The following is a 121,896-nucleotide window of genomic DNA, read 5'->3' as shown; positions in this document are numbered from 1 at the left end:
GTGAGACCTGAGGAGACTCGTGGACTCTAACGTAAGAAAACCTCATGTGTATTCAGATCACATGAAGTTGTAGTACATGCAGCGTTACACCGATTCATCTAGGGTTGGCTCGACGCCAAAGCGCACTTCAAAGCCGACAAAGCTGCTTTGTTGTATCCAAAGAGAAAAGACATTTCAGATCCCAGCGAGGTTATGAATCTGTCCGTAAACCTCTGAAGTGTGGCAAACCGTTCATTTCCCGCTTGTGTCGACAGCACTCAAGTCAGCAGCCAAGCTTTGCTTTTGCAACAGCTGAAAAGTCCGAATCTGTGGTGGCACATTCACAGGCCACCAGCGTGTCAGTAGGGTTTAATGACTGCGGACGCACGCGGTGAAAGACAAGTGATGAGAAGGTCAGTGTTACTGTCAATTATTGTGTGAGAGGGGACACTTAAGAAAGAACACAGCTGTCATTGTGGCCATATTGCGAAATTATTATTGCCATTACATTCCCACCTGACGGAGTCCAGATACTGTTCAGACTTAATGCAAAAGCAGATTTAGAGGCCGTGCGATTGCGTGCGAATACGCCTGGAGCGACACAAATTGAGGGGAGGACACTTCCAACTCTGTAATTCATGTACAGGAATCAGTGGGGAAAGGAACAAGGCCGGATGAAAGTGAAAGAAAGAACTGGATTGCTTTTGGAGTTTAGTCAGAAGTCAGGTTTCCATCCGAATGTAGCACACATTTGACCCAAACTGCCGGAAAACCTGCAACAGAAAACGGACACGGAGGTGTGTTTCCATCCACTACTGTTAGGTGAATATTAGGATTCCGCTGGCCAAGGTAAGTTGGTGGCAGTAATTCTCCAGTCGGTTTCCATTAAACCACTGATGGAGAAGGGGACACGACGAGAGGACGTAATTAAAGTTAAACCTGAAATGGTGAAAAACAATGGAGAAAACACGATGGAAATCTGCCATTTCTGATTGTTTCATGTATTAATGTGAGGAAGGTTCCAGGCTCCTCATCGCTCCACACAGATCTGATGTTTTTGTCTCTTCACTGCGGTGAAAACTCGAGAGATGTTTAAGTCCCATGCTTCACATACATCACCATTTATTTGTTAAGTCTGTTTCCAATGTACTTTGTACGTTTTTCCACCTCAAGCAAGTGTAAAAAAACTTTTTTTAAAAATTTGACAAACTGAAAAATTGCATAAAAACAGATGAATGGAAAGAGTCTGAGCTGTCGCACAAACACACACTCCGCACAAATCACGTATAACATGTATAGTTGACACTTCAGTTGTTTGCGTTTAAAAAGACTTCTGTTTGTTTTTGTTTTTTTGCTTGAATAAATATTTTATAAGACACTGACACACCAACCATTTTGTCATTGAGCTTCAACTTCATCTGAAAGGCTTCTCCCCAATTTGGAGTTACCATCAGTGGCTAGCCTCAACAGACACACACAGAGAGGAACACACCTCTCCCCGCTGCCAGAGATCCCTTTCACTCTGCCGTTAAACCAATGTGACATTTTCCTGTCTACCAATCCTCACACTCGCATTGATCTTTTATTCATGAACTCCATTTATTTCAACCTTTTTAAAATGAATGTCTCAAATGTCTTGATGTTAAATGTTTTCACTGCTTTGATCTGAACTTTGACCTTCCTTCCTATGAATACCTTTTGTAGACTATAACTTCTCTTGCGCTATCGTATCTTTCTTTTAGACTTTATCTTATATCTTGATTGGTTTGCTAGGACCATGGAAAATTAAATCTTATATTTATAGTCTTACAACTCATATCTGAACAGCCGGATACGAAAGCCAAGGCAGCGATCTGTGGACTGGTGTGACGACATTGAATTTTCTCATTTGATTTATGAACCAGCTTTTCAGAAGACGTCTCGAACTTTGTTTTCTGTAATGAAAGGCAGTGTTTTGGAAATCCAGATCAAAAACACCAATTAATCCAAAGGTTTGTGACCTGTGTGGTACTTTGTGGAGACACAGGGGCTAAATGAGAACGTATTTCCTGCTGCTGAGGCGCTAATAAAAAGAATCTTTGTCATTATTGAGTTTCAGGAAACTTTGAGGCATCCAGTTTATTTATGTCTTTCATACACTCAAACCATTGACTTTACTGGGCTCAGGTTTTCAGGGGACAGGGTTTTACACAGCTGAATGTCACCAACATATTTAATGGTAACGTGTGTGTGCAACAAGTACAGAGTAAACATTTGAGAGGACCCCGAATTGATCCCTGGGGAACTCCACATACAGTCAACCTTTATAAAATTGCAAGACTCACGCTCGGGCAAATTAACAAGTTAACAAGCATTCAACTCAAGGACTTAATCTATGGTTAATACGGCACTTTGAATATGGCCGCACTGAGTATCTGATCTCGAAAGTAATCTATCCTTCTTTTTTAGAGCGAAAGACATGCACGATTTTTTGTATCCCGGAATTTTACACCTACATTCACAACATAAGGACAGGGTGAGTTTCATTCTACTTGATCCAGGTTAAAATGCAAACCAACTGCCCACTTAGCCAGACAGACCTTCCCACAGTAAGTGTTCTCAATAATCACGCAGATCAGAGGGTTGGGGATCGGCAGATAATTGTTAACGAAAGAAGCGTCTAGATTGGGCGTTTTTTATTAAGGGTTTTACAACTGCTATAGAATGCAGTGTTCACTTAAGTCTACATCTTTTTACAGAAATTAAAAATAGTTAAAAACTGCAACTGGTAGAGGATGAAGAGAACAGGTGAAACAATTTATAAATTCAGTTCCATTTTTCCAAGATGTGGAAACCAGTGTTGATCTTATTATTAATGATCTGTCTGAAAAATGGCTGTTGTGACGGTTAAATTTCTGAGTTAAGGCTAAATAAATGTCCTTTGCGGATACCAAGGTGTTTCCGCAGGATGTTTAATCTTTACTAGACAGTTTGGATCATATACAGTTACCGTGCTGTAAAGCAAGTCTCTCATAGAAACCGTTCAACTTGTCACCAAAGGTAGTTAATCACTTCCAAAGACTTCACTTTATGTGCTAGGTGTCACACCAGTCGATGGCTAGTTTCTTCTTTGACACCTCCAGAACGGCTTGAGTACTTTCTGCCAATGCTGTTAATTCAGTATCTTTAAGTCCAATGTATGACCCCAGTGGTAAATGGGCACAGTTGTACACTTGAGTGAATCGTAAAGCAAAGATCAAGCGTAACTGATTAATAAAGGAACAGCGATAGTTTATATATGACAACATCAAATATTCTTTTCTTTTTTTACCTTTTTGTGATTTTCCTTCACGAATTTTTCACTAAAAATACCTACAGAGGCATGTGTCTGTTGGTTTTTCAGTACATACACATGTAGGACTTGGGATATGTTTTATCATTTGTATTTATTCATTATATTCACTGTACTGTAAATCTGAACCAGTAACAATACACATACAGTATAAATGAGAAAGGCCACACGTTCAGTCCCAAGTAGCTGTTTGAGTGCAGTTTTCCCAAATCTGCAATGTACTGTACTGTTCTCTTAAACACATCCGTCGGGATGCTGAAAGATGCCAAACAGCATGTTCATGTCAATAAGCAACATATCATTTCATGAGGTCAAATTCAAATATCTAATATTCGACACTCCAGAGAGCAGAAAGTCATTTCACTGACATATATAAAGTAATTGGTCCAGCCACCATCCTAAACTCTCATTAGTCAGAAAACATTACGGTACAGTGTTGAGCTTACTGGGCAAATGAACACTGCCGTGCAGTGGCATTTCTAACAAGCCACCCTGAAGTCATTACTACACTGTGTCTTCTTTTGTGGATTTTTTTTTTTGGTATGCTATAATCATTCACTCTCACTATAAAAATTGTAGATATAACTTTTAAAGATAATTATCCAACACCAAGAGGAAACAGAAAACTACAAAATCCTAACATTATAGTGCAACGTGTCACATATAAATGTCTGTTATTTTCTTTAGATTACAGTGCAAATACATTGAGCAAGCAATGTCACTTTGTATGTTTTCTCTATACAATACTACAGAAGTAACACGATATTGTTATAAATTATGCGAGCCTGATAAACTGTATCCGGACCCAAAGCAGAAAATCAAATAAACAGACAGGTTTTAAACGTTCATGTGGTTACTTCCGCACAGTCTCAAAATAATAACAATCCAATCTAGCAAAAGGAAACTACACAAACATCAATATTTATTCATATCGACAAGTTGTGCACTGAGTAAGCTGGGAGGTTTTCCAGCGAGGTGAAGTGTCCCCCTCAGCGATAGAGGCACATGCTGGTGCTCTGGTACAGGTACATGTAGGCATCACAGAAGAGACGCTTGGCCACACCTTTCATGTCTCGAGGCACCTGACTGGCCAGCTCGGCGGGAGACATTTCCAGGTACGTGCCGACCTCGGGGCAGGCGTGCACCTCAGGGATGTTGAAGCCATCTATTTCTCCTGAACACCATGAACAACTGAGTCAATGAGTATTTGTATAAATGACGCGTGTGATGAGACCAGGTATGAAAACAGAGCGCTCACCTTGTCTGTCCGCCATGCTGTCAAAGAAGATCCAGTCTTCACTGTTTGGTCCGTATTTGATGAAGGACACGTAGTGGCTCGTCTCGATGCAGAGCACGGCGAACAGCTCCAGTTTGTCCCTGGTCAGAGTGTGAGGTATGCTGCGACCCAGGTATCCTTTGGGGATGTCCAGAGCAGCTGGCTGATGGGACCGACGCTGCGGATGAGAGTGTACCTGCAAGGAAAGACAAACTATAAGGGCTACAACTCATGACTAGAGTCATTATCTATCGTTCTCTTATTCTCTATAATCTTATTTTTTCTGCTACAATCTTTTTTATTTTTCATCCCTCCCTAATATGCAAAAAAACACTGTTAATGAATTTTTGCAATTTAATACCTTTCTCACAGTCATACGGACAAATGTATGAAAGATATCACTGAAAGTAAGTAGGGATGATAAGGCCTAGAATTATTTATCAAGTCCATGAATTTACGTCTTTGTCACACAGCTACATTGAAACAATGACTCCTAAGAATATCATCAAATGATCACTAAACACAACCTGCACCTCATGAATCCACGAAGGGATGGATGGATTAACCACTTATAATATCACCTCAAATAATTCATGAGGTGCACATATGGACATTTTACATAACATTAGAGGTCTGGAACAGTGGTACTGGAGACTTTCTGAAATACAAAAAAAACATACAAAAACATTTCATAACTAACATTACTGCCTACGACAGGCTAGAAAAAACATTTAAGACCTTTGTAAATGACTTCAGGGTTTGTTCAGTGTTTTATTTTTATTTTAATAGATATTTGCTTGTTTCCTTCCTGTATGACAGCTCTACCCCTTAATAGCAGCCAGAACTGCTGAAGTGGTGTCACGTGGAAAGCTGACATCAATCCATGCCCTCTATACCCGCCAAGCCCTTAATTATGCCCAAGACGGACAAAATTGCAGAGGTGTCCAGATGATGACGCAAACCTGAGATGAGCACGTCTTGCAGAAGACTTTGAATCCCGTCTGGCTGAAAACGGGATCTTTAAAACAGTCGGCGCACTGTTCCTCGGCCAGGCCTCCGCACAGTATGCACTGCTGCGGACCTGAAACCCACCACAACACATGTTGCATTCACTTGTGCTTGTCCATGTTAAGTCGGTGTGCGCTGGGTGTATGTGTTTGTTTACCCTCGGAGAGGAGGTCAGTGATGTCCAGCTCCAGAGAGGGAATGATTTTGTCAAACATCTTGAATTTCTTTCCAAAGCGAGGCATCTGGAGGATGAGGCAGGAGGGCACCTGCAATTATAGGGCAATGAAATGAGAAGATTACACGCTGATCAGAGAGGATACGCAAAAATGAAGTAATTCCAGGAGATGAGGAGATCTGCTGAGAAAACTGTCCTACAGAGCCATCTGCTGGAGAATTTCAATGAAAGAGGGGAAGCATCAGTTGAATAAATCCAGTGTCCTCTGACATACATGAGCAGAAACCGTCTCGTATTAGCTGCACAGACCGATCAGTTGAGGCAACATATGAAACTCTGGCTAAAGGGTCAGGTTTTGTACAGAACGAGGTGACGATTAATTGGTTAATTATGAATCTGATAGGCAGCTGTTGCACTGTATTACCAAATAAAATAAATACAGTTTCAAAATGCAAAGATTTTGGGGGCTTAATAGTTGTTTATTACGAAATGCACGCAATGTTAATGGTACTGGATTCATTGATCACCTTGATCCAGAGGGTGGAAAATTGCTTTACAAGCCTCACGTTCATCTGCATACTGTACACGTGACAGAGCGGCCATGTAAGATGCTGACCTGCTGAGGTTCTTCCCACAGACACTTTATTTCTGAAAACAGTAACTTATTGCTCAAAGGAATATTTGAAAGGAAACAGTGCTTTGATAGTGAAAATAATCATACAGTGCAGAATTTGTTAAAAGATAATCTGCAAAAGTATTAACAGTTCGTAGAGCTTTATGTCACTGCTGATCGTAGTAACATGACGGTTGTAGGTTAGTGTTACAGTGTATGAAGAGTGTAACAGAAATCCGGGGGGTCTCACCTCTACCAGTTTGAGTCCTGCACTGTGGAAGGAATGTTCCAGCAGCTGCTGGACCGTAGGCAGCACCAGGCTGTGGTTCTGGTCCAGGAAGATCTGGTAGCAGTAGCTCTCCTGCACTTTGCCGGCAGCCAGGCTAAACGGGAGAGGACAAGTAATTAACGACTGTTCCGCAGAGGGGCGGTAACAATTCATTCAAGCTCTAAAGTGGGAAATTAGCATCTAAGAATTTATCGGAGGCGTTGTAAGCGTACAGTTTGAGTAGAGGGTCCAGGGCGAGAATATGGTGCATGATGACAATAAGGAACTCCTCTGGGTCTATAAGGCAACAGTCACATCAACAGTCAATTTTAAACCACAAAACAACATGTGTGTGTGTTTAAGCCTCCAACAGCTCTGCAGGTGACACTAACCCTTCTCCTCCGTGGTGAAGGAGTGACTGTAGCCGTGTTTCTGCAGCTGCTGCCGGAGCTTCATGATGTGCCGCCCTTCCACAAAGCCCTTACTGCAGAGAACACAGACAACATAACATTCAGTGGTTTTTCTAACCAAAAACTTAATTAATTGATCTATGTCTAGCAAAATACATAAAAGCACCTGCGGAGGGGGTTGACAATGTCGTGGAGCAGTGTTTTCTGAATTGGGGCATCTTGAGGTGCTGTTGATTTAAACAGCATAGAGTCCAGCACAGAGGAGCAGGAAAACAAACTGAAACCATAGAAATGAGCAGAGGTTTGACGTGAAAAACCATCACATTACAGTAAAACAAGAAGCTTATTTTTCATTTGGTCTCCAACATTGACAGCAGCCAGTTTTGATTCCCTTCAGTGTGCTATAGAAATAGATTCACAGAGATCTGAAACTAGCTAAAGTACACAACACTGTGCGTGGAGACCATTGTCAAAACTGTGCATTCAATTCAGGGCTGCTCATCTTTTTAAAATTTGAAATTGACACAGAAAGTTTCAAGTCTCTGCAAATGAAATTCCATCGTGTACAGAAATGACCAGCTGTCTGGGCGGTAGGAAATGATTCTAAGCACGACAATGTACTTTGGAAAAGGCTCTACAATGGTAACCTACCTGTGATTTGTAGAGTTCGTGTGATACGCTTCAGTGTAGACCTTAAAATGCACATCGTTTATCATCATATATTCATCACCCTGACCTGAAGAGGGCAGCATCCATGTAGCAGGAGTTGCAGTGGCCTTGGATCCCCTTCATTCGTCCAGTCAGAATCTGGTCAACCTGCTCAGTGCCGACAGGAGGAACAGTCTCCGGCTTCCCTGCGCCCTGCTCTGTCTCTCTCTCTGACGTAACACACAAACACACACATTAGTTATTATGTATGTAAACACATCAAACCATAACACATTACACAACAGGCAGTAACAGATGGTGATCATTTCTGATGCGGCGTTGCCTCCAGCTGTTGTTCCAGCTGGCAGATGCAGCAATCAGCCTGAGATGAGATAGTATTTTATGTACATTACGTATGCAGTTAGCAAAACATAAAAAATACAATATGTAAACTGTATGTACAATATCCCTGTGTGCAATGCTTTTTTCTCTTTTACTAATTTCTCTTCTTGTTTTTTTAAAATGGCGATTGGGAAAAGGGTAAATGTTTTACAAGAAATTATCTTTTAAAATACACGCTTCAAATACGTAGACAGTAAACGGTGCAAAAGCTGGATTTTTCTTTCTAACCATTTGTCACTCTGCTGCCATCGGGACCACTGTGTCCACAGGAAGGCACCAAGTGTCCCCACAGTCCAAACTGTCTAGTACAGCACATGAATTTTAAGGTAAAATATTCCACTGTGCGTGAGGGGAGTTAGAAGTTCAATCCCGTTCTAACCTGTGTCTTCCTGTTTCGGCATCTCCTCACTGTGATTGGCTGATATGCTCTGAAAGCGGGAGTCAGGACGGCAGGAGCTCAGCTTCACAAACAGAGCTCTCCTGGGAGGACAACTGAAGATACGCTCACTTTTAAAGGTACCATCGCTCACTCCCCTGTCTTCCTCCTGCAGACAGAAACACAGACTGATTTGACTGGTGATTGAAATTAAACACTGAATCATGTAGAGCTCCTTAAGTAGTATCATCGGTGTCACAGAAGATGGCGTTGGGTCGTTTGAACCTAATAAATATTCCTAAAGCTTTCGAATGAGTTCCAGCGTTCTATGTTTCTATACTGCAAACGTCTTCGCAAAGTGCAGGTTCAAACCGCCTTTGCCTGAAACTACATATATCAGCTCAAATTAAACATCGTGGCCAGGCAGGTACCTTTTAGTTTCGAATCTGCACAGTAACATGTCAGCGTAAAGCTTACCAGCTCTAGTCCCGCCATGATTTTCCCTTGATCAGTCAGAGCGCCGATCCAGCGGATGATTCCATACGAGTTGCCTTCAGCCAAGGTCACCTCTACCAGAGAGTTCACGCTCAGACCCATGTACGGATCATCGGCGTTTGCTTCCACCGGCGGTGTATCAATGTCCATGCTCTCTGTCTCTACAGTGAAGAATATATTTGGGTGAGATTCATCGCAAATATGGAGAAACAGGCTCACAATTCATCAGGTAAATAGCTGCTCAAACCTGCAGGCACCTCTCCCTTCACGACAAACTCTAGTGGAATGCTAACTTCGCCCCCGGTCTTCCCGTTCTCGTCCTTGTCCTGGAAACGCCAAGAAAAAAATCAAATTGGAAATGTCTTGCAAACTGTCAACTTTGAGCCGAAGGAATTGGCGAATTTATCTAAAATCTGAAGGTTTGGTTGTATCAGAGGACTCAAGGATGAGCATACGAACAATCACAGCACGGCGTCGGGTGGCCAAAAGGACACTTGCAGTATAAGTAGATATGAGGAAAAAAATAAATTATAAGCATCAGCTCATATACAGTACATACAAAGGAAGCCTGGACAGCTACTGATCAGGTAGGATCAACAGTGATCATGTGATCAGCTGAGAAAAAGTGAAAGTCCCAGTCACGGAAGAGGTTGTTGCTATAACAATGACAGGGCGGCTGCAAATTTCATGAACTTACATTTTAAGACATTTAAGACCTTGTTAATTATTGTTATTCACAACGAAATTATAAAAGAATAAGGTCAATGTTATCATTGCTGTGAAAATAAAAAGCAAAGGAAAGTGATCACATACTGGAAATTAGTCTGCGTCACGGGTTTAGCTCACTCCGTCAATGAAACAATATTTGAAGGAGCAAAACACTGCGTCTTTATTATTAGTGCCAATAAACTAAAAAAGTGAAATATTACTCACTGTGGAGATCCTAACAAAATGTTGTCCGTTCTTGTCCTGCACATCCATCACCATGCCATGGCGACATTTATCACTGATGAAGTAAGTGACTCTGTCCCCCAAGGTTAGCTCTTCTGTCTGTGGCCGTAAGGAGGGCTCTGGGACGGAGGGCGACAAGGAACTGGCAACCAAAGGCTTAACTCTGGAGAACGGGGCAAAAATGCCACAATCTTTGGGACAGGAGAAGAAGGTTTCATACTGGTAGGACCCGTTGGTATTCCCCTTCCCCCTGTCTGCTCCCTGGGGGTGGAGAGAAGCATAGCGGGACCCCTGGATTAATGTCACGTTACATCCTCCGCTCGGTCCCTCAGAAAATGAATCTGTACATTTTATTGTTAATGATAAAAAAAAAAAAAGGAGCATATACAGGATCTAAAGGCGCAGTTCATCCTCATTACAAAACATGTTTTGTTTTGTTGTTTTTTTTCACCCCCAGTGGTACTAGCCATGCAGACACTTAGGACACTGCATTTAGGACTAGAATGATAGTGGATTTTTAAAAAAATATTAACACATAAACAAGTGTGGTGACCAAATTACGACTGAGTGGGACATTTTAAAGCTGAAAAATAAACTTTGCATTGGCATCAGTGTTTCTATATTTTGCACCTCTGTTCTGCTGTTTATAGTAACTGCTGTATCCGATATATTGGTGATAAACTATCATTAGGCAATACGTCAGCAGGGCCTGGTGCATTTCATTTTCTGACCTTCTGAGATACCTGCCTCTCAGACTCCGCGTCCACACCCCAATGAAACTGAGGTGAATGGAACTTTCTTTGTTGTGCTCGTAGATCTAAAAAAAACAAAACAAAAAAACCAAATGTGGTGGTTTGCCGCCCCAAGTCATGTTTTGAAGATGCAGTGTCTTCTCGGTGCAGCGTTCCTCTGAATTAGTTGCTACCCAACAAATACTCCCTGAGCAAAGTGGGCAATGTTTGTGGGAGGTGATGGCGCTGTTGAGGCTTTAAGATGTACTGTTACAGTGATACGTAACATTAAAGTAACACGTGTATAAAGTAGTTCCAATGAAAACTGTTCATGGCTTCCGGAAAATACACTATTACCTATAGAGACAGTTTAGAAAGCGAAAACATGTATTTATATACTGTACTCAGAGAAAGTCTGGAGGAGCAGCTCAACGAGAAAAGCCCAGGAAGAAATCCATGCGTTTTCAAACATCATTTCAGGAGCAAAACCCCACATTACACGAAACGTTTTCTGTTCTGTGAACACCACAAACACAGTTCCATTCACCTCCACTGTACGAAGGCGGACGCAGGGGTGGATACTTCAGAACCAAATGAAAGAAAAACTACCGTATATGCATGGACAATGTGCCTTTTGGTTTTTATGTTTTTCGGGTGAACAAACACTTAAAAGCTCCACCTGCAGTTCAATCCCAAAGAACGTTCCTGATAAGGGATCTGGATATTTTGGCCTTGTCAGCCTCCCGACGTAGCGGATGACGCCTCTCAACTCCTCTCCTCCTTCCTCCACAGTGACCGAGGTGCCTTCAGTGAGTCCCGGTGCCGCCCGGAGAGCGGCTCCCTCTCTGAGCCACTTGAGCCTCTCCGTGTCCTCAGGCAGGGCCAGCAGCAGCGCCGCTTCCTCTGCACTCAGGGCCTGCATGTGACCCGGGTCTATCTCGTACGTTAAAGCTGTGTGCGAGCCGAAGGGGGTGACCGCCAGCTTTGAGGGAGAGCCACATCTTTTGACCTCCGACCTGTGCTTGTACTGAGAGATGTGACATATGCTTCCAGCCTTGATGTGTCCAGGGTGTTCAGGTTTTTCTGTTACGATGAAGTAGAGGCTGTCTTTGGACGTCATGTTGCTGAGGCCAGGAGACACACACACACACACACACACACACACACACACACACACACACACACACACACACACACACACACACAGGGTGTATATACACAGGTGTTAATATAATAACAATAAGCCTATTACCAAGTTAGTTGGCTGGAGGCGAGAATGAACACTGTCACTGCACAGCGTCAAACTGAAACCGCAGCTAACACTGAAAACGTTAAATGTAAAGTTTATGGAACAAGTTGAGTCCAGATCCCCCGTCGTTACAAAAACAAGCATTTGTGAGAGACTAAACGTCGGTTTGCGTTACCTTCACTTTTTCGGCACCTTTTGAGTTCGATTTTTTATTTTATCTTCGCTCCTTTCGCTGTGTGTCCGACCTCGGTAAGTTTCACTTCCCCTTTCAGTTCACTTCATGTCAGAGCGTTGTCGTTTGGCTTTTCGCAGCCGTCTGGCGAAAGTTACCGTCTGTGGCTTTTTTAGCCTTTTTTTTTTTTTTTTTTTTGAGTTTGAAAACCGACCAAACAACGACGTACTTCCTCGCCGGGCGTCGTTAATGTTTTTGAAGGAACAGTTTCAGTTGTTTTCAGATCAGTCGACAGCACCTCTTGCTATGAGCCGCAGAGCCATTTACCCTCAGTGTTGTCTCACAGGCAAGCAACGGCTTTACCAGATTAGTGTATCAAATAATAATAATAAGAAGAAGAAGAAAAATTTTGTTCCTCTGAAGAGCAGGTTTGGTGACATGGCGTTTTGTTTAAATCTGGTTATATAGCGTGTATCCTTGGAGCACATAAATATCTCCCTGTTTGCCACCTTTGCAGCTTCATTCTGTAGCCTAGTAGCTGAGACCAGAGCTGTTTTCGCGTCTTTTCAACCAGGTCAAGTCCCAGGTCCCAGGTCCTTCGCGGGCGAGTCCAGCCGAAGCCTCAAGTCGCCAACACGACACTTTGACAGAGCTCCGGAAGGCGCGCTGACTCTCGGGGGAGGCTTCTTCAATGTCAGTGGGAGACCGGGTCTGGTCTCCTCAGTGTTTTGGCCTCCAAGTCTCAAGTTGGTCGAGTCTCGGAGTGGAGGAGTCCAAAGTTGCGATGCAAGTCCTCAGTCTGGCTCAAGTCCAAGTCTCAAGTCTACAGCTCTGGCTGAAAATGTAGTTTTTTTTGTTTTGTTTTTTATTATCTAACAGCTCCATTGTGCCAACGGTGAGCGTTTAGAGAAATAACATTTGACAGCCTCTCTAACTCTTATCATCAGAACAACTCTTCCAAAACTGAAGGTGTCCACTCATTTACATGAACTTTCTCTCTGGTGCCTCTCCATGCAGACACTTGTGGTTTCATGTGTTCAGGTTTGGGGATCTCTCCTTCTCTGTGTGTGTGTGTGTGATTTCCGACCTGACGCCAGCACCGCGGAGGTGGACTCAGTCCTCCCGTATTAAAGTTACGCAACGGCGGCTCTTCCTCTCGGAAACAGTTGGTGCAATTATTCCGGCTAACCCGCGTACCGACGTGAGAACGGTTTTCACTCTTTTCTGGCAAAAGGGACAGAAAAGCTGCAGACAAACGGCAAAACACACTCTGCAAGGCTGAAGAGACTCGATTCGATAACCGAAGAAAATACTAAAACCCAACTACTGATGTTGCGTAGTAGACAGGTGTCTACATCACATTTGAATCTTGTTCTGATGAATTCATTTGAAGGATAAACTGCGTTTAGGAGTTTAAAATGTATATTTCTTTTTATTCAGGAGGAATTGGAAATTTTAGGAATCATCGTATCGTATCATATCGTATTTAACGAATACTGCCTCAGAAATTTATCGTTGCACCTCGGTTTTTTTTTTTTTTTTTTGGCTACCACCTGACAGTTGTCTCTGCAATGAAATTCCACCCTGCGAGACAAAGCTGAGGGGTCACTCGTGAACCTTCCCGTTCGCTGTGATTGGACATTATAAACCCCGTCATCCGCAGGGGCCTAGCTTAGTCGCCGTTTGATGATGTAGCAGATGAGGCGTAAACATGGAGGAGAGGGAAGCTCTGAAGAGACAAATTGAACTTCTTCAGGGTAAGTCCTGCCTTGTAAATGTCGACAGTTGCGTGAGCAGAAAGTGGGTAAAAAAAAAAGAAAAGAAAGGAAAAAGGTAAAAATTCAAGGCCGCCGTGAAGGCGTGTGCGGCCCGCGCGCTCTTTATAGTCGAAAGTTAACAGTTAGCTTTTTCGCCGCCGTCAAAGCGACCGTTAACGCTACTCACCGGTCTAAAAATAGACACGTCTCTGCCCTTCATGATATAGGATGTTATATGTAGAGGTGCCTAGTTCGTACACCGGTGTCTGGTTTATTTATTTGTTTTAATTTTTGTTAGAAGCAGGTAGCTGTTTTTTTGTTTTGTTTTTGTTTTTGTACAGTACGCTGGGAACGTTTAGCTACCGGTAACAGGTCAGTAGTTCTCCTCCCCGGTTCTCTGTTATAATACCAGAACGAACCAGACAGTTTGACTGTTCAGCTGCAAGGTACAGGGGTAAATAAATGGTCGAGCAAATTACAGGCGCGACTTTGATGTCGCACGCCCTTATATCTCATGGATCAGATTGAAATAGTTGATTTCCTTACTGCAAATACCTCAGTCAGCGTCACCCCCCCCCCTTATGTTTTTCTCCAGCCTCAGGTTGTGGTATCACTTTGTCTCCTGTTAGCACTGAGGATTTCGAACATACACTTAGTGGTTATTCTGCCATCATGGGGTTTTTGGGGTCGAGCACATCAGTCTTCTGAGCAAAAACGCTTGACCTGGTTGTGCGTTTATTTCAGCTGATCATTTCCACCCAGACATTTTCCAGTTTAAACGATCCCCACTGTTCCTCTGTTCCACTGTTCCTTTGATCCTAACTTTAGCCCATTTTCGTCGATTTGCGTTGCTTTGTACTCTGGCTCCATGTCTCTCTTCAGTGCTTGTGTCAGTTCTGCGCCAGGGGCCATATCACAGTAACTTCCTAACTTTCAAATCCCGTTTTAACTCTTTGGTAACCATGGTAATTAGCGTTAGGAACTGATTTATGAAAAAAGCCCTTTCAGGTGAATCGCTTCTAAGTCAATTTTCCCATCCCAGCTCAAGACAGGAAAAGTGTATTACACAAGCTTCCTAGAATCTTAAATGAACTCTCCCAACTTTATGATAACTGTTAAGCTGCCCTGACATTCACTTTTCCACCACTCCGCTAACTCGTTTAACACGTATGGCTGCTCTTTCATGGCTTTTACACAATCAACGGAATGTCAGCAGGCAGAACTTATTCGTTGAGAGGCTTATGGCAGACCCTAACAATGTGTCGCGGTTTGACGACAAAACGCTCGCTAGTAGATACGGGCTACCTCGGGCCATGATCCTGCAGTTAGCCGAGCAACTACGACCAGCTTCGGGGAGGCCGTCCTGGCGACGTGGGGCTCTCCTTTCCTTGTCGTATCAATTGTCAGTGTACTTTTTTCTTTTTTTTCTTTTTCTTTTTTTAAGCAACAACAATGCCAGACCTTGTGTGTTATCTCAGCCCACTCTCTCTTCTTTTATCTACCGAGTCAGCGTTGTTGTAAATTCTCCAAAAAGAACAACTTTGGATTTTTCTACAGATTTTACCAACACTTCTAACTCACCTGTGTTTAAGTTAAGTAGCAGTCATTGTTTTTGTTCCACTTTTTTTTTTTTTTTTTTTTTTGTGTACGTTTCAATGAGAAATCTAATGGGTTACAAAAATACCTCAGTGAGATGAGTTGAGAAAAGTATCGTCAGTAGCTAGGTAACAGACAAATTGATAACCAGTGTTGGATTGAGTGTTTAGGATTTCCTAATCTGGGATAAAATAGGATTCATAAAGTTAGTTAGGATTTGCTTCTGTAACACCATAACGGTAAATGCTAATAGAGTACAGAGGCTAATGTCAGTGTTGCTGTTGTCATAATCACATTTCCATCAAAACCTAGAGGAAGCAGTGAGAAGAAGCCAGACACTAAAGTAAACATTCCCTGTCACATCCACAGTCTGCAGCAGGCCAAATTACATTCTGTTTAAAGAGCCAAAAGCTAATGGCTCATGTGCCTGTTAATGCCACATCTAGAGGTAAAACCTCTGTCCTGATCGAAGCTAATTAAACTCACAGCAGACACTGAGTTAAATTTGTTTCCGTCAGGATGGGACTTTCACTGCCTAGAATGTGAAGGTTCAGTTGGGTTAAGATATGGTGACTGTAAAGGTTGCAGCATTAAGGCTGCAACTAACGATTGTTTTCATTGTCAAATAATCTGTCGATTATTTTTCTTGATTGGGCAACTAAAAAAACTGCGGAAAGTGTCCATCACGGTTTCCCAGAGGCTGAAGCGATGTCTTCAGATCGCTTGTTTTGTCCGACCAGTACTCCAAAACCCAAACTCCATTCATTAACATAGAAGAATAAGAAAACTAAGGCTGGGACCAATTAATTTTTGGCATTTTTGCTTAAAGAAATGACCCAGCCCAATGCCCTCTCCATTTTGCCCTCTAAGGAAACATTGGCATTCGTTATGATTTTTTTTTTTTTTCCCCCCACAGTCATTCTGGAAAGACATTATTGAGTTTTCGTTAGAACCACAAATGAAATTCTGTTAATCTCCATTGTACTGGGTTTACTGCAGGGATCACTGAGATGGTTCACTGGAAATCCAGCCAAACAAAATATAAACTGCATTGCTAGATTTTTTTTTTTGCTGTTTGCACTGTCTGGTTTGATGCTAAACTGCATTTTATTGTACTGGTACATTTGACATGATGGTAAAGCTAAATCTAATGTTTTTTATTTGTGAGCCAACCAATTAATCTGGTTCATAGTTTCCTATTATTATTTATCGGTCTGCTAGTGATTGACAACCAAATCTCCCTTTTTTTCTTTTTTTTTAAATTCCCAGATCTCATTAATAAACACAAGAGTGTCCATGGTGACGCACCATTTACAAGAGTTGAGCAGAGGCATCTAGAAGCTCCAACATCAGCCAGAGCCACGGATCACAGCACATCTCTCATCCATCCTCACAGCTCCAGAGGGAGACTTTATGCTCTTCAGACCCGTGGAAGTTGGAGGAAAACGTACTCTCTGAGAAACAAGAACCATCAACCCTCTGTTGGACATCACTCAGCTTCTACCTCCTCCTCTGTGGATCAGTCTAGTTCCCCACCTGTCTCTCACAGCATCTCACTGCCCAGCCGAGGCAGAGGAGAGGAAAGTGATAGAACCAATACTGCTGCTTTATCGTCAGGGATTGCTCAACAGAAGAAAGACGGACATGTAAGCAGCATCACAGGAATTAGGGAAGAGGCAACAAAGAAACCTTCCACAGATGCTCTATGTAAAAGAGGGGAAGGGGCAGCTTTGTCTAAGCATCAAGATGCAAAAGGAGGTTCAAGCTCAACAGGCCCAAGCTTGCAACATGAAACGCACCACAGACATATTCAATTTCAGCAGAAGGGTGAAAGTAGGCACTTTCCCCTTCCAGGGGGAATAGTCTGTGGTTCTTCAGAAGTGCCTCCTAAAGTCAAGACCAATACCTTGACCTTGCAGAGCAGCTCTGAAGAACAGATCAAACCTTTGCTGACCAGCAAAACCAGCACTGAGACTAAACAGACTCCAGCAGTTCCTACAACTGGTAATACCACATTACCTCTCTCTGCTCAGTCTAAGGTAGCTAAACAACCTTCCCTTGACCTCACATCTCAGACCAACCAGGCCCAAGTCAGTAGATCTTTTTTGAAAAAATCCAAGTTCACTTGGGTGAAGAGCCAGAGTGTGGAAGGTGTGGAGTCCAGACAAGGTAGCTCCATTTCTTTACCCACAGGAAAAGCTGTGACTGTTGTCCCAACGTCAGTCTCCAAAGCAGGAGCTTCCAGTGGAACCTCCCCCTCATTCACGATCAGTAAGAGAACCCCTGCTAAGAAGTTACCCCGAAAGCTTAGCCCGGTCACTGTCGCCCCCAAGACCTCCAAGTACAAATGGGTCTCCTCCTCCGCTGGAGGCCAAGCCAAGATGTCTCGAAAACCAATATCGCCCAAAGCCCTGATTCTTGCTCAGAGAGCTCTAGAAAAAGGAGAGGTCCCCAAGAAACTCAGAGCACCCTCCACTCCCTCTGCTAAAATAAAAAAGACATCCAGCCCCTCACTCAGTAGCCGTTACCGTTGGAAGGCTGGGGGGCAGAGTACCTCTGAAGCAGCAACAGCAGGGGCAGCAGAGGTTCGTCGTAGGTCTGCCTTCCTCTGGACTTCAGAAAAAGGCACCAAAGGAGTGAAAGGAGGGCATGTTGTTTCCCCATCTCTACCTCAACGTGCCTCCCTCCCATCCTCCTCCCCTAGTGGGTTCAAACTCCGCAGCAGGATGAAGATCATTAGGAAGTCTGCTTACAGGTAAATAATGAAAACATGCACATGATCTGATTGACTTTCTTCCAGGTCTATTTCTGCACTGGGAGCTTCTGTAATTATGTTTGTATTTTTTATTGTAACTGTCCCTTACCAGAAGGTGGCAGCAAAGTATGGCCTTATATATTTGTATGTCCTGGTTCATGTTAGACTGCTGTTTTTTTGTACATCAATTCATAGTTTGTTTGTTTTATTTTATTTATTTATTTTTTGACATAATTAGCTTAATAGTAACCTCTAGTGTCTTACTGATCACACTGTTCTCTTTTGCCCTCTGTATTGTGACCAAAGTGGAGGTGGGTCAGAGAGGGGGAGCAGCTCGTCAGCAGTGAAGTACTCCCCACGGGGCCGAATACACACCTCGACTAGGACTCCCGCAGGAGTTAGGAGGACACCCTCCAGGGAGCTCGTGTCTTTTGGTAGACACAAGTTGAGGCGGCTCTCCCCCACCTTATCAAGGACAAGTAAGGAGCACACACTAGAGACTAAAGTACAAGTTTATTGTTGTTTGGTATTGTTCTGTTCAGTTTCATTTAGACCATTTATTATGCATAGTTTTTCTGTCATGAGTTTGCCATTGCTGACTAATTGCTCAAATGAGCTGCCAAACAAATGCTAATTCGTGGAAAATAACAACACATGGTTAGGAGCGAACATACCTAATCTGGTTAGTTATGGTACAACTGCAATTTCTGTGATCCTATAGTGTAGTAGTTATTTTTAATTAATCTTTTTAACATTCCCCATCGTCACCCCCACTTGCAAGCATGTGAATTGGCCACTCGGTAAGACCCATAGCACTTTCCAGATAGGATCACATCTCACCCACTACTTCGTTAATAAGAATCAAAATCTGCGGCCTAACGGTGGTGCTATGACAACTTGTTTCAGAATCTCACCAATAACTCACAGCAGTCACAAGCCTTCCATCCCCATACAGTCCTCATGTTCTGATGGATCCACTGACATATCTGCCCAAGTGGGACCAAACTGGTCTAATAAAATTCTCCTTGAATATCAGTGATTGCATTTACTCCAAAAAGTTGCCGGTCTGAACTGTCTGTAATTGTCTTGCATCTTCAAAGCACATTAACTTATGTTTTGTACGCGGTTATTTATATAATTCCAAAGCTCACCAAACCTGGTTCTAAGAGCAAATAGTCTTCCCATCCAGTAAACTGGCCTCTGTTTTCCATATCACATACCAGTATATCTCTTGGATTAGATTTTTGATAACTGTGATGTTAAATTTCCTTGCTTCAAATATCTAAGTCAACTTCTTTTCCCTTTATATCAATCCTCCTTTTGTTACATCACTTTGTCTCCTGTGATAACAGCAAAAAGGATTTCAAACAGACACTTAATTGTTATTCTGCCGTCATGGGGATTTTGGGTCAAGCACATCAGTCTCTGTCCTTGTCATGTGTTAAATTCAGCTTCTTGACAATTTAACTGACCTTCTAAGAAATTTTCCAGTTTAAATGACCACCACTGTTCCTCTGCGTTTCTGTTGGTTCCTTGGATCCTAACTTTAGTCCCTTTTTGTTAATTTGTGTTGCTTTGTACTCTGGCTCCATGTCCTTCTTCAGTGCTTGTGTCAGTTGTACACCGTCTGTGCTCTAGTGTACTGTGACTGCTGCGAACTACATCCTTTACTATACAGTTTGTATTTCCCATTTACTGCTGCTGTTCTTGCAGTTAAAGAAATCAGTATTTTTACTTTTGTATTAGTAGGAAATCAGTCAAGCTGGGACTTTGCAATGACAAAAGCTAATTATACTTCACTAAGAGAAATCAAAGATTTCTGAAATCTTTTCAAATTTCATTTTTCAAATTCTGAATTTTTCCTTTATAAAATCCTCCTGTTAGTAGCTCCTACATTACTTTTCTGCATTATATTGTAAGACAACATTGTAAAACAACCACACACTCAAAAATCAAAGAGATTTAGTACACTGACTTCTCGGAGTATAAATTTACTTCTGGGCAAAGTAATTGGCCCTTCAGCTGTAGCTCTGACAGTAGCTAATACAGCCATCTCCAGTAGAGGGCAGCAGCTCACACCCGTGTCTTCCTTGTAGGGGCTTTATGTTGCTGGCTGTCACAGGAGAGGCATTCACACTGGCTATGAGGAGGGGGGGGGGTTAATTGATTGCCCAATTCAGCCGTGATGGCGAACAAGTGCCGATAGCGGGTAATTTGCAGAGGTGGAGGCAGGCAGCGACTCTGCTATCAAGCCCTGGCACCGCTCTCTCCAGTAGATAAAAAGGAGCTAATGCATAATTATCCTTTTGCAAATTGGATTGTTTTAACGAACTGTAGAATATAGGCCTAACCTGATGGAAAGCAATCATTGTTTTTACAGCCCCTCTCCCTCTCTCCCCCCCTCCCTCCCTCCCTCCCTCCCTCCACTTGCCCCTCCAACCCTCCGGTCATTCTGCGTGTACCCTACACGCCTCATGCCCATCTTGGTGTAATCTCCCCTACACAATGGAGTCGGAAGACATTAGAAAAGCCATCACTATTAACATTAGGCTTTATTCGTCCCCATGGCTCTGTATCTATCGGTCTGCTTCTCTTTTTCTGATTCTTTAACTTTATGCGTCCTCTCTTACACCTCCTACATCCTTTTCCTCTTCCCTTCCCCTTCATCATTTCTCCCTGTCTTTTATGTCGCTCTTGGAGAACCTGAACGGCCTACCGTAGGAACACATGCATCTGTAATTAGAGATGTGGATTCAGAATCCGAGACACAGGAAAGGTGGCGCAGGGGTGAGTGGAGAGGAAGATGGAGTGAGGAAAGCTGCTCGAAGCCGTCTGTGCTTCTGATAAGAGCTGCTAATAAAGAGCAAATTGAATTACTAATGATGGGAAGCAGAGTCCCTATAGATGAGCCTGTTTAAAAACTAACGTTATGACCACTCACACATGCATGATAATACACTCGCAAACATTGTTTCTTAATTTCCTCCTCAATGACTAGCTTTAGCCTCCCCTCTTCACGGTAGAGGGTGAGCATTTTCTGAGGTGCTCGGATATCTGCAGTTTAATTTAAAGAGGGCATAAACCTAAGCAAGCAGTTAAAGCTGTAATGAATCAAGAGTTGTGTGTATGTATATATCTGTGTGTGTGTGTGTGTGTGTGTGTGTGTGTGTGTGTGTGTGTGTGTGTGTGTGTGTGTGTGTGTGTGTGTGTGTGTGTGTGTGTGTGTGCGTGCGTGCTTGCATGCGCCCAGAGACAGCCATGTAGCCCAGATAATCTAATAAAGCAGATAAATGTCAGGAATGGACAGAGCACAGAGAGGAAGAGTGCTGAGCTGAGCGGCTTCAGGCCCCGTGTGACAGGGTTCTGGAGCGTTTTAGGTCTCTACCCCCCCCCATATCTCATCCAGTCTCTCTCAGACTTTTTGCTCTCTGTATCTGTCGTCACTGCTCTGCTAATATTCCCTGTGACTTTTTTTATGCCCAGTACTGTATATCGGTTTGCAGACTGCAGACATTTTCTGTATCATCTCATTTTAGATCTGGACTGTACTATAAAGTCATCACAATTAATCAGATTTTCTGAATATCTAATTTTGTAAAAATCCAATGTACAGAGCTAACGTGATGATAATGAACAACAACAAATCAGCTAACAAAACATTTGTTTTTACAAGATATTGAAACATCACAGTCAGCCAAGTCAAGTAATAAATTTTGGCATTAATCACATTACAAAATAATTAGGATGTGCTCCAATGATTATTTCCACAACCGATTAAGCCGCCGATTATTGTTTGGTGTATAAAATGCCAGGAAGTGGTGGGAAAAAGGTTTTTTTTATATTTTTTTTAAAATCTCAAGGTGATGTCTTTTAGATGTTTTTTTTTTTTGTCTGACAATGGTCCAAAACCCAAAGATACTCTCTTTTGGCATAAGAGAGAGAAGCAGCATACTCTCACATTCATAAGCTGTAGGAAATGATTGGTAATCTTGCTTTGAAAATGAAGATCAGTCATTCATCAAAATAGCTGCAGAATATTTTTTTTGTACATCAACAAAAAAAAATAACCCCCCCCCTTCCGACACCACAGAGCCCATTACCACCACAAAAGAATCCTCCCTCCTCACCCCCCTCCTTCAGGGATCCCGTTACCGCTCTTACAGTGATCCCATTTATTTTACCCGATAAATCATATGTGCTGCTCTGCATTGAGGCCCTGCTGTCACTGACGTTTTCCACTTTCTCCAGTGATATGTATGTACAAACTACTGTACGTACAGACACATGCAAACACAGATGGGATGCTATTAACAAACACAGGCTTTACTCTGCAGTGTAATAATGGGAGAAGCTGAGAACCATTTTCATGAAGTGGATCAGCCTGTGTGGAGTACTGATCAAAATACTAGTCACTAATGACCTGAATTAATTTGTTTATTGCCATATTTCTATCACACAGCAGCAAAAGCACCTTTTGACCAATCTGTTTTAGGATTGTGTGGTCGACGAAAAAGTAAACTCATTTTGTTTTGGCTTTTCCTATGATGAATGTGAAACATGTTGATCATGTTTTGAACATGTTTTGTTTTATTTTTTCACAAATGACATGATGCCTCCTTTTCACTACATATGTGCCTTAAAAAACACTACATGCACTGGGGACTCTTTGTGTTGTATAGAGACACTCTTGATTATTTGATTGGTTCATGAAGTTCAGGCAACATGAACTCATTACAGTATTAAAAATGAAGGGAAAATTATGGTTATCATTTTAATTTTCTTTTCATTTCACTTCATAGTTGATTTGCCGGCTGAACACTAAAGCAGGAAATCAAGGAAAACAGTTTTTGCGCTGCTTTTGTGTGGATCTAATGCCGCTGTTGCTACACTATACATTTACTTGTCCGTTCATTAGGAACACCTAGGTAAAACTAATGCAGTCTAATCCAACAGTCCTGCAATAAATCCTTCTTCATGAAGGTTATAATGTTCGGTTTTTGTTGAAACTACGTTTAAAGAGCTGTTGTTTCAACTCTATGATCATTTTGGAGGCTGAAATTTGTGGAGTTTTTGTACTGCGTTATACAAATAGTTGTGTCTGTTGTTTAGGCAACCCTCATTGATTTGAATGGGGTGGACGATATAATAGGAACACCGTTCAACATAATGCAATGCAGTTCAACAACACCACATCTTCAGGAATGACCATATAGTTGAATCCAGATGTCTCTAACACAGTTTCAACAAACGCTGAACATTGAAACTTTCATGAAGGGGGATTTGTTGTAGGACTGTTGTATTAGACATCATTAGTTTTGGCTAGGTTTTCCTAATAAACTGCCAACTGAGTGTGTAATAACTTCACGGTTGTATATTGGGAGTTGTGTCTGTCTCATTTTGGTCTTCTCTCAGTCTTGATTACAACTCGTAAACTGATTTTTAGAGTAGAAACAGTCTCTTAGTAGATTATCATTTATATGCTTCAAGTTCTGAAACCCTACCCATTTGTTCCTTAGTGCTGGTGGGTAAAAACATTGTATCTCCTTGTTAGCCATGTTTTTTTGGCTTAAAGACATCATATTTGTTATGTTGTTAGCTTTTGAAAGAGTCTCTGTAAACCTACGTGGTCCATTATTTATTACCATTATAGGGGTTTAGGGATGTCCTTCAATTCATATTATACAATATGTAAATGATAAAACGATAAATATTGAAGCCAATACATTTTTCATGCATTGCAACATGTGCAACTGCACTCAAAAACCCTTTCTGTCGCTTTCTGACTCCACCTCAGCATGACACACGTTTGTATATTTTTGTTTGTTTATTTGCATCACTCTCTGGTTCACACTTGCTCCAGTGTCTCCCACTTTTCCTTCACACTGTGGCCACTTGTCCTGCACTCTCCTTTCACTGACTCATGCTCCCACATTTATGCACACACAGCACACACACAGGCAGCTTATCCAGGACATTGACTCGCTGCATGTATGTTTGTTTGCACCTCAGGACATACAGCTAGTGTTGCTATGTGCATACTGTAAGCTTCACTCTATATCATATGTATATGCTGCTCTCTCTCTGAACTTTTTATTGGTCAAATGTTTTTAGTAGAGTGGGTGTGTGTGTCTGTGTTGGTGTGTATGATTCTCCCATCAGCTGCTTTTCTACATACCGTTCTCCAAATGCCATTCCCTAGTGCTCCCATAGTATTATCAGTTGGATGACACACACACATTTGCACCATGTGGACCCTAACCTAATGCAAACACGAACACACACACACACACACACACACACACACACACACACACACACACACACACGAACACACTGGCATTCTGCTCATTCCTCTGCACTTTCTCAGGCTCTCTGTGTCAAACAGGTGGACCTCTGTCTTCTCTGTCTGTCTGTCTCTGACTAGGGCTTTCTCTCTCTTCCTTTCTCTTTATATCTGTCACCATTTGTCTCACTCACACACATGCTTTACAAGACATGTGCCTACACACATGCAAACAAATCATACATCCAGAATTGCCGCCGTTCCGTAATGATTTAGGTAGAAACTGCTGATGCCAGTGCAGACAGAGAAGGAGAGGTACAAAAGTATTGTTTTTTTTGTTTTTTTTCAGCATATGTTTTAGCATTTAGGATGAAAAAAGTAGCTTGAACCTCTGCATGCATTTATCTTTGTGCCTTTATATAAATCGTTTGGCTATTTGGTTGCATGAATGGTTCAGCTTCTCGTGTAAGAAGGTGTCCTGTGCAGAATGGGCTCAGTATAGCTCTCTGCCACGGTGCACAGTAACATTTGGCATTTTGATTAACCTCAGGACCCAGAGATCATTCATGCCAGTGACCAGACTCCTTTACCTACAGTATGTAGACACAAGTAACTCCTCTGCATCTATGTTGTAAACCCCTCCTCTTTCCTCAGACTCCCATCAAACTGTCAACTTGCCATAATTAAAGTTCTGTCTCATTTGAGATCAACATATACAGATTGAGCTCCTCTGGGATTCCCGAGGGGAGACAGAGAGTAGTGAACACTTGTAATGCTTCACTAAACCTGGTCAAATGACTGGATGAGGTATGTTGAATGAGTTTCAAATTGCTGGAGAGGTTTTATGTATTTTCCTTAAGATATATCAATCTTGTGTCGTGTTCTATAGGTTCCAACGGTCTTTTATTCATGTTATTTGATCAGTTTGTTTTGACCGAACTTTAAAATGAGCTCAGAGTGCTGTGTGCTGTCTATTTGTTGGGGGGGGCGTGAGCGGCATGTGTTGAAATGTGTAATCAATACTATTGAGTTCTGAAACCTTAGCCTGAGGTGACTGTGACTCCTTCCCAGTTAAGGAGGTAAATGTTTTCTTGGTATCCAGAGGAATGGCCCATGTGCCAGGGCGTCTGTATAATTCAGAAACCTAACAGGACACAGGCAGAGCCCTATTAATTATTTGAGAACACAAGGCAGAAAATGCAAGTGTCCTTCATTGTTAAATTGCTTGGCTGGGGTAGGGGGTGTTGTCATCTTTAGCTATAGGGGTATGAATCCTGATGATAATCTAATAATCCTGTATTTAAATAGGAACATGCCCAAATTTTATGATGATGTTTTCTACCCACAGACTGTGGTATCTTATTTATTCTGTTCATGTAATGATTTGCTGTTCTACTTTTTTTGATTATTTGAATGTTGTTTTTGATTTTCTTTTAAAGAATTACTCCAGTGTTTTGCAACTTCTTTTGTAACTCATAAAGTATACGTGATTTTCCATTTATATTACAAACTTTTCAATACAGGTGCCAATAACTGAGCTGCGGTACAGATGCCAAAAAATAGTTTTTCAATACCTTATTTACCTTCAATCTGCAGATTGGTCATATCGGTATCGTTTCGGTACCAAAACTGGACTGTATCCACCTGCAGTTACACCAAGTGTGCATGTGTAAATCACATCCATGTACACAGACACTCAATGTCAGAGTTTCAGCTAAAAAGTTGGTTGGTGAGGGTAGTAAGTTCAATAAGCTGAATGTTATATTTCATAAAAATATAATAATTTATTCTGATGTCATCAAAGCTGCTCATTAATTCTGGCGAGGTGGGACATCTTCGCTGTAAATTCTGCATGACTCTGGATTTAGTGTATTACTGAACCATGTGTGTCCACTGTCCACCCAGCTGTTCACATCGGTATCCATTTTGATGTATATCAGGAACTTTACTCTTTAAGTTCCATTATTGTTATATGATAATCAAGTTTAAGTGCAGACTGATTTGGGGATTCATTTGAGAGAAGTCTGTACAGCATCACCTCATAATAATAATATACTGTATCTTTGACAAGAAATGGCAAACAAATGTAAACGTCAAGGTGATGTATTACAAAACTGAGGCAAGTTTCAAGAATGTGCCAACACTAAAATCAATGTAAACCAATAGCTGCCTGAAAGGTAGAAAAATAATGAAAACCCAAAAACCGCAGCATGATTTGCAGAATAGTCAGTAGTAATGCATGTATTCATGATTTGCAGTAAACAGGCAAAAAACCTACAACTTCACTGGAATTGCCCTTTCAGCAGTTACTCTTATGACATGTCTCCAGTTAGAAATATACCAAACTCAACAGTCATGCAACAAAATCTAAATACTGTTTATTCCTGAGCTGTTTCTTCAGTTATATTTATGAGTGTGTGTCAGTCCAGTGGGGCGTTGGTCTTGTTGTGTTACATAAAGCATGTCTGTTCTGGTAACATGCAGGGGAAAGTCAGGGACTGTTAGGAGCTGCTCCATAAATCTTCATCTTTTGTCAGCTGGAGAGCATGCTGGTATAGCTGCCCAGACCCTCACCCTGTAATACCCCAGACCCTACGACTGTAACCCTACCCCCCCAATCTCTCCTCCATATGTCTGCACACACTGACGTGTTACCATAATAATCACTGGGGGTTTGCTGTTTACGTGGGAAGACGAGCAAAGAGTCTGGAGAGTGCTTGGTATGTTAATTATGTCCTACACAGACGCACGCGCGCACACACACACACACACACACACACACACACCTACAGGGGCATGGACACACGGTAGAGCAGGGATTGTGTGTCTGATTTTTTTTTTTTTTTTTTTTTTTTTGGGGGGGGGGGCACTGGCAGTGTTAATTTTGGCAACTGGTTTTGATTGAATTTTAGTCTTAAGTCCTTTGATGAAAATGTATGTTAGTTTTAGTCAAATTTTAGGAATTTGATTTTTTTTTTTTTAATTTATTTATTTATTTGTAGTTTTAGTGAACAGAAAGTGAAGAAATTTTAGTCCAGTATAAATCAGAGACATGTTGGTCTCATTTTCATTTTTATGTCTTCAATGTATTTTGAGGCTACAGCTGTTGCCATCTTTGTGTATAGTTACGATGATTACAGGTGTCTCTGGCAAGGTGTCCATGGCAGTCTGCTCTGCAATAGCACAGACTGACTCACTTCACTAAATCCAGTTAGCATTTCCGAACTGTCTGTCTGAACAGAACCGCTCTCGCTAATTTAATCTAGTGCATTTGTTCCTGCTAACCTAGCATTACTGCAGCTACCTTTGCTGTTCACTGCAGAGCAGTGAGTCATTCAGAAGCTGGATTTTCTCACTTTTCCACTAAAACACTGTTTCAGTTTCTGAATTTAGGTTGACAGGAGATATTATATCATTGGATAACATCAATACCGTGATCTTTGTTTAGTGAACATCTAGAGGATTATTTAGATGCGCTGCCTTCAAATTAGGAGATATAGGCTAGTGTGTACTCCCTCCAGGGATGTGCTGAATTAGTCGACTAAACCATTAAACGTTGCAACCCTCGCTAGTCGGCACCAGAAATACTAGTTGGTTAAACTAATTATTAATATGTTGTTAATGTACAATAATAGCTCACTGTCTTGCCTCTAAAATGTTACGCAGCTGCCTCCCATTAGTGGTGGCTAGTTTCCCTGTGCTAATGCCAGAATGTTGTAACCCAGCAAGGTGGAAAATGGGACAGATGACATCTCCTAAAACTAGCACAGTTTGGCAGTATTTTGATCCACACTCAGCACAGGCATTTGGATGTGCTTTCTTTCCTCCAAGGAAGGGCAGCTGGTGCTAGCACTGCTAATGTTAGCCCCACTCTGCAAACCATATGACATTGTTTACCCTCAGATGTCTTCATCCCACCTAATTCCCGATTATATGCGCTAAATTTTGATTTCTTTCTGAGCGTTTTCTTACTTTTAGACTTGATGACTATTCATTACTGAGATTAACACTGGTCACTGGTTGGTCATTAAGGCCATAGCAGGGTTATCTGGGCACTGGGCATGGCTACTGACTTAGGGGATGGTTTGTGACTTCAGGGTCTTGTTGGGGATTTCTAGGAAGTTTATAAATTGTACCGTACTATTTAATAACATAATGCAATTGTTTTTTTAAAGAGGTTGACTTTGGGATTTCCGATTAGCTTTGCAGAACCAAATTTGAACTGTGGATCAATCTAATCTAATTTCTCATAGTAGGCTTCGAACTTTGCAATATTTTTGCCAAATACCTCTTTTATTAATAATGTGCTTATAAGTTTGTAATGAGTATCGATGCTTTCAGAAGGCATTTGCATGGGAGAATTTTCTAAGAAACATTAGTTGTTTGGGCAAGTAAGTGAGCAAGTAAGTTTGGTTTTAAGTACAACAGACCTCGCCCGACCACACCCAGCTATGGACATTAACACATTATATCATTATATGATAATATTAAAATCCCAAACATAACTGTTATTGTCTTAACTCACAATACAATGTTATATACATCTGTAGAGCTGGGTATTAAACAAAGGTACATTTTTGAATCAGCCAGAATGTGGTCGTAGCAGCGGGTATTGAAAATTGTGAATTATCAAAAGCTGGCATTGAATGTTTGGTTAGATTAATAATTCTGGTTACTTATTATTTGGCGTAGTACCTGATTTAAGACAGAATCTGCCAATTTAAGCATTTATTTTATTTAGGCAAAGCTCTAGAATGGCTGCTTGTGTTTAGACATTTTAACATTCGGAGAAGTTGAGGGATGTTAGAGAAATGGCCTTTAAAAACTTTTTTCCATTTAAGCTAAGTAAGGTATTGAAAAAACTGTCATTTTGGTATCGTATTTGGCACTCGAACTCTGTCATATTGACTCTAGAGTAAAATTTTTAAAATGATTCTCAGCCCTACACATTGCCAAACTCTACTTTTAGTACTGAATGAACATCTAAGTGTGTGTCATAAACTGTTGACTTTGTCTGCCAAATCAGTGCTCTAAAGGCAGCAGGGATCTTCAGTTACGCCATCACTGCAGAGGTCATACTGACCACTCTCTTGCGCCGAGAACAGGTCATTTTCAGTACTTTCCATCATTTTCTCTCTAGACTATCCCTCATTTTGGTCTTCTGTCTGCGGTCACATTCTCTAATTTCTCATCCACATCCTCACTCTATCTCTCTACTCTGTCCCTGTCCAGAGGAATTCCCCTAATTGACGGCTTGGCCAAGAGTATTGGTAGGTTGGTGGAGCCAAGTGGGGGCCAAGACCCTTATTCCTATAATGGTAGTGAGTTTTGTATGGTCATGTGAACTGATTATCCCTTATAGCTCAGTATTCAGGTTTTATGATCCTAAGCGCTTATATATATTTTTTTTTTTATCTTTTTCAATCTTACGCCCTCCCCATCCCGTCTGCTCCTCCTGGCTCTCCATCCAAATCCCAGAGCAAGGCTTCAGGTTGAGGTTCCAAGCTAGAAACCTGACACCTTATCTTCTTTGGGTTTTTTTTTTCTTCTTTTGCTTTTTTTTCTCAGCCTTTCCAACTTTCCATTTTAGTCATACCAGCCTGGACACCCGAACCCCCCCAAGTCTATTCTGGTCTTGTTGAGTTATTCAGTGACCCCCTACTATCTCCCCCACCGGTCCCTACTACTCCCTTCCCATCCATCTAAGTACCTCCTTTCCTCTCTGTCCCCATTCGTCCGCCTCCTTTCCCTTTTCTCCTTTGCATCTTTGTCCTTCCAATAGGGAACGTCAAGTTTTGTCCACTCTCTTGGGCCCCACGGGTATTTGACTTTGTGCCTCTAGCCATGATTGGCATACAAACCTCCAAGCTCAATCCTCAACTTTCCCTTACATCCCTGAACTCCCTGCTTGCAGTCAGAGGGTAGGCTTACCAAGCCCCCATAACCTCCCCTTAGGTGGACCCCTCATTCAGTCTTTAGGAATAATGTTGTACGGGTTGGGAACAAATGTGGAACAGCGTCTTCAAAAGAGACATGATGGTCAGGTATAAACTGAATTATAGACTGGTCCTGCCAACCACTCTGTTTCATCCTCTCATTATTGCAATTCTGGTCCTATTTTTAGGGTTTGTTGGCAGCAACATGTAAGTTTTCTTTTTAATAGTTTAGTCATATTGGCTAGCTGGCTAGCTGTTCAGAAATTTGGGGAGCAATCAAATAATCATACAAGTTTTAAACAAATCCCCAGGTTAGCTAAACTTATTTGAAAGAGTAAACAAAGACCTAAACTGTGTTAACTTTTACAGACCAACATTGTCCTACTGTACGTAACAAAGTTGTGTGTACACAATCTTCCTAGGTAATGAAGGATTATTACCCACATTTTGGATGTTTTATTTGAGTTTTGCCCCCAAATAAAGTGCTTTGGATAATCTGGATAAACTGATCAGCCACAACATTAATTCATTGGGGTAATCTGTCTGATCTGATGCTTTCAAAACTAACCAAAAATGAAGTTTGATTTTTCCTTCTAAACCCCCCCCCCCCAAAAAAAAAACACATTGTTTCAAACCATTTGAATATCTATTTCTGTGCTTTTAGTCCATAAGAGGACAAACCAATACAACGAGAGACATAACTACTTGGGTACATATTTTCAAGATGTGCCCTCAGTTTGCTAGTGCTGGAATGGTAGGCTAAATCTACATTGTGACACTCCTGTCCGTCATGCAGTGCATTCAGTGCAGCGGCCCAGACCCACGCCAGAACTCACAAGGCAGATAGACGCGTTAGTGCTGCTTTTTTTTCACAATCGAAATAAATATATAATAATTAATAGACTGATGATCTATATTTCCAGATCTCAGCAGTTACAGAGTAAAATGTGTAACTGATAGAAATGATGGCAAAAACTACAACAAGAAGAGCCAATTTGTAATAACGAGGAGTCCTTCACTCTCCCTTTCATTCATCTGTTTCTCATTCTACCTCAATCTCACTTAACTCCTCCTCCATTCAGCCTCCCAGCTCCTCACCCTCCTCCCATCATCACACCACCCATACCCTCAGTGTTTTCATGTGCCCCCCGTTCTGCACGGCCTCGATTGTGTTGGTATTTAATAATGGATGATTGTTTGTGTTTGTCAGTCAGCACGCTATTGTTAAAGGGTTTTAAGATAACTGCTAATTCCAGCAAGGCTGTATTGATTAGCTGCGCTGGGTGCGGATTGTTTTATAGCCCGAGAAGAACGCTGCATCCCCCTCCATCATCCCCTTCCCATGCTACTTCAGTTCTCTCTCCCTCTCCTTTCCCTTCAGCAAGGGTCTCTCTCTCTCTCTCTCTCTCTCTCTCTCTGGTTAAATAATTAATGCTTAACCTATTTAATTAGTGAGATTTGCACTGAACAGAAGCAGAAGCAGCCATTGAGTCCTAAACTATGGGTGGTTGGGGGCAATGTGTTGTACACATGTCTGTCGCACTTACCGAGATTGCAGCATTAAGTGGCTCACTTCCTCCTGCACTCTCAGTTAAAACAGCTCGTATGATTTACAGCATCACTGTGGCTTCAATGTGACTCTCAGTGCGTTGGCATTAGCGGTGTTGGCATTTGTTGAAGCGGAGGTGTAACCATTTTGGTATGGCAACTTCCGCGCTGCAAGCTGTGGTAGTTTTCAGCTGTGGTCATGCCAGCGGGGTTGTCACAGAGGGCAAAGGGGAGTTAGCAGTGATAGGGTGAGAGCTCAGACTATGAGCTGTGGTTGTGATATTAATAAACGGCACTACAGGCCAAAACAATGAAGAAGGATTTGTTGCTCATCTTTGGTGTTTTAATTGAGGCTCAACACTTTGACCCTGCATTCTGATCTAATAAATTGACAGCTCCAGGAGTCACAGTTCTCAATAGTGACATAAGTTTGGCTGTTATGATTTTGAGGCACTGAAAATGTGATAATGACAGTTTGAGACACTGATATTTTCAAATCGGCCCAGGAATATCTTAATTATTGCGTATGTTAAGCCTTTTTATCAACCACTTATATCTGAAGCAAATGCCCCAACAATCAGAAAACATTATTCTCGAGTAAATATGGAAATTCAAGGGTTTGCCTTGCATGTGTCAGATTTTCAATTTGTTTGCTTTGCTGTAGAGCTTGTGATCAGCAAGTTATTGTTTAGTCTATAAAATGTGAGAAAACTGTGAAAATGCTCCTTAAAATTTCCTAGTATCCAAGGTGACATCCTCAAAGTACTTGTATATCCAGCTATCTTACAAAACCCAAAGATATTAAAATGTCAATGATATAAAACAGAGAAAATGCTTAAAAGTATTTCATTTTCTGATGGTTGGTTTTGGATTTTCTGATCCCCTATAATCAACTGATTTTTAAAGTGCTACATAGCTGAACAAAAGTAAAAATTAACATCCGTTAAATTCAAGAATTGGATGTCTTGATGATTAGTCGGTCTGTTCCTAATTTAAAGCGTGGCTGGATTATCAGCAGAGGTCAGAGTCTGCTGGCAGCGATAAAGTTTGACTGAGGTCCCACACTGGCCAGCAGTAGAGACAGACCTGACCGGTCAGAGAAGACTGCTGGTCTCGATTCCATCATACTTTCTTGGCCTGCAGTGACTTGGCAGGAAAACCCAGAATCGGGGGTCAGTACTATTTATACTCAGCTGTGAGTGGGTCAGGGTGTACAGCCAGATTCAGGACATGTGCGCACACGCACACGCACGCACACACACGTACACGCACGCTCACACTCACGCAGTCACACTCACACTCACACTCTTAAATATACACCTGCACGTGTACGCGTACGTGCATGTGAACCAGCAGAGCCTACTTCTGCATTCCTGCCAGTGAGCTGCAGAGGGGGCTCTGCACATGTTCACTGCTGGCTCAGCAACCTGAGCAACTGGTGAACTCCTGCTCCTATTAAGAACAGGGCTACAACCTGCCAATTTAACATAAAATTAAGACTGAGGTTCATTTGGCATTTTTAGACGCACATATTTCCGTTTTCGGTGTCTACAACCATTGGCAACCTTGTCAACTTTTTTCAGGATTAAATGCAACACTTAACTATTAATTTTTGGAAGATGATGACCAAGGAACATTATTTCAAGGCAATGTAAATGCAGAATCTTTGCCAGCAGTTAAAACTGATGCATTCCTGCCATTTTTTTGGTTCTGTTTCTGTGATCTGTTTCTCAATGTTTTAATCCCACTGATTTTGTCTAATTTTTGAGTTTCTCTCTGACCAGAGTTAAATTTGATTAGAAAGATGAAAAATTCAGCTCTCAGATAAACACATTTGGTTATTTGGTTCTGGGTCATTAGAGGTCACACGTGTTAACTTTATACCAATATTCAACAATAACCGTAGCAACTAAACATCTTATCCTTTTTTCGGGGACAGTTCACATGGCTTGACACTAATGTATCAAAACGTTGAATGTATGTAATGTATATACTAGCTAGAAAAAACAAAGGGCAAACAGTGTAGAAGCACATATAACAGCTTATCAAAAGCAAGCATAATATGAATAGCAGGCATGAAATAACATACAACATTACAACAGCATTGCCAAAACAGATGGTTTTAACAATAGTGATAAAAGGCAAATATTCCTTTTATCAGACAAAACATAAAAAACATATGAACTGCATATAGCAAACAAAGAAAAGCAAGACACGACAAAGCAAGATGAAAATATGAACAAGTATTCATCAGAAAAACATGGTAGGGAGCAGCACTTGCTGTGACCACTGGGTTTCATTAAAGTTTATTAAAGTCACACATTGCTGTTCGAAGGGAGTCAGGTAGGTGGTGGTGCTTCTGTGGCTGACTCATTTTTTCTGTGGATATGTTGCTCCAGTTAAACTGATTTATTAATTGAAGCAGGGATATTGAGTTTCAGTGTATTAAAGCAGTATGTAAGAAGGTTGACCTCAACAAGATTGTGATAAATATTCAGGTTGTATCATGAATGAATAGTCTTTTACATGGGATACCTGCATCGTCATCGGTGTCCAGGATTCTCACTTGTTGTCTAAAATACTTGCACACTTAACCGTTTTTCAATTTCACAAACATGCGAGGTAATGCATGTAAACACAGTCATTCTTATTTACATCTCTGAAATCGAATAAAAACTGAAAGTATTTTCTTCTTCTTGGTGGGCCACACTTTTCTGTGTGTCTGTGGAGGGGAGCAGACAGTGTCTGTGAGAGAGAGTACAGTATTGATCTGGGGCAGTTCATTTTCTGCTGTCCCTGGTGAGTTGCTCTGGGGGAAATAGCTAGTTTGTCTCCTGTCATTGTAGCCTCAGAGTTAAGTTTAAAAAAAAAAAAAATAATAATAAGAAAAATTAAAAAATAAAAGAGGTGGGGGAAGAAAGCCACTTGTCTATCAAGAGCATCACGACCACAAAGGCTTCCTCAGTCAAAGAGAAACATGACAATCAAACTGGCCTCAGGTGTGCATAAAATATAATGTTGATGCACATGATTGATATACTGTGCCCCAGGCTCGTTTGTGTATTTGCACATGCATTCAAGTTGTATGTATCTACATGTGGGGCTGATATTGTGTGGGCTTTTCTTGAAAAAGGCGATATTGATCACTTGCCGTTTACTGTCCCCTGGTCCCTCGTGAATTGCTCTGTGGGAAGTGGTTAATTTGTCTCCTGTCTAGCAGCCCCCCCCCTCCTCTCTCTCTCTCTGGTTAATTTGTGTCCTGACTTTGGGGGGGGGAGCTTAACTGTTAAATACCTCACTCTGTCTCTGTGGCGACACACACTGATATCATTGATCGTCTTGTCTGATGACAGTAATGCTGGACTGATTGGCAAATAGCCGTCATTAATAATCTAAACTCTAATGTAAATGCAGGAAATTAAAAGTGGTGTAAATTAGTTAAAGTGAGGAAAACCACAAGTTAATAATAATAATTTAAAAAAAGATTATTATTTAATAATCATGTTTGGTGATTTTTTTTTTTTTTTTTTTTTTTTTTTTTTAAACACTTTACAACCATATTACACCCTTTAAAATATTCCTATCTTCGTTTGAACATAAAAATCTTAAAGATTAGGACATGGACGAACATAAAAAGCAAAAAAACAACACACAAGTATAAATTAGATAATTGTCATCTCATAATCCTTCTATAGTATATCCCGTAGAAATGTATACCACAGAGTCTGTCAATCTATAATATAAAAAATTGCCACAAAATAAATGAAAAAAAAATGAGTGAGAATTATTTAGTTTGTCATCTTAAACCAATCACATCTGATAAGTCTTTTTTTTTCACACTTAAATGAAGAAAAGTCTTTGAGAGGCGAAATTGGAGTCATAGGAGATGTCCAGGTAAGAGAAACCTCTACAACGTGCTATAAGTGATGCAAAAGCTATTAAGTCTCATGTCTTTACATAGGGTTTACAATTCAAAACCATCACATAATACTGTGATAAAACTCTAACCTAGGGCATACGGTGAGTCACGTACTTCCATCCTATTTCTTTATCTTATTCTTATACAGAAACCTTAAATCAGTTTCTTCTGCTAACACCTACTGTTTACAGCAGTCTGCCTGCATGTGGTGCTTTAGCATAAAATGCATCCAGAAAATATTCAGAAAAATGTGAAGGAAGACTCGAGGCTGTAATTGCAGCCAAAGGTGCTTAACTATGTACTGATTAAAGGGCCTGAATACTTATGCCAATGTTATATTTCAGTTCAATAAATTTGCAAAGATTTCTGAAATTCTGTTTTTCGCTTTGTCATTTCGGGGTATTGAGTGTAGAGTGAGGAAGGAAAAAATGATTTTAAACGATTGCATGAGGCTGCAACATAACTGTGAAAATGTGAAAAAGGTGAGGTGGTCTGAATACTGAATAGTGTGAATGCAGTGGATCTGCTCTCTTACAGTTTAGCTTGTGTACTTGAGGTTCATGACCTCTGGTCTATTCTGGAGAGGATTACCATGCTTCTATTTCCTCACTTATCTGTCTCACATCGAGGCTTGTCTTACAGTGCATTCTTTCTTTAATGAGTTTTTACATATAAACAACCAGTTTGGCACAACGTGTGTTGAATTACTACAGTGATGGGGATTAATGTAACACCTTTGAGTGATGTCAGTGGGAAAATATTCCTAGTTCTATTTTTAATATTAGTTCCTGGAAAACCTTGGAGCTGCAGTTTCATACAGCAGAAGTTCCACATTAGTGGACGTATCCACAAAGTCACTGTGTGTGCCTTAAATTTCAGTCCTGACTTGATGTATTTTTGGCATCAGCAACAGGCTAAATGAATTAATGTTTAACCTTAATAAAGTTTTTTTTGTATCGTTTAATTGAAAGATGAGACGTCAGATTTCACTGGAAAATCATTGATATCCTTCTCATTGGTATAACAATAACAAACCAAGTTGGCATGACATTCCAATGATTTTCTTGCAGGGCAGTTTTTTTGTATTTAGCTTACTTTACAATGCTGGGAGATCAATGGGTTTTCCGGATGTTGTAGAGGTAGAGCGGACCATTTCCGCCAACGCAATATTCTTAAAGAAAAACAAACACAATGGCGTATGGTGCTTTCAAAATAACTGTACCTATTGTTTTCTATATAAGCACACACACCAGTGGTGTCTTAACTTGGGTGGATTGACGCATGTTGATGTGTCATGGTTGACCGCTGTCCTATTTCTTAGCGTAGATGCTCTAGAAAAGCAGAAATTATATCATATTACTTCCAAAAATTGCCACATTTCAACTACCATACATTATCTGTTTTTCTTTTTGTATGGTGCCTCCAGTATCTGCTACTGGTGGCAAATGTCATGATATTACACAACACAGAAAATTTGCTTACCTACTGGCTGATGGCGATACAACCAAGCAGGCAGTGACTTATTCAACTAGAATGCAGAATGTTTGGAGGATTATTGATCAAAACATATGATCAGAACGGACTGTGGGACTTTGAATCACAGAGTAGAACAGCTATTTTTGTGAAAACTACTAATGTGTGATGGATTTTTTTTTTTTTTTTTTTAAGTCATTTTCTGTAGTCAAGTCAGGTTATGAATTCATGCATCAAGTACTTTCAGGAAGTAATGTTTGCATTTATTTTTTTCTGTTTTTCCAATTCAGTATTCTCTGATGTTGTTGTCAGTAAGCATAGTCAGCACGGCACAGTAAATGAAATCTTGCTGTGACTTCTTGTAGTGAATGACTACTGTTGTTAGTCTAATCTTAACGTTATTGAGCTGAGACCCTGCAGCTGCTATGTTAAGGTCTGCCGTGACTTTGAAGGACCTTTTATTGGTACATATGCCTCTGTGTATATGTTTGTGAGCGGACTTGCCAGCGGTTCACCGCTGCTGGCAGATGCCCGCTCCTCCTGGTTGTGATCAGCATTTTAGGGGGCTGCTGCCATTTCTTCCCTGGCCCAAAGGGACCAATTAGGCCCTGGCAGCTGCACCATGAATGCCATCACGTAATGAGGGGGCCATGGGTGGTTGAGGTTGCTACACAAGAGAAGGGCAGATAGAGCTAAGGACATACATGTAGACGTGGACAGTAACAACACTGAATTATTACAGAAAAGGTCCACAACTTAGATTTAAGAGCGGATACTTTGATGCAAGCAGAAAGTGACCAATTACTTGAAATAAGCTGATGAAGAAGAGATATGTGGATGAAGTAGTCAGAGGTGTGCGATTTTTTTTTTATTTTATTTGGATCCTGTCTTCTTCAGAGCACCTGCTGGTCTTCTAAAGGATCAGAGAGCGCAGAGTGCAAGCCCTGTAGCCCACTCTGCCCTCACCAAATTAGCACCTGATCCGACAAGAGACTTGACTGTCCATCATCACGCCGGTGTCCCCCTTTCTCCCTACTGACCTTAAGCCCCTGAACCCTCACTTTTCACCCCAGTAAATACAGTGACATGTCCAGAGCTGTGTTCCCCTGTTACTCAGCTGACCATGGCCCGGGGCCAGAGTGAACCATGAGACACAAGTTCTGTAGTTATTCCAGCAGGCCCTCTTCATTACATTGAGTCTCAAAGGTCAAATATCAGTGTCACTGCCAGAGGTCATCTGAAAATCTATACTGTATATATTATTGGACACGCAAACCTTTACATTTACACAGGGAGGCCACTTTCTTATCCTAATGCTGCCGTCAAATGCTGTCATTATATATAAAATACTCTTAGGCAGGTAGGTTATTGTAAAGGGAGTACAAGTAACAAAAACAAAAATGTAACATCTAAATATAGGAGTGATTAAAGTCTTAACAAAGTAAGGATCAGCAGGATAAATCTTTTAATTGCTTGGTGAATAAGACTGATGAAAAACAGTAACTTATTGTTCAAATGCATACAAGGATGTAACATCTTGTTTTTGAGTGCATTCCATAAAACTCACAAAAACCAAAAAATGAAAAGAAAAACATAATATAAACAATAGCACAACATTGCCAGTAATTATAGAACAACTAGCAGCCAACACAAAATCAAACTGCATTAAAGAAACAAATAAGACTAAACAATTACAACCACAGGATAAATACAAAGAAGCTCAGGGAAAAAAGGGATCATGCAATAAGGAGGCAGCAATCAATTTGGGTTTTAGATAAGAAAACAAAACATTCTTAAATAAACCAAATGAGCACAACAATCAACTCTGTACGGGTAAATTATTCTAATCAAAAGCAGCTCTGAACATAAAAGCTCTTTTTTCCAATGTCCCTGTAGGCTATAGGGACCAATAAGAAAGAATTCATCAGAGCACCTCAGTGGGTAATGTGAAGTGCAAAAGAGAAACAAACTATTAACAATACCGAGCATTTGTGACGTTCAGCGCCGATGTTGGGCGATAAAGTCTGGCTCACAGTCGACATTCCAGTTCATTCCAAATTTGCTGGATGGGGTTGAGGTCAGGGCAGTACTGCCAAGATTGAAAAGTGGCTGATGGCATGCAACTAGTGGTTCAGCAGCATTTGCTGATCCCTAGTTGTATGCCGCTCGTATTCCACCGACACATACCCCTTCCTAACGTCAGGTGCAGCTTCAAAATGGTAGGCCACTTTCAGGCTGTTAGACCAGTACCCCGATGCATATGCAAATTTAATGCCAGTGGCCTAGTTTTAGCACTGCTGTAAATGTTTTTTTTTTTTCTTTCTGTTTTTATTGACAATGTTAGCACAACATAGCGCTGTAAATAAAGGAATGTATAAGGTTTTCTTGTCTGTTCTGTTGTTAGGATATATGTGATGCTTTTTAAATGATAGTATAGTAATGTCATATATGCTTGCTGACGTACACAAAGCTACTATTAGGCTTAGCCTTAGCTAACATGGCTATTGTTAGCCTAGCCAACCTAGCTATTCTGACTGATCCATAACAGCAATTTAAAGCCAACCAACCAAAATAATATATGTATTATTTTTGGCATGTTTAATTTTTATTGGTAGAAAATGTTCGCACATTACATCATGTAAAACTATACATTGACCAGGCATATGTATGGTATCTTATTTATTTTTCACCATAAATACTTTGAATGAGTAGCCGGTTGCTATCATCGTGGCATAAGCTTTAGATAGATATGATTGGCATAGACGTAAAGATATTTTCTTATTACGATCTATCTTCAGGTAGTGTGAAATTACAATGTATGTATATATTGATTGCACCTAATATTGGCCTAGTTTTACCGTAAATTACATTATTGGGTCGAGTCTACAGATATGGGTTATACAGAGATGGGCAGTATTTGTGATACTGAAATATGTATTTCAATTACTTTTCACTATTTTGTAATTGGTATTTGAATAGGCTGAAATAATTCAAATGTAAGTTGCAACGAGATACTTTAGAATTTATTTGGAGAAGCATGTCCACATGTTTTGTACAATTGTGATGTAGTAAACTGCCCTTAGCATGTTTAAGGAACATCTTTATCCCTGTTCTTTCTTTGTATAATCAACATGGATTAAGTAGGACTGCAAGTAATGATTTTTTTTTTTTTAATGATTAATCTAACAGTTTATTTTCTTGACCAAATGAGTAGTTGTTTTGTCTTTAAAACATCAGGAAATAGCAAAAAAACGTCATAATTACATAGAGCCACATACGGTGTCTTCAGATTGCTGTTTTCGTTCAACCAACTCTTCAGAACCCAAAGATATTCAACTTACTGTAATTTAACACAGGAGAAAGCAGCAAATCTCACACTGGAGAAGTTGCAATCATCAAATCTTTAGCATTTTGGCTTGATTTAAATGATGAAATTATCAGAATATATTCATTTTCCGTTGATTTGACTAATTACTTAATCGATTTATTTGTTTCAACTCTAGATTAAAGCGGAAAAAAACGGTAAATAATGTCGATTGCCTGACAGTGTAAGAGCTACAGTAGGGTCCAAAAGTAAATGGGTCTCCCGCTTTAAGTGGCAAACTGTTGCCAGGGTCTTCGTTTCCTGACCTTGAAGGAGTGCAGCTGTATCTAAGCCTAACCTTTATCAGTTGAAAGATGTGCCCCCTACAGTCGAGTGTAAAGAACACGTAAATACTCCTTACGAGCAGCCTTGTCCTCTCGGCTGTGTGATTGCCCCCCTTTTCTCTTAACACTTTGACACATTCATGATGCGTGTGTCTCCTGCCGGGCTTGTACATCACCTCCTTGTCTCTCACTTAGTGGCTGAAACAGAAGTTGAGGGCCGGTGTCCAACCGGCTGACCGGGTGCCATCACTCACTGGCCCAAAAGAATAAGCAGCATGATGGATGCACACCACGTTGGCATCTGCAACCACAACCTCAGTCCTGGTCTAAATCTACGCTACTAAGCCGAGTGAGTGAGTGAGTGAGTGAGTGTGAGATACAGTACTGCAGGGTCTTGCATGTGTCTTCAACCCGTCACTCAGTATGATGAAACAAAGTCAAACCAATATACTGTAGGTCTACACACCAGCTCTTCTTTCTCAACATTACTTTAGTCCTTTGCAAGTGTTTGTCAGCCAAGACATCCAAGGCACAAACTCTACTTCTGGGTTAAAAAAAAAAAAACAATGCTTCTCAACACAACAATTCACAGGTGTACAACTTCGATGGCAGGTGGGACCAGGAAACGCACTAGAGCTCAACCGATTTTTAAGGCTGATACTGATATCAATATTTAAGAATTAAAAAAAAAACTGATAATGATAAATTTGTTGGGAACATAACATTGACATATCACCTTTTTAAGTTGAGTTATGGTGGATTTGTGAGCATACATTGGCTTATTAGACATCCAGCAGTTAGAGAGCAACATTATCACTCATTTGGAGTTTTTGTGGCCATCTGATTAATGTAAGTCCAATATTCACTCTCTTGTAGCTCGGTTTTTGCTTTCTACAGACTCCTGAGGCAAATATTTGGCTTTTAGCTGTTAAATATTCCACTATGTTCACGAGCTAGTCTCTAATTGTGTCTGTCCAGTCTGTTTGCTGCTTAGCAGTTAGTGTACTTTGGCTTCTTAGAGCTTTTTGTCTGAACACAGCTGCCTGCTGTGGCTGAAAACACTATGAGAGCAGTGAGAGCGAACTAAAAAAACTGCAGTTGCAGACCAGACAGCTGAACAATGAGCTTAAAATCACTGTAAAGCTCCATAAAGCTGATTAAGATTCAGCTGAGAATTTTTTTTTGTAGGTTCATCACTAGGAGGGACTCCTTACACACTGTCATATTGTTAAGCCACTGCGCCGGTGACAGCCGTTGCCGAACGCGATATCTCAGGAATACCTTGAGGGAATTTCTTCAAATTTGGCTCAAACGTTCACTTGTTCTCCACGATGAACTGATTCAATTTTGGAGGTCACAGGTCAAGGTCCCTGTGACCTCACGTCCGTTCCATTCTCAGGAACGCCTTAAGGATATTTCTTCAAATTTGGTAAAAACCTTCACTTGGACAAATATAAACTGATTAGAATTTGGTGTTCAAAGGTCAAGGTCACTGCGGCACAAAACGCGTTTTTGGCCTTTACTCAAGAATTCATATGCTTATTATTATAAAGTACACATAATACCTTTTTATTAAATTCCCTCAAAGTCTTCACTACGTATATTATCATTCTGGACAGACATGGATATATATATTATATTATTATAGAAATAACGATTATAGCCGTATATACTGACAGGGACATTTTACAGTTGAAAAATTAAGTTGTCAGCGCTTTCTCATCAACAAATAGTGTAATGGCTATTCTGTTTTTAAATGAGCTTGAACATATCTCTGCCATTTTTTTGTTGTTTGGCATATGTCGTCATATATGCCGAGTTGATGTACAATATCTGCGATAACTAAAGGTAATTGACTGGATAAATTAATAAATACTGAGATGAAAGAATGGTCAAAGTATCAAATGTTGATTAGATGTGAACAAATTTTTTTTTTTTTTTTTTTTTTTTTAAAGCAAGTAAAAATGAATGACTCAACAAACCAAAATGAAGCTAAAATAAATTGGAAAAATAAAACTGTAAATACACAAAAAGCAAAAAATCCAACAAAAATAATAAAAACATGAATTACTGAATAAACATTACCTCTCTTTACCGTGTGGACAATAGTTTTGAGCTCAGTTTCACTGATATTTTCGGTTCTCAGACCTTGTAAAGACCCCCCTTGTTATAGTCAGTACAGCTAAAAACAGTCCTCAGGTGCATTAATAGCGTTTGTCCACACATCTTTCCTCTCTTTCTTTTCTGTCACTCAGACTCAGGGCTGCTTATGTGCTCGGGGTCTTGATGTGTATTGTTCAGGGCAGAGGTTCACATCCCTTGTGGAATCTTGTTTTGCCCTTTAGGGATGCACTCACTTAACCTTCAGATGCCCCAGTCACACTTTGAAAAGGTTTTCGTGACACACACTTATCCCCCAAGCTTATCACTCTCTCCTACAAGCACGCACCCCTACCTACCCTCTTGATACTCACAAAAAGATGCACATATGACGTATGTAAGAATAGCAGTCCTTAAGTGGACAAAGCCCCGGGCTCTTCTTCTTGATGCGTCTAATGGGATCTGCTGATTGACAGCCACAGTCATCCCTTTGACCAAACATGACACTCTGTGTGTGTGTGACACACGTCATGGGACACACATGAAATGTTTGTGGTGAATCAGAACCTGACTAAGTCCCAATCACCGCTAAAGATTTTGTCAGCTCTCGGGTTTGGGGTCAGGGTCAAGGTTGAGTTCTCAGGAAATGCATGTTTTAATAATGTCTTATTTAAGTTATTGCTGTTCTTTATGGTTACAGGAGATTATAGGAGTTGTGGAGATTGTCTGTGTTTTTATATTTGATTAAGATGATGTAATTTTTGAAAATATAGATCCATAATGTAGTGATATAAGCTTAATGCTGATTACGCATGACAGTCAAGAAAATTGGCTCATTTAATCATTGTTAAAGTATGTCTACGTGTGGTCCTTGGCTGATTTACAGACCTCGCTAAACTTATCTAACCTCACAAGGACTGTGAATCAAACCTTGATACTTATTTGGTTCCATTTGGTTGGCACTAAATGTGTGTTCTATTTGCAGTCCTGTTTAGTTATTCTCTGATCCAGTAGTTCCTGATTTCAAACAAAACTTGTTTATATTAGACTGTATTATTTTTTTCAGATTCATATATGACTGCTTGTGTTTAGCCAGAACATTTCTTGAAATGTTTTCACTTTCTTTCTGGGAGATAGATAAGGTCAGTGCCCCTCTCATGTGTCTGAGTTAAGTATGAAGCTAAAGCCAGGAGGTGATCAGCTTAGCTTAGTGTAAAGACTGGAAGCAAGGGGAAACCTTTAGCCTGGCTATGTCCAAAGTACAAAATGACCCCTACAACACCTCTAAAACTCACCAATTAATAGGCTGTATTTCATTAGTTTAGTAAACAAAAATAGAAAAGTAAGTTGTGTTTTTTTTGTAGTATCCATTTCCAAAACCTCAGATATCGTATAAGCAAAACTATTAAGCATTTAAAACAATAAATGACAGATTTGCTCAAACTTATTCTGGAAACAATTTTTTGTGGGCTTTCATAAACTTCTAATATCTTGTTGTTTTAACTTACAGAGATATTGTTTTTTTTTCTCAGTTCATACTTGCAGTTACTAACGATTTTAATTTCTCGTTTGTTTGATGTTTGGTTTGCTTTTTTTGTTTCTGATTTTAAAAAGCTGTGGAAATAATTTACTTTATATAGCATGGCTATAGCAACAACCTATCAGCATGTGTTTGCATTTGCCTGAGTGGAAGAATTCCCCCTCCCTTGGTCAGCCTGAGGTTCCCCAGGTCAGCTGGTATATGTTACAGCTGATGGCTCCACTGTGATGATGGACGAGGCCACAAGCCAGTAGCCCCCCCCCCCTTTCTTCCCCACCATCATCACCACCACCACCACCACCACCACCCCCACCTCCTACCCAAAACACACACTTCCCCCTGAGCACGCCTCTCTGTGGTGATATCACCACCACTCTGGCTGACAGTGTCTGCTGATGGCACGCACCAGGGGCCTCCTTCGTCAGTATGCGGCCCCACGCAGCCATCAACCTGTCACTTCATGTCAACCAAGCTCTTCATCCACATACACACAAATGGAGCCCCTGAGTATTCCTCTAAAAAGACTGTTGCAGTTCCATCATACAGAAATACTTTCTTAATTATAATACTGTTTATTCTCTGTAATTGAACTTGCAGGCAAGTGTTAATATGATAATGACAGTATAGAACTGAAGAGCAACTGATTCTTGTTAGGCCATCTGTCATCACACATATGGTAACATCAGTTCTCTGAAGGCAGTTCTGTTTTTAGTCTCCAGGAATGAATCAAGGTCGTATGCAATATTACTTAAAGGATTCAAGGTACACATACACATACTCATGCATCCTTATAGTTCCACTAATCATTATTTTTGATCTTTAAATTAATTCAGATAACTATGTAATGGTGTAGGTGTCACTTGCAGTGATGAACCGAACAGAGAATTATTTTGAATTCTGCAGCTATGTGGAGCTTTTTAGTCTGTTTTTAAGTAGATAGTTTTACGGTATGGTTCAGTCTCATCACTGTCATCACCTCTTTCTGTGTCTGTTGGTTGTGTAAATAGGCAAATTTTTGCTAACGCCTTAACCATAACAACTTTATAAGGCAATTATGTGCGAGGGCTATGTTTCTCTGTTTGTTTTGGAGTTCATCCGCCCCCTAGTGGTGACGTTTTTAATGGCTACCATGCAAGGATGGCAGTTGTGAGAGCACCATGCATGGTATTTCATCTGAGGTTTTTTTTTTTTTTTTGATCGATTGAGGTGCTAAAATAAACAAATAAAATAAAAATGCAAGTTATAAGTGCATCAGACAAAACAGTTAAAATACAATACAGTCGTTCAGATACTGGCTTTTTGATATCAATACCAGCATTGATGTTAGTGAATATATAGTTACTGGAAATGAATAACTATGTATTATTTTTTTACATAAACATGTAACATACACAATTTATTTTATTTAAGGGTAATTTTTAATTTATTCTTTAAAGAATAAATTGGATATGTACTGAGTGGAACACTTTACTGGTGCTCTCTGGTGGATAAGCTCTGAGCTTTTTGTACAGTTTCTTGTTACTTATCAACCAACACAGACTCCTATACCAGTGCAGCTGTGATAAGCTAAAATCGGCTGATACAAATGTTGACAAAAATTGAAATACATTTATTTTCTATCATACTGTTAAATGTCAGCAGCTAACAGGAACTAAACTTGGACCCAAACTATTTCCTAGCAATGTAATTCTGATCAAATGGTCCATACTACAATATACGCACTAGTTGCATATCCATAGAGCCACTAGGTGACACATTTAACACACAGACGCACAACTAGACCCTTACAAAAGGGCAGTAATTATAAATGGATCCACATCCTGCAGCAGTGAACCCAGTAACTTTGTCCACCATCTTGAAAAAATGAGGCAAACTGAGACTTTACAAACAGAGATGGCTCTAGCATTGAGCAGTCGAATATGGAAGAGAATGAATATTTTGTGGTCTTGACGCACATTCCTCGGTCCTTAATTTTCTTAAAACAAGATGTTCACTCACAATCTAGTTGTACACCAGGAGTAGTAGTAGTATTTTTAAGGCCATGGACTGCAGTTCTCTGTTGGTAGGGTGGGGAATCAAACTCTGTTGACATCTATGGGTAGTTTGTCAGAAAGTATCACTGGATGTCAAACACGCAGAGAGGTTATTAAATCGTGGTAACTCCCCTGTTAAGTCTGATGTTGGCATGGTGCCGCTGTCTTCCGTAAGAGCGGCAGAGCAGTGGGAGTCAGAAGATGAGCCCCAGGGGACAGGAACATGGGATGGCAGGGGGGAGAAGCACTGTCAATATTACGATTTATTATCCATTGAGTCGTCCCAGGGAGGGGCAGATGGAGACCGCTGTTCTCTGAAATTAGCCGTCAGGTGTGGAGGGGGAGACTACTGGGGGATCCCTAAGAGGATGGTGGAGGGGAGGTGCGGTGCAGCGGCCTGTCAGTTGCCCCAGTCAGACGGCTGAGGATAGAGAGAGAGCATGGAAGTATCAAAGCTCTGAATTAAAGACAACTTTAGTCAGTCTAGTCCACACCGCTTAGATGAGGCTCAGCCATCTTAGGGATGTGACTGCACTTCAACATTCCCAGATCCACTTATGTGATGCTACATCTGCTGCTTAATGTTGATAAAACAGCATCTACATTAATGATTTGTCACGAGTTTTGAGTGGATTCCTTTCCCCTTTTGGACTTACAGGAGAGGATCAGACCTCTTATATTGCACAGAGGATAAGTGAGGAAAAAAAATTGCTTTTAGTGGTACCCAAAGGGGGCTGTGGCTCAGGTGGTAGAGCAGGTTTGCCGCTGATGCCTGGGTCGGCGATTTGATCCCTGGCTTCCTTGAACCCGGGTTGCGTCGGGAAGGGCATCCACTGTACCAACCTATCCCAAAGCAAATGTGTGGATGGTGATCCGCTGTGGTGACCTGTAATGGGAGCAGCCGAAAGGCGATATACACACACTTTTTTAGTGATCCTTGTGGTTTTATTTGCTCACATTTTGACATAGCTGTCAGATTTCTGCCTCCACTCCTTTACAATGGAGACGAGTGGTGTTTTGTTTGGAAAATTACATTCAAAGGATAATTACAGCTTGTAATTATCAACTTGTCTCTTTTTTTTTAAATAGCATTGGCCATCATTTTTGACAGTTCTGATAACACTGTACTCAACAAAAGTAGTCACTGGGAATATGGCCACAGGGCAAGAGACTTTCAACTTTTTCAAATGTAGATGTCTGTTGGTTTTTAAGTCTTCCACAAAAGTAAATTGAATATCTTTTGGATTTGGAATGTTGGGCTAACAAAACAAGCAAAAGATGGTCTCTGGGAAACAGTTACGGGATTTTGTCACTATTTTATGGACCAAAAGATTAGTCAAGAAAACAGTTGGCACTTTAATCAATAAAATGCCCCTATTGTATTAGGGTGGAGGTATAGATTTCAGAGACAGATACCTCAAAATCTGGATAAATAAAGCCAAAACTATATCCATGGATATATTCCACTAGACTAAGAAAATGTGTTGAACCAACCCTTTAAAGTGGATCTGGGACTAAACGGAAGGCTACTTGCAGAAGGAGCGATGAGTGCAGCGTTGAGCGACTGGAGTAGATTATCTGTGGATTCACAGCAGCGAGTCAGCAAGAGATGGATGGACGATGTGCGAGCTGCATGCGTCTGCAAACGGTGTCTTTACAGCACAGGGAGCCACTTTGCCCCCCCCCCAACATTGCAAGGCAAGCCACTGTCAAAGGTCTATTAAGGGAAGATTGAGACCCCAGGTGTATATGTGTGAGTAAGTGTGTGTTTGTGTGTGAGTGCGTGTGTTCACATGCTCATTGGTCATGGTCCTATAGTGGAAGATTGAGACCCCATTGCTCCCAGAGCCACTCGACCAACACAACCTGCAGTGGTTTACAATCAGAGCAACACCGTCCATCCATCCCTGCTGACATACACACAGACACACACACACGCTGAGATATACACACCAACAGCACAACTCACTATAGCTGTCATTAAACAGTAGCCAAGGTGGAACAGCTCTGTGACAGCATCATGGACACGCCGGGTGTCAAGATTTTTGGAACGAGGGTTTAGAGGCAGATTGAGGTGCGGGTTAGGGATGCATGTGGGATAGTGTGAGTGGGGTGTAAGAGGTTGTGGGGTAAGAATCGTGGCAGCACCTTTGACAAGCCCTATTTGTCATCTGCCAGGACGCCCAAATAGCTCTGACTGCAATACAGATGGACTGTGGGGAAAAAAGTGACTTCAAGCCAGGCAACTAATCCTGTACAAAACACCAACCCCACCCCCACCTGTACCCATATAGTCCAGCTCTCCTTCTTGTGCTGTCTGTCTTTTTTTCCTGGGTTTCTCTTTCATAACCCACCACACACCTAATACTCCCACAGATCCGGGTCTGAGTGAAATGGCTGAAATGAATGTCAACACATTGAGAATATTTTTTCTGATATTGATACATAGCATAGTGTCACGTGTAAATCTGCAAAATCACCTATAAAATAATCAAAGTGATCTTCAGTACAGGCCCATATGTTGCACTGTTCCACATCAGACAAAACTTCACATGTAAAACTAAAACTTATACAAGCTGATAAATGATTTGTTAGTTTTAAATTGCAATGAGCTTGGATTAATTGAAGGATAATAAAAGGATGTGTAAAAATAATATAGTGAATTGCTGAGACATGGGAACACAGCAACACCACTAAAACAAAGTCAGATGGGGCAAGAAAGGTTGTAAACTTGCGAACAGGTTATCAGCCAGAATATCTAAACCACTTTGCTTGGAGGTAAAACTGAAAGCGAGTACACATGAAATGTTGGTAAAAATCTGTAGCAGTAAAAAAAACTAGGACAATACAAAAACTGTAAAACAATAACACAGTATGGTAATATCATCAATAAATGACAAAGGGTAATACAAGATGAGGTGTACCGTCGTAGCAAAATAATTTACAAGGCAAAGGCATAGAAAGTCATGACACAAAGTGAAGGGGCATTTCCCTTCAAGTCCATGATTTTTGTATATCGGGACATTTCAGATGGTTTTATTGCACCATTGCCATTTACAAAAAGGAGATGAGGGCAGCTGTGTTTAAATCAAAAACACTGTTCAAAATTTCTCTGTGGTCAGTTTATATCAAGATTAAGTCAGTTTCAGTGAAAGCCATCATCTGCTAACGTAGCATCAAGCAGATGTGTAACAATGGTTACTTGCAGTTCAACATATCTTGTGCTCCTGTATAGTACAGTTAAAATACTGGACCTTTGTCTTGGCTGTCCTCTCGCAATTTTAATGATTTTTTCCATCAAAATTGTTTATCTTTCCCAATTAAGATAGTTAAAACAGGGTATAGCGCAGAGTTGTAAACCTAGAACCTTAGCACAGACATTGTGTTCCTCTTCCTGAGTGTACATGCGCATGTGTGTGTGCTTGTGGGTATGTGTATTCCCTGAACATACAGTCAGTATTTCAGCAGCCCCCCCAGCTCCGTGATTTGTTCAACAGTAAATGTTTATCTGAGAGGAATTCTCCAGCTGATCCAGAGCTGCATCCCAGCCGAAAAATGAAACCAGCGCCTCAGGGCGGAGTAAGAGAAAAGGGGAGGAGTGGAGAGAGAGAGAGGGAAGGTGAAATGTGTAGAAGTGGAAATCGAATCATTTTATTGTTTGTTATTGCAGCCCTCGTGGTCACGGTTTGTTATTGGACGCTAATTAAAATGGAAACAATCCTGATAATTGGCAATTAAAGACTTGTGAAATGAGCTCCTCACCGGGTGTATAAATTCATTTGTTATCCCTCTCTCGCAAATCTCTTCACTGTCTTTTCTTTACTCATTAGAGAGACAGTGCTGTCACTGACCACTGCAGTGAATGATTGGTAGAAGGGGGGAAAAGGTAGTGAAGATAATGACTCTTTGTATTTGTTTTTTTTTTTTGTTTTTGTCGAATAATTTCAATGACTATGTTGAGCAACGGATACATGTTGCATTAAATCTTGCTTTTCAGGCTGAAGCAGTGGAAGGTTTTTACCTTTTCACAAAATACTGTGCATGTAGTTGCAAATTAATTCATAAAAGGCTTTTTACAAATCTGTGAAAGCTCGTCAATAAGGATATTTCTGGTTTACTACGACTTGGATCATATTTCTATAGGTTTGGCCATTATAACATTTTACAGAACAAATGAGAGAGATCTGGGAACATGGTCAGGAGGCAAGAAATCTGAGCAGACCCTCAGGTTAGCCAAACTAAATTCTGTCAGGAGAGACTTCATTGAAATAAGGGCTTAAAGAATTATTAAAAAGGACTTCATTTGGTAGTGTGCACAAAAGGAACCATTGAAGAGAGAGAGTGTTTGTGAAGTCATCGTTTTAAGCATGTAGTCATGCCGTGAGCAGTACTGGATTGGTAGCGATGAAAATGTGAAGAATAGGCCAAGCTGAAGAATTAGATGGTTGGTGATCTGATGGCACGTGATGGCGGAGGCTGCTCACATCGATCGGACACTGAAATGACAGCTGCCACCAGCGGAGAAAGGAACAGTTTGACAGGTGAGATAATTGGCTCACAGAGGTCGTGGCAAATTCTGGTCGGTTGTAGTGAAAGGTGTGAATGCCACCAGTCACTTGGATCGAACTTTCTCTAAAGTTGCTTTTGAACAGCAAACAAAGCAAACCAAAATTCTCCTACCCAAAAGTTGGGTGAGTGTTTCTATGGAAGCCCAATGTTCATGCTACATGATGTTTTCTCCTATCGCTAGTGGGTATCGTGCTCTGCTGTCATAAATCTTCTGAACCCTCTGACACGTGACATCATTCTCTAGCTCTGACCTCATTTTAAACTACCTGTAAATCTTACACTCACCCAAGCAAAGAACAGATACTTGGCGGTATGACCTGGCCTTACATCTACTTTGTGTCTGCTCAGGTTAACCTACACTGGCCGACCCCACTGGTTTGAATGAATTTACTTGAATTTCATGGCTTGCTTGGTTGTCCAACTTCCATCACTTTGTATCTGGTACCACTAGTCTTACAGTCACTAATGAGAAACTCCTCTGAGATAAGAAACTTTTTATGAATCATGTTCAGTGACCTGTCCTACCATAGAAAAGAACATAGTTTCAATATAAAGTAGCGTGTGAGTGTAACAGTGCAGGCAAGTCTTACAGGGTCATCAGGTGGGCACACTCTAAATAAATGTACGGTTTGACACAGTCTTCTACAACTACTCACAGTAACCCTACATTTCAGACTTCAGTAGAAAGGGTCCTGGCTCATGTAGTCTTTAATCTTGGTGAACAGGGACTTAGATGATCCACAATGCAAATTCTCTTCTATGTGCCAGTGCGTCAGCCAGCCCAGGCCATCATAAAACAACATGATGGATACACAGCCAAATAAATAAATAAATAAAAATACTTAGTCCTCTTTTTTTTTTTTCTTTTTTTTTTTTTTTCTATTCCTATCTCTCAACTCTTACGCCTCTTCTCTGATGGATCTGTAAAATGATATAACGAATGAGAGTCGGGCGAGAGGGATGGAGGCAGCGAGGAAAGAGACGGAGGATATGATTTATTAGGCTCATAAAAATTCTGCCTTTGTTATTCCCTCTCATTTTTATATGTGAAGCTTATTAAAGAGCACACCTGCCAGAGTCCTCAGACAAACTTGCTTGTGTGCGTGCGTGCGTGCATTCGTGCGAACGTACTCATAATTTTATGCATCCGAAATGATGTGTATATGTTGACCATTGCTTCAGTTTCATATGTGATCAGATTTTCATTTACAAATTTTCATAGTGATCAGTCAACATTGCTGTCCTCAGGTTTCGCCTCGTCCTCCCACGGTAGCCCCACCTCCCAGCGGGTGTTCAGGACACGCTACAAGATGGTGACCCACTCGGGCACCAGCACTGCGCACACCCTCCTCTACAACCCCGCCCTCTCCTGGAGAGCAAAGAGGATCCAGTCTGCCAGGTAATCCACAAAGACAAATACACACACACATACACACACACACCTCCTGCAGGTCTGGGTTTAATGTGTCTCAATGGCTAATATCCTTCAGTGCAGAGCACTGCCCCGTCTTTTGTCAGCCTCATGTGTAGCAATAGTGGAAGAGGTCGGAAATTTATGGTGCTCATTTTTACACAGTAGATAACCCAGAGAATAAACCATTTACAGCAATGTGCTACTCACATTAATTTACACCAGCAGGGAAAGCGTCTCACCTAGGACAGATACAGTCAGAGGGAAGGCTGGGTGGGTCTGTTTCTTAATGTCATTATAGCGCCCATCTCCTCCTCTTTTTGCTTACCTTCATTTATCTAACTTGAATCCCCTCTGTCTCAGTACTCATCCTCTTTCGTTCTTTCATTCTCACTCAAGATATAAACAACCAGTGAGTTTTGATTTCACAGTAACTACTTTAGGGCTGTGGCTAATAAGTATTTTCATGGTTAGTTAATCTCACGTTTTTGTTTTTTTTTAAATAAATTTTGTCCATAAAATGTCATAAAATAGCGAAATGTCCATCACAATTTCCAAGAGCCCAAAGCGTCGTCCTTAAATTGCTTGTTTTGTCTGACAAATGGTTCAAAAATCGAAAATGAATTCAATTTACAATTATGTAAAACAGTGAAAAACAAGCAATGCTCACATCTGAGAACTTTGAACCAGAGAATAATTATCATTTGTGCATGATGAATGACTTAAATGTTTAGTTGTTTAGCAAAATTGTTGTCAACAATTTTTTTTATCTCACCTATCAATTAATCAACAAATCATGTCAGCAACAGTCTCTAAATAAAGGAATATGGAATCCTGTATCGTTTAAAAAATACATGTTTTTAGCCCAAAAACATATACAGCTGAATAGATCTTTTTTTTTTTTTTTTTTTTTTGTGATATGACTGGTTGTGGTGATGAGTAGACGGTTAATTAATGTTTATGAAGAGGCCATCATTGGGTGATGGACGTTAAGTTAAAGCCTCATTCGTGGCTTTATCACGATGAAAAAGAAACGCTACAGTGAACATTTATTAAACGAGTGGCGTTGAGCTTTTTCCCCCTGCAGTGGCTACATACTGTTTGAACTTTGGTTGTGAGAGCTCTGACGGGGTTGTTGTGTTTGGTTTTGATAATCTGTTAATGTGGAGAGAATTAGCAGGATTCTCTCCCTGGAAACTGGCTGCAGTATGACTACACTGTCACACACACATACACAACAAACATGAAGGTTGAAAATGACATCAGTGTAGCTTTGTGTACCCTGCGTATTGTTTTATTGGTAAAAGAGCTTTGTAGGGCTGCAACTGACAATTCTTCTCAGTATCGATAAATCTGTTGATATATATATTTTTGAATGTGTAATAGCTTACTGTATAAAATATAGGAAAATTGTGAACAATATTCCTAACAAACGCCCACACTCCCAGTTGGCATATTCAATTTTTTTTTTCTTTTTTTTTTTTTCTTTTGTTCAACCAACAGTCCAAAACCCAAAGGTATTTTAAAAAAAAAGATATAAAACAAGAAAATGCTGACATTTCTGAAAGTGGAACCAGCAAATGTTTGACTTTTTTGCTAAATTCAGACATGACATGAATTAACTAATTAATCATTTCAGCAATAGTGCCATGCTATCATTGTAAATATTTTAGATATTTTACATTTATTAAATTCTGAAAATATTGATATTTGAAATAATATTAATAATAATATTAATAATATAATGTGTGCTCTTTAAAGGGTTAGTTCATCCAGTTTACAAAAACATGTAGTTTCTCTCTTACTCATTGTGATATCTAGCTATGCACATAATGTCATTGTAATGTCGTGAGGTTTTGAGACATCCAGATTTGAAACTTTGGCCGCAGGAGACAATGTCCCAGTTCTTGAGTATCATCCACAAGCCTCACTGTAAACAGATTTCATATAGGGACTGTTTCTTTGTTAGAAAGTAGTTCCAACTATGTATGGGGCTAAAGGCCACTAGTGGTAAGTGCAAAAATATGTCATCTTTATAATTTGGATGAACTGATCCTTTAAGTTGTTATTCATTTGGGTAGCCATTAAAAATTAAAGCTTTTGTGCATGGGGGGGGGGGTTCATTTGTGTAATCCAGCTTCCGTGAGACAGAGGACCCTGGACTGTGGCTGGACTCAGCCTCTGGTGACTTATTACTATTCATTTAGCTGCTGCAGTAAATATTGATTCATCAAGGGATTTTCAATTTGAGCCCTGTGACATCTTGTGAAATATGACCAAGTGTGTAGAAGAGAGGAAAGAGATAGGGAAGGAGGGGGACAGGTCGGGTCCCCAGGGATTGGGGATCACCCCCCTCACCCACTCCCCCACTCTTTTCTCATGCTTATCTATCTGTTTTAACTCCACTCCGCTCCCTCCACTTTTATCAATTTGAGTGGAGCATGAGCCCATATTCTCTGCTCTTAACTACTGAGTGCTGCTCTTCATCTTCGGCCTATCAGACCCACTGATCCCTGACCTCATAGCCGAATATATATTATAATATGTAATATATATATAATATTATACCAGAACCAGCTCGTGAAGGCATTGTTTTGATTTTTAGATGGGCTGGTTATTTGAACTACCAAGATCCTTTTTTTTTTTAATTCTTTTCTTTCAGAAATATAAACACGTCTTTCTACGAAATCCTTTCTTTCATTCAACAGAAAACAGCCAAAGTTCTCAAATGTCAAACACAAGCATGCATGCAAGGGTAGAGACAGGACCAAAAAGAGGCATGTTATACAGCAATATTATGGTGGGATTACAGTTGTTTAGTCCGCACCAGAGTTCAATTGACAACTTTTACAGCAGCCCAGACCAATTGCACGAAATGGGAAAACGCACAAGAGTTCATTTTTACCGAACCAAACAGGTGTGAAAGAACCCTAAACTCTGCAAAATTTAGATTTTAACCAGGAGTTATCTGATCAATGATAATCAATAAGATAAAAGATCAATAAGATAAAACCATACCAGAAGGAAGTGATCAGGGAATAATAGCAAGATTATCAATCGGACTTTACATTCTGTGCCAGCTTTTGGTACTGAACTGTCATTGACACATTCTTGTTGGTATAAAATAAGGTAAATCAAGAGAGAAAATCAGGCTGCTCTACTAAGATGGTCACAGGCAATTCAAGATATGTACAACTGGCATGCTTCTCTAGGGTCTCAAGAGCTCTGAAGGGCATTTCGTTTATTTCATTCATTTATTTTTTCATTTATTAATTCATTAAAGCTTTTATTTATACACGGTGTTCCACTGGCGGATGCCACATCTATTTTGCATGGAGTCACTTGCAGTAGAGTAAAAGCAGAATTACTACTCATTGCAGTTGTAGAAAACTTGATTTGCATAGTTGATTTCTTACCAAAATGACAAAGTATTTTAAAGAGAAAAGAACCAAACACTAAAATCAAAGGCAAATTAAAGCACAATCATGATGCACAAAAAGGATAGATATAGTTTTAGAGGAACATATAAAATGGTGAGTTTTTCTGAGATTAAAACTGTTGTTTTTTTTAATACTGCAGAAATGATCTAAGATGCTGTTACATAGTGTCATTCAGTGTCATTCAGTAGTAACTGTCATTTTGTGTGTTTTGGTGTTAATTGAAGGGATCGCATTTTAATACCAGGTGGTCTTCATTGGGCTCTGACCCCAGCTCAGTAAACATTACTCTTTACTGTACAGTTGACAAAAAAAAGAAGACAGAGGGCCCATTTTTTTCCTGTTTATTCACAATAGTTTGTCGTCCTTAAATACCTAATTAATGATACACTTTCGCATCATACTGACCAACCAGTCTAACTGAACCCCTTTTTTATCCTGCTGGTTGTGGCCATTGCCTCTTCCCAGGCCCACAGGAAGTGAGACTCTCCCTACCCAGCATGCTATGCTCTCCACCTGGTATCAGCCACAGCTAGGGTGGTGGTTGATTTAGTGCTGGGCAGCAGTAGGAAGGGGCGGTGGAATCGGCTGCAGTATTTCAGCCCCCACCACCCGAAAATAGATATAATCTCAACATTAACTCCATTAATAGTAGCACGAGTCTAATTAAGAAAGCCGTAAAGCATGCACACTGCAGGATAAATTACAGCCCAATCCTTTCTTCATCTCTCACACACAACCCCTATTTTTCTCTCCCCTGTCCCTTCTTTTATGTGTATCCACGTGCTCAGTTGCTATTTTTTCATTTTGCCTTTTCTCTTTCTCTTTCTTTTAATAAAATTTAACAAGAATTTTGTGTCACATCTTCCATATGACTGTTTGTCTGTTTCTTGTCTTCCACTTGCCCTCTCTCTTTTTTCTGCCATAAATGTTAAATTCAATTCAATTCAATTTTATTTATATATTGCCAAATCATAAAAGAGGTTATCTCAGGGCACTTTTCATATAGAGCAGGTCTAGACCGTAGTCTTCATAGTGATATTTACAGAGACCCAACATTCCCCCATGAGCAAGCACTTGGCCACATTGGCCATGAAAAACTCCCTTTTAACAGGTAGAAACCTGGAACAGAACCCGACTCATTGTGGACGGCCGTCTGCCTCGACCCCAACATGGCAAGACACCCCAAGCCCTAATATGTATACTATTTTTGAGTGTATGCAGCTACACAATCTCTCACACACACACACACACACACACACACACACACACACATTCAAACACTCGGTCCAGGCGCTCATCTCCTTTAGTGCTTCGGTATCGATCAGTACAGGATGTAAGAGACTGTGCAATAAAGTGAAGCAGCGCTCCCTCTTCTTCACTTCTCTCCTCCTTTTCCCGCATTCACTCCCCCATTCATCCCCCTTTATACCCCAATTCATTCATTTACTCATTACTTATCACATTAGTCATCTGTCTCCTACAGTCGCATGTTATGAGCCTCTTCTGTTGCCGTTCACACTGTACACTGCACAGATACTCCGTGGCTTGCCTTAAAAGAGGATTTTGTTCATTACAGTCGGCTCCCTTTAAGTTGGATTTGCTAGGATCATGATGCGTAATGACAGTGCTTTGGTTTCCTTTAAATGCCTGAGGAAGAGCAGCAGCCTTTACTGTTGGAATTAGCCAGATGACTATTTTTGCCGTGCTCTGATTCGAGGGTAACTGTTTCCCAATATGAGCCTACTAATGCTTGGGTTGCAGACAAATAGACGAGGGCAGCATTATTCTGAGCAGTCGCGCGACCCTCCAAATTCTTCCCTGTCACTAAAACAAAAGTCGGATCATTCATCAACAGCGCCGGTAGTGCTGAATCGCACTCTCCTTTATCTGTGCATCGCATGGTCAGAGCAGTCCACGCTCACACACATAAACACTAGCACATATACATGCAGACTTGTCTCAGGAGAGTTTCTCTCTGCCCTTGCCTCCTCCCTTATTTCTTCCTTTTTCCCACAATATTTTTTCCTTTATTTTTTGTGGACTTTCTCTTTTATAACACACCTAAACGGGTGTCAAGTACACAAACTGTATTTCAGGACTGAAACAATTAATAATTAATTGATTAGTCATGAAAAGAAATTTAATGAAAACAACAAGTTTGATTCACGGATTCACGGTATCATTCATCGGTGCTGTCTAGACAACTAGTGCTGACAATCGTATGTCATTTGAAGACCGTGAAGTTAACATCCATATTGAATGAAGACTGGATGTAAGAAATGCAGTCCTGTCATTACCCTGCTGCACAAAAACAGGTTGAACTGGTGTATAAAAAGGCTCGTGAGTCCTAAACTGTTAGCCCAATATGGATGTTAACACTTTTTTTTCTTTTGCTTCAAATCCAGTTTTCTCTGGAATACAGAGCCAAAAAACAGAAAATGCTTACAGACTCCAACTTACAGCCCTTATGGAAAATATCTGCTTTGGCAGCTGTATGTTTCACTCTCTGACCAGCTAGTCTCTAACTTAATCAGTCTGCCAAGTTATGTACACTGGGTTTGTTTTGCTGTGACTTTGAGAGGGAACCATAAAGTAAATGTACCTTAAAACCAAAAAAAAGAGCTTAAAATAAAACAACAAACATTTGTTTGTCAAACATCGTTAATATCATTCTATATCAACAAATCGTTGATAGAGAAAATATTGATTAGTGGAGCTTTAAGTAGTTTGACAGTTTGGATAATGATTGTTTGGAAGTTTCCCTCAGGCCTTGTAGACGAGGGGAAGGTGGTGTTATATCGAACAATGGACAACATTAAAAAGGGCTTCCTGAAACAACTTGGCTGTCCAGCAGGGGAGGATTTGTGCATCAGACCGGCCTGGAGGCTCTCTGATAACAGATATCCCTCTGTAGGTCAAGGGCATCACGAGGAACTGGCCAAGGAGAGTCTGGAGGCAGGAGGAAAAACTCTGCCTCTCTCTGATGTTTTGAGTTTAATGTTCTCCACTGTTTGTTTCTGTTCTTCCTTCCTCTCCTCCTCTCTCATTACAGGCAGATTACTTTATTGCGTAGATAACTGCTCCCACAGAGGCTGTTTAAGCTAATAGTGTTAGACCCCAGGCTAAAACTCATTCAAATGGCTGTATGTCTCACATTGGTCTGGTTATTAGAGTGTGTGTATACAAGCAAGAACTCACACACAGTAAAGCCTAAGAACTTTATATGGTAAATGCACAAATGAGGCTCTCAAACATACAATTTCACTGACCAAAACCATTGACACCTGATTGTACCAAATCTTTGCTTATTCTTTCCTACATTTTGCAGTTTAGGCAGAATTTTGGAGTGGTTTAGCTAAAAATGTAGTAATATTGATGCCTTTTCCAGACCAGAGTAAGGACCAAACACTGTAGCAAAGACTAACTGATTCAGATGGTTTGAGATCAGTTCCAGTCAAACTGTGGTATAATTTGTGTGGAGAACAGAACTGCTTTGCTTGCAAAAAACTGAGAGATAAAATAGCTCTACTGATGTATTAGCAAAGAATGACATTCAAACCCAATTTGCTTTTGTGTTGTTGTGCCCCCCCCATTTGCACCTAAGTGAGGTTAGTGCACAGGTGTCGTTTGGAGGCATTGCACGGTTGTTTAGTTTAATACTTGTACATGTTTGCACATGTTTAATACATGCCACCCACCTCTCTACCCATATTTTGTATCTGCTTCTCAATTTGTTGTCATATAAAGATTAAAATGCCAAACAGTAACATAAAAAAACTGCACCAACGTATTTTCCTGTCAGCAGTAATGAATTTGCACTATTAGGAGGAAAACATAGAAATGTTTCTCAGATTGAAACAGGTGTATAAGCAGGACAGTCACTCTGAGATTTGGACGCAAAAACATGTACCCAATGTGAAAACTTCCTAACAGACTGAATGTTACACCCCATTCACCCCCCTGACTGCAGCCCTGTGTCAGGGTTAACTCTCGTCTGTGTTAACTGTTCATGTCATATCCCCATTAACCTCCATTGTGGCTCCCCAGGCCACCCGGTCCTTGTTTAAGCCTCCCTGGGTGGCAGTCAGTGCTCCAACATTAGCCTCCATTACCGCTCCCCTGGCTGCAGTTGCCCTGTGTAGGGCAGCCACTGATCAGTGAAACTGAGTGTCTTTGCCTCTGAGTTATGGCACGCAGTCAGGTAGACCGTGCACGTGAACGCAGCTGATGGCTGATATCTGCTCCCTTTTTTTCTTATTTGCAGCAGCTCTCCGCGGGCCGCAGCGTGCTAAGCGTCTGTGTCAGTTGTTTTGTGTGCGGCGTGCGTTTGGGGTAACCCTCTCTTTTCTCTGTAATGGGAGGCATGAACTCTCGCTCTAAACCCATTTCCAGCCCATCTGAAATACGGCAGCAAATTACCTCCAGTGGCGCCCTGCACACCAGCCCCAATCCGCACCAAATAGAAGTGACAGGACAGCGCAATTTATCGCCATAACCCCTGCACCACCCAACATCCCCGCACACGCTGCAGGCTCGCACAGACACACACACACGCACACACACACACACACAAGTCTACTCAGTGATTCCTGAATGGTGAGAATACGCATGTGTGTAGAGGCCTGTGATTGTGTGTACTGTACATACTGTAGCAGAAGTGTGTTGTGATACTGTGTGTGTGTGTGTGTGTGCGTGTGTGATCTCTACACTCCAGTGTAGGGGCCAACCTCGCTGCTCTGGCCCCCTGCCCTGCCTATTATCTCATTGATTTCCTCCTCTCCTCTTTTCAATTCTCTCCATTTCCACACTGCCGTCCTTTCCATTAGAGGAGCAATTTAACAGAGTGCTGTGACATGGGAGGGAGAGAGAGAGAGAGAGGGAGGGAGGGGAGAGAGGGGAGACTAGAGGACAGGAAACATGAAGTGAGGAGGGAAGATATAGTGGAAGAGCTGGAGGAAAGACGGGCAAAAGAGGGGTGGAACCGAGGGAGAGATGAGCAGATACAATAATATTATTCCAGCATGGCTGAACATTTCACAGTTTGTGAACTGAGCTGAACGGATACTTATAGTCATTCCAAGTTGTAATAAACTGGAAATATCTTCTTATTGACTGCATGAATATATGACTTAAATATGACTTCCAAAGATGTTTGCTTCTCTGTTATTTAATCTTTCTCTCTCCTTCTCTGCCTTTCTTGTCCCTCACAGGAGTTTCCTTCAGAGCCGTCTTCGAGCTCCCCACGACAGACACCCATCATCCACCCAGCACTGGAGAGGAACTGGCATGTGCTGGATTGGTGGTTCCCTGTACCGGGTGTCAGCCAATAAGCTATCCCGCACTGTGGCGTCCAACATGTCGATCGGTCGAACAGGTACGCTGACCATCGCCGCACCAATCATCATCATCATCATCAACCATGGCAACAAAGTGTACAGATGTTGTGCTGTTCCACAGCTGACTTGAGGTGATTGCACAGATGAGGCGTGGAAATTTAAAATTCACTCAGTAATTTAACTTGACTTATTTCTAGTAAATAATTATGAAGAGAAAAGATACACATACTTGATGAGCTTGCACTTTAAGCTTTTAATATTTCGTGATGTATATTTTATATCAGTCATTCAAATAACTAGTTACGCATCTTGAACATTGAGTCTGTATGTTTTTCCTTTCTTTTTATAATTTATAGGGAAAATTTGCTTGACAAAAAAAAAACACAGTCAACTTTTAATGAATCCGATGCATTTTGAGCAGAAAAAAAGAGTAAAGAGCAGAGTTTTAGAAGATAATACTAGAGCTGCAGAACCACTGTCAAAATGCTCACATCTCTTGTACAGTCAAAGTTCATTCATGAATAGAGGGTTCAACTCTTTCGAGTCTTTCATCAGCCGTTAAAAAAGAAAATCAAGACTAAACCTGAGGTTGCATTTATATTCTCAACTCACAGAATTTTCAGACGAATGTAACTGACTGAATCTGAACGTAAATAGTAATTCTCTCTCAATCAGTAATTTCTGCATTTATAGTGCACAAGTATGCTCAAGCGTTGAAATCTATTGGGGATTTGAATTTGAATCAGCTGATATATGTGCATTAATTCAAATTCTTGTTGTGGTAAAAGCACATCAGATCAAAAGGTTTTTGGTCAGTGCACAAATGTAAATTTCAAGTTTGTACATTCAAGACTAAAGCTGGATATCATTTGAACAGTTGGAATCTGACCAGTCATTCAATAGTAGCATTTGATACTTAATCATTTTTGATAGTTAGTGCTCGGGGAAAAAAAGAGGCACTGAGGTTCAGTACTCTGCCGTATTCAGGACATGCCTTGTGAGTACAGGGCAGTAAATCTGTGTGAAACCCAAAGGTGATACAAGGGTGTTTATTCATGTTTGCAGCTACAGCTCTGTCCACATGCTCTCTAATGGACTTAGTAGAGCTGGCTGGATTTGCCATCTGAAATAATAAAGTTGTCATCTGTCAGAGCAGCGAGGGGGAGGGTCTGGAGAACTGGATGGTGCAGATTAAAGCCCAGATCTGCCTCTAACTCCTTCACACTTCTCTCGTACACATTCTATAGCAAATACACCTGCAGAAATTGAAGAGCCCCACTCTGTTAAACTCGTGACCGGCATCCCAACACACACATGCCTACATCCCACAGAAACAAGCCTCAGGTGTCCTCTCAGCAGGAGTTGTGATTTCATATCTCCCCCAGCAAGCTTCACATTTGTTCTTGGTCCGGAGCCATCGGGCTGTAATCCTGCTGTACATAAATCATACCACAGCGCACACTTGATAAGAGCCTTAACAGTCAAAACAGTTCCAAAATTAGAGGTCTGAATAACATCAACTGTCATCTGTAACCCCAACCTCCTCACCTCCATGTCCTCTTCTCCACTGTCTGTGGAGTGCATTGGGTACATAGTGTTTACGATGTTCTCAAACAGAGCGGGACCTCACGTTTGGGTTTGGCACCCATGTGTCAAACCACCACAGTATAAATAACATGTCGCGTTTTTAATGCAGCTGTCTGCACAAACACTCAGACAGCTTCTGTTTTAGTCATATCTGATGTGGATAGTTAGTATAGTATTTTTTAGAGAGATGTATGGAGTATAACACCAATAGGAAATGATAAATTTCCTAATGGTGTGAATAAATCAAAAGAAAAATGAAAAACCGACCCCCACTCTCCTTTTTAAAAGATGTTTCAGTGCGTTATCACCATGCAAAACTATAGCTTGTAATATTGTGTAAACATTTCACAGCATAAGTCACTTCAGAGGAGTTTATTCCTGACGGCACTTGCACACATCGCTCCTGCACATTGTATCATTTCGTTATTGAAAACATGGTCACGGTGTAAAGTATTTCATTCCTGCCGGCTAGAAAGCAACATTAACACGTTATCTATTGGGTAGTTATGTTTCAGTGACAGCCTTCATCAGGCATTTGATTCAGCAAGTGATAATCAGCATATAATGGCAAACCAGTGCCAGTGCCACTGGTTTAAGTTAAACGATGATTATCACAGGTTGACCAAAAAATAAACCAAAACAAGGGCAAAATACGATAAGATTCTTAGTATCAATAAATATTCAGGGGGGAAAAGCAAGAGAGAAAAATCATGCAATGAAAAATTCTGGAAGAATTTTGTAAAAACGATGTCTGAGACAACACCTTCATCAATACCATTTTTTGTGGTTTTTGTGTTTTTTTTGTGACTGACTGATCCTTCACTATCATTTGGAAAGTTAGCTGTTGTTTGGGTGAGTGGAGATGGTTGAGCCTGAACAGTTAGGATGTATCAGGGACCCCTGTAGCAGAAGATGTTATTACAGTTTGTACTAAAATTCCATTGAGTTGCTGGGAAATGAATGCATTAGAAGTCCAAGGTCTCACCAAGACTTTTGACGTGCTGTAGAGATTGTTGCCTAGTTTAAACTGAAAACTGTGTATGGGACATATGCCTTTTAATTGCCCCATTTGTGTCTTTTCTCTACATTTAGGAAGATCCTCCAGCCCCCACGTCTCATCCATGATTCCTGCTTGGAACCGACCCTCCAGCACTCGTCACTTAGCCAGGTAGGCCAGTGCCCGTTTCATCTCCTCTCATCGAACCATTCTAGTACAAGTAGTGTGAACATTTCTGCGTTCATATTCAACTTGTAAACTTTTACTGAATAACATTTATATGTGGGACATCCTGATGGCTCTCTTCATACAACAGCCCCATCTTGAAATCAAATCAAGCCAAGACTGTTCCATTTGATCCTCATTTTTGTTCCCTCCCCCAATATTAACTTCCTTTCATCACTGTCATCTAAGGGCTGTGAAACCAGAAGTAATCTTAAAATTAACTTTAGTATATGGATCATAACTCTACCCAAAGCCCCTCACGGGGTGAGAGTTGAAACACTTCCTGGCATATTTTGTCCTCTTAGTTTGCAGCAGGCTGCTTATTGATATGTGGATACCTGTGATGTGTGTGTGTTTTCTGAAACAAGTCGCGCAGTTCAGCGGAGCCTTGCCATAATCAGACATGCTCGTCAGAAGAAGCAGCAGAAGCAGTACTGCATGTACTACAACCGCTTCGGCAAGTGTAACCGCGGCAACAGCTGTCCCTACATACACGACCCAGACAAGGTGGCCGTCTGCACAAGGTAACATAAACACATAATGTCGTATTAAGGGGGAGCAGGAGGGAAAAGTTAATTGCTTGATTCTCAGTAAAGACAGAAAATCTTCCTCTCTTGCCAATATATCCTTTGTACATCTGAGAGTAGCGAAGTGATTAATTTCAGGCATCCAATGTCCCAGACGTAAAAGTCCTCATACAAGCACCATCAAAGCTTGGATGGACATGAAATTCCCTTGCCAAAAGATGAACAAATGCGCTTTTGGAAAAAAAAGTCGAAGGTACGAGCCTGTGTACATGAAAACTGAAGGAGAGAAGTCAGGTACAACTTCTAAGGAGCATATCCATCATCCAGTGACAAACTATCACATCCTGTTGCATGTGCCACTAACAGCAGCCTAAGGCTAACGATTACACTTTGTAGGAACCTGATGAACCATTTAGCAGTGGAAATCTGTACACATTCATCCACCATGACACAGTGTTTTGTGTGTCATCTGAATTGGGTACCAGTTTGATCAGAACCTCTGGTTGGTTTCCTCTCCTCTCCTTAGCAACAGCGCCTGAGGCACATGAGTACTGTAGTATTTTAGAGCCCTTTGCCACACAAAATTGATGGAAAATACATGATTTCTTAGGAACAACACTGGAATAATTATGGCTATATCAAAAACCTAGTGTCAGTACATTATCCCTAAGATTCCTGTGTTTCTCTGGGATGAACATCAAGGATATCATTAAAATAATCTTCCAGGCTGGAATTTACCGCGCAGAAAAATTATTTGGAGAACGGGCGGCTCATCCCGCTTCACAACTCTTTTAGCGTCTATTATTTCAGGCTTGTTTTTGTTGTTTATGTGCAGGTTTCTGCGAGGGACGTGCAAGCAGGCAGACGGGACCTGCCCATTCTCCCATAAGGTGGCTAAGGAGAAGGTAACAGAAACGCACACCCGCACACGGCCTAGATGTTGAACAACATGGTGTTTTATGGTTTTCACTGCAAAGGCCAGGGTTGAGTATAGTGTGTAGGTATAAGATGACAGTGTTGGGTTCAGTCATCGTGTATCGTATTTCCGTTCTTGGCATGGCTCCGGTTTCCATGGCCCAGGAAGGAGTGAGGAAGGCTTAACCTGATGGGGCATTACGATAGAGGCTTATGGCTAAACGAGCAGCCTAAAGGTTTGAGCGTGTAACTGGCGGATCACCTGTTCGATGTACAGACCAGCAGGATGACGTTTGTAACGATTGATTTCGTTTCTTCACGGTTGAAGTTAGCACATGTGTTTGGTTGTGGTTTGCACATACAGCAAAATAGAACAGGATCTTCACCTCAGACCTATGATTACATACCTTATCCTGCTTGTGAGCAATAGCAACTCAGTCAATCTAGGACCAGGTGTTATGGCTGAAATTAATATCACAATATTTAGTCAATGCACAGAAAAATTTGTCAACAGCAGGTTTGATAATTGATTCAATGTTGAATGCAAGTTCAACTTGGGCTCCGGAAATTGTGATGGACAATTTTCACAAAGAACTACAGGATTAATCACGTAAGTTACTATAGAGAGTAATCGTCAGATTAATTAATAATACAAATATTTGTTAGTTGCATCCCTAAAAATATTAATATATTTATTTTTTTCAATATCAACATACATTGCAATATGACAGATGCATGCAAACTGACTTCTTAAGTCATCTGACCGATTGTCAATTCAATGAATCGTGTTCCTGTTGTGACAAAACTCTTCACGTGTAAATCAAAAACTTTACCAACTCATTTTGCTGGTTTCAATTTTGTTGAAATCATCAGTCTCACTTATTTTTTATATTAACAAATAATATTGAGTAATATTGAGTTATCATTCAGCCCGAACTCAACTCCAGCAAACTAAACGGAGTAGGGATGGATAGTAAATCCAGTTTATTGATTTTCACACATAAATCTCTGAACTGAGCTAAAATGACTCATATCACAGTTTTCAGTAAATGTCTATGACTTGAAAGAGCCGACTATAAATGGAACCAGTCAGACAACAGCCGTGTATACTTAACTGTTAGCAAAGCAAAGAGAATCATATCCAACATATACAAAGTGAGCCGGCATGAGACAGTCAATAAAGACCAATATTGTTATCAAGGTTAATCTGATCATTCTTCTCGATACAGATTTTAGGTCATTGTAACTCCACCTCCTCTTAGACTTTTCCGGATACCAGGAAGTCGCTCCTGCACGTAGCTTCAATAAAACTGGGCCTATTATAATTGGGACATATTAGTGGAGATTTGTTGTTTTAAGTCGTCTCACATTGTGTCACCTGGTAGCTCCATCCACATTTGGCCAAAGCCTGCAGCTGAAGTGTGTGTGTGTGTGTGTGTGTGTGTGTGTGTGTGTGTGTGTGTGTGTGTGTGTGTGTGTGTGTGTGTGTGTGTGTGTGTGTGTGTGTTCTATCGCCCGTCTATGGGAAAGTGTCCCCATTCTAAAAGGGAAAGCTGTTTTTTCCTTTTTTTACTTGAGACAAACAACCCTACAACAGGTGCCTTGCCTCACCCTCCACACACACACACACACACACACACACACACACACACAAACAAACATATACATAGACACACACAATGCCCTGCACCTGTGTTGGTTATCATACTGCTGCCTGTAAGTGCTGAGAGCCCAGCTGTCTGTTTGTAATGCCACCTCTCCAGCAGGCCCCCACCGCCCCCCAACCTTTGGCCCCTCCTTCCACAGGATACACCTGCTCTTATTTCATGTGGACCCCTTAAACAGGACTGTACGGGGGTCTTAGGGAGAAGGGGGTTGATATGTGGGGGCTGCAGCGTTATGCACCCAGCAGTCCTCCAAACCTGATCTGGGCACTAGTGCTCACAGGCAAGCCCGAATCCTAAAACCTACACCCCACCCTCCTCTTCCCCCACTACCACAAATACCTCGAAACCAGACACCCCTGAGCATACTCCCCTGGTATCAACCCCCCACGCCCGGGAACCCCATCCCCCTTCTCCCCCCTCCACCACTGGCCCAGTCTGTACACACATCCAGAGCACATAAACACATCATGAGAGCTGGACAAGCTGCAGCCTGGATAAATATTTCTGTAGCAGTTAATTAGGTAGAACTGATCCCATCCCAATGCGGTGGACTCCCTCTTACACTTCACCCCCCCCACATCTTTACCCACTGAACCCCCTCCCAGAGGTATATTTAGACTGGCCTCCACCAGGCTCGCCCCCGCACGCCAAACAGTAGATCTCTCTGCGCACACGCCACACGCCACACGCATGCACGCACGCACGCACGAGCACGCGCACTGTGAAATCACACATTCACTGTCACTCTGCCGCTGTCAACTGCAATTAAGGTCATTTAGCTGCTCATTGTGACAGATCGATCGGTACACGGGACACGTCTGAACTTTACATGACAGTGGTGTGGTTTTTAAATCACACGTTTGTTTACAGTCGTATAATCTCATGTAATCTCATGCTCTCTTCACGCCGACTCTCTTCCTCTCTGTTGTTTTCTTTTGTTTACATTTGTCTATTTTTTTATTGTAGAACTCAAGGAGAAATGATCTTGACATAGAACAGAAAAAGAGACAAAACATTTTGTTTTAAAGGGAAAACAGCAACACAGGTTTTAACTGACGTAATGCCCCATCTTATTCTCTAACACATAAATCACCTAACCCTTTCCTCTCATATGCTGAAATTTCATCAAGGAGACTTTCTGACTTTTCTTTTTTTGCTGTCACAAGAAAATCTTCAAGTCAATCCTCAAGTTATTGTCTGATATGTTTTCAGAAATACTGACAGGAATCAAAAGTGTTTAATTCAGTCAGAGTCAGATTGATACCCAAAATCAGTTCAATCTGTTTTTGGACATTTTGCCAATAATCTGGGAGATTTGGACAGTCCTGGAATATAACACCACAAGTCAGATGAATCACTATATTTCAAGATAACAAAAGCAGATTCCAGCCAAATTCCTCCATGTGGGACTCTCCTGTTAGTGTATGTTCTGATTAAATGTCTAATGTTGTAGAATTTTGTAAATTTTTGATCAAATACGTTTTAGCCTCTGATTCAGGCACTGTGAGAAATTTCTCAGATTCAGATGGTTTACATATTTGTGTCTGACTCTCTCCAGATGCCGGTATGTTCTTACTTCCTAAAGGGCATCTGTAACAACAGCGACTGTCCCTACAGTCATGTCTACGTGTCCTGCAAAGCTGAAGTGTGTGAGGACTTTGTCAAAGGCTACTGCCCCAAGGGAGAGAAGGTAAAAACACACACGATCACACAAAAAAACATTTAAACTCAGAGAGCACTTCAGACTATATCTCTTATGATCTTTATGACAATAATCCATGTGCTACAAATACACAACCGAGCCAACAAAACACGTAAAGTACAATATGAAACAAAACCAGAGAGGGGTAAAGACATAAACCAATAAAAATATACATGAGTTTAAATGATAAAATGAAATAAAGCCATAGCTGGAGTCTAATTTGCACATCGGATGTTTTGAGAAAGAAATTCTAGTTGAGTGCAATTAGTTGTTAGTTTTTTTGTTTTTTGTTTTTACATAATGCCTTTCTGATTATTGGCTACAGCCAACACCTGTAACACACACCTGACGTGCCGCAGCATCTCGGACATCACAGCGTCGGCTGAACCTTAATATGAAGAATACAAACTGAATTTATGTGTTGTGTCACTTGACTCCTCACCTGAAAAGCCGGTGTCTTCAGCTGTGGCTCAACTCTCTTTTTAAATATTTTCTTCAAGGGGCAGTGACTGCAGCTGATTGAGCTCTTGATATTGTTACACTTAGAATAAAAGTTCCTTGTCGATAGACAAGACAAGAGAAAGTACAGTATCCGGGAGATTTTGCGGAGTGTTGACCATTGCTGACGCTGGAAAATACAGCTGTGGCATATTCTGTGACAGCATGTGTGCCAACACCAACACACACTTAGCCCCTGACAATGCGTGGTGTTTTTTAAACCCCCTGCAGACAGCAGAAGCGCATATTACTGTTTTGCCGCTCGTCCATGAGTATATTGTCCTGCACTCTCTCTCTCTCGCTCTCTCTGTCTCTGTCTCTCTCTCTCTCTCTCCGGGGAGTCAGTTAAATGACATTTAACCATCAATATCTTTAAATGAAGTAAGGACACTTGGCAGAGTCAGGCAATATCTGACTCGTGTTCAACCCAGGTCAGACGAGTGTCATGGACACTGGTCAGCTGATGTTTGTTGACCTGTTCAGATCAACTGCCAACACAGGTTAAACCTGTATCACTTTCTCAGTCTGAATGGAATAATTGAAATAATAGATGTGACAGTTTTGGCTCTTGTTATACACTGTCAGCGATAGTGGTTTGATCTTACTACATTTGTATTTAGCACTGAATCGAGACCATTACCTGATTACAAAATTCTCTCTTTCAGCAGTTCTCTTCATTTGAACGTACAATTATATTGTACAACATGGCTTAGGTAAACAAGCAGTTTGGTAACCAGTGCCTCCCGCACTCACACACATGTACACATTGACACACAGGCAGGAACAGCTGCAGGGGGTGGTGGTCCATAATGGCATAACTGTAGTGTCTGAGTGACGCATTGAGGGCCTGATGGGTAACAGAGAGCCACCTGCACATGAATAGAGACACTCGAGTCACCCCACACGCGCGCAGGCACACACAGAGTTCCCATGTCCAAACACACCCTCCAGTGCTCTCCTCTTCTCCCCTCCTCTGTCTTTACCGCCCTTTGTCTCCCCCCTCTCCTCCTTGCCTCCTCTCTCTGCTTGTTTTTGAGCGTCGAGTGTGAAACAGATGCTTTTTCACACTGTCAGACCTCATTTAAATAGTGCATGGGGAAATGAGGATATAGAAAACAAAAGGGATATTAATATTTATTCTATTAGCTGAAGTGCTTAGGTCTGTGATTTTCCCCGAGTGTGTGTTAGGTGTGTGTTAGTGTGTTTGTGTGTGTGTTAGTGTGTTTGTGTGTTTGTGTGCCTGTGTGTTTGTGCCTGTGTGTTTGTGCCTGTGTGTTTGTGCGTGTGTGTGTGTGTGTGTGTGTGTGTGTGTGTGTGTGTGTGTGTGTGTGTGTGTGTGTGTGTGTGTGTGTGTGTGTGTGGAGCGCTGCACTGTGAGGCTCTGGCGGTTCTATGATGGATAGCAGGCAGTAATTATAGACGGGAAAACTGCTGAGGATGGCACTATGGGCCGTGCAGGCAGACACTCCGGCAGCTCAGGGGTTAAGTCTGCTCCTCGCCTCGATCCTCCTCCCAGACTTGCTGCCATCCTGCCTCATTCTGGCTTTGTCTCATACTCACCCTCCACCTCACAGTGTCCATGCTTTCCTAATTGTCCCTCTTGTTTCTTTAGTCCACAGCATCAATTTATTGCTGTTTCTAATCATTCATATGTGGCTCCTGCATCAGGTCCATCTTCTCCCAGGCTCCTGACGCATTAAGCTGACAGTCGTCACCAGGCCTCAGTGAGTGTCAATGAGTGTCTGAGGTTGGCTATAGCTAACTTTTACTGGCTCTTATTAATGGCCATTTGGCCAGTTCCGCATGTTGGAGCTCCGTCCCTGCCAGTCGGTAACAGAGAGCTGTCTGATCAAAAAAGAACCAGCGTAAAGCAAAATATTACAATGCTCATCACATTTTTAAAGATTTATTATCAATTTGTACTGAAATTGTATGACGACACAGTTTCATACAATTTCAGTGTTGTGGGAATGATGGCTACTTTTTCTTGTTCTTCCACTCCACTCACTATAAGGTGCTCTTGACGAGTGTCAAGATGTAAATGTATGTGATGTCCCTTTTTTTATTTTACTGTCTTTTCCATCTCACACCCCCCCTGCTTCTCTCAGTCTCTTGGTAAATGTGCTGACTCCTTCTGGTTTTGCCCCTGCATAGAGCTCTCTAATAGGCCCCAGAGACATCCCGGCATTCCTTAAATCAAGTGGAAAATTGTTAACTTGGTGTAGGATAAAGATGTTCTGTCCACTTTAGCTTTTTCCTCCCATTTCCTTTCTCTCTGTCTCTCTCTCTCTCCCTTTCCCTCTCTCTGTCTTTTTATGAAAATGAGGATGTATGGAGCTGTGGCGAGTGGACAGAGCTTTTAGAGTCAATTTCCCCAACACTTTCTGTTTCTCACACTAGTAAAGTGCTTCAGCTTTAACTCTTGTTGCCCCATCACACTTGGCTCCAGATGAAAACTCTGTCCCCATGTGATGAGCGATAGCACGTTTTTAGAGGTTATGTTTTTAATTTGTCTGTCAGTAGAGACAAATAAACATCATGGCAGTTTTTCCCCAGACACATTTAGGTATGCAGAGTTGCCAGTCAAATTGCAAAACTGTTGGACATCAAATTGGACAGCATGGTAATTAGGGCCTAATCTGGGTTTCCCGCAGTGGGTCATAGAAGAGACACAGTTGTGGATGTGGTGGACGAGGTGGCGAGCACTAATTTCCTGACTCTGTGATTATGGCAAAAATGATGATCAGTTGTTTGCTCACTGCTGATATCACATTTTTATCCAATTTTATAAACCAATTTTACGATCAAAGTAGCTTATTTTCCCACCCGAACATTTTAAATGGACAAATGAAAAATCCTCAAACGTACAAATCTTTACATTTGCATGTTGCTATATAGTAAAAAGGTCAGGCCTGCTGGCACAACTACAGTATGAGAAGCCAATAGCTGTTAATTTAGAGGACTTGGAAGAGTCTGATTAGTCACACAGTTTACCAGCTAATAGTGATTACTCAATTTGATGCACCAGAGAACTGTTTAATCGACTGTGGCAAAAATAACTTAAGGATCGTGGTTATCAAAGACGTCATTGTTCAGCCCTGATGGAAATGGGAAGTCTACTGGTACTTTCAGTGTTTTTCAAAAATCACACTGGAGGAAATCTGGTTCAGGCTTTTTTTTTTTTGTTCATTTGTTCATTTAGACAACAATATGATGTAGTGCTGAAACGCTAAGTCACAAATCTATTAATAAAATAAGAAATGGTTTAAGTCAAGTAAAAATACCAAACAATTTCTGATTCCAGCCTCCTGAATCTTCTCACTGTTTCAATGTTTCACATACCTTGTGGCCTTGGATTGTATCTTTTTTGTGCTACATTATCAACATGTACAGTAGCGAGAGGACAGGAAATGATGGTAGATAGATGAGGAACTACATACAACGAATGTCTTTAAAAAAAATCCTGCCGCCAGGGCAAAAAATAAGTCATTTTAAGATGTTGTGGCTCTGGGAACAGATATTTTTCACTTTTTTCTGAGATTTTGTAGAATAGGCTGTTAATGAATTAATCTTTTTAAAAAAAAATACAATGAGAGTAATCATTAATAATTTTAAGTATTATATTAATCATAATTTTTAAGTTCGTTTTGAAGTTTAACAAGCAGCAATTAAATCATGTATCACGATTCACGACATAACAGGACCAGATGGGGTCAGTAGTGATGTCAGATACCAAATATAAAACCCTGGGCATCACAGACACCAGTGGCAGGCGCGATTTGTTGAGCGAAATGTTGTCTCAAAACCGTAGCCCTATAAGAGGATCCAGAGAAACATTTGACAGCGAGCTGGTCTCAGGCCGCCCTGGCAGCCAGGGGTGCAGGAACATGGGTGTGAGGATGGTGAGAGGGGGCTCTGATGGCAGCAAGTCAGGGTCGCTGGGCACCAGAGAGGGTTGACTAAGAGTCTACAGCGTTCCTGGAAAATCGATCTCAAGATCCCGCTCCCCTCCACACACATACACACGTCACCCAATACACACTCTATTTCTGGACCAATCTGCTTCCCAGTCCTGCACTCCTCACCCCTCCACACAGACACACACACACACACAGACACACGCACTCCTTGCAGCCTGCACCCCAGAGTGAATATAATTAGCTTTTCTGACAGGTGGGAGGGATCGGATCTCGTGGAGAATGAAGCTACCAATTTACACCCGTATTATACTGTCATACACACTCAGTTGCAAACATGCATGTGAAAGCTCGCTCTCTCATGCACAATGCTCCTCAGAATGACGTTAACTGTGACCCATTTGCTCAACTTGCACATTAAAGGAGAGGCTGAGTGTCACTTATAAGTAGTTACTTAAAAAAGAATGGCCAGAATAAGGGGACAAAATATCAAGTACCTAATCAGTTAGGCCCTTTTCCCACAGTAAATCATGTCATAGAAGTCCGGATCTGTGTGCAGTGAGATCATTGAACCACTCCCCAAGACAGGAGACTTTTCATCAAATTAAAAAAAAAAAAAAAAGTTTTACTTTGTCCAGTCCAGATCTCCTCCTTAAATCCAGTCATGTTTAGTGACCTGGGAGGGTGCGAGAGTTACTGGATTCCATCCAGGTGTTAATGTACCAGTCTTAAATTTAAAGAGGTATTATCGCCTTTGAACATGAGGAACACTGTTTTCTTTATTGCTTGTTCCTGGTCCTGTAAAATGTAGCTAGAGGATCCTGCCTGTACATCCATGAACATCGGATAGTGCTTGTAAATGTAAGGGTCCTCCGCTACTCCGTCTGTCAGCCTTATTAAAATACAAACCCCAGATGTCTGCAGGAAAAACGAACGACGACTTTACCCATTCCATACAAAAATGAAGAAAGTTCTTGAATGTTGAATGTTGGCTAATCACAAGCAGCCAAACAAGAGCCCTGGATAAATGAAAAACTCCATTCAGCATATCATGAAAGACTTTTGTAGCTACCGTTGTAAATGTAATTGTGACTGAGTTAACTTCGAACTTAGTCCTTTTTCTGCATCCATATTTTATGGGGAGGTCCTCTTCATATGGGATCAATATACACAAAAGTGACATAAGTTATACTAGTTCACAGATTTCAGAGGCCAGAAGCAAATCCAACCATATGAGTTTGTTGCTCTGTGAGCAGTGGGGACTTCCTTCGTGTAAGCTGTAAAACTTCAAACCCGATGGTCTGTCTATCTAACCATCAGTGTAAGAAGAAACACACTCTGGTGTGTCCAGACTTCTCTAAGACCGGCTCCTGCCCCCGAGGAGCCCGCTGCAAACTACAGCACCGCCAGCACCCGAAACGTAGCACCAGCAACACCTCCACCACACCGGCCAAGAGAGCCCGAACCAAGGAGCCCTCCAAGAGGTCAGAAAAGCAGATTGTACAGAGTTTAATCGCCACTGATACAAATCATCATCTGCTTACAATAAAAGAAACTCTGGTCTTGTTTGATCCCGGCTAATCATGTTTTTTTTTCTCACTCCCAGGCCGCGCCTTTCTGTTGTCATGCCACACGGCCCTCAGGCAGCTCCAGTCACACCCCCCGCAGGTCCGCTGGCGCTGCCGTCCTTCATTTCCCTCTCCAGCTCCCCAGAGGAGGCAGACGCACCAGACACCCTGCCAGTCGAGACCTCACAGGTTAAAGGTAACAAAATGCATGACCCAGCAAGCACAGAGCACCTCAGAGCGACCAACAGTGCACTCAAAACAGCTCTATGTGACATGAAACTGACAGTAAAAGTGTGAAAAGCCACCTGAGACCATCCCCTTGTTAAGGTGTCCCGGAAGAATTAATTTGGTGATTTGCAGGTCAAGAGATATCCAGATGTCCAGGTTGAAGTTGGCTAAATTTGCCTGAAAATTGAAAGTTTTCATATGTTTAGGTTACATATAACTGTTTTTTCAAAAGCATTTGTGACTATAGTTCATTGCATAGTGAAAACCTGCTTCGTGCTGTTGAAACTGTGCTTGACGGTGTTTTGTACTGTCAGATAGACATCCGCAGAACATTTACTTTTCAACCAGATTGAACCCAGTTTCAAGCCAGCCCTCTTTTCACATGTAAATCACCAAACTATCTGGGTGAGGCAGTCCCACTCCTTTGTTGGACTCTACATTTCCGATCTGTAGATTTGTCAAGTAAAATGTGTAAATTGATAGGAATGATGGCAGAACCGTGGTAAATTACATCCGGGCTCTGAAAAAATTAGGATGTTCCTTAAGAGGATGGACCATGCTTTACGTAAAGCAAAAGGTGTTTAGTGTCAGGCATATTGTCCAAGCACGGTTTGTGGAAGGATCTCGTTTGTCGTGAGTGGCGCAGGATCATTCCTCAGTTCTTTGGAGCGGGCAGTGGTCTAAGCTGCAGACAGATAATGATGATAGAGCCGGGCCGTAGAGTGAGTGTGATGATGCTCAGGGGAGGAGTAATAATGCCCAGAGGACAGAGGTAATAATATTTAGGTTTTGGGCTGGACAGGAGCACAGCTGAGCTCTCTGTTGACAGACTTGACAGATAGAGGATTAGGAGAGAGGCTTCCTCCCCCGATACCTCGCATTCTCCCTCCTTCTCCTCCCCCCCTCCTCACACTCCCACCAGCTCGACCATCCACCTGCCCCTGCCTGCTGTAGGAGCGCGCACACACACACACACACACACACACACACACACACACACACACACAAGCACGCTGAGTGCCACTGCAACGCAACACTTGAGCGCCTCTAACACCTGTGTTCAGCCCGTCTTAGCATGCAACACATTACCTAACAACCTCTCTCTTTTTATACAAACTCTCTCTTTCATGTTATTTTACTTTTCATTTTATTATTTGTTTAATCTGAATAAAACGAAAAATTCAATATGAATGATGGAAAAACAAAAACAATTCTTTTATATTATAGTTTATTTTACCTAATGATCAATTGATGATTAACAGTCAGGAGTCAGATTGTGATTCTCTGGCCACTTAAAAAAATTGTTCTTGATAAATAAGTTCTTATCCTCGTGTGAATTTCAAGTTTTAATGAACTCATTTAAGTCTGAAATTAACTCAGAATTTTATCTTGACTAAAGAGATAACAGACGTGTTTCTTTTTCATTGAGGGTCAAAATGAAAATGTAGCATGAGTCCGCTCATCAACTGCTGAGAAGCAACGGGTCAGACCAACCATTTGGTGGAAACACCGAACATTGATCATTCCATGTTTTGTCATTTTATTTACCATCAAACTTCACAGATACTGAAAACCATGCGAATGCTAAAAACTGTAACCGTTTGGACTGATCATATTCCTGCTGGACGGTGACAAATCTGTCAGTATTTTCATTTAACCAGAGGAATCTGAGAAATTCGGTTTCTGGTGACTCTTACCTTTTTCCTTCTTACATCATTCTCCTTCTCCTTCATGCTTTGTTTAGTCTGCACTGCTTTGAAACAAGCAGGGCCTTTGACCTGACCTGAGACATCTCAGCCCCTACCCTTCCACATAGACACACACACAGCCCAAATTAATAATACGAAACGGGTGTTGAGCATCACCTGAGCCTAGGGTGCCTGCACCTCGCCTTAGACAACTTTGGACCACATCTCCTCGATTGCAGTTTTTGATTTCCGAAGAGCAGACGTCGCTCAGCATGGTTTTGTGACACAGGTTAAACTGCTGTGTCCACTGTAATAAGTATGTCACTCAGTAGAACAGTACAACTCCTCTATGTGTCTAAACACACCCACAAACACACACACACACACGTGATCCAGAGATCAGTTCCTCGTCTCTCAGTCCCCTCTGTCCAAGTGTTACTAATGACGCTCTGGCCCCTCACTAGCACACTGCACCGCCCAGAGCCTCATTAAAGGTGGAACTCGGCCAAACAAGCTCCTCTTCACTTTGCATAAATTAGCTCTGATGTAATGTATCACTGACACACTGTGAACACACACACACACACACACACACACACACACACTCGCGCACAAGCACGCTGAGTGCCACTGCAACGCAACACTTGAGCGCCTCTAACACCTGTGTTCAGCCCGTCTTAGCATGCAACACATTACCTAACAACCTCTCTCTTTTTATACAAACTCTCTCTTTCATGTTATTTTACTTTTCATTTTATTATTTGTTTAATCTGAATAAAACGAAAAATTCAATATGAATGATGGAAAAACAAAAACAATTCTTTTATATTATAGTTTATTTTACCTAATGATCAATTGATGATTAACAGTCAGGAGTCAGATTGTGATTCTCTGGCCACTTAAAAAAATTGTTCTTGATAAATAAGTTCTTATCCTCGTGTGCATTTCAAGTTTTAATGAACTCATTTAAGTCTGAAATTAACTCAGAATTTTATCTTGACTAAAGAGATAACAGACGTGTTTCTTTTTCATTGAGGGTCAAAATGAAAATGTAGCATGAGTCCGCTCATCAACTGCTGAGAAGCAACGGGTCAGACCAACCATTTGGTGGAAACACCGAACATTGATCATTCCATGTTTTGTCATTTTATTTACCATCAAACTTCACAGATACTGAAAACCATGCGAATGCTAAAAACTGTAACCGTTTGGACTGATCATATTCCTGCTGGACGGTGACAAATCTGTCAGTATTTTCATTTAACCAGAGGAATCTGAGAAATTCGGTTTCTGGTGACTCTTACCTTTTTCCTTCTTACATCATTCTCCTTCTCCTTCATGCTTTGTTTAGTCTGCACTGCTTTGAAACAAGCAGGGCCTTTGACCTGACCTGAGACATCTCAGCCCCTACCCTTCCACATAGACACACACACAGCCCAAATTAATAATACGAAACGGGTGTTGAGCATCACCTGAGCCTAGGGTGCCTGCACCTCGCCTTAGACAACTTTGGACCACATCTCCTCGATTGCAGTTTTTGATTTCCGAAGAGCAGACGTCGCTCAGCATGGTTTTGTGACACAGGTTAAACTGCTGTGTCAACTGTAATAAGTATGTCACTCAGTAGAACAGTACAACTCCTCTATGTGTCTAAACACACCCACAAACACACACACACACACGTGATCCAGAGATCAGTTCCTCGTCTCTCAGTCCCCTCTGTCCAAGTGTTATTAATGACGCTCTGGCCCCTCACTAGCACACTGCACCGCCCAGAGCCTCATTAAAGGTGGAACTCGGCCAAACAAGCTCCTCTTCACTTTGCATAAATTAGCTCTGATGTAATGTATCACTGACACACTGTGAACACACACACACACACACACCTTCATCCATCCCCGTTGTCCTGCTCTCTTCCTCATTTACTCATCAGCTGAGATGTCATCACTCAGTGTTTCAGCAGGATTCAGTACACTGTAGATCAGAGTCAGTTACGCACGGGGGAACACACTCTCGTCCTTTTCTAACTGTACCTTTTTGCGTTTTCATTTCTGCCCATTTGATTTCCTGTATTTCTTTCACAGAGAGAAAGCTGCAGATCAAGCCTCGACTCTAAGACTATAGAGACCAGCGGCACTGGAGGTGAACAACACTTTTCAATGATTTGAGTCTCAGGTTTGTCCTGACAGGTGTTTCTGTGTCTCTTCCCATTTAATTACTTAACTCAGGGCCTGAAAGTTTTATCTTATATATCTACAGATCAGGTTTATATAGCAGTTTGGATGTTTACAATGCAGATTTTCTCATCAGGTTTTGCAAATTTTAAAAAGACAAATAAAATATCGACTCTAACTGTGTGTTGTTCACAGACTCTTTTTGAAATGTGAAGTCAGTGCTGTGAGAGTGTTTATGGGCAGTGTGAGTGTGTTTCTTTTTTGGCGCAGCGGTGTCATCACATGACACGAGCGTGTTTGTGAGAGTTTTCATCAGCGAGGTGGTGACAGAAGCAGCAGTGCCCCTCACTTTAAAGGCCTGGAGACGAGACACATGAGCATACAGTGACTTCATCCTCACCGTACTGTGAGCGTGTGTCTGCGTGCGTCTGGGAGAAAGTGTGCACACAGAAACTTATCGTTAAAACAACCGCAGTTTTAGGTCATATACACCACATTTGAAAACATTTTTTTTTTTTTCCCCTCTCTTCTGTTACCGTAGCCCCTATTTGGACAGGGTTAACATTACAAAGGGAGGTGGGGAATAAAATATGCAGCATTCTAACCACCGAAAAGTTACGGGATATGGTCTGTTGGACATGGACATTCTGCAGGACAAAGCCAAAAGACAATACCGATGCCGTCCTAACAGCACGTTTGGTGAGCTTTTATGGGGTCTTACCATCTTGAAGTCGTCATTCTGGTTCCCGAAATGGCTTCAGTGTCGGTGTTAACATTAGATTCGATACCACTGCATAACATTATATTAGCAGAAACATTCTGACTTCCTCCATTTTTCCACAAAAGTCACATTTCACACTGAGCTGATTCAGGTGGTGATTGCATGGGAGCTAACCTATTGGCAAAGAGCAATTTGCCATTACCTGGGAATACGGAGCCACCTACCATCTCAGCTCCACTGCCTTGAGCTGATTCCCTCGAGTCCCATAGAAATTGAGTGGGGCCAAGATCTCCCGTGAGACCATGTCCCGTGCTGAAACCATGTAGTTTGCCATGTTTGTCAAAGAAAATCAACATCACATAAAAGCTGTAATGTAAAGAGGAGAAATAAAGAGTTTACAGTTTTACAGAGCAACTGAGTGTGGATGGTCATTCTTGAACGTGGAAATTGTTCTTTAATAAAATAATCTTACCTCAAAGTCAACTGACTAGATTTTTTCTGTTGTGTCAGTGTGGAGACCAAACTCATCCGTTGAAGCTTCTTTGAAATGTGAAACTGTTTTAAAAGACTCATCCACCTCATATGAATATGACTTTGGATCTATACCTCCATTCATCTCCATACTTACCTCACTCCTTCATTTGTCTTTATTTCCTGGTTCTTTTTTTCTCTCAATCTTTGTGTGTGTGATCTAAATGGCAGTGCAGAGCAACGGAGAGAGGAAGCTGGGACATGTAACTCATCCACTGCTCCTCAGAGCTCAGACCTCCACTAATAAAACTATTAATACGCTCTGTGTGCATAAGCCAGAGTGTGTTTGTGTGTGAGCCACATATTTACAATATTAATACGCCATTTAAACGAGGCGCCATCAGGGCCACAAACAAGCCGCGTGAAACTCTGGGGAGCAACACGACTTTAATCAACAGCCAGGAGGTCACAATACACACACACACACACACGCGAGTAGATATACTGTACACGTGCTCGTGTTGACACGGCGGGGGCCCCCAGCAGATTAAGGAAACATCACTTTGTACCTGTGTGTGTGTTTTGGCTCTTCTGTTGGTGATGGTATCTTCTCAGCATGTCCACACTAATGCAGAGATATTTGAAAACACAGTTTGCTTTCCATCCATGTCAAAGCTTGAGTTTTTTTTATTTTTTATTTTTGTTAACCATTCATGGTCTTCCTTTTATTTTGGTTGGCAAACGAGACCTTTCCGCAATGGCATCCGTCTGGTAAGGAAGGCTTCTGCACATAAACGGTACGTACAGACATTTAAAAACAACTATCTGCTGAAACTTTTTCTGGATGTGTAGCAGTTTGTCTGCAGTTTGCCTGGTCTCCAGATAAAGTTGCACGGTGTTGGTTTTGGTCTCCATGCATGATGGTACCAAAACCTGCTACTAGACTTAAGGAAGCTGCACACAGTTGTTGCACCTGACTGGTTTTCATCAAGAAATAGCTCCAGCACAAAACTCTAGCTGAGACCAAAAATGGTCATTTTTAGATTTCGGTTTGTGTACAGTTAATTAGTGAACTTTAGAGGTGTCGGTAGGTGTATTTTTGCACTTTTGGAACAGAACCAGGCTAGCTGTTTCCACCTGCTTCCAGTCTTTATGCTAAGCTACGCTAACCACGTCCTGACTTTTTACCCAAAAAAAGCTCAATTTTCCTAACTCACAGATCGGTTGGTTCATGGTCGTTCAGCAACTTGGAAAACCTTCACGTTCAGATTGTTACATACTGCCACCAAACTGAATTAAATTGTGTTGAATAAATTTTGTCCGATGGATATTTGTGTGTGTGTGTGTGTGTGTGTGTGTGTGTGTGTGTGTGTGTGTGTGTGTGTGTGTGTGTGTGTGTGTGTGTGTGTGTGTGAGACTGTTCAACTCGATTCTCTCTCAGATGTATTGACAGCAGCGAGCAGAGATGGAGAGCTCGACATGTTTCTCAGAAAAGGCAGGAGACAGGGAGCCATCACTCTTCTCTTCTCACCGCACGTTTTTTTTCCTTCCTCCTCCTCCTCCTCCTCCTCACCCACGTAGCTCCTCTCCTGCACTGAAGACATAAGTGCCTTAGACAGATGTCTGCTGCCTCTTGTCTAAAACCCTCAACGCGAGCTGCTGAGCTCGGCAAACTCTAATTAAGATCAATATTTCAATTTTTAGTAAAAGCGCACGAGACAGAGGGAAGACAGAGGGAGAGAAATCATCTGTCCACGGAGACTCGGAGAGACAAAAGGAAAGGTCAACTGTGATTCTTCATCGTGTGTGTTTGTGTGAGTGTGTGAGTTAAGAGAGATTTGATAAGAGCTGGTTTGTGTGTGTGTGTGTGTGTGTGTGGATCATGTGTTCAAAATCCTCCTTTTCCTTCTTGAAGGTTTCTCCTTTTTAGCTTTACTTCCTTTGTAGGATTTTTTTCAGTTTATTACAACTGCGATCTTGTTTTTGTAGCGTTGGCCATCATTCTTATTTGTTATGACGCTGTGCTCCTCTAAATAGATTCATTTTAATCTATTTAATCTATAGACTAATTTTACTAATTGTCAATGAGGGAAAGTTGTTTTGCTGCTTCTGTTCAATAAAAACAAAAGAGAAAATATAGCCGCAATTTTTGCACTCAACAGAACCAGCAGCTCAACCGGCCAAAATTAAAGCCGTGAGCAGCAACGAGCAGGTTTCGGGTTCGACAAAGCCGCGCAAAGTCACTTCAGTTAGTTTAACTCCGTGTAAAGAAGGAATCACACACTTTTCTTTCAAAATCACAATGTATGCAGAAAAAAAAAATCTAAATAATGATCTAAAAAACAAAGTGTCCACGTAGTAAATAACATCTCAATATTTTCCACCAAAAAGAATTAGCAAAATTTGGATTGCTCTAAGACAACTTGAGTTACGGTCAATTTCCTGCTAAGCCCCGACCTTTTTGAAGTTGTTTTTTTTTTTTGGTTGATGGCGGCCATGTTTTTTGTCCGATTTTGCCCATTTATAAAAGAACTGTGTATCTCAGTTCCGTAGGACCATACACCGAATTCGGTGGCGATAGAGTCGGAATCCAAAACGTCTTGTATTGTCTTCTAAGAGGCTTTTAGAAGTATATCTGCGCCAAATTTCAAGTCATACGAACTCAAGGTGCGAGGTGGCCGGACTTTAATCCTTTTTTCTTTTTGGCTGTTAATCATAGCGCCACGTCAGGCCCGATGGAATCCTACTTTCTCGGGAAGCGTTCGCACATCACTTCCAGTTATGGTGCCAAGTCTCACGTCTCCGGCTCGATTAGGCTCAAGGCAGATTGAGCGACGGCGTAAGACGGCAGATACTGATAAGTAGGTCACATCCACATTCATCAGTCCTGTGACACTTGGGATGTTGGTTAATACTTGTCAGGTAACTGAGGAAAAACAACCTGGATTGTGCCTTTTGAAACACAGCACCAACATATTCTGACCAGAGCAAACTCCAAAAAAACAAACCCGTCACTCTTACTAGCATCAAGCTTCGGGTGATGAATGTTATAACTGCACCAACCTAATGCTGAGATCCGGTGAAATGGTAACTGGACCTAAGAAGGAGTCAGATGGGTCAAGAACCTAATCAGACACCTTGAAAACAGACCTCCAAGGTTCGGCAAACTTATTCAAAAGAGGAAACGGGGGCAAACAGTAAAATCATCACCTAAAGTCTCTCAGTTTTTGGAGCCACTTTGACCTGCTGTTCCTCCCGTAGACGTTTGTGGACGCTCTTCCCCTGCGACGGGGGATCATTACCAACATGTTCAGGTGTGCATACGTTGCTCTGAGTTCCATGTCCAAATCAAGAGATTTCCTTAAACTGGATTAACTGTTTACAACCTGTTTGATCATCTGACTGCCCGTGTTTCATCCTCCATCCAACTTGTGTTTTAAGATGGCGACGCATCATGATTGATGGGCTGATGGTGTCTAGATAGTAGCGGATGACTGATTGGATCAAGCTGAACTGAGTTTGTCTGGGTCATTTCCCGTCGGCAGTCGGGAGATGAAATCATACCCAATTATTGTCGTCTTTCCCCTTCCCAGTTTTTTCTCTCAACGCAGCGTCGGGAGTTCTTTCAGCCCGGTCCACAGCCAAGTCGACCCACGTGGGTCCGGAACGGTACCAGCCCAGCAGGATTTTCTCCCAAACCTCCCGATTACTGCACCGGCTCTGATCCAGTCACTGCCTGCTTTTCTCATTTAGATGATTTCCAACCTGTCTTATGGTCACTGCTACGATCGGGACCTTTGAGGCCACGTGGAAAACCAAAACTAACCAACGGCAAACTCCGTCGCTGTGAATGGGAAAGTGGGTTTGGTTTAGCTGCGGTTGACCTCGACCTGATGAAGTTCTCTCTCTCTTCCAACGCACTGTAGAATTTACAGTCCGTCAACCATCTCACCCAAATTTAGCGCTTTTCCTCAGTCTCTCTCTCCCTCCTCCACATGGTCCGCCGATTCAGTAGCGGGGCTAACTCTTGGTAATGAACGCTGGCGCGTGACCCGGAGGGTTGTCTCTCTGTTTACTTATTCCCTGTCCCCGTGGGTTTCCGTCCGGTCTTGGGGCCCTGTCCCCGGCCGCGACAGCGTCACTGTTGTCAGATTTCAGCATTTACTTCGGTCACCGCCAAGAGAAATGGCAGTCAAAACCAAAAGAGCAGCACCCGAGCTGTGTCCGGCCTCCGAGTTTAGTTTCTCATTTTCCTCCTCTCAGGGCCCAGCTCCCCGCGCTCTCACGTGTTCTGCTTCTTTGAGACCGGGAACCTTTCATCCCACCGGTGAACGAGCACGGTGTCTATTCCTACATGTGGTGAGACTCCTGATTTCTAAAGTAAGCCTCCCCGTTAACTTCGCCGTGTGTGCGTGCGTGCGTGCGTGCGTGGGTGCCTGCCACATACCTTCACAATTAAAGCTGATTCCTGCACGGCGGCATTAGTGACTTAACGGCGGTGACAAAAACCTCCGGGCCTCAGATAACCCTGAGCCACCTCGCGGAGCCGGTCTTTTTTTTGGTCCGGATGCCGGCTAGCTCGCCTGGCGCCCGGCTCAAAGCCCACCGTCGATCCTCCACCTTGCTGATGTCCATTTTACTTAAATCGGTAGAACTGCACTTGCAGCGAAGTCCCAGTATGCAAAGGCACAATGAAAGCCCTGACTTCAAAAATTTGTCTCAAGCCCTCGGCCGCAGACGCTCCCCTTCCCCTGACAATGAATGGACCACGGCAGATCTTCTTAGACGCGCCGCTTCAATGCAGACTGCTTAGCTCGGCGTTCGAGGGCCGATTCCTGCTTATTTGATAAAAAAGAAAAAAACCCTCTCCTAATGACTTAGCGCACCCAAACTTAAAATACCTTGATATGATTTCCGTCCCTTCATCTCTTACTCTTCTTTTCATCCCTGCCAGCAGATTTGAGGCGGGAGGGGGGGAAGGGGTGGGTTGGTGGTGGGGGTTATTTCATGGCCACTTCGGCCTGGAAGTTGAGCTCAGCAGCTGTGCAAGGTTTTCCTCCTCGCATCTAACCAAGTTAAACTTACCCCCCCCCCGCAGATAGGCGCTTTTTTTATCCCGCAGCTATATCACTCGCACATCGGTGGGGAGATGGGGGCTCTGGGGGGGCGGAGGCCAAACGGGTCAGGTGCGGCGGTGTCCCGGTCTGAGCCCCGCTCCCGTGATACTTATCACCGGTATCGACATCCTCCTCAACCTTCCGCTGTGATGCGCTTCACGACCCCCCCCCCGGAAAAAAAAAAAAAGACCTATGCGTCCAGAATGAGGACGCACGCGGCGGGGCTTAATTATCCGTCGATCCGCGGGGATGAGTCGGGATGCAATTTGTGCTTAATTGCGAGTGAAACCCCGCGGACCACCGCCGGGACTATCCAATCATACTTAACCCGCGCGCGGCCACGGCGCGGCCTCCTCTCAGCCTCGCGGAAATGCGGATCGATTTCTCTTTCCTTTTTCTTTTTTTTTTTTTTTTCTGTTGGCAGAGGGGCGCGTGGCCTTTCAATCGATCGGTGATTGATAGATTTGGTCCGTGGCTTCTCCTCCGGGAGAGCGAGGGGGGACACAACGGGCCATTTTTACCGACGCTAACAAGAGGAAAGTTGTGCGTCCGTGCCACGCTTGCTCCTCTTTCCCTTCGTGAGTTCACGTCGACCCGAAGGAGAGTTCGGCCTCCGATTCGCGAGCTACCGGCCGGATCGCAGCGTCGGATCCTGTCCGCGGCCCCTGATCCTTCTTTACCTGCATGGTCGTTTTCCTGTCTCTGGTTTACTCCTGTTTTGCAGCAGGTGGTTTAATAAATTTCTCAGCACTGTGTCCAAGAACTCTGGCAAGTACCAGAGTCCGGCTCCTTTTTATGTGATTCTAAACATGACCCATCAACTTAATCCGGATTTAGTTTGAACCTCAGTAAAAGTTGCTTTTGTTTGTTGTTTTGTTTCTTTTTGTTTTGTTTTTTTTTCTTTTGTTTCTTTTCTTTTCTTTTCTTTTCTTTTCTTTCTTTTGTTTTGTTTTTATTTTAAGGGGCCAAAGGTGGAAAGTCGGTTCCACCTATCGGTCGCAGAATCCCGGCGACATTATGGCGAAGCCCTTCCCGGATTTCTGCCCGTCTCAACGAACACGTTGCCCTACCTGTCAGTTGTTTACCCACGTCTCCCCGCGACCACGCCGAGTCACAGCAGGCCAATCGGCACCTGACAGGTGAGTACCGCGGGGAAGAGACATTTCGAAGACGCGTAAAGGGTTTGGTGGAGCGTAGTGTCGCCGTAAAGCCTCTAGGAGTCTAGAACAGAGTCGCTTTCAAGTCTCTACGACAAATGTGCAGGTGTTTCCAGATGCCATGACTGAACCACCTGGAGCTCATTTTCTGAACACGTGCGGACGAGCCTCGTTACATAACTTGACACCTGGGTGAGAAAAGCGTTTCACTTTTCCGGGTAAACATTTTTCCTCCGAGAAAGCACCGGGGCTCTCGTCTTACTCCGCGCTCCGCCGTGCAGTAGCGTCCGCTCGGTCACTAGAGGGGGGGATCTGCTGCACCTGTTCTCGCTGCGAGGCTCCGCTCGCTCCGGCCCCGCTCGGCCCCGCTCGGCCCGGCTCGGCTCCTCTCGGCCCCTCTCGGCCGGCCGCTTCCCAGAGCGGAGCCTCTGCTATAGGAGAATGCAAATGCGCCGCTGCGATCTCCTCCCATTGGCCCGTCACACCTCCGTGTGGGAGGGTCGGGGGCCACGCTGTCTTTATAAGTGCACGTTGCTTTCCAGTGCCTCAGTGACGCTACGTGCTCGCGCCGAGGAGCTCTCAGAAAAACAATTCGAGGGCAGACCGACCGGAGTTTATCACCTCGCAAATTAATACACGCACAGTCAGAGCTCGAGGTCAGCAGCGCGCCCCGCTGAGGGGGGGACAGGACCGTGGGACCGAACTTGTAAGTAGACGCTGCTTGAATTAAATACCCGGACTGGGGACCTGAAGCTCCTGCCCCTCCAGGTAGGAGAACTGTCCCGCAACTAGCGATTCATCTCAGATTCGCACGAACTTTGAAAAGTCCTGCACACGCCATCCCGTTTTGGATCCCCGGGACTTTTGGCACAGCTTTACGCACGCCTGCGCAGCGCCCCGTCCGATGCGGTCGCGTCAGAAACTTTCAGTCCGGGCCATGCTGCGGTGACTCGAGTCCGCTGCCCGGGACTTCACCGTCGACTTGTTGTAAACAGCGGGAGGCGAAGAGGGATGCTTGGAAAATATTTATAACGCACCGAGCGGAGGAGACGAAATCTTTTCGTGTCACTTGATCGAGCAGCACCGAGGACACTAAATCACAAGGAGGCCAGTGGGCTGCAGAGGTGAAGCGAGGACAAGACAGGTCGGTGTCTCCAAATTCACCGGGCTCGAGTTTCAGCTGCCCCGGGGGCTCCTGGTATTAAAGCCCGCATTTGACCTGGGATAAGTTGTCAACAAGAGCAGCGAGCGGAGGCGAACTGGCAGGTGTACAAGTTCATTTACATGCATACATATATTCACGCCACTATATATAGAAGTTGTCTTTGGGACGAGAAGCCTTAATAAGTTCCTCCACCCACCCAGCGGCCCCGCTGCAGCAGCCCCACGCACCGGGCGTGTGCGTGTGTCTATATATACACCATACAGGCTTTTATTCCTCTTCGCAATCTGTATCCGAGGGGGCTGCCCGCCGTCGGTTTGGCTGTGAGGGCAGGAGTCGTCGCATGGACTGACATGGCCACCGACCTCGCCATGAGCGCAGAGCTGCCCAACAGCCCCCTGGCCATCGAGTACGTCAATGACTTCGACCTGATGAAGTTTGAGGTGAAGAAGGAGCCGCCGGAGGCGGACCGCTACTGCCACCGCCTCCCGTCGGGCTCCCTCTCCTCCACCCCGATTAGCACACCCTGCTCCTCCGTGCCTTCCTCGCCCAGCTTCTGCGCCCCGAGCCCGGGCGCGCAGCCCAACCAGAGCCTCGCCGGCGGAGTCAACGGCGGCGGCGGCGGCGGAGGCGGCGGCGGCGGCAACAGCAGCGGCAACAACAATCACGGCAACGCGGGCAAGCCTCAGCTGGAGGACCTGTACTGGATCCCCAGCTACCAGCACCACATCAACCCCGAGGCGCTCAACCTGACCCCGGAGGACGCGGTGGAGGCCCTCATCGGTAACGCGCACCACCATCACCACCACCACCAGGCCTACGAGGGCTTCCGCGGGCAGCAGTACGTCGGGGAGGACCTGTCTACGGCCTCCGCGGCCCACCACCACCAGGCCCACCACCACCACCACCACCACCACCACGGCCACCACGCCCGCCTGGAGGACCGCTTCTCGGACGAGCAGCTGGTCAGCATGACGGTGCGGGAGCTGAACCGGCAGCTGCGCGGCTTCAGCAAGGAGGAGGTGATCCGCCTGAAGCAGAAGAGGCGCACCCTGAAGAACCGGGGCTACGCGCAGTCCTGCCGCTTCAAACGCGTCCAGCAGAGGCACATGCTGGAGACCGAGAAGTGCACCCTGCAGAACCAGGTGGAGCAGCTGAAGCAGGACGTGGCGCGCCTTGTCAAGGAGCGGGATCTTTATAAGGAGAAGTACGAGAAGTTGGCCAGCCGGAGCTACAATGCCGGCGGCCCCGCGAACACAAGAGATCCGTCCGGGAAACAGGCCAACGCCGAGTTCTTCATGTGAGAGACTGGTGACATGTAGCATAGACTCTGAATTTCACCCCCAACAAAAACATCCTCGTTACATTAACTTCTACTTTTCTGCGTTTGTGTTTTGTTTACAGTTATTCCCTCGACAGAAGAGACTTTAAAACGCGGCATCTTAAACCGAGAATCAGCATCAGCTGCGCACAAAATAATCCTTGCGCGCATGTGAAGTCTTAAAGACGTGCAAGCCCGCAACGGCCCGTCGCGTGCTGATGTCGGACACATGGGATCACTTAGCCTGTAGACTTTTCTCTGGTGGTCAGAAGTCTTACCGAACCGACCTGACATTGAACGTGACTGTCTTAATTCAGAGAGAGAGAGAGATGATTTTGTCTTAAACTAGGGGGGGGGGTGATTTTTTTTTTTTTTTTAAAGAAACCCCCCCCCAGATTGGACTGAAATGGAAGCAGGGAAAAGCAATACGCCGCCTCTCCTTTGGCCACAGAGAGCTCGTCAGACTGCTTGTGTCCTTTCAATGTCGCAAGTGTGTAGTCCCCCCCCCGTCCCTATTCGCAACCCTGCATGCAGGACATGTACGGTAACCTCCAGTCACCCCCCCAGGATCCCTCCACACGTAGGGAAAGCATGGCCCGCGGTTCTCTCCTCCTCCTTCCCCCCTGCTCCTGCCACTAGTAAGGCCTGGGTATGCAAAAAGCCACAAAATGCCCCCCCCCCCAGGGACTGCGGACTAGACTGCACAACGATCTGCTACTGCGAAAACCGGATGCGTCTTTAGCCGCTATTTTCAATCAAATTTTCTATTGTTTTAAAAAGAAAAGAAAAACGACAAAAAGAGATGAACTGAGCCGGATTGGAGACTGTATTTATTTCCACCTGTACATACTGTGTCGAGAACAAGCAGTGAGCCGTGTTATTTTACCTTCTCTCTTTTTAAAGGAACCTGCTTTCGTCGCTCGGATGATTCGAAATGTCTTAATACAAATGTTTGTATGTCCCAGCATGCAAATCGTCTGTGGTCCCCTCCTGCTGAACGCGTGTCCTGTCAAAGGCGAGCCTGCACTGCACTAACGAAGAGATCGAACCGGACCGGTCACCCTCCAGAAAACCCGGACGCAAATTAGAGGAGGCCCAACGCCTCCTTCGTCAGATGGGCGAGGACTGCATCCGCTGCTAAAACTCTATGCACCAACCCGATGATTAAAAAGACTCCGTTTTCTTTTTTTTTTAACTTTAAATATTTGTAGCCGAAAATGTCAAGGGCCCCCGCGGGTGTATTTGCTCCGCAGCCCGGTGTCTTAACGAGGTCTTGGGTCTGACGGGAGGATGCCGGGGGGCGTGAGAAGAGGAAGAGCTCGCTGCTCTCGGAGCGTTGTTTCTGTCGACGGGGGAAACATCCCCGGGTCGTGTGGTTTTTTTCTGCTGCCTAGATATATGTGCAATATTGTGCAGAAGTGTCCGGTGCGCAGCCTACCTGTTGGCCGGCCAGGTGTGCGAGAGGAGAGGCCGGAGATCATCGAAATGCGCGCAGAACAGCGAGGAGAAAATGCGGAAGAAATCTGAGGTGGTCTTTATTTATCCTGTCTGCTCGTTTTATCTGATCAACAATTGAACTGAATTCTTGCGACCAATCTAAAAATTCACCCTTTTTCAAATGTAGGCGAACAACAGATTCCCTTTAATAACTGCCTTTGTTTTCATTTCAATTTTTTTGTTGTGGGGGGGTTGATATAACCGCAAATTATAGTAATTTTTCCTAAAGCAACTACAGTTTAACAAAAAAAAAAACAACCTAATTTGATTTAAAGAAGACTGCGCCAAATCAAGGGAGATAAAAAGGAAAGCAAACTTCTGCACAGTGCTGTTGATGTATATCTGTACATATAATTTCTATATTTATTCAATGAACGTGTCCTAACGTGTCAACAAGTGAAAAACCTACAAAGTGGAACGTTGTTGAGAATCTTGTTTTCATAATGTTTAATAAAAAGTTCTGTCCCAGACCTGCCGGACTGCTGCTGCCGTCATTGTTGAAGAGAGGGATTTTATTTTGAAAAGGGGGGGGTCAAAAAAAAAAACAAGACCAAAAAAAACAACAAAAAACCAAGAGGTGCATCCTGCCTCTAAATGATGAAACTGGACTTTCTGCCACACATTTAGTGGATTTCAGTTGTTTAGTCGATTTAAAGCAGCCGAGTTTCGTTGCAGCTTCATGAACGTGGATTTAAAAAAAACAAACAAAACAGAACAGAGTAAATAAACCCGAGATAAACGACCCGGGAAATAACCTATGGCCATTTCCAACCCGGGATCGGGCCTGTGCATCAAATGCGTATCTTCATATTCCTGAAAGAAAAATCGAAAAGAAGTTTGACGGAGTTGCTCGAGTTTCACCCGCGTCTCGAGATTTGTATAATTATTATTATTATTATTATTATTGTTATTATTATTATTATTATTATTATTATTATTATTATCAGGGTTTATAAAAAAAATAGAAAACATTTATGCAGAGTTAAATTAATGCAAATACACCAAATACATCGGACTGAACAAGGGCAGAGGATGGCCGGATGTGGCGGAGCAGGTTAAATACGCGTAACGGGATTGGGACTTTCCGCTCGCGTTGTTATTGCTGTTCTGTTTAGGACGGTTGTTCTACCGGTAGAACCGTTAGTCTCGTTGCTGGTTTTATGCGTAAAGGCGCCAAACCAGCCCGCTGTCAAATTTGAGTCGTGGCTCGAGCCTTGAGGGATGAATTTCCTGATGGCATTTCCGTCTCCCTCCTCCGGGTTTTAATTCTGGGATCAGTTCTGTCTCATTTGTCCTCAACGGTCAGAGGCGGCGGCGGCGGCGGAGGTTAAACTCCTCCCGCCGTTCGGGTGTTTTTGCGCCGGGCAGCGTGGGACCGAGGAAGCCGGCGTGGAGTGCGGGATGTTGGGGAGGAGACCGCTCCGCACTCCGGGAGCGTTACGACCCAGATTGACTCTGTGTGAGGGGGGGGGAGCACCGGCGGAGGCGGACACGGCCGCCGTCCTCAGCGGGCCTCTGTGCGCCTCTTCAGCCGTCTGCCCCTTCCCGCCACCGCCAGGCACCGAGGCAGACGAGCAAATCTCTTCCTCACTCTGTGTTTTGAGTGTGTCCAGAGGGCGGCCTCGCGTGACACCCTCGGTGTCCACGCGCCCGCGCACGCGCCCTAAGCTGCATTAAGTGGTCTCTCTCCTCCTCTCAGGGCGGAAGCAGCGCGGGTTGAGACAGATGCCACCCCGCGTTGGTGCTGATGTGACACCGCCGTCATGCCCGGTGGGTGGCGGCTGACTTTAAACTCACCATGAATGAGCGTGTGACCGCGAGAGCGAGAGAGGCGGTGTGTGTGTGTGCGTGTGTGTGCGTGTGTGTTGACGGGTCACGCGGTGAAGGCCGGTAGATGGGTCGAGGTCAGAACCCGGAAGGTCAGTCATCTGCAGAGCATTGCAGCTTCTGCAGGTGCATGCGTGCGTGCGCAGCCGGGCCGGTTTGCATGTGTGTGGCTGTGTGTGTGTAATGTGTCTCGTGAGACACATTTAAATTGAGCTGTGAAAAAACATGGAATTGTTCTCCTCCATCTGGATTTAGAAACCGGAATACCGGCAAATGTGATGGTTCCATGTGTTTAAAGTCGTGTCAAAGCGTCGGTTTCAACAGTAGTCAATACGTGTGTGTGTGTGTGTGTGTGTGTGTGTGTGTGTGTGTGTGTGTGTCTTCATTTTAGCTGTTCCCTTTTCCTCTCTTCAACAGGTCTGACTATTTAAATCTCCATCTCTCCAGTAGCTTTTATTTCTCAGCACGTCATTTTCAACCAGCAGGTCGCAAATGCAGACACCCCACCTGCTCACACACCTTTTCCCGGCTCGCGCTCAGCCCGGTACGTCCGGCGCACTCACCGGTGCTGCCTACCCGCGCACGCTTGCGCGCACACGGGTGCCGGACAGAGAGATGCAGCCCGTCAAGGTGCACAGCCGAGGCGCGGCGTGAGGCCCCGTGCTGCCGCTAAAGTTCGGCTGCCTTTCTCCACGTTTCCCTTCAGCGCGTCAGAAATGAAATCGCTGAGTGATCAAATCTTTTTTGGGATGGAAACACGCAGCTTTCAGCTCGGTTCAAATTTTAATTTTCTCTTAATACCTCCCTCTTCCTCCCCCCTTCCTCCTCCTCTCCCTCTCTCCCCGCTTTCAGCCTCTCCATCACTCTCCTCCTCTTCCTGTTTTTGCTGACTCAGAGGAAACGTTGAGCAGTGTGACAGCCGTCACCTCACCGAGAGTCAGAGAGAGTGTGTGTGTGTGCCTATATAAAACACACACACACACACACACACACACACACACACACACACACACACACACACACACACACACACAGATTATGGTGGTGTGCAGTGGAATGAGGGAACAGACATGTAGCCCGTGTGTTTGTGTGTGTGTGTGTGTGTGTGTGTGTGTGAGACAGAGAGAGAGATCACCATGACTACACTGTGGGCTTTTCTTTCCATAAATCAGGGCAGTGTCCGTCCGAGCTGCATCAGAGAAACAAAACGAGTGAAGCAGTGAGAAGGATGGAGGGAGAGAGAGGGAGAGAGAGAGGGTGAGAGAGAGAGAGAGAGAGAGAGAGGGAGAGAGAGAGGGTGAGAGAGAGAGGTGCAGTGTGTCTCTGGCGTCTGGAACTGCTGCTGCTGAGATTCAACACAGTCAGCGTCTCTTCGGCTCAGCTTACCTACAGTATACCCACCTACACACACACACACACACACTATAAACAGAGTCCAGACAAACACTGTGGAAGCCGCATGCTGCTGGTAGATTCGCATCCTTTTAATAAGACTGATAACGACCTCGGCCTCCACCTCCTTCACCCGTTGTTGTTTTTGTAGTTCTCAGAGCTTGATTACAAAACTGAGCAACGGCCCCGGGGGTCGGTAGGGCCCTGGGGGTCGGGGGTCGCCGTTGCTCCAAAAACCCCAGAACCCGAAATACCTAAGGTTCACTATGAAATAATTGAAGGAATTTGCACCACTAAAGGAGGAGATCAGGTCCTACATTATTAGCTAGTTTTCTGGCCCCGTGTCAAAATGTATTTTTAAGACTTTAATCACTTGACGCCTGAATAAAGTTCTGTTCAAACAAACCTGGTATCACTTCTGTAGCAGGAAGACCGACGGGTGAATCTGCCCTGCGTTCGTGCCGTCTGCATTGACGGTCAGCAGGGAATGAGAAGGGTAACGGCGGCACACTGACTACAAATCCCAACTTCACTCTCGTGACAGTTCTCGGGGTAAATGCTGAGCGGACACTTCAACACCTCCCGCGCCTAGATCATGGTCTTATGGAGCTCCGGGGCAAAGGTTCGCTGCCGGGCTCCAAACCGACCAATGCAGAGGAAGCTCGGTTGTACCAACACCGCATGCAGGTGTGAAGACTGTTGGGAAAACAACATAAATGACAAGACTGGCTGCGAATCACAGATTTAAGTCGATGTTGTTTGAGGTCCAAAGGTTTAAAAATGGTCACCACACGTAAACGTACAGAACATCAAGAGGCAGACAGGCTCCGTGAGGACAGGGGGCCTGTCTGAGCCGGGCTCATGAACATCTCGAGACCGACAAAATGCACAGGACCAACAAACCTTTGTGGCTTTGCGACGTTCACCGGGCTGGTTGGAAGGTCAAAGGGCGAGGTCAGATGGACTCTGGTGTCATCTGTACGCTGCGAGAGTCAGTCGCCGCTGTAATGTTCACTGGCTGTGAAGCGATCCTCTCAGACCCGTTTCCATGGGCTCTGTTCTCTGTTCCCGGTAGAATGGCTTTCTAATGTTTCGCCAAAGCCAACACGAAGCTCGTTAGAGTTGAACCCAATCCCGGTAACTGTGTGTGGTGGACTGCATGGAACGGGGTCGGGGGATTTGGTCCAGCTGTCGTCACGGAGCGTATCAGTCGTCTGGTCCGTTTAGTTGATTGGATTTAACTACATTTGTGATCGCTCTTTTCACCGATGCTGTTTTCCAATAGCCTTGCATCTACATGGGATGTGCGCGTAATGACACTACTTCCGCGGTGGTCAACAGCGTCCCGACAGAACATTAATACTATTATTTTCTTAAAGGTTAAACCCGGCCATGCTCTGTCGCTCTGTCTCAACATTTACTGCAAGAACTGTCCGTGATCCAAAGACTTCAGGCAATGAAGGGAAAGAGATGGATGCGTTTATAACTCAGAGGCGGTCGCTGTATCAATAACGTCCTCCCAGGTGCCGCTCGGGCCTTTTCATTTAGCACAAACCCGCACGGCTCCACATGGTACAAGGGTTCTCATGCTCCAGTTAGACCTGCTCCCGAGGGAGAGGTTCCGCTTTAAAAAGTCGTCACCCTGCGCAAAATGTAATCGACATTTTTGATAAATCACCTGCGTGCCGTTAACACTCACAGGAAATTAATAATTATTACTCTGGATCTGGTGATTGAGTTAGTGACCCGGGGCCAGGAGCCCCCACAGAGCCGGGGGGACTGAGGGGCCACCGCATCGTCCTGAGCCAGTCCCCAGCCCGACTCGCCCAGGAAAGCAATTTGGCACCGGGGGCGGCGGACTGCCGCTGCAACCCCTGAGCGCGTGCCCTGCCTCAAACGGCTCCTCATGCCACACACGCACAGACGTACGCACACGCGCACACGCACACGCACACACACACACACGCACGCACACACACACACACACACACAGACACACTGCACGCTGAGTAGACAAATTCAAACATGCTATCACAGGAGAAAATATGCCCAAACAGCAAATCTAACCTTGTCCTTTGCTTTGAAAATGCAGAAATAAACAAACCCAACCGGCAAACAAACAGATAAAGAAATGAGACCGGCGGGATGATGTGCTGATCTCTAAACAAGGGGGACGAGGGCTGGTGTTCAAATCAGGAAAAAAAAAGGCTCCGTTTGATCAGAAAGTGGAAAACAAAGCCTCTGAAATGTGCCGTAACGGGAAAGTTACCTCCAGATATTCTCCTTAAGCATTTACGTGGGATAACTGTTACTATAGCAACTGTCCCTATCACAAATACCTGGACAATGGCTGCAGACAGGTTTTGTAGTTTCTGTATCGTGTGTTTATGCTCAGTGGCAGTTTCAGCTCATTATATGCTGCCAGGAATTTGCCTGAGAAGAATTTCCTTCATGTTACTTTGTTTCCTGTGGACAGTGGTCACGCGGCGATTCACTGAGTCAACCTTTTAACGAGGGGTCGGGTTCCTGCTGAGTCCCCCGAACCACAACTATCACTTCCCTTCATGTTTCACTTCCCCATCTCTCTCTTTGTGGGTGTGTGTGTGTGTGTGTGTGTGATTCAGCAATTCTGTCATTATTTCTCAAACTTCATTCATTTTTTTTTGTGCCATGGGTCACGCAGGCCTTTTTCTTTTCATAATAGTCGTTGATTTGTGGCTGCGGTTTGCGGTCAGAGGGATGACACACACACACACACACACACACACACACAGACACACTGTACACGCATCCTATATATTTACACACCGTCGTGGAGGGGCACACACGCCGTTGACCAGATGAGTCTGTGCTGTAATGCAGAGGAGAGGACTGTCCTCGGTGGCAGTGGAGGGTCAATCGGCAATCAATTATTCTACTCAGCCTGGCCTGCAGCCACGCCACAGTCTCCCTTCCTGCGCCACACACACACACACACACACCATCAAAGACACTTTACGCTGACATTTCTTCAGTCTCAATTTCACCCACAAACCAACACATTTTTACTTTGTTTGAAACGTAAAAAATGAATTTTGTCGCAGTGTTTCAGTCCAGATTAGGTTCAAGCGTTTTGGTTAATCAATAAACATGGCATTTATTTTTTGTAAAAAATCAATCCGAATTTCCCATGAGCTCAGGCTCGACATACAGACCCAGCACAAAACTACGGTGGCTCACGTCCGTATGTCAGTGTTGCACAGAACTCTGAATGAATAGGTGGACTGGGACAATGTGACCGGAACGGCAGAATTTATGCCGAGCTGACGTTCGAAGCACCACCGCTGTTTTTACGCCACACGGAACACAGTGTTTCAGTTAAAACAAAAAACCGAGAGAAGCTCTTTTTCCTCCTGAAGCTCAGTGACAGGACGTAACGGAGACGTGGGCGTAGTGCTCTGCCACGGAGGTGATGTACACAGGCTGAAAACCTGTGGGCGGTGACCCGGCCGTGGGGCTTTGACCGAGGGGCAGGTCGCCTCGCTGCCCTGTAGGCCAGCACCCCTTTCTCAGGCACTGATGCTTGGAAGGGTGCGTTCCACACGTCAAATCTGCTTTACCTGTAGTCTGTAGTTTTTTTTTTTTTCCAGCCAGACTCAAACTGGGGAGGTCTGTGGTTGCACGGTAAGCATGTCGGGGCTGGAACAGGCTTCTGTCATTCGGAGACGTTTGCTCAGCTCTTTCTTTTATATTTGTGCAGATTTTTAGTGCGATCCCTGCACGTTGTTGTTGTTTTTGTTTTGTTTTCTTTTCCGTTACAAACCCACCTCCCGACAGGAGTAAGATCAACCGCTCACTCGTTGTTGAGCTTCGGGAGGTTTATCCGGGTGAAAGTCCGCGAGCCCCTGCGACGCACAGCTACCGGTAACACCCTTCTCTCTGTAGATCCACAGAGATGTTTACATGTATCTTCTGAGAACCGTCCTCCCAGCCCGAGAGCACGAGCCCTCAGTCCTAAGATTATAGGGATTTCCACTAAACTTCAACACACTTGCCGGACTCTCGGATCAACCACCATCATTTACTCTCACCAGGACTGAAGGAATGTCAAACCACATGAAGCGGGACCAGACTTTAAACCCGTCACACGAGCTGTTTTTCCCTCTGAATGATTCCTCTCCGTCCCGAGGGCGGATCTGTGTTTGCACGGTGCCGGGCAGACTCTCGCAGATGACAGCGAGTGCCGTTGCCACACCGCGAGCTGTCACGCACCCCGTCACCCCCTGCGCCCGCAAAATGCCGCGCAGGCACTCGTGGCGGCGGCGACGGCGGTGCGGCCGCAGAGCCGAAGTGACTGGGGTGTCACTGAGCCTGACACACACACCGAGGACCTGGACCCGGAGGCAGACACGCACTGTCCGGACTGATGCACTTCTAAGAGGTGGCTCGCCTCGGACGGACTGACGTGCGTGAGGGCGTAATGATTGTTAACTGGGTTTTGTCATGTTTGTCACGCAGCAGTCAAGAGCGTGGGCAGACTCTCGGTGGGCAAAAAGAAAAAAGGGACTCCTACAATGAAGACGGACAGACTCTTTCAGAATAAGATCCGTCCATTGCAGGACAAGGGGTGCTGGCCTTATCCTACCAAGGATAAGCGTCTCGTGTCATCTGGTACAAGAGATCGATAAAGCGCCAACCAGACACGTTGAGCATTAATTTGCTGATTTAGCGTTTGTTTCCTGTTGTGTTCATTATATTTCAGTCGACACAGAAGCTGCAGTAATAGTTGTAAGGAGCAGTTCTCTTAATGTTTGTCGTGCTGATCGAGGAGATACGTCAGTGTTAGAGCTGTTATTTCTGCGAGCTGAGTCTCGCCTGCGCTCGGTCGTCCCCGGTCTTCATCCCGTCTCCAAACTGCTGATTGATCGACGGGATCAGCTGTCAGCGAAAACTTCCCCGACCTACCTGAATCCCTGAGGTAAATCGTCGCCGCGGGCCGCGACTCGGAGGTCTGGAACCGGGCGGAGGGAGGACGGTCACTGGTCGGGGGCGGCTGCCGTAGACGTGGGCTTTTTGTAGCCATTTAAACAAATGTCCACTGCCGCTGTTCTTCTGATGAGGAAGGGCTCTGCGTAGTGGAGTTCCACGTGTGTTGGCAGAAGTTGGGTGTATGCAACCGCTAAAAGTTTTTCTCAATTCGATTTAGAATAAGAATATCAGAGGGGGGGGGGGGCATCTAAATTCAATCACACTGCGTGACAGAGACCGTCAAAGTAACAGAAAGCCGCGCCGCGACGTCCTCTTTCTTCTGCGGTGTAACTTAAACTGGGGTACGCTCAAAGCTCCTGCCTTACGAAAGCATGTCCTCATTTAGCCCGTTTAATACCGAGCAGAGGAACCGTTCTGCGGGAAGAGGAAGACGAGGGGAGATAAACAGAATGAAGAAGTGTTTGTGGCGAAGGAGTGCAGACTCAGCGCTGCCGCCGGCGCGCGGAGGAGACGGAGACGGAGTGCTGAAGCTGTCGCGGCAGCCCTCGCTCGGTGACAGAGCGGTGTGAGCCGTCGCCGAGAAGACGGGGAGGAGAAGCAAAGGAGGTAGAAACAGAACAGAGAGAAACTAAGGGAGTCAGTGAAAGAGAGGAGCTACTTGTCTGACATGTTGCTTTTTCATTTTAGAGCTATTTTTTGTGGTGAGAGATGTTGGCAGTTTGGGGCCAGCCGTTGTGTTCTTTCTGTCTGGCGGTCGCTCCTTTAACTGACGCTGTTCTCCACCTGCACTGCTGCTGTTGTTAGCGGCGTTACTCTTCCGTTTCGCTTCACTGTTCCTCGGTGACTTCGTCCGCTCCAGTGTGCGACTTCATGCAGGCTCTTGTCCATTCGTTGTTAGTCTGTGGTCGAGGTCAAGTTCGCCTATCTCTGTTTTTTCATATTCTCTTTCAAATCTGAGAGTCGAACACTCTATTCACTGCACACACACACACACACACACACACCCCTCCCAGAAGGATGGCGTATTTAATTCACCGTTCAGTTTCCATTATATCTAACAGCTACACAGCAAAGACCAAGGAGAGACAGAGAAAAACGTAAGTTATATTCTTTGAAGAGTTTGAATACCTCTGCCTGCCTACAGACGAGTGCTGCGTCTGACACTTTCTGTAACTTTCCACAACCGACAATCTGCCATTCACACCCACGTCACGCCGCGATTGGTCGGCTGCGTGGAGGTGAGAAAGGAGCCGGGGTCTGAACCTCTCTCTCCACCTCACCTTTCTGTTCTTTATTCTATTTCTGTCACTTTTCAGCCGAGAGCAACGCTACGGACGTCTTCCCGGAGAGACCGTCTGAAGATGGTCGCCGTATTCGTCGCCACATTTAAACTACGCTTTTCTGCTTTTGACTATATATTTCTGTAGCAGACCTCTGACACATCTCGTCGGCTCCATGTTTATAAGCAATTCTCATAAAATCAGGGAAAGTCGTGAAGTATCAAGCTGGTAAAACCATGTGAGGACCCCCCCGGGACCCCGAACAGAACGTTAGGGTTCAATGTAAGATTAGCCATTAAATTCAAAATGTTCAGGTCTTCTTGCTCTGTTTCAGTTCCACGCATCCTGTGCTCAGTTTGACCGTGATATCGCAGTAATGGGGAAGCCACACGAGAGTCCAACAGCGGACGGGTCTGTACGGGCACTCGTAGGCCACAGAGTAGCAATAGTCTGCACGTTTTCCCTTAAGTCAAAGACTAGACCAGGTCGTTCAACCCGCCTGCATGTGTCGTCCTACGGCTACGACAAAAACTCGCATTTTACCCTTTCATTTTGCCTTTTGACGCGGAGAGGCTCACGATTTCACGTCCCCCTGCAGGGGTGTCCTTACGTCGACTCCGGCGCCTGTGATTCTGGCTTGTGGACATCAGCATCTGAGCGTGGTGACACTCACACGCGATCCGCCTGACGAGCGGTCGGACGCACGTTACCCCCACCCCCTCCCTTTGCCGGCAGGTCTCGGTCAGATAGGCCGCCATGAATAAGTCATCCTCCGCAGTCCACTCCCCTGGTCCTGTTGACACGGATTAAATTTGCATGGCCTCTATTAAGATTTAAGGACAGACGGCAGAGTTATCGGCCAACGCGTTTGCTTCTGAATATTCCTGACCTTCTCCCTTTGAACCAAACACGAACCCTGAACTGCGCTGGGTTTTATTTGGGCTACAAGCTCGTTTGTTCGTTTGACGTGAACGGATTTTTTTTTACAGGTTACTGTTGAAGTGATGCTCAGTTGATAGAAAGCCGACAACCCTTCTGGAGTACGGTGGCCATGTTAGGACATGTCAGACTCAGCTTGCCAAGCTCAGCTCTGCATCCTTACTTCTGTCCTTTCCTTTCTTTCCAGTTCCGGCTCAAAGTTTTACAAACCTAGTTTTATCTCGAGATCATTAAACTAATATTAAGAGAGAAGGCTGATGGTAATGGAGGTCTCCGCAGTGCCGGTTTTATTTCTGAAGTGCGACCAGGACTCTCTGACTGTCTGCGTAACCGATATCTGATCAAAATCAGTGCAGCAGAACCACATAAGATGTTGGGTTTTTTTTTTTAAAATCCATGTATTCTTCTTTCTTGTCAAACCCTACGCCTAGATTACCCACAATGCAACTCAACCGCGGCCAGTTCAGTTGGAGGTTCAGGTGTGTTATGCTAGTTGCGGTTAATGTGACCACTTCTTTCCGACTCCACACCCCCAGATTTAATATCAAACTTGCCGTCTTCAGACCCAACTGACGCCGACTCGGGTCACATGACTTGAGGACATTTGTCAGGCGTCAACCAGCTCCTTCACAAAAGGCTTTGTACAATTTTTTTTTTTCCTCAAATGCAGTGTCGCTCCCCAGCATCCGTAAACAGACTTTGGTTTGTAAATTCAATGGGTTTGGATTTTTCCATGTCGGGATGCCTCAACGGAAGCGCCCGTTGGACGGTCAAACGGCATCCGAAACCCCCCCGCGCCCACACCTCTCTGACATCGGAACCGGCGGGGCCTCACCCATCCATTTCTTCAACCTTCTGAAACAGACAATCCGACATTCACGTCCACCTTGCACGGTGAATAGCCGTGTGTGCGGAGGTTGGACTTCTCTCTGAGGATCTCCCTTTTCCTCATTTCCTTTTTTTTCTGGCACTTTTCACGTGCAGCAGCTGTTGTCCCCGTACCTAAAGACGCCTCGCCCTTCTCCGTGACGGCCGGCTTTTCGCGCTGCCTTCCAGCAGTTGGCAGTTGGGACGTCAGCAGTTCCGAGCGCACCCCAGCCGTTACAGGTAAAACCCGAGTCTTGACACGCCGCTTATTGTGGGAGTGTAGTGTGCGGTGGCTGAGCTGCAGGTTCACTGGACTGTAGTACAGCTGCGCAGAGGTCATGAATAATGTAGCGTTTCTCACAGTTCTGAAGCGCGTGGATGAAAAAGCAAGTTTCAAAAATGAAAAATGAATCCACAGATGAGGAAAAGCAGTAACCGCACCTTCTGCGCTTCTTTCCTTCTCTCCCTTCTTTCTCCTGTCCGTTGTTCCTTTCCTTCTTTTTGTGCTTTCCGAACAATCAGAAAGGAAACGCCCCATGACGTTTTTGCCCGACAGCGATACCAAACTCATATCTTGTACACTATGAGTACCTTTACCTCGGAGAAGGAGTACATTTTACTGCTTACACTTGTGTGCTTTTAACCAGATAAAAGATGGTAGTAAGCCGGCATCACCTCGCTCTGATTTTACCACAGAATCAGATGAGATGTAAGAGATGTGACTCCGTCTTTCACCTCTGGTTTCCGTTGACTTTGTCCACGGAGCAGAAGGACGAGCCACATCTGCAGGCTGTCAGGTCGAGCCGGGCTGAAGCTGAGGTTGAAATGTCACGTCTCTCATTAGTGAAATGTCCCGCGATGCGTCTCCAACCGCTCTGAAAGACAGAGTAGTGGTGCGTTTGGTGAAAACCTCAGGATTTGCGTCGGGAAAAGAGGGGAAGGGGAGATTCATCAAACCTGTCAGGAGGGGAGCGGGTGGGAATCCCCCCCGGAGAGGGAGCTCACCCTGGTCCTGATGAGACAGATTCATCTTCCACATCCCGTCAGACCACTGGACTTGGGCAGTTGTGTGAGGGGAACGATGAATGAGTGACAGCTTGAGGAAATCCAGAGTGGAAATGAATGGGCGAGCACAGGGGCGGAGCATGCAGGGCTGCGGTCAGGTCAGCCAGAGGGGGAAGGACCAACGGGAGTACCAACTGACCTCATGCAGACCGCTGACTTTGGTTCGCCCAACAGGATAAGGACAGGCTATTGCAAACGAACAGCGAACACGAATCAAAAGTCTTGGTCCTGATCGCCTCACAAAGCCCGTCCTATAGTGGTTAGAGTGGAGAACACACAACCACGTGTTAGAGGAGGTCATGTGGCCTGACACCGAAGAGGATTAAAACGATGGTGCGAAGTTACTCTATGCATTAGCAGAGTCGATCTGACTTTGTGCCGTAGCCGTGGCCGGGACAAATTTTACGAGCGCCGGTGCTTAACTTATCGCACTCGCAGTATTCGCATTCCTCGATTTTCAAAACCTCTACGGAGCCAAATACTAATAACGTCCCTCAGCGGATCGGAATCAGGGGAAAACACAACATCAACACGTGAAATGTTGGTATTTGTCTGTTACAGCAACGAGACGCACCTCTGTCGTCTCGCCACAGAGGTGAGCAGAGGCGGGGACATGGAAGGAGAGAATTCTGGTGGCTCACTGGTGTGAAAATTCAATTTTAGAGGTGACGTGACAAAATCAAGAGAAAGACGGACGTGGACAAAGGCAGGTGGGGGGTCTGAGAGGCTTTCACGTCTTCTGAAATGTTGACAACGCAAACAAAACTTCTGCGCTCAGCCCGAAGCTCCTTGATGCCACTTTATGAACGTAGAGACACAGGATTTGGAAAAAAAGAGAAAAACACGTATGTACATTTCTGTTTGTTTGTGTGGTGGGTTAATCGGTCTCCGTGGGGCTCAGACGGGATGTTTCTGCACCGGTCTGACACCGTATGTCACAAGACCAGTTATGATTAAAGATTCACGAGGAATGCAGCGGCACCGAGTGCGTGTGAAGTGATGTGAAACGGGTGTCAGCGTACTCGGTGGGAGGTCAGCTTCAGGAGAGAGGGAGGGTGAAAGGTGCTGAGTTACCAAGGAGATAGTTCGCACTCCAGCCAGGCCGAGGGACACTCCCCGCACACACACACACACACACACACACACACACACACACACACACACACGCTCACACACACACACACACACACACACACACACACACACACACACACACACGCGGGAAGACAAACACAGACACGAGCACAAACTGCATGTTTTAATAATTACAGCTCGTATCCACGGTGATTTTGAATGAATAAATATCATCAACTCGTGCTTCAGGGGGAATCGGAAGCCACTCGAACGGGCGCAGTTACCGAGTTTAGAGGCGCGTTTCGCATCATCGTCGCCGCGTCTCGGCTCAGACTCGGCCTCTCGGAAGGATGGAGCCGCTGAAACGGGGCCTTCTGAAGCCTGAAGGCTCCTCGCCCACGGTCTTCAGAAAACACATCGTAGTGCGATCTCCGTTTTTAGCTTCACACAAGACTAAGACTAATGGCACGTTGGGTTGGTCCTCATCAACTCCTACAGTCACAAATTTCCACGTTTACCTGCAGAAAGTACCAAAACAATCCAGATGTCTGCTCAAGCTTATTTTCTGAAAGTATACTCACGTAATAAAGTATACTAAGCGTCATTCTTATGGATTTAGAAGAAGTTTACGATAGTTGTGTCAAATTGAAATGAGTTCCAAAAAAAAGGTTCAGAAATGAGGAAAATTATTCTCTTTCCCTCTGAAAATGATATGAGCATGTTTGTGTGTGAAGTACGGAGCAGGAGCCAGGGGACGATTAGCCTAGCTTAGCACAAAGAGTGAAAGCGGAGGGAAACAGCTAGCCCGCCTCCGTCCAAAGTTCAAAACTACACCTGCCAACGCCTCTGGAGCTCATGAGTTAACGTGTTAGCTGGTGTTTGCTTGTTCCGTACATGAACCGAAATGTGGAAATTACACTTGGGGGGGTTTACGGGTCAGGTCATGGTCCGGAGCAATTCCTTGGCGGACACCGGCCCGGTGCAGTGACTTCCCAGAGTCTCGTTGTCACGGCGAGGCTGCTGGGTTTCGTACCACCGTGCTCGTACAGTAAAAGTACTAATGCCACCCTGTAAAAAAATGCTCCATGACAGGTAAAATGTGCTTTGAAAATGTTATTTGATTAAACAAACAGAAGCATTATCAGCAGAATGTACTTTGTATCCAAAGTATTCGTGATGTCCCCTGTGAGTGTTGACGTTCTACCGCTGCTCCCGGGTCGGTAGTTACGGTTTATCAACCTGGTTGGAGTTTGCACTCTGAGATTAAAAACTTACACACACACCAAGCGGTTTATGATTCCTCTCTTTTTAGACTCACTACATTAATACCTGTCAACAATGTTATGCTCGTAAGATAAAGCAAAAGAAACAAAAAAAAAATTGTTATTTTTTGTGTTATTTTGACCTTTGATATCATTGATATCAAAGGTCAAAATAATAAAAACTATTTGCAGATTTTGAGGGGGGTCATTTTGGGGACGTGGACTCTTGACCATCAGCCCTTTGCTATTATATATTGTATTACTGAAATATTATTACCGATGCATTAATATGTAACAGTTGCAGCTGTTGAATGTAAAATTTTATTTAGTAATGAAAACAGTTAAATAAACACAGTGGAGTAAAGAAGAGCTCAAAGCCGACGAGCTCAGCGGCGGCTGAGAACCTGTCCGTGCTCATCCTCAGCCTGGCAGGTTGCAGAAGTGACGTTTCCCTCCCAACACCAGGCTCCTGCTCCTTCTCACCTCCTGCAGGCGACGAGGGAAAAACCTCCGGCGACGGGGCCCCTGTCGATGCCATTCATCTTTACCCGCCCCCCCCCCCCCCCTGCTCTTTTTTTAATGTGTTCAGTGTGTCTTTCACTCTTCTGTCCCCTTGTCCACCTTTACTCACGTCTGTCATTCAGCATTGTCCCTCCAACTCAACATTTCTCATAACCACGTACGTATTTTCTTCATCTATGCGTCACCAGGGTTTCTCTCTTCCTCTCTCCAATTAGGAGTTCATTTCCCATGGTGCCTTTTGCCTCAGAGTGTGTACGCTGTCCACGGAGACTAAAGTCCTATGTTTCCTGTGTGTGTGTGTGTGTGTGAGAGAGCCTTGTATGGGTGTAAAGTGAGTATCAATGCTGATGAAGAAATGCACGGTCAGCAGAGACTAAACACACAGGAGAAAGACATGATGAGAGGAAAGACGAGGCGGAGGAAAAGAACAGCAGCAGGCAGAAGAAAATAACAAGAACGGACCAACATGAGTGAATACTGAACGTGCTCATACAGCTGAGTGGAAAACAGTTGGAACATTTGCTGCAGCTTCAGATGCTCTCGGACTATTTTCTAAAGCGTTAAAAATGTTAAAGGTCTCTTCTCCTTTCTGCTGCAAAAGTTTAAAAGTTTTAAATATCCCTCTGATTGATCAGTCCATCCTGATAAATCAAAGTAAACAATGATTTATAGCTGTCCAGAGAAGCAAGTTGTTGTGTTTCCTAAAACACATTTTCTGCTGCTGTTGGCTAATTTAACAGGCAGAGAGTTCATGGCAAAGTACTTTTGACAGAGTGAGCGACTTCAATGGCCTTTTTTTTAAATGTCGGTATTATTGGCTGTGAAGGTTATTGCGTCGAAAAAGGTTTGTTTTTCTGGGACCTCTGTCTGTAAACAAGGAAATCTGAGTGTGGGACAAAGTTAAGGTTTAACATTTCACTTATTGCCAGAAGTTGGCACATTGAACGACTATAAGCCGCAGTGCTTAGCTAACACACTAATGACGACAGTTTTTAAAAGAAATTCTAATTGTTAATTGTTTCCTCCCAGTTTAAGGTGTCCAGTCCCCCTCTGTACCACAGTCCTCGTCTCTGGCAGGCGCCCCAACTAAACGGTAGGAGTCACTACTGGAGTGACAAGGGGGCGATCCCTCACTGGCTTCCCAACCTCGAACGCGGCCAATCGTGTTTCTTGGAACGCACGACCAAGCCGGAGGTACAACGCCTGGGAACGAAACTTTAGCTCTTTGCAAAGGTGGATGGGAACTTCACCGCTATGAAATGCACATATGGTTGACAACTGTTTTTCCGCAATGAAAACATAATGGCGGTCAGATCAAAATGGACGTTTGTAAACCAAAACTGCGTCAAACTCACGGCCCTACAACGAGCTTTTCTTCAGCTTTCCGCTGCATCTCATGGTAAATAAAGTTTGCCCAGTTGTCATCACATAAACGTATTATTACAGCAGTTTCCCTCTATTTAAAACTGCAACTGCTAATTATTTTCATTATGGATTCATCTTCTGATCATTTTGGACATTAACTGATTGGAAAATTTTGGAATCAGTGCCAATCACAATTACCCGGAGCCCAAAGGGAACAAAATAAATTCAACCAAAAAAGTAATGAAGCAGCAAATCTTCACATCTGAGAAGCTGATACCATGAAATGTTTGTCATTGTTACATTAAAAATGACCTAACCGATTATCAAAACTCATTTTCTGTCTAAGCAATGAGTCAATCAGTAATTTCAACTACAATTGTCGATACTGTTGGGTAGTTTAACCTATAGCAGAGCATCATATTTTACGAGCTCTTCATATGTTTTGAATATAAAATCTTGATTTATAAAGTTAGTAAAAAGTACAACACTTTCCTCTGAAATGTGGTGGAGTTTAAAGTAAAAAGTAGCATGAAAAGTACCTCAAATTTGTACTACAGCAGTGAGTGAGTATAGTACCAGAGTAAATGTACTTAGACTGCACCGCTGGCAGTAACGGTACAGGTCAACACTAGGTCACCTGACCGAGTGTTTCGCTGCCGTTTTAAACAATCACAGTTTTTTTTCCCATTGCAGTGGTAAAGCGGCACCGGCAGTGTCCAGTAACGTCTTGGAGCCGGGGACGTTTAGCTTCTCTTCATGTGTCCTGATGTGAAGAATTCAACTTCCCTCCGTGATACCGAATTTCAAAAGGCGTCGCCAGGGTCTGGGTGTTGGTGGAATTTCCCCTTGGGAGGAGAAAAAAACAAAAAACAAACTAGATGGCACAACTGAACCTGCCAGCCAGGTTTCATAAGACACGAAGAAAAAAGAAAAGATTAAAAAATGAGACTAATTAGACACGTTCACCCAGCGATCGACTGAACTGAACTGCGACTAAAACCACTGTACCAAATGAAAATCAGGTGCAAGATTTAACACTGGAGGATGAAGAGGGAAGTTAAAAGCAGCAGGGGCAGGAAAGGTGAAGAGTGTCATCAACACAGAGACGAAATCTTGCCAGACCACTCACTGAATTATTCAGGCCTCCCTTTTCCGCACCTGTCTAACCACCTTTACTTTTCTCTCTCTCCTAATCTCCCACAGTTTCCCTTTGGCTGGGTCTCTGCCCGATGCGTGGTGGGTAACAAACGGCTGGTGGACACGGGCGGGCCCGCCGCGTCTCTGCTGGGAACGAGGCGGGCACCGCCGCGTTTGAACAGGCGGAGAGGGTCTCGTGTCAATCCCGAGAGCTGTCACTTTCACCACCCAAAGGCCGGCGGATTCGGACGTTGTGCGGCGGAAATGTGAGCGTGCCGCGGTCCTGCTGCGTGACAGGTCTGCGGAGGACAGGTGGCTCTAATGGGGACAGTCCATTTCTACCCTCCGTTTTCTTGAATTATTGAAGGCGGGGCCACATCCAGGTGCTGTGGATGAATGACAGCTGAACGCTCACCTGAATGACATGATCCCGGTCTGACAGCACTCAGGCATTTTCTACCTCTTACCAAGCACGCTCATGAATCTCGTTAGATTGAGGAAGACTCAACTTTACGCTCCGTCTTTTTAGTTCTGGCTCATTTTTAACCAGAAACACTTTTTTTTATTTTTTTTAATGTAAAATCTGTAAATGGGCTTCGTCATCACAAAGCAGCTGAAATTAGGTTTCGTTTTTAGCACGCGACGACCGTCGCCGGGGTAAAATGACAAACATCACCACTGACGGATTAAATCAGCTGTTTAAATCAACGTCAATGCCGTGGTACGACCTAACCAAAGACTGTTTCTTTAACAAAAGACACATCATGCTATTAACGCCTCTCTACTATCACAAGTTGACTGTGTTTTTTTAGTGATTTAAAAAGATGAACAGAGTGATGGATGGTCCCCAGAGAAATGATCTTGCTAATCGCGTCAATTCCAGAAGCTGAAATCCGAACCAGTTAAACTTTTCTTAACTTTTATTATATCGACATGTTAAGCTTATCACCTTAATAGCTCTGAATCAGGACCTTTAGCATTTGGAGCAAGTAGCTCATGAAAAAGGTGAGAAAAGCCACCTGATCTTTCAATGTGTCAGATTAATCTGGGATTTACGCAGCATCTTAAACTGTAGTCGGTTCCCTTCTAAACCAGCAGAAGGTGATTACAAGTGTAAATTTACGTTCAGTAATTGAAAACTTCAGTCAATTCCAAATATTGAAAAAAAAAAAAAAAAAAATCTAATTACAGTCTAAAAGGAATTGAAAAAAGTTTGGATACGTTGAATAAATTCAATACTGGATTCAGATTCGCTAAAGTCCCGTCGAACAGCAACCCGGCTGAACGCCGCAGTTTACAGAGAGCGAAGTCCTCTCGCAATGTCGGAGGCTCAGGGAGTATGCGTCCAGGAACAGGAAGTGATGAAAGAAATGGAGGAAGTGCAAATAAACTGCAGATTATGCACCGAAGTTTCTTAGCGCGAAGCCATAAATGGCAAAACTGCAATGTAAAATTTTACCCATTTTAAAATATTCAACACTGTGTGTTTGGTTTTTGTTTTTTTTGTTTTTCTGTGCCGCACACAAACACTCGCAAACAAAGATGCATGTAAAGTTGGCGCAGAAAGGCCACTGGAGTTGCCGTTTGTGGCTCGGGCCGGCAACAGATCACAGACTAGACCAAAGATGAAGACTTTTTACTTTTTCACAGCTTCATTTTTGCTGCTCCTTCGCTCCTGCTGCAGCTGAACATCCCCCAGTCACACTCTGCGTATTCTGATGTTCCGGCTGAAAAGCGTCACCCGAGCGTCCCTCTCGTCCCTCTTCAAGCTGACTCGTGTGTTGACGTGCACGGGTCATAATCAAGCCCTTCTGGAAAGGTGCACATCAGCAATCCCAGGACGGCATCAATATTAATCAGGGCTGGTCCGAGAATGCATAAGCATTCATTAGGCCTCATAAAAACTAATCATGGGCAGCATCTAAGGTCACAGGACACGCGGGACTGCAGGGCAACACGCGGGACGGGATTCACGATTACCTGCGCGCGTCGGTCCTCTACCGGCCTGATGCCATGAACCTCATCACAGCTGAACAGAACTTTATCTGTAAACTGTCGGGTCAGACCAGTCTGCTGTTTCTTACCCTGCTTGGATTAGACTTAGTGAGGCTGCTCTGTTTGCTGATCTTAGCAGTTACTCTCCAGTACAATAACCTTTCCTATGAAACTAAGGCCCCAAATTGAAATAACCTGAAAATAACCTCAGATTTTCCTTTGTAGGATCCACGGACAACTGAAAGTCTACGAACAGAAAACGCAGTGAGAGTGGATTGTCCTTGGAGGCACCTGCCACGGGAGACACATCCACCGAAACAAGGCGACGAACCCTGAAAAACAGATGGACAGACAGACGAAATCCAGCCTGGACCAGAGGTAAGACAGACATGCTATGTTGGCGAACCACTTCTGACTTACTCATCTGCATCTTACTGCAGGAAATCTGTCCTCAAAGGCCCAAAACCCTGAGAGTGAAATGTGCCAGCGGCCTTTACTTTCCTCTCGTGTGCGCGTGTGTGTGCGGGAAATCCCGATCCGGCCCTGACGTGTAACTTTGAGCCTGCGCAGCCAAAACACACACCGAGGCGATGTGCACGTGAGGACGCCGGGCGGGAGCGTGGATGTTGAGCGCTTAATGCCGCGGTGTAAACTTTAAAGCGGCAGAGGAGAGTTTTCGAGTTCAGCAGCGCCCTCGGTGCTCGGCATCTAAACTGGACAGACCTTGTGTCAGCAGGTTGGTTTAACAGAACACAAACGCATACGCACCAGCGACATGAACACACACACACACACACACAGAGTGGCTGAGCAAACAACATCACCAGCACATAAACAGGTGTAATCAAACGCACAAAGCGCTGAAGAGGCTGGAATCTGTGACGTGCATGATAAAAGGACTCTTTGAGCAACTAAAAAGCGGAGGCTGAAGACCACAGAAGAAGAACAGAGAGGAAGAGAGTGAGGAAGAGGCCTTGGCCGGAGGCTTGTTAGTTTGTGTCTCTAACAGCAGTTTGTTTGAACCTCCGCGTGGCCTGTTTTCTTATTGACAGCTTCTCCTTCATCACCCAGCCAGGCTGCGGGTCCGCTGGGTGGGGTGGTGGGGGAGGCGAGGCGCTCCTGGACGGAACGGGGGGGTGGGGGTGGGGGGTGGGGGGTCTCCCTACAGAGCCGGACTCCGCAGCTAAAGCGCTGATGGTTAGCTCCCTTTGTGCTGAAGCCTGAGCTTTTAAATGCTGCGTCTGCCTCCGACACACACACACACACACCCACACACACACACACACACACACACACGCCTCAGCAAAAAACACTCACCGGCACCAACACACCTGGGCTGGCTGTGGCGGAGCAACAAGCGGAGGAACACACACAGAAGCAGACACACACAGGAGGACAGTGACAACATCACCTGGGCCCAGGCAGCTCGTGCCTCCCCCACACCTCCCCTGCCCTGTTCACACACACACAGCCTCCTGGTCACACCCAGAGGCTCCTTGCCTCCGCACTGATGCGGTCATCAGAAGGGTCTGTCATTATGGGCGTCCTGGAGGGACACTGAAAATTTGTGTGTGTGTGTGTGTGTGTGTGTGTGTGTGTGTGTGTGTGTGTGTGTGTGTGTGTGTGTGTGTGTGTGTGTGTGTGTGTGTGTGTGTGTGTGTGTGTGTGTGTGTGTGTGTGTGTGTGTGTGTGTGTGTTTGTGTGTGTTTGTGTGTGTGTGTGTGTGTGTGTGTTTGTGCGTGTGAGTGTGTGTTTGTGTGTGTTGTTGTGTGTCTATCTTTATGAGGACCAGTTTGAGTTGTAGACCTTGAGACTGAGGGCGTCTGGGGGGTTGAGGACATTTTTAGAAGACGAGGACATTCTTGAAGAGTGACACATTTTTGTAAAAGTTAGGAACATTTTTAGAAAAACGATATTTTTAGGAAGCGAGGAAATGTTTGCAAAGACACCTTATAGGAGTTTAGAAATTCAGGATATTTTCAGAAAGTGGGGGCTTTTGTTTAAATAAAAAAGATATTTTTGGAAATTGAGGACAATTTTAGGAAGTGAGGATATGTCAAACGTTTTTGAACACAAAGACATTTTCGGAAGTTAAGACATTTTCACAAAGCGAGGGTTTTAAAAAAAAAAGATTTTGGAAACTGGGGACATGCCTTGAAGATTATATTAAGAAAGTTAAGGAACATTTTTTAAAAGAGGGAGGACACTTTGGGATGCTAACACGTTCTTGAAAAGTGAGAACGTTTTTAGAATATGACCACCAGTTTGCAGTTTTTTAAGAGTGTGGACATGTTTAAGAAGTTGAGTGCTTTTTCAAAGTAAGGACACTGAAATGCGAGGACACTCTCGGAAAGAGAGGACATTTTGTCTGGTCTTTAGCTTTTCGCTGTGCCGTCTGAGGGTTCGCGTTAGAATTTGACGTTATGGGCTTGAGGGCTAAGAAATGCGTTATCTCAACGAGGGCCCTCAAGAGCATAGCAGCAAAATTGTTTGTGTGCACGTGTGTGTGTGTGTGTGTGTGTGTGTGTGTGGGGGGGGGTCCCGTTGCCGCATCTGGCATGGGGTAGACATTTTGCTGGACTAGCATTTTTAGCATGCTGCGCAGTGTGTGTGGGAACATATATGGAGTGTGTCTCTGGCCAACTGTGTGTGTATGTGAGAGTGGTGGAGCTTGTGCGCTCTTTCAGTCGTAGCCTAATAGTTACATTTATTTAGAACTACAAGTAAAAGTAAACATGTAAAGAAAAGACGTGAATCTGAACCCAATTACTTTCACTTTTGCACACACATGCTTTCTGTGTTTAGTTATCTACACAAGACGTGAACTTTTATACAGTACGCACACTCTTCTTCACTGGTCTCTCTCGAAGCTTCTTTCTTTCTCCTCTTTTCCCCCAGTGTGTGTTTGTCCATTTGCCTGTGTGTGTGTGTGTGTGTGTGACGGTGAAATAGTGCGCATGTGTCGTGCTGTAAATCCCCTCTGTTTGTCTGGTTTCCCCCTCATTAGCGAGAGAGAGTTAACGTTAGCACAAGTGTCCTGCGCTGGACCGTGAGATTAGTAATTAACGCCGAGTCTAACGAAGGGAGAAAAAACAACACCTCGACAAAGTCCGACCATCAAGCAGCCGGAGCTGCTGACGGAGACAAACTTATCCACTGGCACTTCCAAACTCTGCCGGGGCCGCACAGGCACACGGGCGGGAGTGCGTCTGTGTGTTGCAGGATATTTTTTATTCATACTTTATTGCTATGGAGCAAAAATAGAGCAGGAACAGACCAGAGACAAAGAGGACAGAAATAAAGATCCCTGATTCTCTCTCTGTGGCTCTCTTTTTCTATCTTCAACTTCAACGTTTTTTTAATTTCAGATTCAATCACAATATCAGCTTTTCGACCAATCAGGCGCTCCGGTCTGCCACTCTTGGGGAACCACTTTCCCCCGACCAATCGGCCTCTCCCAACCCTTCACCGTCTGGCTTACAGAAATCCCAGAAATCCAAGCGGATGGAAGCTCCCCATGGTTAATGATGTCACAGGCTGATCCATTCCTGTGTCCGCTACGCTCCAGCTCAAATCCCCCACAATTCCCATATGTGCTCCATGATAAGTCCCATCATGCCTTTCAGCTGACCCTCCTCGGCCCCTTATTCATTTCGGCCTGTCTCCTCCTGAGCCTGGATTTGGGCGGACCGGGGGCAGGTTTGGAAGGGTTAATAGGAAGCTAAGAGGGAGGAAATGAAAGCGGGAGGAGGAGGAGACGTTTAGCTCAGCCTGGAAAACAAGAAGTGTTCAATAGGAGCATCAAAAAGAACAGGAGATGTCCTCTATTCTACACTGAGCTGGAAATCCTTTTAGTTGCCCATTTAGGATGTAATGGGAGGGGAAGGAGGCTCGGTGCGGGGAGCGATAACTCTCCGTTATGTTTTTCTTTTTCTTTTTAAAGCCAAACCGTCTTAATATCTTGAAAGAGAGAAAAACAGCCCTTTTGCTTGCTTTTCAAGTCTTACACACTAATCAGCCATTTGACTGATTTTGCTTTCCATTCTCAGTCCCCCCCATGTTGAGCGTAATATCCTATGTAAGTTCTCATCCAAATGCTGTGCAAATTTTAACCAAATTTCAAGAAAAATCGGGAGAGGAAAATGCAAACGAGTGCGTGTTTCCATCCACTACTGTGTAAATATTAGGAGCTGAACGCATTGAGATAAACACTGAGTGACTTTGAAAGTTGCCCTTTCACGCATGTAGCGCACAGCCGGAGACTGTGCGCGTGCGACGCCTTCACACCTACTGGAAAACGAGGCGAGGGGTGGAACCGCCATCCACGTGGCCACTCGCTCACTGTGAACTATCCCCAAACACTGACCCGCTCTATCCACACACGTGCTCAATCAGACAGTACACGCTTTGCACCGGGGAGCCGGCAGGGTAGAGTCTGCGTAATGCCCGGTTCAGCTGATTCGAAAATGAGCGTTCTCACATGCAGCTCCTCTGGGTAATGTCTAGAAAAGGTCAGGGTGGCAGTGCACGTGTGCGAGCAGCTTTTCCTTGTATCGATACAACCACTTTCGCACGTCACCCAAGTGTAAGACCTTTTTTGCGATATTCTGACTTGTATTCGCTTTCCACTCTGGTTTTTTTATGCGCCATTGAAACTGTGCATAAAATGCGGCGGATGGAAGCTCTGTGGAAAGATGTTTGATATTCAGAAAATCAGAAAAATCAACCATTTCCGCCAGTGAGTCCTACTGGCGGATATGAACCCGTACCTGAGGCCAAAAAGACGACGCTAACCAACTAATGATGACTCGAACGCAGCGCGATAATACAGTCTGTTGTGTAGAAACTGCAGGGCTGACTGAAGCCGGACAAGCTACAACATCAACATACTACTAATATTTTAATGCATCACCAATATTATGTGTATAGTGATGTAAGTGTAAAAGGCACCATGCTGATGATGGTCAATGGCTACGTTTTATACTCAAGTTAATTAGACTGGAAATGATGCTGTGCTTTATGAATGCAAGGCTTTTATCTGTAGTAGGATACTTTTACATTTTAGTCTTGTTTAATTGTGTAAAGTATTTGAATACTTCTTTCACTACTGCAACTGGGACTTCCGAGTGTGTGTGTGTGTGTGTGTGTGTGCACAGGTGCACATCCATGTACTTCTACGGTCTATTTGTGAGCACCGGTTTTCGTTTTAGATTTAGAGAGTGATGGTCCTACGGGTTAAGACTTGGTTTTTAAGCGTTAGTGTTGGAATCAGGTTCCGTTAAAGGTTAGGTTATTGTTTGGGGTTAGACGTGAAGTCATGAAGGTCAAGGTATAAAACACTTGCATGCCTGTGTGTGTGTGTGTGTGTGTTTAGTGTGTGAGTTTGTTTTGTTTGCAGGCCACTCTAGAGTAAGCAAGGAACTCTCAGCCTCCACCTGCCACACCGTCGGAGGACTGTGAGAGAGAGGTGTGCGTCTGTGAATAATTGATAATAAGTAGATCTCAATTGACTGAACACGTCCCTCCCGATGAGTGACCCGTCAGTCATTCGGGACCTCCCTGTCATTGGACGGCCGGGTATTGAGGTGCTGATGGAGCAGACATGGAGGGGATGGATGGAGAAGGATAAAGGAGAGAAGAAGACAGGATGGAGAGATGGAGAGGTAGGAATCAGGCCGCCCCACTCACCTGGAGAGACTCAAGTGTAACGTTTACTCCTCAGACCTCGGGGACGTCAAACCCAAAATGCATCTGGAGCGGAACACTGTGAACCCGAGCCGTGACGAGGAGCTGAATTAGAGGAGGAAAGTGGCTAAAAAGCTCTGAGGAAGTTGCTGACGGAGGCAGTTGTGTGGATCAGCTCTCTCAGGTGGCTGCCAGTTTTGGTCCGTTCCTTCTAGGCCTTCTCAACTCTGTAAACTCTGTGTTTGTGTTTGTGTAAGTGTGTGTGTGTGTGTGTGTGTGTGTGCGCGCGCGCGGAGGGAGAGGCGAGGCTGATAATGGCAGCGGCGACCAGCCGTCTCTCTCAGACCAAATGGGCCTCAGCTGTCAGCTGTGGTAGAGCTAAACTGAGTTTAGGGGAGATTAACACAGAATGACATCCTGTTTGCTTCAGTCTAATCCTAATCTAATCTGATGGGGCTGCATGTGGGGAAATGTTGCGCTCACTTTGCCCCCGCGAAGTACTTGTTTTACATTCTTCCATCGTGTCAGACGACAGCGGGACGTTATTTAGATTCCGGCGAGTGAATGTCTGCTCCGTGGGAGCCCAGTAACATGGGAGAGAACGGACGGAGTGATCGATGAAAAGACAGACGGCCGGATGGAGGATGATGGACCGACGGACGGATAGATAACTGGACGGAGGTGTCGGCGGATGGACGGAGGGAGCGAGGGATGGATGGATGAATGAGCGGCCGGACAGACAGATGGGTTGACAGAGGAAGGAATGTACTCAGCTATCGAGAGCTGGATGGATGGATGAATGGCTGGACAATAAATGGGTGCATGGACGGACAGACGGATCTGAGAATGGATGGATGAATAGACTGGTGAACGGCTGAAGAGTTGGATGGGGGGGAAAGATCTGCATGAATGAATGGATGAGTGTTTAGTTTTAACTCAGGTGCACCAAACAGAAAACGCCACACATGTACATGACTGTTGTTGCATTAAGGTAACACATGTACCACATTCATTCAGCATGTATTGACTTAAGTGCTCTTCTGGTGCCCCCCCCCACACACACAGGGCGTGGTGTGTCTCTGATATAAATTTTTCACCGCTGTGAACTCGGCTCTAAGTGGCAGACCCTCGACTCCTCTCCCAGTCGTCTCTGCTGGGAGCTTCTCCACACATGTGAAACACTGCTAACAGCTACCCAGGGAGGAAGAGGAGGAGGAGGAGCCTGTGTGTGTGTGTGTGTGGTCTTTCATTTCCCTTCCTCTGGGTACGAGAGAATGAATGAATAAATAAACTGTTCTATTGCCTTTCTTTTTTTTTTTTTTTGGTAATCTTTTTAAGAAAACATTTCATTTTGCCGCAGCTCTTAAACGGCTCTGTGACATTTCAGATCTCTGTAGGAAAAACCCACCAATGCGCAGACGTGTGAAGAGGACACTTGCTTCTTTTTGGTCTCCGAACACATTCTTTCAGGTGAGTGGAGCTGGGCAGACCGCTGTGTGTCCTTGAAAGTCCTATTGAAAAATTAAACTCCCTGTCCTCGCCCGCCCCAGCCCCTCCTCCACCTCCTTCCTCACCTCCTCGTGCACCCATTTCCCCTGTCAACCCTCTTAAGCACCGTGAGAGGTCAGGGGTCAAGTTGCTGGGATTTCCAGCCTGTTTTTTTTCCCCTTTGAGATTTCCGGAACCTGTTCAGCAATGAATCATGAAACAAATACACACGCTGTGTCCATAATATATCCTTGGATCATTTTTTTTTTGGCAACAGAAAATACCTACATTTTGTATAAGGAGCAGATTAGTTTTAACCAGTTTTCAGACCGATTTTCTGTCCTCACACAGCCAAGACTTTCCTGCCTGAGAAGATGATGACCGTCGCAGTCTACAGTAAAAGACCCCTTGACATGAGGTTGCAGTTTAACATAATGTTCCAGAGAAAAGAGAAACAGAAAGTGAAAAGAAAATTGGGAAGAAAATGTAAATGACCTGCTGATTATGCACCAGAGTCCACTACTAAAAAAAGACTAGTTTCTTTGTAAAGTGGATTTTTGTCCTTTTTTCCCCTCTAGCTTCTTTCACATCTTCAAAATGAACAAATAACTTGGGCTTGTAATGCTAATTTTTTCCAGTTGCTACTTGATCCCTCCTAACTATAATGCTATATAGTTACCTACAGTATCAACTGAGTACCGAGGTTCCCGAATTCTGCCTTTTTGTCGCCCCAGCAACGGCAGTGTTTGTATACACGGTGCATGTCTACCCACTGGAACCGTCACAGCGAGTTAATTCTCCAGAAGGGGCCGTATTTATTTTTTAATTTTTAATCAGATCGACTCCGGAGCTCAGCACGCCGCGGCTACCGCACCTCCTTCTGTGTGCACGCCGTGTCCGGTGGCGTTCTGCGGGGGTTTGGTTGCCATCGGCAGCCTGGACTGCAACGGCGAGGTCATGGAAAACGGAGCGGCAAGGTGGAGGCGCGTGGCTGGGCGGCAACAGCAGGCCCTGGAACACGCTGTAATGCGGTTGAGCAGGATTCCTCCGGGTCTGTATGCGCAGCGCAGGCATGGCTTGGCAGGGGTGGTGTCGTCGTGCCCCTGAACTCTGGCAAGGCACCTACAGCAGTTTGTAATGAAGGGAAAAAAAACAAAAAAAACGAAACGTTTCTTCTGCAAGGGGCACCAGAATGCTGCATGTTCAAATGTTATGGCCTCAGACCCCTTCCACAGGGGTTCGGGGTCAGAACTTTCTCCAGGTTCGCAGGTCGTGGGGTAGAAGAATCATCCCCGGGGGAGTGCGAGAGTATCCAGTGCATCGGTTGGACTCTGCCGATGCCAGTTAAGATTCAGATTCCCTAAAAATCCCACCTACTCATCTATACAAACATATATTCACATCGACACATGTAAAAATACACTTTCAGTATACACACCGACTGTCCCCTGCACCGGTTCCCATCGACATATTGTCATCTCTACAGCCATAGGCAGAGCTCCTTATAGCTTATACAGAGTGTGTGTGGCTGTGTGTGGGTGAGCTCCCTGATGCTCTCCATGCTCCGTGGTTTTATTGACATCACTTATTCATGGCCCTGCCGTCTCACACGGGTCCTCTCAAGACCATTGTCACCACACACGGTTTGAGTGGTACCGATCTGTCATGTGCTGCGGGTGTGCGTGTTTGTCAAAAGCCTCTTTGATGGTGATTCCGCTCCGGTATTTTGATCAGAGCTCAGTTTGCGGTACGTGACCTGCGAGTTCCTGTTTGTGTGGGTGTGTATAGTGGGATATCTGTGGCCTGGTCAAATATTGGATGTGAGAACAGACAGCAGGTCAATATCGGTCAATGCACTCTGTCCTAAACCTGCATTATCCATCCCTTGATCACCTCTTTGTTTACTCCTCGTATCATCACACTCTGCACTGAAGACTAATCTTTATCTACATGATTGTTTTGTTCTTTATCCCCGAACAAAAGCTCCAAGCTGGAGGCTGAGGTGTGATTGTGGACTTGAGTCCGTCTCACATGACGTCCTTTTCTTTGTCCTCTCAAATCTGCGTCTCCGCCAGCCTCTCCCTAAGCTGGCGAGAGTGGTCTCCTTGATCCTGTGGAAGCTGTTTGAAGAGTCCCGGTCTCTCCGCCCGCTCTGACTGACAGCTGCGCTTCGCTGGCCGGTCGCTGGCCTGAATCCCCCCGGCTTTGGGCCTGTGCGGCTGGCTCTCATCCGGGCCTGATCCTACAGAGGAGAGCCGCAACGCCGTCAGGATGGATTTGACAGTCCTCCCTCATCCCAGGGATGTCCAAAGTGCTTTCACAGTGGGTGACCAAACCCCTCCCCCCCTCGCTCCCCTTCGCCCCAGCCAGCTGGAGTGCGCGTGTGTGTGTGTGTGTGCGTGTGCGTGTGACTATACCTTGATTCCAATTTGCTACCTCTGCCAAGGAGGTTAGGATTTCAGTTCTTTACGTCTGTTGGTCTATTGAAAAAAGTAGCTCACAGATTTCAGTGAAATTTGCTGGAGAATTTGCCCGCAGGTCGAGGGAGAAATATCAGTTGCTGGTATGGACAGCGCCGCCGTACGGCCGTTTATAAAGCACTTTGTCCAGAGGCGAGACGTTTACATTTTGAGTCCACTAAAGCCTGGGAGGTATGATCCCGTGTGACGGTACCCGTCTGACTTTTTCCTTCTCCTTACATTTTGGCTCATAACTTTGACGAGTAGAGGCATCAATTTTCCGGATACCATAGTTCGACATCCACCTGCTTCCCGGTGACAAATAACATAAAGTATGCAGTAGACAAAATAAAAGCACATTAAATATACAACACAGAAAAAGCCTAGGATGAAATAATCACAATATGTTGTTGCCACATTCTTTTAGATCTGGTCTGTTTGACATAAAATGCAATAATTCTTAAATACATTGTGCAATTCCACAATTCAAATGAACATGTGGTCGTGTTTCAGCTGTAGGTACAGAAACATGATGAACGTTACCAAGAGATCGACTGATAATTAGAACACGTAAGAGTGAGGCTACTCCAAAAAAGGAAAGAAGCATATTTGCTTTTGTTTGAAGCTTTTTATCAGTTTAACCTTAAAACCATCTAAAAACTGAGCTAAAAGCCTTATAGTCTACTCTGACATGATCAATCTGAATAGTCACAGCTATGGGTCATGCGCCGTCTAATAAAACTCACTACATTTCATTCAAAGCTAAGCTAATTTTAAACGTAAGCTAAGGTTTATTCCCAGGCGATACACGGGAATTCTCCATCGCTACCGCAGCCAGTCGGCAGATCCCGAACCACAGGAAAACTAAAGGTTTGTATTGTTACAGGAACAAACTTGGGGGGTTGTTTGACCTCGGGTGGAGCTATCTGCTCTCCGCATGCCCTCTAGATTTGTGTGTGTGTGTTGGTGTTGAAAGGGTTCAGACTTCAGCCAAACTAACTAACTATACGGCTAACTTACCGTCAGTAGTATTTAGCCATATAGATAGTTTTGAGAACCATTTTTTTTTGAAGAAGAAGAAATAGTCCCTATAAAAACTGCTAAACTTGTGCTGTGTGGGTTAGTCAGAGATTCGGGAAGAGGGCATCTCCTTTTTATTGGGATGAAGACAAAAACCATGTGCAGGGCTGGATACCGCTGAGAAAATATGTTTTTTTGGAATCGGGGGGAATCAGTCCTCAGAGGATTATTCAAAGGCAGCGGGCAGGGATCTTTACTGGTGCAACGTTTCGCCACTGGATCATTATTTAGTGTGCATGTGTGTCAGGAGACAGACAGGACATTGACTGGGTCAGGAAGTGGCTGGAGTGTGTAGACAGAGGAGCGGGAGCTGAGCTTCATTGATGAACCTCCTTCAGTCCCAGACGAGGAAGGAAGCGGTGCAGGCTGCAGGCACAGGCGGGAGACGCTATGGATCCAGTATTGGGACAGGAGTCCAGCCACTGCCAGCCATTGATCAGGATCACAATCAATCAGGAAGCCATTGAGCAGCGTGGTCCAAAAATAGAGTGAAAAAGCACCTGAGAGCGAGCAGGGAATGGGGTCAGCCTGGAGTCACAGCTGACCGCCCAAAGACATCGTCCCTCGGCAGGAAGTGGATCAGAGCGCTGCCGTTAACCTCAGAGCTGTGTTTCATAATGGAGTTTACAGGCTTATGCCACTTGACCTCTGACCCTCAAACGTTATTGACATGTTTCCGTGTTCATGGGTCAAATCCTCCTCCTGGAGCCAGAGATCCTTTAGCTTAATTCGCCGGGTTGAACCAGCTACAGTCTGACGTGTGACGGAGGAAAACCTGACCTCCACAGCTGAACGGTGTCACTGTAGCACATTATAGAGAATTTCAGCGACGGGGGGAGCAGGCAAAGAGTTTAGTGGCGAGTTTAAAGTAGTCGTCGTGGCTTCTTTCTGTTGTTTTTTGGTGTTTCATAGAGTTTCTGTTCT

General features: G+C 43.8%; 3 protein-coding genes across 3 annotated transcripts; 2 read left to right on the top strand and 1 right to left on the bottom strand.

Moving 5' to 3' along the window:
* Positions 1-3,838: 3,838 nt before the first annotated feature.
* cyldl (cylindromatosis (turban tumor syndrome), like) lies at positions 3,839-12,404 on the bottom strand. The gene is made up of 15 exons (XM_040129428.1): positions 12,088-12,404; positions 11,343-11,787; positions 9,915-10,193; positions 9,229-9,307; positions 8,964-9,142; positions 8,490-8,655; positions 7,797-7,938; positions 7,227-7,337; positions 7,043-7,134; positions 6,884-6,947; positions 6,633-6,765; positions 5,752-5,860; positions 5,549-5,667; positions 4,569-4,782; positions 3,839-4,484 (listed from the first exon to the last, which is right to left on the bottom strand). Exons 2-15 carry the CDS (start codon positions 11,781-11,783, stop codon positions 4,300-4,302), a joined length of 2,313 nt encoding a protein of 770 aa, XP_039985362.1. The 5' UTR covers positions 11,784-11,787; positions 12,088-12,404; the 3' UTR covers positions 3,839-4,299.
* Positions 12,405-13,761: 1,357 nt separating this feature from the next.
* On the top strand, positions 13,762-79,589 carry zc3h3 (zinc finger CCCH-type containing 3). Its single transcript, XM_040129602.1, has 12 exons — positions 13,762-13,841; positions 16,707-18,192; positions 18,499-18,671; positions 52,490-52,640; positions 61,303-61,466; positions 64,108-64,183; positions 64,606-64,761; positions 65,600-65,669; positions 68,905-69,036; positions 74,784-74,947; positions 75,070-75,227; positions 79,032-79,589. The coding sequence occupies exons 1-12, from the start codon at positions 13,796-13,798 to the stop codon at positions 79,061-79,063; spliced, it is 2,808 nt and encodes a 935-aa protein (XP_039985536.1). The 5' UTR covers positions 13,762-13,795; the 3' UTR covers positions 79,064-79,589.
* Positions 79,590-87,289: 7,700 nt separating this feature from the next.
* On the top strand, positions 87,290-90,037 carry mafaa (v-maf avian musculoaponeurotic fibrosarcoma oncogene homolog Aa). The gene is made up of 2 exons (XM_040129767.1): positions 87,290-89,049; positions 89,154-90,037. Exons 1-2 carry the CDS (start codon positions 88,103-88,105, stop codon positions 89,251-89,253), a joined length of 1,047 nt encoding a protein of 348 aa, XP_039985701.1. The 5' UTR covers positions 87,290-88,102; the 3' UTR covers positions 89,254-90,037.
* Positions 90,038-121,896: the final 31,859 nt, after the last annotated feature.

Source organism: Xiphias gladius, chromosome 6, assembly GCF_016859285.1.
Source record: "Xiphias gladius isolate SHS-SW01 ecotype Sanya breed wild chromosome 6, ASM1685928v1, whole genome shotgun sequence".
In the NCBI taxonomy this organism is placed as follows: Eukaryota; Metazoa; Chordata; class Actinopteri; order Istiophoriformes; family Xiphiidae; genus Xiphias; species Xiphias gladius.
This window is presented reverse-complemented; position numbering and strand designations above follow the sequence as displayed.

Bases quoted from the DNA above. Each gene is read 5' to 3' on its own strand.
- cyldl (XM_040129428.1), bottom strand. From the start codon at position 11,783: ATGACGTCCAAAGACAGCCTCTACTTCATCGTAACAGAAAAACCTGAA. The intron at 10,194-11,342 runs GTGGAGCTTTTA...CTCCACCCCCAG, and splicing joins TCTTTGGGATTGAACTGCAG to GGAGCAGACAGGGGGAAGGG. The intron at 9,308-9,914 runs GTGAGTAATATT...TGGCGTTTCCAG, and splicing joins ATTTTGTTAGGATCTCCACA to GACAAGGACGAGAACGGGAA.
- zc3h3 (XM_040129602.1), top strand. From the start codon at position 13,796: ATGGAGGAGAGGGAAGCTCTGAAGAGACAAATTGAACTTCTTCAGG. The intron at 64,762-65,599 runs GTAACATAAACA...GTTTATGTGCAG, and splicing joins AAGGTGGCCGTCTGCACAAG to GTTTCTGCGAGGGACGTGCA. The intron at 69,037-74,783 runs GTAAAAACACAC...TCTAACCATCAG, and splicing joins ACTGCCCCAAGGGAGAGAAG to TGTAAGAAGAAACACACTCT.
- mafaa (XM_040129767.1), top strand. From the start codon at position 88,103: ATGGCCACCGACCTCGCCATGAGCGCAGAGCTGCCCAACAGCCCCCTG. The intron at 89,050-89,153 runs GTGAGAGACTGG...TTTTGTTTACAG, and splicing joins GCCAACGCCGAGTTCTTCAT to TTATTCCCTCGACAGAAGAG.